The sequence below is a fragment of the Eretmochelys imbricata genome, chromosome 8 (assembly GCF_965152235.1).
Source record: "Eretmochelys imbricata isolate rEreImb1 chromosome 8, rEreImb1.hap1, whole genome shotgun sequence".
Classification (NCBI taxonomy): Eukaryota; Metazoa; Chordata; order Testudines; family Cheloniidae; genus Eretmochelys; species Eretmochelys imbricata.
The window spans coordinates 78982097-79126275 of NC_135579.1; the positions used below are offsets into that span (position 1 = coordinate 78982097).

Below are 144179 nucleotides of genomic sequence, written 5' to 3' on the forward strand. Positions count from 1 at the left end.
GTAAGTACTCCTGAATTTATTGGAAATAAAACTGAAGTCAATTCAAAGTTTTGCCACAGATTTCCATGGAGCCAGGATTTCACATTTGCTGTTTATCTCAATGTACTAAGATTACTTGGCATCTGATCCTGGAATTAGCTCCATTGCCCCATTGGCCTTAAGCCTTATTATGTCCCTGCTCCCACTGAAATCAATGGCAAAACTCCCATTGGTTTCATGGTACAGAGTCTGGCCCCATTCTGGTAAATAATTGGTAGACAATGACATTATACATGTATATTATATGATTTTCAAATGAATATACCATTGTTTCTAATACCAGTGTATTAAAATGCTAAACCAATGTGAAAACCTCAAGTTTTGCTTTGAGTTTAAAAATTTCAAAAATAGCCTTGTTTTGCGTTTAAAAAAACCAACCATACAACAAAACCTAACTCAAAAACTGAATGTTTACCGGATATTTCTCTGAAACAGGACCACATATGGGCAAGAGTATCACATTTCTGAAAAGTGTGAAACTTCTGTCAGTTGAAAGTAAATTTTCCTTGAGTACATGCAAAACTGGGTTTTTTCATGTTTTTACATAAAACAGGGCAGGCCATTTCATGGAAGTTTTGAGAGAGGAAAAAGTGTCAAGAACTAAATGTGTGTGTGTGTGAGAGAGAGTGTGAGAGAGAGAGATGCTTTGTCACTTTTGTACAACTATTTTGAATGAATGTATTATACAAGTTGAAGGTACCACACTTCACCTGTCCTCATTTTGTTTTCAAACACAACTTCCTTTAACAAAATACAGTGCTGGGATGGGCAGGACTATACTTTAAAAACTGCAGCTGTGCCACTATAGTGCTTTAGTGCAGGTGCTACTATGCCAACCGGAGAGCTTCTCCTGTCGGCATAGTTAATCCACCTCTAAAAGAGGCAGTAGCTATGTTGAGAGGAGAAGCCCTCCTGTTGACACAGAGCTGTCTACATCAGGCTTAGGTTGGTATAACTCTGTCACTCGATGGTGTGGATTTTTCACACCCCTGAGCAAGCTAGTTATACAGATGTAAGTTTATAGTGTAGGCCTGGCCTAAGAAACTGCTCTTGGAAAGGTTTCAGAGTAACAGCCGTGTTAGTCTGTATTCGCAAAAAGAAAAGGAGTACTTGTGGCACCTTAGAGACTAAAGTTATTAGCAACACAAAATTCGAGATGGCCCTAAATATCCTCCCTCCTCAGCTCCAGGGAAAGTTTGGATTTGCATCTGGAACCAAATTCTGTTGAGTAGCCACCTCACTACCAAAAAGAGGTTTAGAGCTGAAGAGCCCTCTCCCATCCCTGCACATTGAGGATGCAGTACATACACCTGGTCCTTACACAGGTGCACGATGGGAAGGGAGGAAGGGCATAAAGAACCTCCACCCCCTCCTCTCCCTGCCACCCTCACTTGCAGGGGAGCCATCCGGTAGGCACTAGCCCACAGGTCCAGAAGGTGGCCTACGTGCTTTCAGAAGAATCCAAATACAGCGAAGTCCCAGTGAATGAGGGGCTCGGCACCTGGCCCATCCTCCTCCCGCCACACAGTCTGCAGCCAGCGAGCTCCAAGCGGTGCAGCGCTGAGCACTTGCAAGGGCGGCCCGCGGAGCGCTCTCCTCCAGTTCCCCCCACCCTTCCAGGAACAGGTCCTAGGGCTCCTCCCCCAGCCAACCTTGCAGCCCAGAAAACAGGTAAAGGGTTCTGCCAAAACGGACCAATCAGGTGCTTCGATCCAAGCAGCCAGCCAATGGGAACTCCCTTGGAACCGCACCAATGGTGGGCTGCCTACTCAGGCAGAGCGGCGTGAGCCCTACCCCACGGGGACAGAGGCGGGCGCGGGGCCCGGTTGCTGTGCAGTGAGCGCGCGGCGGTGCCTGCTACTCGCCTCCCAGCATGGCCGGGCTGAGCAGCGGCGGCGGCAGCGGCGGCTCGAGCCTGGGGCGGTGCAGCCACGTCGTGGTGCGGGCTCTGCCCGAGTCGCTGAGCCAGCACGCGCTGCGGATAGAGAAGGGCCCGGAGGTGGACTTCGCCCGGGCCGAGCGGGAGCACCAGCTCTACGTCGCGGTGCTCAAGAACAAGCTGGGGCTGCAGGTGCTGGAGCTGCCGGCCGACGAGAGCCTGCCCGACTGTGTCTTCGTGGAGGACGTGGCCGTGGTGTGCGAGGAGACCGCCCTGATCACCCGGCCGGGGGCCCCCAGCAGGAGGAAGGAGGTACCAGCTGCAGGGGGAGCGGGGGAGGGAGGCTCGCTGAGCACGGGGGGGGATCCAGACCGTGTGGCCTACCTGCTGCTCCCTTCCCCCAAGTCCCCACGCGGGTCTCTGCTAAGATCTCTGTAACTTCCCGGGCGGGGCTAGAGCCCATTGCCCGCAGAAACCCAGGCTGGGTCATTTACTGGCCGGACTTGCTCTGTGACGTTTTATTTTAACTTCATGGAGACCGAGCCGGTGAAAATGCAAATGCACGGAATTAAACCGAAGATCTCCGTGGGAAATGTTTGCAAGGAACAGCTGTTCCGGGAAGGCAGCAGTGTATACAGAGTGCGGAGCTGTAAGGCGTGGCAGGTTGGTGGCATGATGGGAAAGGAGAGTCAGAAGATGCTCAGTGCACTTGCAGTCTCCCTTTCCCACAATGAACTCCAACCTGAGCCCTTACGGGAGAAGCTTTCCCATTCTTAGCACAATAGCCACAGCTTGGGAAGAACACGTCTGACCTAATTCTCAGTCGTGCAGTGAATCACCTACAATTTGTATCAGAAAGAAAATGAATCCAGATGTATGTTCTTGTCCTGGCAATGCTGTAATGGTGATTTCAAATTGATTAGTCTGAAAAACGGTTCTCATCCTTTTTCTTTTGCAACTACAGTAGTTGTGCTTAACAAACATGTCTGGATGTCAGTCATTTTGTTGCACGAAATATATCACTCTGGTGTGTTTTAAGACACACTGAAGCCCTTTATAGTAAATCACAGCAGTTCTTTGTAAGTTTAAACACAATCCAGGGAGATGGTACAACAGTGTTAAAACCAGTTAAGCCTGGTATATGTGCAACACTGCACAAGGCTCAGTGTGAATCTAATACATGTGTAGATGTAGAAAAATCTAAATTCACTCTTATGTTAGAGAAGCTGGATCGAAACAACATTGAATTTATTCCGTTTCACTGACATTTCTATTGAATGTGCATTACTCCTTTAAAACACTGAAAGATGGTGTGTGTGGATTTGTGTGTTTTTCACATATGAACAAACAAAAATGCACACCTACATAATTTAGTGTGACATATGTCCCTATAACAGATTAATATATCAATATAGTATATTAAAGTGTTCATTATATTAACTCAGCAGGTTGTATAAGCACTATGTTGCAGTTTTGAGTGCAGATATTTAATATCTTTCCTGGGTGTAGACTTTGTGGTGATCAGTGCCTGTGTAGACTAGCGTTAAGTACACTTTTAAAATGTGTGGTCAGTTTAGTTTCTCAAATACCTTTAAATATAAATTGACTAAAAAGCCATTGCCACAGTCAGAGAGTATTTGAACTTACTGTGCAACACTTTTTAAAATAGTGTGCCTCTAGGGATTCTAGGTGTCTTGGACGCTTGGGATTCAATAATTTAAGTAGGCTTCGGTGTTTTCTTCTTCATTAAGCTGCAATAGCACCCCCCGACATCTTCATATGTGTTTCCGACCGTTCTAAGTCACATCTTCACTTGGAGTCCTTCAACAATGTATTAATTAAATAGTATTTCTCCCCTTTTTAGATAAGAAGATATCTACTAACACTCCTCCCAATTTCAGGCTACTAATGTACCCTATGCCCAGGGCAGAAGTGGCTCATGTCAGGAAGCACCTTTGCATTCAGTTCAGACAAGCAGGGAAAGATCAGCCAACCAGAAAATGAAATAAAAGCAGCCAGCAGAGGATGAGCTGGGAAAAGTCTGAAGCAGATTAGCAGTTAAGAGAAATCAGGCAGTTAGATAATACAATAACAAAGATCTGTCATGGAAGAATAATTCACTGTTACAAATAATTAATACTTTGTCTTAGTAGAAGTGTTTTAAACAGCACACTGTATAAATCTGCACAACGTTTTTGTTGCTTGCTCTTGCCGTTCCTCAGTAAAAACGTCATAGAATGTAGGGAGGTTCACGTTAAGAGTTTTTATTATTTCTGCATTATATTTACTAGTGTGTTTTGAATAGTTATCAGTAACTGACACTACTACAATGTAAACTTAGACTCATTGTTTGTCTTTTCAGTTTTAATTTGTAGTATTTATTAACCTGCAGAGTTCAGTAATTCATAATGGGTCTTCAGTTATTGGTGCAAATTAGTAATAGTTCTGATATATTCAGAATAAAATTCTTTTGGTAAAGCATTACGTGTATCTTAATCTCTCACATGTCAGGACATTCAGAACAAAGATGCACCTTTCCCCAGCCCTTTGTGTGCATATGAGTTATTTGTGTCAATACATATAATTTTAACATGAATGCCTTAAACCCAGTTGTGCATTCATGGTGCACCTATGATTTTCGTGTGGTAGAAATCAGTGGAAAATCTTGGGCACAAGGAATGCAGACTCTGGCATTTAACAAGTAGGTGCAAGTGGCTGAGTTACTGCTATAGGGACCTTTGCTCTGAAATTCCAGTCTTTGTTTGACTCTTCAAACCTGTTCATCAAACCACCTCCCTCTCTGCATTCAAATACATCTTAAACACATTTCTGTCATCTTGCCTCTAGTAAGTCAGACGGAGGTAGGGAATAAAATGTACCCCCATCCCCCAAGTTACAGAAGCGCGAAGTTGGGAATTACTGTGTATTCACATAATCTTTATTCTATACTTATCTTCCTCATTCCAGTTCCCCTCCCTTTTTCTCTGTTTGTTTACCCTCACTGCTCTTTTCACAGTCCATATTCACAGATGAGCTGTGGGGTAGGGCTGGGTTTTTACTTGTTTCTTTGAAGCTGCTAGCATACTTTTGGGCCTTCAGGAAATAAGTAAATGTGCCATTTACCTAGATTCTTTACATTTAGTTTTCTCTTTTAAAAAAATGAATTAAAAGGTTGTTTTCAATGTGTCTTGTCAAATAGTGCAACTGTCTGAGAAATTGCACAAATCTCTCATTCAAGAACATGCACGGGCATGTATTTGGAAGAGTGCAGCCAGATATGTGCTTGAAAAGGTAATGACATTAAAGTAGTATGTGGGTGCAGTATGTTACTTTCAAATGCAGCTGTTTCTCAACCAGACTTCAAGGGAGTTTTTTCACTGAATGTATACCATTACCTGCTGGCATGATTGATTATGCCCGTGTAGAGTCCTGGCAACTTCAGTGGAGCTCGATGTCAGTGGGTCTCAACCTTTTCAGACTACTGTACCCATTTCAGGAGTCTGATTTGTCTTACGTACCCACAAGTTTCACCTCACTTAAAAAGTACTTGCTTACAAAATTAGACATAAAAAACCAGAAGTGTCGCAGCACACTATTACTGACAAAGTGCTTACTTCCTCACTTTTACCATATCATTGTAAAATAAATCAATTGAAGTATAAATATTGTACTTACATTTGTATATAGAGCAGTATCAACAAGTCATTGTATGAAATTTTAATTTGTACTGACTTCACTAGTGCTTTTTATGTAGCCTGTTGTAAGAGTAGGCAAATGTCTAGATGAGTTGATGTACCCCCAGAAGCCATCTGCGTACCCCCAGAGCTACACATACCCTGAGTTGAAAACCACTGCTCTGTGTGAATGTAAGGGACCATGCTAACCTTAGAATAGAGGAGTCATCTCTCCCTCAGCTATAGAATTACCAACACTATGTTATGAGTTGTAATAAATGGAACGATTAAGTCTGGATCCAGGTCTGTGCTCAGAAGGAGTCCAGAAGCTTGTAATATAAAGATTCAACAAGGGGATCAATGCAAAATGCGTCAGCAGCCTGTGGGAGACAGGCAGGAGGTAGAAGGCTCCTGCTACACAACTGATTGCTACTGATGGCACTGGCAGGAGGTGGGGCTCACTCAGCTCAAGAGAAGGCTGTAGGCAGATCTGGGGCAAGGAATGAGTGTCTGGCTCACCCTTGGGTCCCATCTTGTGCTGATGCAGAGGGATCTGACAGGGATAGGATGTAGCAGTATAACTAAATGGGGGTATTTATGGATTTTTTTCTTCACTTTATGTGGTCCATAGAGCAAGGACTAAGGAGCAGGTAAAGAGCATGGACTCAACTATAAAATGAGAAGAGAGGAGGTGGTTTTTAAAGAAATTTGTTTCCGAACACTAATTGAGCTGGGACTTTGAAGGCGGGTGGATGAGCTGGACAGCCCGAGGCTGAGGAGGCAGTGAAAGAGAGGCTCATGTGGAGGGGATCTGGGAAAGAAGACAGGGTGGTCTGTATTGGGAGGAAATGTTTATGTGGGGAGTTGGAGCAAAATCTGGGCAGATCTGGGCCCTTGATACCTTTTTTCTGCTCCTGATAATGCAAGCAGTGAACTAACAGGGTGAAATTAATTATATGTTGGCTATTACAAATGCCAGCCAGGTGATAAAATATTTAACTTTCTCATTAACCAAAAACCACAAGAATGCATAACCCCAAATGGGACAAGCATGCTCAAAAATTAAAAAGAACTATTCTGGAGGGGCTGCATATGCTAACAAATTATCCTTCAGTTAGATAAATTGTCTGCTTTGTAGTAATATAAAATCCAGCTGTATTTATGTACAGTTTTCTTGTTGAAACCATGCTCAAACAGAGCACCATTAAATTTCACTATATTTGGAAAGGTAGAATCAAACTCATCGGTATTTGTATATGTGCAATACATACTTGTTCAAACGGATTTTTGAAAGCTCTAAATTAAACTATGAAATGATAAATAGAAAGGAAATCCATACCCAATCCCATTCATATCACAACCCTACTTACAGAGACATTTTTCTCTAATGGAGAATTGTATGTAGGAGAGATGCAGAAAGGGGTGAAGCTCAGGTATATTTATACTGAAAAAATTATTTAATGATGTCTACTGTGTCTAAAATCAGTTTTGATTATTCTAATGCAGGTTGACACAGTTAATTCCTAAGAAACCAGTTCTCAAATAAATCATGAATATGTTAAGATCTACTTTGCAACAATTCAGCAGGTACAGATTTACTTAAGTTCATCAAGTGAATGGTCCATAGGTGCTTATAAATAAAAAGCAAGAGAAGGAAAACCCCATATTCTACACTTATTGGCTCTAATGGCTGGAACATCCACTGTGAATTCCTTAATTTTGTGTATTTGAAAAATAAATAAACATAAAAAAATCCAGGGTATTGCATCATGAAGTATATGTTGTTTGTCTTACTGGTGTAGTTCTTAATTACTTAAGACCGTACTTCATACTGGGGATGAGAACTCACAGCAACACTCTTCTATGAAATCTGTGTTGAGGAGTGAGGTGAGACCACCGTTTCTCTGTTTATGGGCACCATTTCTTATTTATTTCAATCTTTACCTGGTACTTCCCAATGTCAGCATCACAGGGCTAGCTGCACCTCTGTCCTCTTCCTGATCTCTCTGAGTGCATTCCTTCAGGGGTCAGGTTGCCTCTACCTTTCCTTGGGTGGAATTTAGCAATTCTCCCATTGTTAGACTATGCCCTGGCATACAGTACCATGTGTATAGTCTCTGGGCTTGCTCGTCAAATCCAATTAGGTTTGGTACCTGTGGCTCTTTGGCAGTGTGAGACCAGTAGTGGTTGTATTGACCAACAGACTTCTTAAAAGCAAAGTGTTGTTTATTTTACTGGTAGGAAGAAAGCATTTAGAGAAAAAGGGTTTTAAAACAACAATAAATCTGCATGCATGTCTAGCTTACCTGAAGACCTTCCATTCTGTAATGGTGGCCTGGGCAGGACTAGCTTCTTCAGACACCCCAGCAGATGCCTGTCAGTCTGTTTTTTCCAAACAGCTCCTCAACATTACCTCCCCAAGAGAGAGGGGAGCTTTTAATGCAACCAGAGATGCTTTGTTCTTGTCAGCTCCCATGCTTTGGCCTTCCTGGACAAAGCCAGTCTGGTAGGCTTAACAGGAGGTTGAGCCACACTCCTCAAAGTCAGTGCCTCTGCCCCGTACTCTGTAACATCACCCTTAAGTGTTTGCAGAAGGCCAAAGGGTGGCTTATCTTGAATTATCCTGCATCCCTTCCTGCTTGTTTTTCCTTGCAGCCTGCTATTAAAATAAACCAACATATTCATATAATAAACATCCCTATAAATAGGTCAACATATAATAGTAATAAATTATTACAGAGCAGTGCCATACCCATGTTCAACATGTTGTTTAAAACAATATTTAAAGTAAAATTGCAGTATAATCCATTCACTTTTATTAGACTCTCCATAATAGGAAAACTAGCCCTCCATATCCCAACCTCTACTTTAACAGAAAAGTTGTTTTTCTTGCCTCCATAAAAAGACCGATTAGAGGATAGGCATATTTATTTGGGAACTTTGTTTACTGATCAGTCTCATAAATAAGATATGGGATAACATTTTCAAGAATGCCTAAGTCATTTAGGGCTTATCTTCACTGCGAAGTTAACTTGAGTTATGACTTGAGTGTTGCCTCTAACTCAAACTCTATACACACATACGGTCCCTTGAGCTTTCCTTAGCAATGAATGGAGCAATACTTTCTGTTAGCATTGCATGTTGGGATGGAGTCTGTTTTCAGTGACCAAAAGGCAACTCATTGGGGTGAAGGTCAGGGCAAGGTTTGGCTATCAGGAAAAAGGTGAGGGTCTTTGTGGGGTGGGTGGGTATGTAAAAGAGAAAAATTTCAAGATAATACTGTATTTTTAGAGGTTTTTAAAAATGGATTTAAATATAATGACAGCAAAAAGAAAGTGCCAGGGAGTATGGCAAAAAGATGGATATTGCGATTACTGCAACTTTTAAGTTCAGTGGAGCTGCTTAAAATGAAAGACAGGGCAGACTTTCTCCCAGAGGAAGGTGGGATGAGGGCAATGAAAGAGCAGAGTGAACACATGGTGGAGTCAGTCACCTGTCATGTTAGTTTCACATTTATTTATTTATTTCCCTCAGTCTTGCAATTCTGACTTCCTTTGATTAACACGTCCCAGAGTGGGGTAGTGCTGGCAGTATTAAGCTTGGAAGTTAACTAGTATGATTACTGCCCACTTCCATTTCATTTTTAAATGCTGTTTTAATTTTCCATTCACCAGTCCAAACCAGGAGTAAATTCACTGAATTCAATGAAATCACACTGGTGTGAGGAGAGAATGGGGAACCAAATGTGTTAATTCATAAGGACTGCTGTAGTTATATGCATTCAACTGAAGTAAATTACAATAGCACTGTATGTACCAGTCAAATCCATAGAATAAAATCCAGTACAGAATGACCTCTCAGTCTTTGCAGATATAGTTGTTTGTTATATTAAAACCATTGAGACCACCAAGCACCTTTTAGATACTTCAGTTGATGGCTCAATGTTCTAGACAGAAGCCAGTTTCTGAGAATGTACCATTTTGGGGAATATACCATTTTTGGTCAAAGCTTTTGCAAACCAGGGAGAATAGAGGCTAAGTCAGTTTGTCAATAAAATGGATAAATTCCAGAATTAATTTTAGCAAACTAGAAAAATAATCAAGAAAATCACAGGTTTAATAGCTTGATGGAAAAATAAGAACTTTTGATGTCAAGGAGTTAAGTTTATTGTCAGCCTCAGAATTTTTGTTATCAGATCTGTATGTCTTGGAGAATGATAGAATTATTCAATAAGTAAAAATTTCTAAAAGCAAACCGTAGTTAATTTCCTGATGCCGATAAGCTGATTTGTCTTTCTTTGAGGCCACATGCAAACACTGATACATGCAGCGTTCAAGTCACGATGATTGAAATAATGCTGTGGTCACTGAATTATTAGCAGTTCAAAAACCTTTCTTTATACCCGTGTGTTTTGACTCAGTTAGCCCTCTAGGGCAAGCTCTTCAGGTCGCTTTCTAAACACCTTGGGGTCTGTTGTTCTGAAGAAGTTTGATCCATGTCTCTCTCTCACTGCCTAAATTGTTGTTGTGTGACTGGGATAGTGCAAAGCAGCACTACCGCCATCCTTTAACCCTGGCAGATGGAAATCCAAGTGCTTAGCAACAGTACCCGTAGCCAGTAGTCCTCCTCTTGCCTCTGCTGCCTGGAAAGAAAGAAGGGTTGCTGCAGAGGATAGTGATGCAGGAGACCTCTTCAATAATGGAAAGTCCCTTGTGCTTCCTCGCTTGGTGGTTTAAAGGCTGAATTGTCTTGCAAGCAGGAGGGAAACTGTAACCCCTGTCTCAGCAGTCCAGAGGGGAATGAAAGGCAGGGCTGCCGTCCAGTATCCAGAGGTGGTACGGGAGAGTGTATTGCCACCAACCCCACAACAACAGGTGAGAAACTCGATGGGACTGGCAGTGATTGGGACAGCCCCAGTAGAAGCCGAGAGGAGAGCAAGGACTATGGTACCTCACGGAGAGCCCCCTCCTCCTCCAGAGGCTTTATCCACCCATTGGTCAGCTGGAGGAGGAGGGGAACCAATTGGTCCCTTGCTTGTCCCTTTCATTAATTTAAATCCTAGACATGCTCAGCTTATTGGAGTTGTTCTATTCTTACATGAGATCAAGAAATAAATGGAAACTTTCTTTAAAAAAACATGGACACAGTTTTAACCTTCCTGTATTCAATAACAGAACTGCAGTCTCCTAACAAATGGGATGAAAGTCCAGCGGGAAGGCTAGTTGCTTAGTGGGAAGTCACATAAAGCAGTTCAAACATGTCAACCAGAATGATACTTCACACTTATTCAATGTCTTTCACCTCAAAGTGCTTCATAGGCTGGATATGGAGCACCATTGAAGAGCAGCCAACTTAGGTATGCAGATGGCAAGCAGTGCCTTGTGCATCACATCACATAATGTGACCAAGGGGCAGGGAGGTGAATTTTTGCCAAGCCCATTACGTCCAGCTTCTGTTACTACAGAAAATGCTCTGGATTCTTCAGTGCTCATGAACAGCAGACAAGACACATGATCTTTTTAAGAAGATCTTGTTTTGAAAAAGTCTCTCTCCCAAAATTGCACAGAACCCAGTTTATCTAATTCAGAAGAATGAAAGGTGGAATTAACTATACCAGCACTGGAGCCTATAGTGCTACAGGTTTTAGAGCTTAGAAGTATAAACCATGAGGCTTTACCCTTTGTCAGGGTAGATCAGTCCCAAATGCAAGTGTCTCCTTTCTGATCAAGAGTTACGCTGTGCAATCAATCAGATGATGCCTCTGAGGAGGTGGAAGGTTGTGCCACAACCAAAGGCATACAAGGAGAAAAATAAATGCACACATGAATGCGTGCTACTGTAGAAGTCTGAGGTAAACTGTATAGTGGTCAGCAATACCACTGGCATCCTTAGCTCTCGTGGACCTTCGTAATTCTGCTAGACTGTTGGGTGGCTGGGAAAAAGAGTGAAAAAACTAGAGAACGGCTACCAAGTAACAAAACGGCACAACTCCAAAAGAAGGATGGACAGTGGTGGTTTTCCTAAGCATAGCTAAGAGAAATGTTGGCTACGGTAGCTCCCTAAAGTTAATTAGGATAAGTGATTTATTTTTTTTAAACAGTGTCATGTTGGTGCCAACAGAACCCCCATTTGCTGACTGATCACTTTAGCAGAATCTATTAGCACAGCTGGCAACGATCATCCTGCCATTTCCCCAAAGGATGGCGATGAAACTGAGAGGGGCAAAAGAGAGAAAATTTCTAACAATTAGTTTAATTCAGATTGTCTCAGTGGTTTAGAGCACTAGTCCTATGAATCTTGTAGATGCCCACTTGTCCTTTTGCTTTACCTCCTTGTACCAAGGCCCTTGGTGTTATCTGTGAGCTTTAGCATCCTGTCTTGACACCTGCCCACTTTTTGCTGCCTTATAATGGGTTGAGGCTTAAAATGACAGTTGGGTAAACTCCATCACTTTAAAGCATTACATATTGACAAAAAATTAGGAGTAGGTCCTTCTGCTCCTTATCTCTCTTGAATATTTCCCCCCATTTCTGTCTTAGAAACTTGTCCAGATGAGTCTTAAGTGTATTGATGTTTCTGATGTATTTGCTATCTTGTACTGCAATGAAAACGAATGCACAGTCTCTTCAGGATCCCAACTTTTCATTGGCCTAAAGTCTTGTTTATTTAAAAAAAAAAAATTCAGTTAGGTTGGAAGGAATGGATCTTCAGCCCTAGCCAGACAATATTCTTTCTTGGGTTTTGCCAAGTTTCTGCAGAGAGACTATACTGATGATGTTGAATGAGGAACAGACTGGTTTCAAGGTACACCCTTTATTATGAACACAAACTACTAAGAGAAATGAGGTTATAAACTTTCTACTCTGTGCAGCTGCAGCCTCTCGCTGCCCCATTCTGGGCTTCTTTGTTTCTGCTCCAGCAGGCAGCCTGTCCCAGGAAGCCAAAGACTGCATCTGGAATGTACAGGAAGTTTAACCATCTCTTCACTTCCTGGAGGACTTACGCTGAAGCTTAGTTTTCCCTTTTTTAGATCCCCTTTTTAGACATGTTCTGACTTAACTAAAACACTATCCAGATATTACAATTACCATAACTAACATAACTCTTTTAGGTTGCCTGAATACAACCTAATATATCTCGAGCAGTCTCTTAAGGCATTTGAGCAATCTTCACTATATGGTTCATTACAAACCCTCTTTAGTCAAATCCTTCTCTGTAACAAGCTGTTCAGTCTCAAGGCTTGTCTACATGACATGGCAAAGCGTGCCATGGGGTAAAGCGCATTCTAATGTGTTGTGCTCTAACTCCTCTGTGTAGACCCTGCTGGCATGCTCTAAAAGGTACACAGTTCATGTTAATGTAGTCCTATTTGAAACAGTACTGTTTCAATGCAAACTTAGAGCATGCTAGCAGAGTTTACACAGGATAGTTAGAGCATAACACATTAGAATGCGCTTTTAAAACCACACCGTTCTAGTGAGCTTTGCTGATGCCATATAGACAAGCCCACAGGGTCAACTTGTGAATTGTTTTCAACTTGTATGTCTGCTCTCACTTCATTTGTCTTGGCCAAGTTATTCCCCTCCTTTTTTACCTACAAATACTAAGGGGTGAACTCAATCTGTAGGTTCTTCTATTCTCTAAATCAGTGGTTCCCAAACTTGTTCCACCGCTTGTGCAGGGAAAGCCCCCTGGCGGGCCGGACCGGTTTGTTTACTTGCTGCGTCCACAGGTTCGGCCGATCGCAGCTCCCAGTGGCTGCAGTTCGCTGCTCCAGGCCATTGGGAGCTGCTGGAAGTGGCTTTCCCCGCACAAGCGGCGGAACAAGTTTGGGAACCGCTGCTCTAAATACCAGTTGCTGTCACGTTTTGCAACTTAAGGCTTGTGGAACTTTTCATGTAGCATGTACCATGGGTTCTGCATCTCCTCTTTACCATATCTTGTACATTACTGGGAGACACCCACTTTTTGTGAATACATCTTCATACGATGCTATTGATATTTACATATCTGGATTTGTGTTGGCTTTCTATCCTCTTAACAAGACCAAGCACTTTACATATGGGCAGACCCAAGGTTGGTGGTTGGCCTCTGTACCACCATGAATTCTTGTATAATTTTTTCTTTTGTATTTAAGCATTAGCGTGCACTTGCCCTTCCACTTGCATGTTCTCCTTACAGCTCTCTTTCAGTTCCTGTTATTATATTTATTTGTGCTCCAATGTCTATCTTGGATGTCACTTAAGTGCCATTTGTGCATAGTTTCATTAGCCAATCTTTCCTGCCTTCTCTGCACATTTTAGCATAATGGTTGGGCTTATTACAGTTTCTACATATTTGACTGAATGTTATGCATTTCCTATACACGTGGTTGCCACATTGTTGGCATTGTTTTCTGTTTTCCATGCTTTTGTCCTTGGCCAGTTTAATTTCTGTAAACATTTCCCTTGCTGGTTTAACTGTCTTACTCTGTGTCCTGTTCTGCTTGGCATATACACTTTGCCCTTTCTAGTATCAGATCCATCTCCGCTTAGTTATCGGTCACAGACTTTTTTTATTGTTACACACAGGGTAGTCTGGTCTCTGAGTGTTTTTTATTCCGTATTCACAGGATTGACTTTTTAGTTTTGATTCTGTAGCTTAACTCCTCTATAATTTCCCCTTTACCCTGTGTGGGATCATATAGTATCTTACTGACGAGCAGAGTGGCGTCAAGATAGATTCTGTTCAGAGTAAAGGTTTTGTGTACAGAAATGAGGTAACTGACTTATTACTAACCTGTGTAGCTGTAGCCTGTGAGTGCACTGTACTCTGCACGAGAGACAAGAGTAGATATAGTTTGATTTCCTGTGTCAGTTTTTATAGGAGGTGTGGCATCTCTACACTTCCTGGAAGGCTTACTCTATAGCACAGAAAGTATGTAGTCAGCAGAGCAGTAGGTAGAATAATTCTTTGATAAAGTGTGTGTCATTTGGAGGCACATGCTTCAGCACTTGTGAAGGGAAAGCAGTTCTGTCCATGGATAAATAGGAGTTGAAGACAAGGTATGATACTTGATAAGAAAGTCAATCGCTGCAACAGTTGCTGGTGTGTGCTTGCTGACCCAAATCTCCTCCTCCAGAAAATTGGCTCTTTGTACCGGGCTCTACGTTAAAACATCACCAGTCTTTCTTTATTTGTAACTTTTATTAATTTTCATTTTCAGGGTTGTTTGGGGGATTTGCTTGTCTCAAACACAGTTTTAAACTAACCAGAATTTGGAAGGGTGGAGCGAATGTCTTTCCCTCTACGACCACATTTAAGGCAAAATTAGAATATACCTGCATAAAAAGGTACCATCAGGCTGACAATTGGTTTCGCTGGGCTTGGGGTAAGAATGGGTCAGTCTTTAAACAATCAATCCTAAAAGTGAAACTCGATAAGAAAGTTTAGTTGGTATGCACCTTAGGACTGTGGTATAAATTTGGGTACTTTTTCCTGATTCTGGTGGATCCTCCTTTGGCTTCAGAAAAGTTAGTTCTGTGACCAGGTAGATGCCTATATCATGCAATTTCTAACAAAGGGCTATTCTCAAGTGAAGAATCTTAGACCAGTAAACTGATCCATATCACAGATGTATTTGGTCTCTATTAACAGGAGTATAAAACACGACCTCTTAGCAATGTCCTAGTAGTTTTTCAAAAGGGTCTAAATAGGGGACTTGAAAGGAGCAATTTGAACATTCACGTGACTTCCAATAAGATTTAGGCCTGGTTGCTGGGCTTTTATGTTGAAATTCTTAAGAATATCTGAGTTTCTGGAGTTGAGAATAAAAAAAATCAAACTTATTTTTTTTTCTCCTGTAGAAGCTGAATATCACTGTGCAGGCTTAGAGTCAGCCTTCGTCACTAACTTTTTTTATTCAATATCGCTGCACTGTTAGCCCTTAGAAATAGCCTCTTATGAGGATCATGACTCACTGTCAAGGATAAATGATTAATGGGCTCTATCTATTTTAAAATCTTTCCTAGAAATATAAAAAGTTTATTCTGCTGACCTTACCCATACACTTAATTTGGAGTTCCATATTTTTTCCCAAGAGATTGGCCTACACTTCTAAATTGAGTCTGAATCTTCCAGAGGATTTTTTTCACTGGTTAGATGGTCAATTAAAGTTTTATTTAGAAAGAACCAGAGTTCAGGGAGTCTTGACTTTTTATTTTATTTTTAGTTTTTGGTTGTTTGGTACTTCAAAGACTGGATTTGCAGCATCCATTGCATGCTGTATCTTAACTTGCACTCAGCCTCCACAAGTGACTGTACAGTTCACTGACTGTAATCCTAGCATGTTCTTGCAGAATCTTGGGATTTCGAGAAGAGGTCTCAGTCTGTGGTCTGCCAACTGCTTTCTGTGGGTAAGGAGACAAGGGGGTGAGGTAATATCTTTTATTGGACCAGTGTCTGTTGGTGAGTGAGATTAGCTTTCACGCTTACACAGAGCTGTACTTCCATGAGTAGTCTCATTTACTTCAATTTCTTCATTTTTTACTTCTAATTCTCTGTTTTAGAAACTAGTTTAGATGTAACTCAGTTGTTAACACATCCAATATGTCTGTTACCTTCATCAGTACTTTACAACAGTGGGCAGTTCACATGAACAAGGCAAGCAAGGTTTGGCTCTAAGTCCTGGACAACAGAAAATGAAAAGGTGTGTGTATTCATTGGTTTTCTAGCAGACGTTGAGTTTCTGTATGTCTTACTGCACCTGTCCATGTAACATTAATGGTTTCTAGTGAGATGATATTAGAATTTACTCCAAAGATATATTTTTTTTTATGTTTTTTTGTTATATTTATTTCTGTGGAAGCTAAGCTTAAAAGAGAAGTGGTTCAAAATGGTTTGATAGATTTCAATTCTGCCTGTCTTCATGTACTTTGTTTTTAAAATTTTATTAATTTGCCTTACCACCAAACCCTTTACATTAAATAATTTAGACGTTTTGTAGTTCATAAAACATGAATGTGAGCTGCTCAGATGCTAGGTCCTTTTCTGCTTTCTGCTGAGATGAAGCCTCTTTCATCATGTGGCACTGTGCAATCTTTGTTGTGAGGAAAGATGCATACAACTCATCTCAAGAGCCTTTAATCCACATTCTAGTACGTCATCTAGAAACACGCATGTAACTAGAATTGTGTCCTGTATGTTGGTGTGATATAAAAATCCTCTTCTGTCTTGTCCTTAATCCCATTAAACCGATCTGTTTTATTCTGTCATCCTCTTTACCCTTCCAGGGCTTAATCTGTCCTCTGCTTCATCAGTCTCTTCTGCTATGTTGCTTTCTGAAGCAAGTGTTTTTCGGATTCTAGCAATAAAATTATTTTGTGCTCATTTGTTTCCGAGTACTTCTGTAGTACTTCCTCTTCCCTCACTCATCCTAATCCTGTGATTCTTGTTGTTCTACATGAAACTTCTTTATGTTTTATATATAAACTAGTTCAAAAAATGTGTACAAGCCCCTGCTCTGGCAACAGACAGGCTGGCTCACTTTAAAATACGCTCACTCTCCACTGCCCTTTCAGAGCCAATATGGGGTGGGGGGGGGAAAGAACCTCCAGACTATTAAACAATCACAGTATTTGGAGGAATAGCACAGATTCCAGTTACATTCTGAACAAATTCACAAGCTCCAGACCTTCCCTCTCAGCAAGCCAAATGGTGCACCAAGTGCTTAGGCAGAGATGAGTGCTCAAAACACTGACTTCTTTATTAAAAATAAACATGCACAAACTGTAATTTATCCCAATACCATTTTTTTCCCTTGCCGATTTCTCAGACTAACACTGAAGCAGGCATTCAGACGCGACTGCAGACACAGCATGACTCCACTGAGAATATTACAGGAAATGACCACATCGGAAGCTTTAATCTGCATTACTCCCTTCACTTTCAAAGTGTTCCATGGGTTTTGGTGGCACAACAAATCCAGGGAGACGGTGTCAATGGTTCTGTATTATTCTATTTGTTTAGGCTTCCTTTCCTCTGTCATGAGTTTGCTTTGTAAATAGTGTGTAACTGCTCAGAATGTTAAATGACCTGGGCATGAGTCACTCAAATAGAGTAGAGCCTTGATTATCCAAAGGTCACTGTAGTGCATGTAGAAAGCCATGCAGAAGTCTTGCTGAGCTTGCTGCCTTGGGGAAGCTGCCCATGCTCCCTGCCAGTTCTTATGAGATAGTTAAAGATGCTTTTTTAAAAAGGAACACATCTCTGTTCAAACCGAGAAGAATGGGAGGCAAAATCTCACCTGGATATCACCCGGCTTTGGAGAACAGTAGGCATTGGCAGGTCAAGATTCTATTATAATTACATTACAATGCTCCAGTAGCAAAAAATAATTTAAGTGTTTTAAATTAACTTTCCTACCTGCATCTTTTGTAGCAATACATTTGAGGATGGGGGGGAGGAAGAAGATGGCTACATATGACTCTATTTGTATAACTAAGTCATGCCAGAACTAAACAAGTTTGTGTAAAAGAGCTTGGTCAAAACTAACTTAAAGTAGTTCTGTATATCGTGAATATTTTTGAGACGTAGCAATCAAAGTATGTACATAAACTACATCTTGCATTCTACCACTACATTGTACTAACACAAGACAACTGATCACTTTTTTTATTTTTTGGTTATTTTGATTCACAACTGTAGTGAAACCCAAGATAAAAATTAAATATAGCTCTCTGGAGACTAATGAACAACTCCCAGGTGAGTTTTATAGAGTCTGTTTTTATACATTGCAGAAGATATCCATTATGTAGCATTCTTTTACAAAAAGACTCTATGTATTCTAGTTTTAGGAGGCTGTGTGGGTTAAGGATTAATAGTTAATAAAGAAGTGACCATCCAACTGTGTGTCTGTTTAACACCAACCTGAGTTCTTTGGCAAAATTCAATTCCGTCTCGGCTCGGTCCCAGCTGGCCAGTGTTGAATATTGTGAAACAAATATTTATAATTTGACACTGTTAGAAGTGTCTTGGTGATTTTTTTATTATTATTATTTATTATTATTTTTCTGGAGAGCTCAGAACAAGGACTGTCATGGAAACTGAATGACATGTCACTTCTCCTCCACCCCCATAAAATGGGTGGTCTTTCCAGACAAGTATTGAGGTTAGGTGTGTGTTTGTAACTTTTTTTTATTATGGTATGTATTCTCCTTTCTGAGTCACAGACTAGTACTGTGGAAAATGTTATTTCCATGAGCGCACAAGTTTCCATCTAACTGGAGAGGTAAAAGTGTTCAGGAAGGAAATCTTACCTTTTATCCTAAGTTTAGAAAAAGCAAAGTGTAACTTTTTTATTTACTTTAAACGTTGGCAGGAAACTCTAGTCTGTGACCTTTATTAAAATGATAGACGTGTCTAGCCAATGGTATAATGATACTTTTCTCAGAGTAGCAGCCGTGTTAGTCTGTATTCGCAAAAAGAAAAGGAGGACTTGTGGCACCTTAGAGACTAGCAAATTTATTTGAGCATAAGCTTTCGTGAGCTACAGCTCACTTCATCGGATGTAGCTCTCAAAAGCTTATGCTCAAATAAATTTGTTAGTCTCTAAGGTGCCACAAGTACTCCTGTTCTTGATACTTTTCTGTTGATTTTAAAAGAATCTTATGGGGATTTGCCTTACTGGATATCCAGATACCTGGCTGAATGTTTCTGACCTCATGGTTGTTCTAGAAGGCAGTAAAGATGCTAGATCTTAAGAGTATCTTGTTCTGCCAATATTGCCCAGCACAGAAGAGCACTGTGTACTGCTTGTCTGTTTGTGTTGGCATAGTTGCTGTGGTCAGCAGCCTTTGTATCCGCACTGACTTATACTCTTGCCATCTACTAGCTAGAGTGCTAATTATCATCTCCTTTTTCCAGTGCCAAGGTTGGGTAGGGCAGAGTAGCCAGAGTAGCCAAGCTCTGCGATACAACCGCATTTGCTCCAACCCCTCAGACAGAGACAAACACCTACAAGATCTCTATCAAGCATTCTTATGACTACAATACCCACCTGCTGAAGTGAAGAAACAAATTGGCAGAGCCAGAAGAGTACCCAGAAGTCACCTACTTCAGGACAGGCCCAACAAAGATAATAACCGAACGCCACTAGCCATCACCTTCAGCCCCCAACTAAAACCTCTCCAACGCATCATCAAGGATCTACAACCTATCCTGAAGGATGACCCATCACTCTCACAAATCTTGGGAGACAGGCCAGTCCTTGCCTACAGACAGCCCCCCAACCTGAAGCAAATACTCACCAGCAACCACACACCACACAACAGAACCACTAACCCAGGAACCTGTCCTTGCAACAAAGCCTGTTGCCAACTCTGTCCACATATCTATTCAGGGGACACCATCACAGGGCCTAATCACATCGGCCACACTGCCAGAGGCTCGTTCACCTGCACATCTACCAATGTGATATATGCCATCATGTGCCAGCAATGCCCCTCTGCCATGTACATTGGTCAAACTGGACAGTCTCTACGTAAAAGACTAAATGGACATAAATCAGATGTCAAGAATAACATTCATAAACGAGTCGGAAAACACTTCAATCTCTCTGATCACTCAATATCAGACCTAAAGGTCGCAATATTAAAACAAAAAGACTTCAAAAACTGACTCCAACGAGGGACTGCTGAATTGGAATTAATTTGCAAACTGGATACAATTAACTTAGGCTTGAATAGAGACTGGGAGTGGATGGGTCATTACACAAAGTAAAAATTTCCCCATGTTTATCCCCCCTTCTCCCCCCCCGCGCTCCTTGGACGTTCCTGTTAACTGCTAGAAATGGCCTACCTTGATTTTCACTACAAAAGGTTCCCCTGCCCCCCCCCCCCCCCCCCGCTCTCCTGCTGGTAATACCTCATCTTAAGTGATCACTCTCCTTACAGTGTGTATGATAACACCCATTTTTTTCATGTTCTGTGTGTATATAAATCTCCTCACTGTATTTTTCACTGAATGCATCCGATGAAGTGAGCTGTAGCTCACGAAAGCTTATGCTCAAATAAATTGGTTAGTCTCTAAGGTGCCACTAGTACTCCTTCTCTTTTTGTGAATACAGACTAACACGGCTGCTACTCAGAAAAAGAAAAGCGAGAGAAGATAAAATTAATATTAAAGTGGGAATATGCAGTCCAACCTCTGATACAAAGAGCCTCATTCCAAATGAATATATCTTACTTCTGGGAAAAGGCTGACTCTCAAGCTCCATTAACTGCAAATGGTAGTGAGTCTGAGCTAGTGCTGTCCTTCCTGAGCTTGCTTTTTCCATGTGTGGCCTTTCCATTTTCCCAGCCGGGCTTTATCTTCTTCAGGGCTCTGTACCTGGGAGGCTTCTTGGTGTAGATGTGAGGTGCCACCAGAAAATGCAGAAAGCCGTTTGTGTTTTTTGAACTGTAATCCAGTCACACTCCATTTTAAGGAGTAATGGCACCACTTGCAATTCTACACTAAGTTTTCAGATTTTAACCTACTTTCCACTGCGCATAGTTTCCTGAAACACTCTACAGGAGTTACTGCACACAACTCAAGCACCTTTGCCAGATATGCTTTAATGTGGTTTTTAAATGTGCTGCTGACGTTTCTAAAACTAAGCAATGTTCCTATTGAAGCTTTTAAAACCATCAAATTATATTGCTAGGTGAATATAGGATTTTTTTAAATTTTATTTTGTAAAACAGTAATTTTATATAAACTGTGTATAATGTCGTATCCAGACTTGTATTTATACAAGACTGTATTTTTAGGTAAGTATTTGGCATCACATGCCAAAAGTGGATTCATCACATCCCTACTGAATTTCATGCAAAGAAATATTGATCTGGTAAAGGGTTGACTTGTAGTTAGGCCTCACAAACAGTAGGAAAGAAAAGGAGAAACAAATCCTTAAGCCTCAGTGATTTTTTTTTAAATGTATGCATCTGATCATTTTAAATTAAAGAAAAAACTTTGTCATAATCAATGGAATAAAATCTCAGTGCTAGAAGCAGTGGGTTGAATGTGGGGTATAGCCTACATTTATCCATCAAAGAAATATGAACGCTGGCAAGACATTTTGAGAAGTCGCTGTGGCTTAGAGCAGCTACAAGTGCAGGCAGTCAATATGAGCTGCTAAAGAAAAATGTGTAATTAGATACAAGATTTAGTTCATGCTAGGGACCTGGAGTGAAATGAAAGATCAGAATGCTAGAGAAAGATGGACAATGGGGGTGATGTAATGTTTGGATCCTAGAGGCAGAACTTGTTTTTAAAAAATACTTTTATCCTTTTTAAGGAAAAGGATGACTAAGAAGTGAAATCATGTCGGTCTGCCTCAGATATGGCAAATGAGTAAATAGGGGTCACTCCTGCAAGGTGCTGAGCACTTGTATCTGCAGAAAACTACTTAAGCATGTGCTTTACTCTAAATACTTGAGCAGTCCCCTTAACTTCAGTGGACTGCTAGTGTTTAAAGCCACAGTATTTGCCACCTATTCATAGTTCCTAAGTTAACAATGTTGTTCGGTATGCTGCGGTCTGGCCTTACATACAGTACTAACTTGACAAATATTTTTGAGATTTAGTGATTTTTTACTTTCGTACGTTGATTAGGCGACTTATATAATCGTGGCATTTAAACAAGTGCTTGGTCAATAATACTGTTGAATGTGTAGAGCCCTGCCCTGATATAAAATTTATATCTGCAGATATAAATCAAATATCCGTGGAACTGCAGGCTCTCCTGGGAACTGCAGCGGTGAAAGCAGCGGCATGTCGGGCCACCGCTCGCAGGAGCCAGCGCCCTGTCTGGGCAGATCTTCTGGTGTAGCTCTACTGCCACCAGCCCCCCGCCCCTGGGGCGGGCACCAGGCTCATCGGCAGTTGTCCCTGGTAGCACTCGTGTGTGCAAGCCGCTCGCCCGCCCCCAAACAGGAGTCCCTTCTGTGCAGCAGTCTGCGTGTCTTGTTCCGGGGTGTGCCGGTCTGCAGTCCCTGTGTGAGCAGAAATCAGTTGAAGTTAGAAGTGCAGCTCTATTACAAGGTTGTACTGTGTTTGTAAAATCAGTAGTTTAACCACCACTTTTTAAAAGCATCTTTTATAAATCTTCAAGCAGCAATCATATTTTAAAAAAGATTTTCAATGTTGGGTTTTTTTGCTAGTGAATTAGTCTCACTGATAACAAAATCTGTATTTGTTAGGTAAATTATTCCTCTACAAGACTAATACTGGGGCTACAAGTATTTTTAATTGAATTCCATTTGGTCCTGTGGGGAAGACAGTTGTTTTCTTGTCTTACTGACAGACTCCATGCTTAATGACTTTCCTCACCAAGCCTGTTTTAGTTACACGTGTAACACTCTGTATAATGAGGCCCTGATCCTATAATCCAGTCCATGTGGATGAGCCCACATACCTGATCAGTGTCCCAGTTAAGTCAGTGTGGCTTTACAACAGTGCATGGGTTTGTCCCTATGGATCCTATTGCAAAGTCAGTGCCTAAATGGCAGAATATCTTCATGTGCAGTAGTAGTTCTTTAACTGCTATAAAATCCCAGCCCTTAAATCTCTACCCTTTAGGAAACTACTTATGCTCTCAAAGTCTCTTATAATAACATGTTAAGTTGTATGCTGTCCTGTCAAACACAGTAAAAAAAATTGTTTTGTGAAGAGTGTCTGTGTGTAATACAGGTTTCAGAGTAACAGCCGTGTTAGTCTGTATTCGCAAAAAGAAAAGGAGTACTTGTGGCACCTTAGAGACTAACCAATTTATTTGAGCATGAGCTTTCGTGAGCTACAGCTCACTTCATCAGATGCATACCGTGGAAACTGCAGCAGACTTTATATATACACAGAGAATATGAAACAATACCTCCTCCCACCCCACTGTCCTGCTGGTAATAGCTTATCTAAAGTGAGCATCAGGTTAGGCCATTTCCAGCACAAATCCAGGTTTTCTCACCCTCCACCCCCCCACACAAATTCACTCTCCTGCTGGTGATAGCCCATCCAAAGTGACAACTCTTTACACAATGTGCATGATAATCAAGTTAGGCCATTTCCTACACAAATCCAGGTTCTCTCACTCCCTCACCCCCCCTCCAAAAACCCACCCCCATACACACACAGACTCACTCTCCTGCTTCATTATCATGCATCTGATGAAGTGAGCTGTAGCTCACGAAAGCTCATGCTCAAATAAATTGGTTAGTCTCTAAGGTGCCACAAGTCCTCCTTTTCTGTGTGTAATACACACACACGCACACACTATATAAAGAACATAATGAGTTACCTTTTGTAGGTGGCAGTAAGACCAGGACTAAATAAACTTTCCTTGCAAGATCTACAGTCAAATTTTTGTGACCTTAAGTTTTACCTTTTTTAAAAACTTGATTAGAAAACGGAGTGATGATTTATATTTAATAAAAATTGGTAAGAAGAAAACCAGAAGTGAAATTCCAATTGTATTCAAGCTGCAATGGTTATATCTTTATCATCGTAGTGTTGCCTGTTTCAAGGAGGTGTTAAATATAGTGTAGTCTCAGTGAGCAACTGTGAAAGTACCCCATAAAATCTAATATCACGATAATTGGTGACAGTCTGCAATTTAAGTACTGCTATCTGATCTGTAGTGCACCCACCGTACCTGGTACATGAGTGCCACTAGAACTGTACAAACAGATGACTGTGGTGTAACTCTACCTTGGACTGGTTGGTTGGCTTTTGGTTTGGCGCAAGAGAGGACTGAGGTGTTAGGTACTGTGGTGTTTGCTTTGTTTTCTTTGGTTTTGGTTTAGTTTTAAAGTTTATAGTAGAAAAGCTGATGTGAAAAGGGTGGTATTTCAATGTGAAGATTTAAAAAAAAACCTTTGACAAACCTCTAAGAGACTCAGGGCTGAATTATCAGCATCTCAGTTACCTATCTGAAGTGATTATTGATTTTGTTCTCTTTGATCGACAGAAGAAGAGTATAAAGAACAAAAAGAAACAACACATACCCCAGTATGTCTTTAATACAAAATTCTTAATTTCATCAAGAGAGCATGTAGAAGCCTGCACCTTCTTCATGGAAAAAGCTTCTTAAAGGAAGGAAAGTTTGTGTGGCTTTCATAACCAGGTCTCGGGGAATGTTTTATTTTGTTCATATTTTACCTTATCCCTGTTAGCTGCTTGTAAGATCTGATTGAAAATTCCATGAGCAGGTCACATACCAGAAGGAAACTTAAAACTCTACCTTTTGGTTTTGCTGGCCTTGCCTGACTTTCCTCATAAGGACCCTGTTTGTTCTTTTTTTAATGCAAGTAGGATCCTCTTGGACACAGAGTCATAAAACAGTGAGTACAGGTTCTTCCATGGTACAAGTTCTTCATGACTGTCCTTGTTCACTCAGATTCTAAGAATTCAAGCATTTTTGAACACATTGGATTCTTTACCAGTTCCAGCCATTGATCTACTGCCAGTTTTCACTTCTCCAGCTCTGCTAAAAAAGCCAACTGTTCTGAGGTTCTGCCATCAAGAATCTGTACCTTGGCATCCAAACTGTGTTGTGTATTGTGCTCCAAAGCAATCAATTTAGTGGTCTAAGTACAGCATTGGGAGCCAGGAATTCCAACATTCCAATCTGCACTCTCAGAAGTTCTCTCTCTTGCCTTGGCCAAATTACTTAGACAGAGAGGTTCATTTTCCCCCATAGCTACTGCAGAAAAGTAACCTACATCAGACATATAGTGAGGATTAAATAATGTTTTTAAAATACTTGAAAGATATTGTATATGTGCCAAGCATTTATTGACATGGCTTCAGATTTCAGCTGCAATTGAGAAGAATAAACGTAAATCAAATCTTTAAGCTCTGTAATTTGAGTTTTTCACTGATGGAGGTCCCCATCAGATCTTACCTCTTTTTAAAAAGGCATTCGCCTTTCTTTCAGGGTAGTCCTGTTTCTAAGTTTGTATAGGAGCTTTTTAGTCTATAAGGGACCATTAAATTCTCTAATCTGACTTCCTGTAGAACACAAGCCATAAAACTTCACCATTACTCTGTATTGAGCCCAATAACTTGTTTTTGACAACACTCACAAGCCTTAAAACTTCTGCAGTCCTTATGTAAGCAAAATCCCTAGGGGATAATGTGGGGTGGTGATATGAACTCGAATCTCCTTTTCCCTACTATATTTGATTCTAGATTCTTTTTACAATGTTTCTGCAACTTGAAGCAATGTATTGTCTTGGAATAAGCATCTCTTTGCGGACTGTTCTTGGCTTAGTGCACAGGGTTTTATGCATGTAAATCATCTGCATGATATACTGTGATCAAAATAAATGATCAGAAATCCAAATGTGTTTTCTTTTCCTGTTGGAGCCAAAGGGCCATATCAGTTTTTCTACACCAAACTTTCATTGCTAGGTTTGGCATGTGGGGAGTTCCACAGCGACAGCAGGAGAGGGATTCTTTCCCCAACTTTATCTCAAAGTTGTTCTGCCAATACTGGCCCTCTGCCAGGGGGCAATGGCCAATGAATCTATGTAGGGATGGATCAGGCCCCTGCATACTCTAGCACAGGGAAACCCTTGTTTAGCACAGCTCATGAGCACATGGAGGAGTGTCCCAAACAAAGCAAAATAGTCTCTTTACCCTCATGGAAAAGTCATGTCGCATTTTATACATAGACAAACCTAATAATACTCTTTAGAAATGACTAATAATCTATAGCAGTGGTTCTCAAACTTTAGCAACCCGAGGACCCCCATTTTGATTTAAAATTTTTCATGGACCCCCAAGGCCATCTGCTCAACCCCAGACCCCAACCCCACTCCGTGCCTTCCCACCTCTGCCCCTCCTCTTTCCACCCGCTCCCCTGAACATGCCCCATCCCTGCTCTCTTCTCCTCCCCCCTCCCCCCACGCCTCCTGCATGTCCGGGAAAAGCTGTTCCGCAGGGTGCAGGAGGCACTGGGAGAAGTTGATCAGTGGGGCCCGCGGACCCCAGTTTGAGAAATACTGATCTGTAGTGTTTAATAGTAAGATCCTTTCTATGGGTTTTTTTTTAAATGATTCTGCATAAGGGTTATAATTCTCTATAATATTATGTAGAAAGGACCTGATTCTCTGAATTCTGTAGATCTTCCTTTTAAGGGTTGGCATGCTAATTGAAATGCTACAGCATTGCTCATTGAATAGAGGTGAGTTGTACTCTTCATTCATTAGAAGTCTAACACTGCTAGTGAGAGCTTCTATGGTGATTGTGATGGGGGGGGATTTAAACTTGTTGCTTCCTTATATTTATACACATATGCACCCATGAAAATCTGAGCTACAGTGAGCTCGAAGGAATGTATCTGAAAGTCCAGATCCCATCGCAGCAAATGCTTTGGGAAAGATGTAGCTTCTTTGAAATCAGTGGAACAAAATTGCACCAGCTGAGGATCTTGCCCATATACCCCAATGGACAAATGTGCAGTAGCAAACCTCAGATCAGTGGTGTTTTGAAGGATCAAGCCTTTAGCTCATAACGGAGCAAATAGAGCTTCTGTCATTCAGGTGCAGGACAGGCAGTGAAGCGAAGTGGTGCCATCAGCCTTTTCTTTGGAAACCCAAGGGTTGGGTCGCACAGGATGATAATGAGTTTGGTCTCGTACCCCCTACTCCGTGCACAACGTAAAATAACTGCCCTTTGTGGCACAGTTGGCAATCTGGGTTTCACATGCCTGGGCTTGGAATAGCTTGTTATTGCCAGTCAGGCCCTGGAGAGGAAGTTAGATATCAGGTTCTGCTTTTCGTGAGCAGTAAAATTAACTTGCAAAAGAAGAAGGAGGAAACATGAAAATAAAAGATTAATAATACTGGCTCAGGCCAGTAAAGGTAAGTAGTGTGACAGGGTCGGGCCAGATGGCTACAGGAGAGCGATCCTATTGGGATCCGGGAAGTGGGTGGGCAAAGTCTGCCCACTGCTAAAGGATTCCCCCCCAGCCTAAGAGGGGGATCCACAGGACCTGGACACCAAATAAATACGGGGGACAACTAATGAAATAACAGGGACAGGAGTGCAGTCAAAGGGTCAAATGAAGGGAACCGGACGGGACACTGAGCAGAGAACCCCGGACAGCGCCCACTGCTCCTCAAAGGCGTCAAGGGAGTCTGTGGATGCTGCCCAGAGGAACTCTGCCCGGATACATGAACAGATGGAGGATCGGAAATAGGCCCTGCAGTCACAGGAGACTCCATCGGCCAACCTCCTCACCCTGGTTTTATAGATGGCCATTTTAGCCAGGGCCAGGAGGAGGCTGACCAGGAGGTCCAGTGACTTTGTGGGGCTACGGATAGGGGGTGCATAAATAAGAAGGTGAGGGGAAAAGTGCAACCAAAACCGTAACAAAATATTACTGAGGAGCCAGAATAGGGGCTGCAGCCTGGCACACTCCAAGTATATGTGTGCCAGGGTTTCCCTCACGCCGCAAAAGGGGCAGGTGTGTGGGATGGGGTGAACCGCGCCAAGTACGCGCCCATACTCACAGCTCTATGAAGGAGCCACCAACTGATATCCCCATTGGGCCTCAGGACTAAGGTGGAGTATAAGTTGGCCCACCGGGGCTCCTCACCCTTCAGAGGTGGCAGGAAGTCCCGCCATTTTGTATCAAGGCTGAATGTGAGGGTGAGGACGTGAAGGGTGTGGAACATGAGCGTGTATAGATGTTTCCTTGGCGCGGTCTGGAAGCAGACCGCCTGCAGCTTGTGCAGCTGGCTCACGGAGAAGGGGCGGGGGGTCAATGAAAAGATCCCACTACAGGAGAGTGATAGAAGGCAGATATATTAGCCCCAAGTTGAGTAGGTCCCTTTTTCCTGGGTGAGGCAACAGGGAAGGTTCCAGAACAATCAGGAACTTTCTGGAAACAAGACAGGCTGATTAGAACACCTGCAGCCAATCAAGAAGCTGCTATAATCAAGGCTGGCTAATCAGGGCACCTGAGTTTAAAAAGGACCTCATTTCAGTTTGTGGCGTGCGTGTGAGGACCTGGGAGCAAGAAACACTAGGAGCTGAGAAGTGAGAACACGTACTGTTGGAGGACTGAGGAGTACAAGCATTTTCAGACCCCAGGAAGAAGGTCCTATGGTGAGGATAAAGAAGGTGTTTGGAGGAGGCCATCGGGAAGTAGCCCAGGGAGTTGTAGCTGTCACACAGCTGTTCCAGGAGGCATTCTAGACAGCTGCATTCCACAGGGCCCTGGGCTGGAACCCGGAGTATAGGGCAGGCCCGGGTTCCCCCCAAATCCTCCCAACTCCTGGTCAGACACAGGAGGAGTTGACCTGGACTGTGAGTTCACGAAAACGGCCAAACTGAGGGCTGCCGTGAAGCTCCAAGGCGAGCAAATCCACCAATAAGTGCAAGACCCACCAAGGTAGAGGAGGAACTTTGTCACATTAGTTACAGCGACATGGAGCATCTTGTTCTATTCTATACCTCCGTTCTAATCTAATCCTGAGTTTTTCTGAAGTGAAGACGTGCCTATGGTGGTGGATTCAAAATCACACTGAATAATGCCACTGTTTCATTTAATATTAAATATGATGTGATTTTGTGAATTTACTCATGAATGTTTGCAAAACACTCTCAAACCTTAGGATAAAAGATAAGGTGCTATGAACATTTAAAGTTCATTGTTAGTGAGTCACAACTATAGCTTTCAGAGTGGTAGCCGTGTTAGTCTGTATCAGCAGAAAGAACGAGGAGTATTTGTGGCACCTTAGAGACTAACAAATTTATTTGAGCATAAGCTTTTGTGGGCTAAAGCCCACTTCATCAGATGCATGCACTGGAAAATACAGTAGGAAGGGGGGTGTGTGTGTATATCTATACACAGAGAGAGAGAGAACATGGAAAAAATGGGGGTTGCCATATCAACTCTTAATGAGACCAGTTGATTAAGATGGGCTATTATCAGCGGGTGGGGAGGGGAATCACTTTTGTAGTGATAATCAGGATGGCCCATTTCAAGCAGTTGACAAGAAGGTGTGAGTAACAGTAGAGGGAAAATTTAGCACGGGGAAATAGTTTTTAGTTCGTGTAATGACTCATCCACTCCCAGTCTTTATTTAAGCCTAATTTAATGGTGTCTAGTTTGAAGATTAATTCCAGTTCTGCTGTTTCTTGTTGGAGTCTGTTTTTGAACTGTTTTTTGTTGAATAATTGCGACTTTTAGGTCTGTAATTGAGTGTCCAGGGAGATTGAAGTGTTCTCCGACTGGTTTTTGAATGTTATAATTATTGACGTCTGATTTGTCCATTTATTCTTTTGTGTAGAAACTGTCCGTTTTGGCCAGTGTACATGACAGAGGGGCATTGCTGGCACATGGTGACATATATCACATTGGTAGATGTGCAGGTGAACGAGCCTCTGATCGTGTGGCTGATGTGATTAGGTCCTATGATGGTGTCCCTTGAATAGATATGTGGACAGAGTTGGCAACGGGCTTTGTTGCAAGGATAGGATGGTTCACCTGCAAATCTATCAATGTGATATGTCAGCATGTGCCTGCCATGTACATTTTTTGTTGAATAATTGGGACTTTTCAGTCTGTAGTATATATAATACACACCCACACCCCTTCCTACTGTATTTTCCACTGCATGCATCTGATGAAGTGGGCTTTAGCTCCCGAAAGCTTATGCTCAAATAAACTTGTTAGTCTCTAAGGTGCCACAAGTACTCCTTGTTGTTTCTACAACTATAGCTGTTCATTATTACCGTTGTGAAATGTGACAGATCTCCACTGGGAACTAGGTTGAGATGACCAAGAATATTTTTATATGTGATCCAAACCAAATCTTGAATTTGGATCTCCAGAGGTGGAAAGACGAATGTACTAAATTACAGCACTAATTTATTCCTTTTTTGTAGTATGTTTGTTTTTTCTCTCATCAGGAGAGATTGTGGAAAAAGGAAGGGTAGACTTCTGTGGAGCTGGATTTTTTTCCCCCTCTCTGTAGCACTTCCCCCCTGTTCTTAAGTTTTAAATGGGAAAATACAGAGGGTGCAACATTCCTGTTGTAGGGCTAAGTGTGGATGGACATTAAGGTATATGTTAAACAGCTGAAGAAATAAACAAAAACCAGAAAATAAAAATGGCTCTTTATCTCCCCTATTCCATACTTTACTTCAAGGAAAATATTTCATCTTTATACAAATGGTCCTGTTTTATTTAGTGAGGGACAAGGAAGTGCTGTACTGTAACAGCTACTGTGGGGGGGGAAATGTTCTGTACTATGCTGGTCTTAGACTTCTGTAAAATATTTTTGGTCCAGATGTTAAACTGTTTTATTTTTTCAGAAGCCTTGTTAAGTTGCCAGAACATTAGATTTTTTTGAAGGATTTTCCAAACCCCAGCTGATTATCACAACATACAGGAATCTGAACTGAGTTTTGGCTCAGAAGCATCTGACAGCAAAAAATGTGTGAAGGCACAGGTTAACAGAACTATCAGGCAATGTCCTTATAAGGTAAAACAGTAAGTAAGTGAATTCTCTTTGCTGCCTTATATCACACTGGGATTCATGTGAGCCACCGAGTAACATGTACTGAATTTAATTAACTGTGTAAAACTGAAATATAGCTTTGGTATGTTCTGTGGCTTAAATGGTAGTGATGCTTAGGAAAAAACTGAGATATATACCAGTTCTTGGAAGGTAAATTAATGGTGAAAAAACAGGTTAAGGACTATTTAGAAAAACTGGACATGCACAAATCCATGGGGCTGGATATAATGCATCCGAAGGTGCTGAGGGAGTTGGCTGATGTGATTGCAGAGCCATTGGCCATAGCTTTGAAAAATTGTGGCGATCGGGGGAGGTCCTGGACGATTGGAAAAAGGCAAATATGGTACCCATATTTAAAAAAGGGAAGAAGGAGAATCTGGGGAACTATAGACCGGTCAGCCTCACCTCAGTCCCTGAAAAAATCATGGAGCAGGCCCACAAGGAATTGATTTTGAAGCACTTGGAAGAGAGGAAGGTTATCAGGAACAGTCAACATGGATTCACCAAGGGCAAGTCATGCCTGACCAACCTGATTGCTTTCTGTGATGAGATAACTCTGTGGATGTGGGGAAAGTGGTGGACGTGATATACCTTGACTTTAGCAAAACTTTTGATATCGTCCCCCACAGTATGGATTGGATGAATGGACTATAAGGTGGATAGAAAGCTGGCAAGGTCTTAGGGCTCAACAGATAGTGATCAATGGCTCGATGTCTAGTTGGCAGCCGGTATCAAGCAGAGTGCCCCAGGGGTCGGTCCTGGGACCGGTTTTGTTCACCATCTTCATTAATGATCTGGATGATGATATGGATTCCACCCTCAGCAAGTTCATGGATGACACTAAGCTATGGGGAGATGTAGATATGCTGGAGGGTAGGGATAGTGTCCAGAGTGACCTAGACAACTTGTACGATTGGGCCAAAAGATACCTGATCAGACTCAACAAGGACAAGTGCAGAGTCCTGCGCTTAGGACGGAAGAATCCCATACACTGCTACAGGCTGGGGACCGACTAGCTAAGTGGCAGTTCTGCAGAAAAGAACCTGGGGATTACAGTGGAGGAGAAGCTGGATATGAGTCAACGGTATGCCCTTGTTGCCAAGAAGGCTAACGGCATATTGGGCTGCATTAGTAGGAGCATTGCCAGCGGATCGAGGGAAGTGATTTTTCCCCCCCTATATTTGGCACTGGTGAGGTCACATCTGGAGTATTGCATCCAGTTTTGAGCTCCCCGCTACAGAAGGGGTGTGGACAAATTGGAGAGAGTCCAGCAGAGGGCAACAAAAATAACTAGGAGTCTGGGGCACATGATTTATGAGGAGAGGCTGAGGGAGCTGGGGTTATTTAGTCTGCAGAAGAGAAGAGTGAGGGGATTTGATAGCAGCTTTCAACTACCTGAAGGGGGGTTCCAAAGAGGATGGAGCTTGGCTGTTCAGTGGTGGCAGATGACAGAACAAGAAGCAATGGTCTCAAATTGCAGTGGGGGGAGGTCTAGGTTGAATATTAGAAAAAATGACTTCACTAGGAGGGTGGTGAAGCACTGGAATGGGTTACCTAGGGAGCTGGTGGAATCTCCTTCCTTTAGAGGTTTTTAAGACCCAGCTTGACAAAGCCCTGGCTGGAATGATTTAGTTGGGATTGGTCCGGCTTTGAGCGGGGGTTTGATTAGATGACATCCTGAGGTCTCTTCCAACCCTAATCTTCTATGATTCTAATCTTTAGAGTCTATCTTAATCTCAACAAAGGAGAGCCAATTCAAAGTTAAGACTGAAATTCAGGCCCTCACATGGCTTGTTGTTTCTAGCTGTTACAGCACATGGTTTTGTTTAGATCATGCAATGGAGTGGAGACTGCAGTACCCTACCAAAGATCACACATTACTGCTAGGTTTAAAATAATCGTAGAATGCAGTGGGATTTTTTTTTTCTCATTGTAGTTCCCTTTTTCAAAGAAGTTTTTTGCTCTCCAACTCCAGTACAGTGTGTTACTACTTCCACTGACATGCCTTCAGTCCTTTGATCTAATCCTTATGGATATCTGTGGGGAAAACTCCAGTACGCTATGGTTTCTCCACTGGGATTCAATCAGTTCCATCTCAGTAATAGTCTTTTTGGGAAACTTCTCTACAAAAGCAATAAATACGTAAGCACTGCCTTCCCACCATTTTTTCCTCTTTCTTGCTTGTTTTCTGTTTTCTGTTTGTTTGTTTTTGCACAAAGTATAGAATTTATTGTAGCTGTGACTCTCTGCAATTCTTTGATTTGCTGAGCTTCTTCCCAGCCTTGTTCATTTTGCTGTTGTCATCCTGCACAATCAGAAGCCTATGGCTATTCTACCATTAAAGAAAGCACTGGGCACAATGCATTAAAATTCCTCTTTCCAACCAGAGCCCTCTTCTTAGGTAGAGGCAAAATATGCCAGCCAAGTGGAATGCTTCACTCCCTTGCCACAATGAAATCCACTGTTATAGAACATAAGAATGGCCATACTGGGTCAGACCAAAGGTCCATCCAGCCCAGTGCCTCGGAGGGAGTGAACCTAACAGGTAATGATCAAGTGATCTCTCTCCTGCCATCCATCTCCACCCTCTGACAAACAGAGGCTAGGGACACCATTCCTTACCCGTCCTGGCTAATAGCCATTCATGTACTCAACCTCCATGAATTTATCTAGTTCTCTTTTAAACCCTGTTATAGTCCTTGCCTGAGGAGGTTGTGAAAGCTAGGAGTTCCACAGGTTGCCTGTGCGCTGTGTGAAGAAGAACTTCCTTTTATTTGTTTTAAACCTGCTGCCTATTAATTTCATTTGGTGGCCCTTAGTTCTTATATTATGGGAACAAGTAAATAACTTTTCCTTATTCACTTTCTCCACATCACTCATGATTTTATAGACCTTTATCATGTCCCCCCTTAGTCTCCTCTTTTCCAAGCTGAAAAGTCCTAGCCTCTTTAATCTCTCCTCATATGGGACCCGTTCCAAACCCCTAATCATTTTAGTTGCCCTTCTCTGAACCTTTTCTAATGCCAGTATATCTCTTTTGAGATGAGACCACATCTGTACGCAGTATTCAAGATGTGGGCGTACCATGGATTTATATAAGGGCAATAAGATATTCTCCGTCTTATTCTCTGTCCCTTTTTTAATGATTCCTAACATCCCATTGACGCTTTTTTGACTGCTGCTGCACACTGTGTGGACATCTTCAGAGAACTATCCACGATGACTCCAAGATCTTTCTTATGATTAGTTGTAGCTAAATTAGCCCCCATCATATTATATGTATAGTTGGGGTTATTTTTTCCAATGTGCATTTCTTTACATTTATCCACATTAAATTTCATTTGCCATTTTGTTGCCCAATCACTTAGTTTTGTGAGATCTTTTTAAAGTTCTTCATAGTCTGCTTTGGTCTTAACTATCTTGAGCAGTTTAGCGTCATCTGCAATCTTTGCCACCTCACAGCTTACCCCTTTCTCCAGATCATTTATGAATAAGTTGAATAGGATTGGTCCTAGGACTGACCCTCAGGGAACACCACTAGTTACCCCTCTCCATTCTGAAAATTTACCATTTATCCCTACCCTTTGTTCCCTGTCTTTTAACCAGTTCTCAATCCATGAAAGGATCTTCCCTCTTATCCCATAGCCAAGCCTGTCTGCTCCATTACCTAGAATAAAGCTGCTCCAAACCATCCCAGTAATCCTTTCCTTGTGGAATGTGGGTGATCCCAGAATTGCTAATGTTTGAAGCAATGCTAGGCTTGCAGAGTACCTTTTAGATATGATCAGATGCTGATATGCTATAGCTTATGTCTAATAATAATTACTTTATCCCAGTTAGTAATAAGAGCTATTCTGCTCTTTCCAGGGGCTGGAGTAGTAGTGAAAACATTACTTATTTGTTTAAGCACATGGACATAGTTCACAAAAATAAAAACAACTGTCTACCTGGAATAGTCATCTATCTACATTATGTAGTTACATGGTCCCCATTTCCATCTGATCTGAGCACATCACAATCTTCTATGTATTCATTCTCATAACACCCCTGTGAAATGAGGAAAGACTGTTATCCTATTTTCTATAGATGGGGAGCTGAGGCTAGAGATGGTAAGTGACTTGCCCAGGGTCACACAGGAAGTCTTTGGATGAGAAGGAACTTGAATTCAGGTCTCCTAAGTCATAGGCTAGTACCCTAATCACTAGACCATCCTTCCTCCTTTTGTTTGTTGTGTAAGAGATACATGGAAGAGAAGGACTGGGGAAAACAGAAAGGAGGAGGACAGTGATATTGGGAGGGGTTTTTCTGTTTTAAATTGGAATGATGTTTTCTTGTGGCCCTTGGGGAAGAAGTGGATTCTTAAAAGGACTTGAATTTATGAAAGGGTTGTGGCTTGGGAAGCTGGGGTAGGGAGGTTGTTTCACACACAAGGGACAACATAGTAAAATGCACAGACACAAGAGTGGGATGAGGAAACAACCCGGGACATCAAGTTGAGCTTCTTTAGAGATAGATGTCTCAAGTGGGGGGAGTGGCATAGGGCAGCCCTTGAGCTGGTTCCACTGCTCCCTCGAGAACTCTTATTGCTCCCTCCTGCCCCTGCCTCCCCTCCCTGAAGCTCTCAACCCAGATCTATTCTTTTGAGCTCTCTTTACTCTCAAGACTCTGAACCCTTTCCCCCTTACTGGACTCCAGGTTCTGAACTCGCCCTCTCAGGATTTTGGACTCAGCTCCCTCTGGACCCTGGGTTTGAACTTTCCGTTGCTTATGGGACATACCCTGACTCCATTCTCAGCCCCACTGGATAAAAGCTTAGGGGCTTTGACTGCCTTTTTACAGGAACCTGGTCAGACCCAGGAGCTGGAGAGGGCTTCATGCAAGGAGGAGCTGGGTAACAGGGCTGTGACCGAGGTCCCAGTGGAGGCCAGCTGAGGTCACTCAATTAGGGTGAACTGCAAAGAATGGGGCAGACAAACCCCGAAGCTGGTGGATAATTCAGTACTTAAATTTACCAAGCCAGCATAAAACAGTTTATTACCTCATTTGTTGCCCAAAAACGAACAACACAGTTCCCTTAAAGTGACCCAGCCTCAGGCCTCCATCCAGGTACCCAGATCAAATATGATGATTTCTGAAAATCATATTTCATCATATAAAAGAAAAGGTTCTACCAATCCCAAAGGATCAGACACATTACCTCCCAGGTTATTGAATATTTCAGATATTTCCCAAATACACGCATGCAGCCAATTCTTATTAACTAAACTAAAATGTATTAAAAAACAAAAGAGAGAGAATGGTTATAAGATCAATATGCATACAGACATGAGTTCAATTCTTAAGGTTCAGTTTCATAGCAGAGATGGTGAGCTTTGTAGTTGCAAAGAGTTCTTTCAGAAATCGTTCATAGGTTATGGTCCAGTGTCCAATATCATTGCAGGGTTTTCCATTTTAGGACTGGGATCTCAATCCTTCTCGCTTAAGCTTCCCTTGTATGAAGCCTCAAGCAGATCTGAGATTAAAAAGATCAGGTCCCAAGGATCTTTTATACAATTTCAGGCTGTCTTTGAGAAGTTGGAGTCCCTCAGGAACAACAGGCCCTTATTTCCTAAGCATCATAGTTAATTATTCACACAGATTAACAAAAGGCAATTTATCCATCAGGCAGTCTATCATCAGTACTTAGCCATTCACTGATTATTTGCTATACATTTCAGAGAGATGAATACAGAAACATCTCTTGTTTACACTTCATTTAAATGCTAGGATGTTCCTTTGATCTCTGAATTAACAGACAACAGCATAGACAGGCACTGTTGATTACATTGTTGACCACTACCCATATCCATGTAAATACACAAAAACACAAACATTATCTCCTCATGTCTTTGTCTCAATTTCAACCCTTATTCATCCTGCAGGATGTTTAACCCCTTCTGGACATGCATCACAGGGGCTGAGGGCACTGAGATGGTAATTTACTACAGCAGCAGTTCTCAAACTGTGGGTTGGGGACCCCAAAGTGGGTCGAGACCCTGTTTTAATGGGGTTGCCAGGGCTGGTTTAGAGTTGCTGAAGCCCAAGCTCTACTGTCTGGACTGAAGCCTTGGGCGGCGTGGATCAGGTTACAGGCCCCTTGCCTGGGGCTGAAGCCTTTGGGCTTCAGTTTTGGGCCCCCCTGCCCAGGGTGGGTGGTGGGGCTCGGGCTTTGGCCCCCACACCTGGGACAGCAGGGCTTGAGTGGGCTCAGGATTCCAACTCCTGGGATAGCGTAGTAATTTTTGTTGTCAGAAGGGGGTCGCAGAGCAATGATGTTTTGAGAACCCCTGGACTACAGGGTTCTGGAGAGCAATGGAAGTGTTGGCAACAATTTTGGTATCAAACGTGTTCATTAAACTGCAGGCCCAGATGAGGGGTTCTGCCTCCAATCAGATGGTTGGATAAAAGACCAACTCGAAGAATTAAAGTGGAAATGCTCCCAGGCAGTGGAAGGGCTGACCACATAGTGTGAATGAACAGAGCAGGTGGAAGCAGACCTGGAAAGGGTGAGGCAGGCCTGGGAGAGTGACTGTTTTTAGCGGGCCAATGAAGCTAAATCACTTCTGGCAAAGGAAATGTTTTGCACATGTAGAAATGAGCAACAGAATGGCCACTCAGTTCGGATGGCAGCTCAGGAAGGCCAAACCATGTGGAGAGCAAGTTTCTCACACTAGCGGAGTCTGTGGCGCAGCTGGGCACCCAACCACAGATGGTACAATAGGTGTGACAAGAAGACACATGCCAGAAACAGATGGAGCAGGGAGAGGCTGAGAAGAACCAGCTGAAAATCCAACCAAAGATGAAGAGCAATTCAGAGACGGACAGAAAGCTGAAGGGCCCAAAGACAGATATGATGGCCCCACAGAAAGAACTGGAAGGATGCTGGGAAGAGAGAATGAGGCTACTTCAGAAAGAATCAGTGGGGCACCAGGGTCGGTCAGCTAAGGACTAGGGTGGTGCGACTGGTTGTAGAAGTAGAAAGTGAAGAAGGGAAGACGATAAAAGCCCCCTCATGGGCCAGAAAGCTGGAAGTTACTATGCCAAGCCCCAGCTAGGCCACAGTGGAAATGAAGAGATGCACCTCAAAGAGAGGGGAAGATTGAGGTGATCCTACCATGCTGAATGGCATTCACAAAATACTGATGTTGCTGAGTAGAATGCTAAAAGCTGTAGGCGAAACATTGCAATCTCTGATTTTTTGGAAACTCTGAAAGGGATCTGAACCTGGATAGAGATATTTAAGGTAAAGGAAAATGTTAGCACAAGAACAAATGGGTGTAAAACTGTCCAAATAAACAAATAAACAAATTCAGGCTGGAAACTAGAAGGTGGTTTGTAACAGTCAACAGTCCGGTTCTGGAACCACCTCCCAGGAGGAGTTGAGGGCTAGACAAATTTTTGAGTGCGATTGTATGACAGGGGTTGCTTGTGATGGTGAGGGGCTAGCGTCGGAGGCAGGGCTCAGCAGCCCTGGGGTCCCTTCTGGTGTATGTTCTTCAAGCTCATGCTTCAGGGCCTCAGCTGGTTACTTATAGGAGTCAGAAAAGGATTTCCCTCCATCCCAATATATTCTGAGGTTTGTTTTTTTTTGTCTCCGTCCTCTGAAGCATCAAAGATAGCCCTGGCTGGAGATGGGACACTGGACTGGGTTGGCCAGTGCTCTAAGGTGGCACCAAGCTTTCTCTCTGTCAGATGCTTGGCTAGCTGGTTCTTACTCACAGGTTCAGGGTATAACTGGTGGCCTATATCTGGTCGGGAAGACATTTTTCCCCAGGTCAGATTGACAGTGAGGTGGGGTTTGTTTGTTTGTTTGTTTTTCCTTCCCCCCTTCCTCTGCAGCATGGAGTATGGGTCACTTGCCAGGATTATCTGGGTATATCTCACTTAATTCCCTGCCATTGCAGGGGCCTCAGGTATTGGTGCACCTTGGTTCCTCCTGTTCTCTGCCTGTGCACATAATAGTTTCATCTCCTGTGGGTGGTAATACTTCGGCATAATTCCAGTTATGTGCAGTGTATGGGTGCTGGGTGGTGTTTGTAGCCTGTGATATACAAGAGTTCAGACTGGTGGTTCCTCCTGGCCTTAAGCTTTATGACTCTGTTAACTTCAGTCGACCGTATCTCTTGGATTTAGGTTGGCCCTGGGTGGGAAGTTGCATGACAGTGGTGTTTTGTTCCTTTCCAGATTAGTAGGGCCTAAGGGTCCTTTTAAGGTTTGGTATCCAAAGGTTTAGGAAAATTACAAAGGTAGATATGGGGAGAGAGGAAACCATCCCAGGAGAATAGTCTGTGTTTGAGGTAAACCTGTGCTGCTTTTCCTTTAAAAGCCTGGGACCAGGAGCCTTGTAGAGAGGGTTTGGCATGACTTCCCTTTTTCCAAGAACTGTCTCTGGTTGGATGTGGGAGAGAGAGATGGATATAATCTGCCTCTTCCTTTGGAACAGAGTGAGAATGAAAGAGGGTACCTCAGCAAGCAGGAGTGATCTAATAAATGGAATAATGGTTTTGACAACCGAGTTAGTATGCCTCGGCGTGAACATAGTATTTCAGCATGGATTCCAGCACACGCTGCAATATTTGGCAATGCAATGGCAGATAAGGAAGCAAAAAAAAAAAAAAAAAAAGCTTTAAAATGAAGTTTATGTAAAAATTCCTTTGAGTAAACAGGAATTTAAAAGTTTAATTTAAAAAGGACTTTAAAAGGGATGGTAAGAAATGTGGACCAAGGAGAAAAGAGAGAGAAGATTCTATGAAGTATGCTGCAAAATAGAGCTTAATGTGATACTGATTCTGTCATAACCTTGGAGTAAGGGCTCTTATGTAGAATGTTAACTGGCCACTTGAGTTCGAGGAATAATTAATATTTGTGGACTAGACCCCAAGATGGGTTGTGTAATACATGTCAGGTTAAAGGAACAGTTGATCACGTGCTGTTGACTGCAAGGAGTGTTCCCAGGAAAAATGATCTTGATGAAGAACTTAGATGCTTTAAGGTGACCAGCTGCACAATGAGGGGGTTTCATGAGTATATCAGGGAAAGTGGGGTAGCATTAAAAAAAAAATAAAAAAATTCTAATGTCTTCTTAAAAATATAGAGCAGGGTCAAAGAGTAGTAGCATGAATGTACATGGAATGTAGTAGATGGTGGATATAGACTTGGTCGATGAGTTTGCTTCATCTTAAAACATAAGGAGAATAACAAAATGAGAATTAGAAGGAAAAAGCTGCCTGCTGAACCCCCGAGCCTGGGGACTAATTGGAAGTAGGACCAGCTGAAGGAGACGCTGATTGAAAGCCCCATCTGGCCTGAACTGATGAGTGTAGCCCAACAAGGGGAGCTGTGGGCTTTCTGTGCCAAGGAGGGAGAAGTCTGACAGAAACGCCTGTCCCCAAGGAGGAGGTCTGGAAGATTCCCAAACCTGAGGGGAGAATCTATGGTCCAGGAAGGCCAGGACTAAAACTCCCACACTCCTAAGTGAGAGGGCTGTTAAGACCTCCACACTTAAAGGAGAGCTCTCTTGGGGAACCTGCATGAACTAAATAAAGTAGACCACAGAAGAAGGGAAATATTGGTCAAAGGCTCTGGAGGGGAGTGATTTATTTCTGAACCCCAATAGAGGGTGCTAAGGGAAGTGTGTCATCAGGGTCTCGCTTAGCCAGGAGCAGGTAGGTACTTTCACAGATAGGATACCCACTATCCAATGGGAAAGAAGGGCTAAGATGTAGGGGAGGAGAATCTCTGTAAGTTCAGCTGAGTGAAATGTTTCTGAACTTAGACTTTTAAACCCAAAGTTTGCAGTAGAGACCCCGAGAAAACCTTAACTGTAATTTCATTAAAATGAGGTTGTAACACTGAGAGGCATTATAGAAAATTCTTGAAAATAGATCTTTGACTGTCCAGGTATTTTATTTTGGTCTCTAGTGAGTTAGAGGAAAAACCCTAATTCTGATTGACGATTTCTGTAGCAAAAGGGGAAAAGCCAGTGATTTATCTTCAGTCATTTTGTTCTCTCTTTTGTATTGGATTAATCCCTACAGTGTTTTCCTGTTTGTTTATTTTCTGTGGTTCACTAATTTTGTTCTGGTCTCTTGGCATGTGGTATATCCACAAAGAATGAATAGACCACAAAGGAAGTCATCTTAAGGTCAAAATCTGCAGCTCCTAGTGAAATCAGTCATGTGTGTGAAAGCAGAAATTTGTCCACAGAATACAGATTTATTATATCTACTTTATAGATGCCCCAGTCAGGATGTGGGCCCTGTTGTTTTGGGTACTGTGTAAACACTCAGGAGTGATCACTGTGCTTTTCCTTTTGTGTTACTGTTATTTTAGTTGGTAGATTAGAGAGACTTGTAAAGATTTAAGATGTGCAAGAGGACATTAGAACCCGGTGTAACTCCACAGTGTATTTACAATTAATCATATTGTTGTACATGAGAGGAAACTTGGGCCCAGTCTTTTTATTGAAATTAGATGGTCTTCAGGTGACTGTCCAGTCAGTATCACTGGTGATAATTAAGGACTGTTTGTGGAGGTAGTTTTGTGTTTTGAAAAACCTCCTTTTACATTTCAAACCAGAAAAAAGTGTTTGTCCCTAGTTTCATAGACTCTCTGATAGGCTTTTGCTATTTTCTTTTAGAAGATCATTATTCTATGTGAAAATAACCACAAAGTATATCAATTCTCAAAAAATCAAGATGTTACAGTTCAATTGTATTTCCAGACTCTACTGAATTGTTGGAATGCATGGAGTTTAACTTTCCTCTATGATATAATAGTTTAAAAGAGATCAGGGTACATTTTACCATAGTGTCTAGCAATGTGAGTTTATTCAGACCTTTTGGCAGACAGTTCTGCGCACACTAGCTAAAACCGTGAATCATCCATTGTTGGCTGATTCCACTCTATTTGCTAAGAGATCTGTCAAGGGCATACTGAGGTTTAATTCTACATTTGCTTTAGGAAGGGCTAAATGTATTAAATTGGAAGATGTCACATCCTTCCTAAACAACTAATTAAGGCACTGCTGTGAGCCTGTCTGTTGGGGAAGGGAGGGGCCTGTAAGCAGCTGGAAAACTTAACTCTGGTTAAGGCTGGAGTCCTCTGTCTGTCTGGGAACACTGGACTTAATTTAATGTTGGATTTTCACAACTGGATGCATAGCGGAAAGGGGAGGAGGAAGGAGACATAAAATCTTACTTTGTGAAATGACTTGTTTTGCAGTGTCCTTACATAAACCCGCTTCAAATGATGTAGGGCTACTTCAAGGAATGTAATTTTAGTCATGGAAAGACAATACATAATTCATATCCAGTGTGGTTTTATTTAATATTGTACCAGTTTAATGTTCTCATTCTCTAAACACATCAGTAGAAGCAGCAGGTCAGTTTCTTGTGGTGCCATTTAGTATACACAGTAATTTATCTTTAACCACAAGGGTGTCTTAAAGTCACTATAAGCATTAATCAGATATGTCTGCTGCTACCCACTAACAGAAGATAATTATCCATTCTCTAATCCTACCAACAGTAGATGCAGCGCAACTTCCACGGCTTTTCGTGTGTGCGGGGACTTTGGTGAAATCCTCGTTAAAACGTGTTTTAACGGTTTCTGAAAACGTGCTGCTTTGGCATGTTGGTATTGTGCAGTCTGGAAAAGGGGCACCAGATCGTCCCATTAGGCTCATTGTCTCCTTTCCTCCCTTAGATTCAGTGAGGAAGAAAAAGCTTTGGACCCATGGCTTGGTAGCCTCTCTTTAGTAGGTTACTGAGTTTAGTCGTCCTCCCGTTGACCAATTCCAAAACTTACATAGGCTCAGGAAAGAGTGGATTGGGCCCATTGATGTTTACGGTGCAAGAGCTATAGTAGGTGACTCAATACATAAATTGAGTGTAAGGCCAGAAGGGACCATTGTGAACATCATTGGGGTAGGGCTTCCCGGAATGAATTCCTGTTTGAACTAGTGCATATCTTTTAGAAAAATCATCCAATCTTGATTAAAGCAGGTCCAGTGATGGAAAATCCACCAGAACCATTGGTAAGTTAATTGCTCCCACTCTTTAAAAATGCGTGCCTTATTTCCAGTCTAAATTTATCTAGCTTCAACGTATTCTACAAGTATCTACATGGGGAACAGATTTTCGTAGAGTGCTTTCAATCAAGCAGATAAAGCTATAACAAGATCCAATGGCTGTACGGTGATCAAGTCACCCCTTAACCTTCTCTTTGATAAACTAAACAGATTGAGCTCCTTGCATCTTTCACTATTAAGACATGCTTTCCAATCCTCTAATCATGCTTATGGCTCTTCTCTGAACCCTCTCCAGTTTATCAACATCCTTCTTGAATTGTGGTTGCCAGAACTAGACACAGTATTCCAGCAGCAGTCACAACAATGCCAAATGCAGAGATAATAGTACCTTCCTACTCAAAATTGCCCCATTTATATGTCAAAACGTTGCATTAGACTTTTGACCGCAGGGTCTCACCAGGAGTTCAAGGACAGCTGATTATCCACCATGACCCCCCAAGTCTTTTTCAGAGTCTGCTTCCCAGGATAGTCTCCCATCCTCTTTGTTCCTGGATGAATGACATTGTATTTAAACCCATAATGTGTGTTTGAGCCTAATTTACCAAGCAGTCCAGATTATTTTACTTTAATTACTTACCACTCCTCCAGTCTTTGTGTTATCTGCAAACCTTTTAATTTTGTTTTCTTCCAGGCACTGATAAAAATGTGAAATAGTGTAGGGCCAAGAACTGATCTCTACTAGACTCCACTTGAAACACACCCACTTGATGAGTTAATGTTTTGAGATTTATCTGTTCTCCACTTTATAATCTATGTAATGTGTGCCATTTTGGTTTCGTATTGTTCTGGTTTCTTAATCAACATGTCGTTTGGTACCAAGTCAAATGCTTTACAAAAGTCTAAGTATAGTGCATCAACATTAAGACTTTTATCAATTAAATTTTGAATCTCTTTTGATGAGATTGTAAATTTGATCAAATCTATTCTCCATAAACCAATGTTGATTGGCATTAATCCTGAAAAGCACACAACAATACACCATCTTACAGGGGAAGTTTTAAAAACAGTGCCCTAACATCTTAAAGCATGTGGCAGTAAATATTCTTCAAGTTTCCAGCACCGCTTCCTAAGATGAGCACTTTTCTAGTGGAGACCTACAGACCTTCTGGGGTTTGGTCTGGTTTTGGTAGTTGTACCAGTTGCTATAGGTGTCCTTTGAATAGCATGTTCAATATGCTAAGGAGGTACAAAATCCATTGTGTAATACACTGTCTTCAGCAGGCTGGGGACAGATATGGGGGAAATGAAATTGATTTGTCTAGATAAAGAATGAATAACAAGGCTTAAGGGTGTGGGGCTTTCAGGGTGGGGGTGTCCACCACAATGTTTGTGGAAAATGCACTTATTGCTTAAGAGCCATCCCACTGGCCTGTGGAATGTGATCTGAACTGCCATGCTGGAGAGCCTGGGGCACACTGGAGATTCTCTCCCAGGTGCTTCATTCCAATGGGACTACTCACACGCTTAAAGCTAAGCATATAGTGAAGTCCTTGGGTGTATAGGGGCTGGACAGTTCAACCCTTTGCAAGATTGAGCCCTGCCTGCACTAGAGGGGCTGCCGAGAGAGCTCTTTCAACCCTGAAATAAAGTGCTTCATGTTGTTTGGCAGTGACCCCCCTTTCCCCCCGGCCAGTTGGTGGCACTGACTGATTCCAGAGGGGATCTTGTGCAGTGTTCCTCACACGGAGAGAGAATGACCCCAGGGGAATCTGAGTGATCCTCCAGGACTGCATCAGTGATGCATAAAATGAGCTAGGGAGAAATACTTTGTTCAGATCTCAGTAGCAAAAATGCAGAAAACACTAGATTTAATTTCTTCACAAATGAGTCCTCCTAGTATAAAGCTCACTTTGCACCTGACCTAGAATTCGGCACCCAACATAGGGGTCTAGACTTTATAAGAACATTCCCCTTTGGAGTGAAGTCTTGAAGCAGTGGTATGTTAAGTTAGTTGCATGTGCTGGATGATCTTGGTAGGCATTTGGTATGATACATAGTTTCCATTTTGTGTAGTTCTGTAAATCACAATATTTCTTATTTTGTACATTGTGGTTAAGATGGGTATAGTAAAATACTGGGAAAGGAAAAGCTATTAGGTTGACTACAAAGTAATACTTGGGTCTACAGTATCATTGACTCTTGGATATGGTTTCAGCAGACATGCTCTTTATTCCCACAGGAGTCTGGAAAATGGACTTCTATTGCATTCTGTCTGTCAGTTACTCTGTTATTATTTGCTCTATGGCTTAAACAGGTCTTCTATGACACAGGTGGAATCTTAAACAGTGAATCTGTTGAAAAGATTGTCAAGGAACTGCTTTTTGAAAGCAGTTGTGGATGGCAGTCTGATGGCAAACAGATCTGGTAAGGAAAGACAAAGCTAAGACATTCTAGAGTGTAAACTGACAGCAATGCTATGAAGAGTTCTGCATGTAACAAAATATTGAGTGTAAAAGCAGCAGAGAGTCCTGTGGCACCTTATTGACTGACAGACGTATTGGAGCATAAGCTTTTGTGGGTGCCATCATGAGATACAGGATGTGCATTTAAGAAATGTAGATCACTGAATTCAGTTGTCACAATGCAGTATATCTCTGAGCTTGCAAAAAGAAAAGGAGGACTTGTGGCACCTTAGAGACTAACAGATTTATTTGAGCATAAGCTTTCGTGAGCTACGGCTCACTTCATCGGATGCATGCTTTGGCTTTGCTTAGTAAATATAAACTGCTTTGGAGAACCCTTCCATTCAGAACAGTATTTTTAAAGAGCATTTAAAAATCCTGTAGAAATAACTAATTTAGAAACAAGTTAGGCTAGATGTTAAACTCTCCTAAGCCTTTTGGTACGGGAAAACTGTTTACAAGAACAAGTAGTAGGATTTACACTCACTTTTTCTTTTGTGTGGTTAGTTATAGTCTTCTCCAAAAACACACAGTAAACTTTAATTGTCAACAAAAGGAGGAGAGAGTTTACTTTATAAAATCATATCTCTTAAGTTAGCTGTAGCTCACAAAAGCTTATGCTCAAATAAATTGGTTAGTCTCTAAGGTGCCACAAGTCCTCCTGTTCTTTTTGCGAGTACAGACTAACATGGCTGTTACTCTGAAACCTGTCAAAGAAAAGTTATCCAGTTAGAAATCCTATCGTTAATACATATCTTTCTTACTAAAATTGTTTTGATTAAAGTGGGGTGGGTTTGTTTGTTTGTCTTGTTTGGTGTGTGTGGCATTTGTTTGGGTTTTTTGTTTTAAAACTTTTTTCTAAGCCTGGGCAATAAAAATAAGCTTTTTCTCTTTTGTGTTTAGTCCAATTCTACTATTCCATTTTAAGGTGGTCATGCAGTAGCAAAATCCTGTTCAAGGTGCAAAAATTACAGACACTCTCTCTCTTTCTCTCTCTCTCTCACCTCTTAGTTTCATCGAAATATGTATTGGTCTCAGGTTTGTAAAAGATAATTTTTTGGAGCCAGATTTGACTTGTCAGTGGCCTGTACTGGGAGGCATTTGCTGGCAAATTAAAACATTTAATTTAAGGAATGCTTAAATTTAGATTACTCTATCAAAATGTAAATTGACATTTCTGAGTGAAATCCTGACCCTAGTAAAGTTAGTGGGAGTCTTGCTATTGATTTCAGTGGGTCAGGATTTCATGCTGTCTCTCCTGTAGATAACTATGGGAGCAATGCATCACTCTTGGATATGGAGTTTAATTCCTACCTTTGGGTTTGACTTACCAGAATCACAGCTACAATTAAAAACACTCCTAACAAAGATTATCAGACTTATGTTGACAAGTGTTGCAGATGGTTAAAACAGCACTGCCATTTGAGATAGCAATCTAAATTTCAGTTTTAAAACAAAGTTTTCCTACCAATTAAAATTATATAAGTGTTTAAGTGACTTATGTCTGAAAAATGGTTGGTCTTTGTGGTACTCTAATCTTGTGCTCTGGCATTTTAAATAGGGCTGTCAATCACAGTTAACACGATTAACTCAAAAAAATTAATTGTGATTAATCTGTTATAATCACACTGTTAAACAATAGAATACCAATTGAAATTTATTCAATTTTTTGGATGTTTTTTTACATTTTCATATACTGTATTCTGTTGTAATTGAAATCAAAGTGTATATTATGTATATTATTATGTATATTTGCACTATAAAAATGATAAAAGAAATAGTATTTTCCAATTCACCTCATACATGTACTGTAGTGCAATCTTTGTTGTGAAAGTGCAATTTATAGGAGATAATGCTGCCTTCTTCTTATTTACAATGTCACCAGAAAGTGAGAACAGGGATTTGCATGGCACTTCTGTAGCTGGCATTACAAGATATTTACATGCCAAATGTTCTAAATATTCGTATGCCCCTTCATGCTTCGGCCACCATTCCAGAGGACATGCTTCCATGCTGATGATGGTTGTTTTAAAAAAAAAAAAAAAATGCGTTAATTAAATTTGCGACTGAACTCCTTGGGGGAGAATTGTACGTCCCCTGCTTTGTTTTCCCCGCATTCTGCCATATATTGCTGTTACAGCAGTCTCAGATGATGACCCAGCACATGTTGTTCATTTTAAGAACGCTTTCACAGCAGGTTTGACAAAATGCAAAGAAGGTACCAGTGTGAGATTCCTAAAGACAGCTACAGCACTCGATCCAAGGTTTAAGAATCTGAAGTGCCTTCCAAAATCTGAGAGAGATGAGGTGTGGCGCATGCTTTCAGAAGTCTTAAAAGAGCAACACTCTGATGCAGAAACTACAGAACCCAAACCACCAAAAAAGAAAAATCAACCTTCTGTTGGTGACATCTGACTCAGATAATGAAAATGAACATGCGTCAGTCTACACTACTTTGGATTGTTATCGAACAGAACCCATCATCAGCATGGATGCATGTCCCCTGGAATGGTGGTTGAAGCATGAAGGGACATATGAATCTTTAGAGCATCTGGCATGTAAATACCTTGCAATGCCAGCTACAGCAGTGTCATGAGAATGCCTATTCTCACTTCCAGATGATGTAAAAAAACAGCAGCATTATCTCCTGCAAATATAAACAAACTTGTCTTGTCTGAGCAATTGGCTGAACAAGAAGTAGGACTGAGTGGACTTGTAGGCTCTGAAGTTTTACATTGTTTTATTTTTGAATGCAGTTTTTCCTGTACATAATTCTACATTTGTAAGTTCAACTTCCACGCTAGAGATTTCACTACAGTACTTGTATTAGGTGAATTGAAAAATACTATTTATTTTGGGGTTTTTTACAGGGAAAATACTTGTAATCAAATCAATATAAATTGAGCACTGTACACTTTGTATTCTGTGTTGTAATTTAAATCAATATATTTGAAAATAGAAAAGGAGTACTTGTGGCACCTTAGAGACTAACCAATTTATTTGAGCATGAGCTCATGCTCAAATAAATTGGTTAGTCTCTAAGGTGCCACAAGTACTCATTTCTTTTTGCGAATACAGACTAACACGGCTGTTACTCTGAAACCTGTCATATTTGAAAATGTAGAACTCATCCAAAAATATTTAAATAAATGGTATTCTATTATTGTTTAACGGCACGATTAATTGCGATTAATTTTTTTAATCGCTTGACAGCCCTAATTTTAAACTTGCACCTTTCTCACCTGGCTGTCACCTGATGTTAAAGGTAATCTGTGTCAGTGTAGTGTATCTTTTCTGACTCTCCATGTATCTAGCTATGTTGCAGAGATTGTTTGGATTTTTATATAAATATGCTTTGAATGCACTGAAATGTTTAGGAATTCAAGCCAATTAAAGCATAGGAAAGCTCTAAGGGAATTCCTTTAACTACTGCTTTGCAGATATTTCTCAGTCCTATCACACAGATCAGAGCTTTTTAGAATGCTCTCTTATCTAGAGAATGCATCTGTTGGGGGTTAAACTTGACTAACAGTAACATTGACCAAGTTCACATTAACTAGACTTTCAGTACTTCCCAGATACGCTTCATGCATAAGCAATAATATGGTAACATATAATTGTTTCTCTTCCTCTTGAAACAATTGTATGTGTTTAAGCATGAGATCAAACTACAGGACAACCTTATTGTACTTAGTTATATACAGTAAAACATGTGCTATGTATATGCTGGATTTTTGGCTAAAAGTTAGTCACACACAGTCGTGAATTCCCAACACATGAAATAAAATGTGCAGTGACGTAAATAGGAGATGGACAACTTAAAACTGCATCCTTTTGATAATTTTCTTATAGAATGGTTTCCGTCTATTCTGGAATTAGTACAAAAGGCTGCTTAGGCTCAGAACACTGACCTTCTGAGCTTTCCCGTTTTGATTTTTTTTGAGTGAAATGTCATTGCAAGAGAATTTCTGAAATGTAGCAACCCTTTTCTTGGTTGCTCGCTATTTCCAGATATCTAAACTAGAGCTATAGATTGAGGGGAGGACAAAACAAGAAGCCTACCATTCTCCCAGGCTTTAGTTTTTCTTGCCAGTATTTGAGGTAAAAAGAAAAGGAGTACTTGTGGCACCTTAGAGACTAACCAATTCATTTGCGCGTAAGTTTTCGTGAGCTACAGCTCACTTCACCGGATGCTGAAGCTCACAAAGCTTATGCTCAAATAAATTGGTTAGTCTCTAAGGTGCCACAAGTACTCCTTTTCTTTTTGCGAATACAGACTAACACGGCTGCTACTCTGAAACCTGTTTGAGGTGGTTTTTCTTGTGTGTATTTGAGGTAAGAGATTAGTCTTTCTTTAGTGCAAAAGACGCTTGCCCTTTACCTACCTTTTTTTCCTTTCCGTGCTTTCCAGTAATTCCACTATCTTTTTGGGATATTCATCTTTAGGTCTATTTCATGATCCCTCCTAGGGGAGGAAAGTTTGTTTTTCAACCTCCGTTTTGGGTTCACTGCCATTTTGCCATGGAGTACTGAACGTTGTCATAAGTGAGGTTTATTAACCGCAAGCAACAGGCTATTTAACTTCCTTCTGCATACAGTATTTTGTTTTTGTTTACTCAGCCATCACTATAGATACAGTGGGTACTTGGAGATATTTGGGATTGATGATTCTCGAGTCCGTTCAAGATGTAAGCTCAGGTATATACTTTTCAGTAAGACTTATGGTTTGCTAAAAATTAAAGGGATTGTCTCAGGTGAGCAGTGTTGTCTCTAAATGTGAGTTATCTGGTTTTGTAATATGGCTTATGTACTGGTTTTGAAATATCCCCTGTAAGCGTATACAGTTTAAAATGTAGAAGACAAATCTTCTAAAGTGAACTCTTGCACCTTATTTCTATGTAATTCTAGAAAACTCACACAAGAGTAAAAGAGTTAGAGAAATTCTAAACAGTGGAAAGAGCAGCCTAAGATGACTTCTAGTTAAATTCTGCATTACTTAAGTGTCACTATTGCTTGTTGTCACTCTGTCTATATTAGCATACATCTTGTTGCAGCTACAAGGGAAAAATAGAAGTCCTCTCTCAAAGCTGTTGCTGTAGACTTGCCAGTGTTGTGAGCAACTGTCTGAATATTTGGTTAATTTTAAGAAGACGGCACTGTATATGCCAAGCTTTCCACTTGTTAAAAATGTCTGTCTACATACAGAATTGCTGTATTTTTTTCCATGTGTTGTCTAAATCTGAGTACACACCTCTTTCCTTTTAATATTATTGCAAGTTGGGACATTCATGTAAAACTAGCCACTTCCAAGTTTGGCTCATCTGAACCACTGTTGGTTGAAGAAGAAGGAATGATATTTGGAGAAGAATGACTTGTAGAATGACCTTGCCTCAGCTCATGTGCACTGCAGATGTCTGTAAAAGCTAAAAATTCATTAAAAATGAACATACCATATTATATTAAGTCATAATTTGACATATTCAGCTTGTTAAACCTAGCTTGGTACTGGCCAGTTTGTTAAATAAATGACTTCTGGTTTACTTGTATCATAACTCATTGGTTTTTGACTGCTTCATTGTTGGTTTATATATGTAAGGGCTTTTTAAAAACCCAATATCACAACTCCATTATGCCCCCGCCACCAAATACCCATACTTCATTCAGATGGAACCTCAGTATTTGGGCCGAGTGTAAGGGTCAAAAAAATGGGGAAGAGTGCATAGGTATTTAGCCTGCATAATATATTGCCTGAGCAACCATTTCTCCTGAAGGCCCCTCCATCACATCAGCACTGCATAACTCATGCTAACACAGTGTGGCTCTTGGCTCCCTCTAGTGTTTAGACCACAGGCAGATGTTTGAGTCTTGTACTGCCTCCTAGCAAGTAGACTTGGTCTTGTAGCTCAGACCATGGAGAATAGTTTGAGAGGTCCCAGGTGCAGTCCCTGCAGGGGGTGTTGTTACAATTGCACTGGCATCCCATGCATCCATCACATGATCCCATTTGTTAACACGTGCACCAAAACATCCTTTATCAGTGGAGGAAAGAACGCAGAGGATTTTTTGGGAAATAATGCCTGCCACTGCAGTGGATTGTGTGTTGCAGCATTATGTCAAACGGCATGAAAATGACAAGAGGTGCTATGTTAGTGTGCTATTTGTAGGAGACAAACTGAACCACAAAGGGTGTGACTGCAACAGATGTCAAGACACAGGTTGTATGTCACAGTTGAGAACTGTATGGCTGGCAGAAGGGAAAAAGGCCTTGGTGGTCAAGTAGATTTGCAATACCCAAAATGACACCAAGGGTTTTGCCTACATTAAGAGCGGAGAGGATTCTTTAGTTTCTCAAATATTGAAGAATCCATAATACACACCCATACACACAGAGAGAGATTTAAATCTCTGTAAGGAGAAGAGAAGGGTTTTTCTTTTCCTCTCCTGATGACTGGAATATCTCAAACTGCTCCTTACACAGAGACCTTTCACACTGCACTCGCACAACTAACTGAACATACTCGATAATGATCGTTATTGCTCTTGAACTCGTGTTTAATTTTTCTTTCACCATGTCATCTTTGCTGCATTTGTGATCACTTGCTGAAATGTGCCTTGCATTTGATGTCGTCTTTGACCTGTCTGAAACCAAGAGTTACATCATCTGGGGCTGATTAAGTAAGTTAATAATAAATGTATAGTTGAAATACAGGGAGGAACAGCTTCTCTCTCTTTACTGGTGAAGAGATTTGCCGAAATACAAACTTTGTGGGTGCAGCAAGAAAAACCCTTGTCTGATGAACCCTATTTTACCTGGACTGTAACTAACCAATGAAATTTGATCAATGGCTCTACTGCTGGAACTGTTCTGTTCTATGCAGGTTCTTATACCGTATAGTATGTTCAAACACTTCTGTCATTCTTTTCAGAAATAACATTACACTTTGCTGAAAGGGAAAAGCCAATGTTAGATAACAAAACATATTGGAGGAATATGTTTTGTCATGCTCGTTCTCAGAATCGGTAACCTACCTGTCTTTCATAGCTTATTAGAAACTCAGGCCAGAAATACACCACAATTAATTATTTAAGCAGGTCCCTGAGATTTTCTTGCCTCTTTAAAACTGCTGGTAAACGGGATGAACTCTCCAGTAGTGCTTTCAAACACCTCAGTATGTTGGGAGCATATTTAAGCAATAGACAATAGATCTGTGTAAAGTTAGAGTTACTAACTCCATTTGACAAATATTGCAGTTTGAAATGCTTTTCAGTGTTACTTTAAAATTAAATATTCGAGCCCTATTGTAGACTGGCAAAATGGCAGCATTGTATATGTACACAAAGAAGGTCGGAGGCCGACCGTGGTCATCAAATCAATGACCATTAACAGGTACAAGGAATTTAATATAATTAAATCTTTATAAAATAAAATAAATTAAAAAAAACACTGTTTAAGTCTTTGTATTTTGTTAGAGTAAGTGAAGCTTTTTGGAGATTAGTGTGTTGAACCCAGATGAAGATTCAAACATGTCCAAACTTGCCTACTGCCGGGAAAAAAATGTTCTGTCTAGTCATGAATGCTAACGTTTACTGCTTGCTTCAGTCTGTGAATCCCCTTCTGAAAACCATATCAAAATGAATATGCCTGTTGATCTCCAATCATTTTTAACTTGTCTAACATAGCTTTGCTTGGAGATACTGTATATTTGTACTTTTAAAAGATGTTAACTATAATCCTTGCCAAAGATCTTTCAGCTTCTTTAGAATAGAGTAGCTAGATTACTTTGGATTGAGTACCTCTTGAATGTGCTGTGTCAAGTTTTGAACAAATGGCACAAACAGTTGTACTGTACAGAGTGAAATCTGACAACTCTGTGTTAAAGGAAAGGAATGCTACTCCATGGTTTGATTGTGATCAACTTATCTTCAAGTGGGTTTATTAGCAATTTAATGGAATATTGGTTATTCAGGAGCAATAATAGCTCCAGTTGAAATGTCCATTCTGTTCTCTTTTCCCATACGCTTTGGAATGAGTAGAATGTGACAGTTGAGCTTTCAACAAGATTCATGAATTTTAAATACTTTTCAGTTGTAAAATGGGGCACATGGCGTGTGGTCAATAGTGGACAAGGAGCTGGCAGCCACTCTGGGTATTATGAGATATTGGATATCTCAAATATAATGAATGGTTGGCTTATCCAGGTGCATTCTTGGCCCATCGTGCATATCCAGACAGAATAGAATGTTTCTCTGTCCAACATTTAACAATTGATCATTTTGTAATTGTAAGCAGAAAAGTATCAGCATGCTTTTTTAAGGTTTAAATTTCATTCATCTTTATCTGGCAAAATTTTTACTGGTATTTTGTAACAATGTAGTTATGCAAACAAAACTTTTCTCTAGCTTTCTAACTTGATTCCACTTTGGTACATCTTGAGGGGAAAAAAAAGTCTTGTGAATTTAAATCTTAAACTTTTAAAGCGTTTGTTATTTTGTAAACACTATACAACTGACTTAACACAGTGTTCTCAAAATTGCCTCTACTTACTGGTTGAGTTTTCAGCCTAACTTTTTGTACAGAGTAGATTTGTTACTTAACCCCACATTTTGTGGGAAATGGATTTTTCTAAATGATGATTGTTGGGAATTATTGGAGGGGAAGGGGGATTTGAAATTGTTTGTTTGGGTTGCTGATAGTGAGTTATATTAAATTGCACTGCTGCACATCAGTTATGTTTGGATCTTAACTTAAATAAAAATGTGTGTAAAAGACACCCAGAGTGTATGAGTAGCTGGTTTTGTTATCTTTAGTGCATGTACAAATCCAAATTAAGAATTATTCTCTTCATTTGCAACAATAACTTTAAAGGACTGTTCTGTTTAAATCCTCACCATCCTCTTGTGGTATGTTTCATGTGTCGTCATTCCACTGAATTTGCTCAAGGTATCTTGTTTATTGTAGCTGTAACATTTAAGTACTAAATGTATCCTGTGTTAACATTGTGAACAGAGCCCTGGATATAACATGATCATGGAGCCCCAAAATGTCTCTTTTACAAAATGGTGAATTAATTGTCTCTTATACCACAATATCCATAGCACATAGTCACTTTGCAGCTGTTGCCAGCTCATCCAGCAGCTGTCCTGAGTTTCATCAGACTGGGATGAGAGGGGCATGCATTGACTTCTAAGATGAGCTGTTTTACTGAGGCTTAGTGGTTGCATGGCAGAAAGACATTGGGAGAATATAGATTGCACTTGGGATGTAGCACTGGGAGATCTGGGAGTGGAGACTGCCACTTGGGCTCTTGAGAACCACCAGACTGGAGCACTTTTTTTGTGCAGCTCAGTAGCTCTGCCTGGCAGCCACATTTATCTCCTGTGGAATTGTTAAGCTTTGCAAAAGTGGAGCTCTGCCATGATGGAGCTTAGCATCTACCACTTTCTGCTACCCCCAGGTGTTTCTGTCCATCCTTCTCCCTACTGGCTACGTTCTCCTTCAGTAGCTCCTCTACTCCATTGTTGCCCAGCTTTAGTGGGCAGCACGCACTCTGTGAGTATGTGCATCAGTTCACTTAACAGAGTTTCTTGTTACCAAGCCCTCATAGGCCACATGCACGGTCAGATCTCCACTTGGAAAGAGTACCAGGATATCCAGTGCCCATGACCATGTTTGTGCTATTAGAAATGGTCTTAGTTAAGCTCAATGCATTTTGTGTTCTACTGAATGCGTAGCCCATATCTTCCTGCTGGATCAGGAATGTGCATTGTCCTTCTCAGAAAAAAAAGATGGAACTTCTTGATCCTGATAAATGCTAGTGTTAGTGATGCTGTAAAGAAACAACAAACACACCAGCCGTCATTTGACGGCAGGTACTTGCACAAACTACAGGATACCAGATAGTTGTGTTTAGCACATCACGGAGCTTGGACATGACCTATCAGGCTAGTACTATGGCTCAGTGTCACCACCAGTTGTATGGGAGAACCTGGGACTGTGCATGGCAACTCTGGGTCCCTTAGCAGCTGAGCTGCTGTGGCTTACAGCCATGACACCAACAGCCAGCATACAAAACATGCTGCTCACACCCTGACTTCCACCATCTCGTTGGTTCTTCTAGTGCGACCTCAATAACCATTCCAGCCCCGAGTTCTCCCCCCCCCCCCGAAAATATCCAGCTCTGCAGTGCTTCGCCCTTCTTGTTGTAGCACCAACAAAACCTATTAAGTTTGCTGCTTCTTTTAAGAGAGTACACAACAGCTTCTTAATTTAACTGGAGTTGACAAATCCTCCCCTTAAGTCAAAGCACTGAGTTGGTTTGTGGTAAAAGTAAAACAAGTTTATTAACAAAAGGACATAGATTTAAGTGATACAAAGTATAAGGATAAAAATGGTTGCAAACAAAAGTAAAAATATGCTTTTCAGAATAAAACTCAACAAACTGGAGTCTTTTGTTCAAAGAAGTTTTTCTCACCAGTTATTCTTCCAGCATTGCTGGCCAGGATCCACCACATGGAGCTCAAAGTGCTTGGTTTCTTTGACGTCAGGCAAAGGACGCCAAAATGGCTTTTTTCTCTCTGCTTATGTTTTCAGTCAGGCTCAGCTTGCTATGTCCACAGGGAGCTGATGCCACATTAATTGTTGTAGTCTCCTGCTGTTAAGAGGCTATCTCCCCCCACTTGCTCGTGTGATGGCTTTGTGTACCTTCTGTGTAAAGCTACTTTCATTGTCTCCCCTTTCTCAATTTGCATTGGAGACCCGTTCAGGCAGGCAGGATCATGTTCCTTTGTCAAGGGTGGGGCAACTTCAGCTTTGCTTGCCAAACACATTTTGAGGACGTATCTTCAGCACATATTTATAGCTTTTCATATATCACATGTATATACACCACATAATAATATTAATGACTAGCATGTCAGCAGTTCACATATGATACCTTATGGGACACCTTTTTAGATACAGATTATGACAACAGTGAGTAGGGTACGCTTAGCTGGTCAGGCCAGCTGAGACCCATTGCTAGATACTGGGGAGACCCCTGTCCTCTGGCTTTGGGATGCTCTTAGGGTCACACAGAGCAACAGTGAAAGAGCTCAGAAAAACTTCTGAAATGTTTCTTCCTAGTGTTGCTGCATGACGTGACTTGGCCCCTTGGATTATCCATATGTAGTGATTATATACTGATACTTGAATAATCTGGCTTGAGTGGGTGCTGGGTGATTTAAGGATCAGTCTTTGATGTGACTGGTAGGGGATTTCCCAGGTACACAGTGTCTAGCCATGTTACTTGGAACGTGAGTAACATATGATTACACTTGTACATGGTATTGCGGCATGGCCTGTCTGAAGAGTTGCCATTTTAGATCTTGTAACTGAGTTAGGACAAAAGGAATAAGATATCACTATGTCCAAATGTCCTCCTGAAATAAATGGCTGTCCTTGATGGACCCAGGGGAGAGGTGTAGCTGAAACCTTCCCATTTCCCCCTCAACTAAAGAGATCCTTATAAAATAGGGCATCTATCCAAACCACTGCTAGTGGGTCCAGAAAAACAACCACGAGGGTTTTTCAAAAACCCAAACTATTCTGTGTTGCGTGGTTTGCTTTGAAATGTCAGTGACCTAACATCGAACCTTTATCAGGAAGAGAGGGGAAAACCCTTTAGTCTTCAAACTGAGCAGATTCAGATAAAATGGGAACTGGATCAGACTCTTACACACGCTTACACACACACTATTTAGTTTTGCAAAACCAGAATCCATCCTCCCTCAAACCCCTGTTTTGTCCATAACCACTTATTATAAATTTCTCTCAGAGGCTTGCTGAAAGAACACTTTGTAAGCAAAGAGCTAATGGCTCCAGAAAAAGCTGTCACTTCAGAGATACCGTACCTTAACCTTTGCATAGTGAAAGTGTGACACTTGTCTTACAGAGCTGTAAATGGCAATACAAGGTGCAATGGAGTGGAGGATCAGGCCCAATAACGCTAATCTACCACAGCTGAGAATTAGATTTAGGGAGAGAATGTAGTTTAGTGGCTCTTAAACTGTATGTTCCCTTTGACAGGGTCTGAGTTTTGTACAGGGCCAAACACACTGTCATCACTTAACAAATCATTGGTGAGAGCTGAGGTCTGATGTGGGAGATCTGCAGGTATTCCCAGCTCTGCAGCTGACACGCTGTGTGACCTTGTGTGAATCTCTAATCTTTGCCAAAGCGTAAAAATAGTAAACTGTGAATGTTTTCCTACATTGGCAGAGCTTTAAGATTTTCTGATAAAGTGTGCTATAGAATTGAAAATAGTTCTCCCCATGATCATTGTGTAACAATATTAATAGTATTATAGTAACACTCTCCTCCTCCCAGCCCCCAAGCTCCCTGGCATGGCCACTGTCATGCTGTCTGCAGCAGAAGCCCAAGCCCAAGGTGATACTGTTAATAATTGTTCTTTACATTGCAAAGATTTATTATTTTATTTTCATAACTCTCTTCCAAATATCCATGTGACTAGAGTGTCACTAGCATAATATTTTAACTATCAAAACTGTGGCCACCGTGAATTTGCTGGGGCCGCGTGCACAGCCACAGCAAAAATTCATTTGAGAACCAGTAACATCTGTCGCTGTGCACGTTCGGTGTGAGGTGCCCGTAATGAACCTCTCTTCAGCGTTGGTTTGTTTTGACACCATAGGCCTTACTGGAGAGGCAGGAAAACTTCAATAGTTTTTCCCCAGCAGTTGTGCAGCAGTAGGTTCTTGCTAAAGTATTCTTCAAAGATAATGTTATCCTCCTGCAGAGTGGTACTTCAGAGTTTAAGTGGTGCCTAGCCCTCGGGCTGGCCGCTCTGTACAGGGATGAATTTCACCCCAAGTGCAAAGTAATCCTCCTATACACAGGGGTGGCTCACTACATAAAGTTCAGATCTGGATCCAGATTTCTCCTAGAACGTTGAGTGTTTGGGTTCAGGCCCATCTCACAATTGATCATTATTTATTCTCTTCGTTGGATTTTCAAAAATAGTGCCAGTGACCATTTCCCTGCTCCCTTCAATTCCTCACTTCTCTTCTTATTTTGAAAAGATTTGTTTGAACATGGCTAGAAAACAGAATACCAATAAATAATTTGTAAAGAAATTGCATCCATTTAATGCACTTTAAATGTGAATGTAAAGAAGCAAGGGATCTGTATATATCAGTTACAGTAATTGATAAAGCTCATCTATCTGGAGTGTAATGGGTTCCATTTTTAAAGTGCAGGGGGTGAGGAAATTAGATTTTGATAAATGTCAGACATGTTTGTTGTCCTTTTTCCTTGAAACTGAGCTGGCTGAAGTCCACTGTCTCTCAACCAGATTTATTATGGATTGGATACATTCCATCTCACAGTAGGAATGTACTTATTAGAAAAAAAAATCACTACAGAAAGCATAAAAGCTTTAACATTCAGCCACTTGATGTACTAATTGGTATAGTTATAAAAGCCTAGTATTGTATTACATCAAATCTAAAGCTGACGTATAATGACACAGAAAACTTAAAAATGATAAAGATGAGTGGGGTTTGGGGTTTTTTTTGTTTTGCCTGTCAAAATTCTGAGGACATAGTCTTCATGGAAGGGAGATGGGTTGAGGAAAGTCAGCCTTTCCTCTTGGGTAGTATGGTGGAAGCAAGCAATGGACCTGTTTTATATTGAATGTGCTTGTATTTATTATTGAATTCATTTCCACAAATGTTTGTGCATTTCAGAATTGTCTTATGAGGAGGACTTTGTCCAGCAAACTTCTATTCAGCTCTATCGTGAAGTAAACAGAATTTTTGGTGCTTTATTCATAAAACAAAGTTTGACCTGTAACTTTTTGCTTTCATGGTTATTAAATACTAGAACTATTCTGTTTTGAAAATTTTGCATTTCAGAAAAACACAACTCTCTGTTTTAAAAATAGAAACCAAAACTGTTTTGGAGGGGGAAATGAGGGGCAAAGCATCATCATACTGCATCTTTGCCATTTGTTTATTTTTTGCTGTTGATAACTAATGAAGGACAGATAACATGTTTGTTACAGATTCTATCTGATCTGTAACAACCCTGCTCCTCTTGTGCAGGAGCTCTCTTGAGAAGTGACTAATCCATCATGATTTGAAGATGGTTTTATGACTAAATGCACTGGGTCCCAGGCTGAGAACACAATACTTATCCACTTATTGGATAGCTAAACATCACCACAGGTGGTACCTTTGGCTGAAAAACCAAAGACTCAGTGGGCATGAAAACTTCCAGGTCAGGGTTGACATGCATGGGCATCACAGCATGAAGATGCTTTCAAAGTTACCGTGGGGCTACAAAGAGGATTTTCGTTTCCAGGGCTGTCAATTTTGGCATCTTTCCTGAGCATTACATTCACTTGTGAAAAGCACGTATGTCTGCTGTGCAATGAAAATCTTGTTTATTGTACTCAGTACACTGGAGAAACTGTTCAAGACTATTTAATCCATTGAGAATACTGTTTTGATCATGTTAATGTAAACCTGGGTTATTTTACCACACAAGTTTCAGAGTAGCAGCCGCGTTAGTCTGTATCCACAAAAAGAAAAGGAGGACTTGTGGTACCTCGGAGACTAACACATTTATTTGAGCATAAGCTTTCGTGAGCTACAGCTCACTTCATCGGCATGCATCCAATGAAGTGAGCTGTAGCTCACAGAAGCTTATGCTCAAATAAATGTGTTAGTCTCTGAGGTGTCACAAGTCCTCCTGTTCTTTTTACCACACAAGAAATTCCTCTTGAGAACCTGACTTTTCAGGAATATGTTTGGTGAAAAATGTTGATTCCCCTGGTTACCAGTTTCACCCCTTTTTCCTCATTCTTTCAGTTTTTCCCACTGTCTTGATTTCTGACTCTGTATTGAATGCGTTATATGGATATTTTGGTGAACCATAGTATGGGACGTGTTCGGCATGTTATCCAGGAGATGTAACTTGTCATGTTCCAGGTGTATGTAGGCCCTCAGTTCATGAGCAGTACTTCAAATACAGAGATGACTGTATAGGACTTTTGATACTGGATGTTTAGAAACCTAAAAAGTGCATTTAAAAATAGCCATTGGCTTATATATATGAAAAGATCCAGAGAAAATTTCTATAGGGCAGTAATGGCTTTTAAGATCTCTGCAAATACAAAATGAGCCAAGCTGGTACCAGACTGTCACATAGAAAAACCATCTTTGGGCATATACTGCTGGAGGCTGGAACAATCATGAGGAAAATGAAATATGCTGGCTTTCTACTGTTTCAGCTTCTAGTTCTAATTTTTTTAATGTCTAAGCAGCTGTCCCTATAAACTAAATTAAGACACATGGCACAGTGCCTCTGCCACAGCCTGATGGTTAAGTTGTAATCAGCATGTGGTAATTAAAACGTACATCTGGCTCAAGTAGCAGATCGAGAGTCAGTATTTACTTTCAGATATTCTCGTTAGCTAGGAGCTTTATTTAATAGCACCCTAGTGCAAACTGGCCTGACCATTCTTACCAGCACAGGAGGTTCAAACTATAACCCCCTCCTCCGCCCTACCTGTGAAGTTTGCACTCCAGGGAAAGGCCTATGGTGTTCTACAGGCATCCCACTTGGAAAAGGCAGCCTTCAATTACAGTTGGGGCACAATAGGAGATCACTTTGGAATGAGTTGAGTCAATGCATCCTCCAGATGTCTTGGCTGTGCCCGCTTCCCAACCAACACTAGCCATTCCTGGGGCAGTGGTTGCTGGCTCTGAATCACTTGCTTAATACTTGCAGGTACCTTACATCATTGTGGTATCTTGAGTACTCTAATCACAGAAATATCTTCTCCTGGCATCTGGCTTCAGGCCCTGCTGTTTGGCTCTGTTTCTCCTTCTTCTCCAGTTAATGAAACTTCAGTCTGTTTCTTTTCTCAATAATCCTTCCCTTTGGGGAATCTGGTTTAGTTACCAAGTTAGAAACACAGATCTTCCATCCAGCCTTCCTAGCTGGCTCAAAGCTCTTGGTGCAGAGTTCTTAGTCCTGTCTCTACTGAGGCTTTCCTTCTTCTAACAAGTTTGCTGTCCCTCCAGCCTTCTTAGCTGACTCTTGCTTCGTGCAGGCTTGGCCTCCCCAAGCCCTCAGCCCGGGAACTACTGAGAATCTCTGTGGAGCAACTTAGACAACTTGCTGCTTCCTGGAGTGTCTTCCCTTAGTGCCCATGCCCTGTCCCTTATCTCTCAACAAGTCTGGTTCTGAGTCATATGCTCTGTCTGTCATGTGACCCTTTGTGACTGAAAGCACCCCAGATTCGCACCCTTGTAATAATCTTTGTATAAAATATGCCTTGTGTGGTATCATTTGAAAACTAATAACTTGCTAGTGAACAACAATATGGTGAAATGTAGGTAGCAACATGATATGCCTCTCAGATTTACATACAAGTAGTAAATGGGATCCTTGAAATGGCAGGAGATCAGGCAAATCTGCATTGCAGCAAGCACAGGTGAGAAGGAGGAGCATGGAGCCAACTTCATCACCTCCAGGTCACCATTTGTACTATTTGAATAAACTTTGATTTGTGGAGTAACCTTCCGAAGAATCCACTTCAAAGGGTGACTGGGTTATAAAAGTGAGGGACACACACACACACACACACACACACACACACACACACACACACACACACACACACACACACACACACACACACACACACACACACACACACACACACACACCACCCCCCCCCCCACCAGCCCTTTCCCTTTGGGGGGAGATCCTGACCTGAGAAGTTGGTTAGCCATGTTGCTGGGAAAATGTGGTGCAGATTTTACCTTAAACAATTCTAGCTTGTTAAATTTTAGCTATTAGAAGTTGTTTAATCTTTTTGTCTTGTAACCCTTTCTGCCTTTAATACCTGACACTTTAATTCAGTTAAAATCCTATCTTGTTTTATTTTTTAATCTAAACAAATCCAGTGCTGTGTTTAAACTGACCTGTTGGTAACTCTAGTTACAGTAGCAGACTGTTGAATTATTCCTTATAGGGGCAACAGACCTTTAATATCTGCACTGCCCAGGGCTGGGCAGTGCAAAACACATGTTTGGGGAAAATTCTGGGCTGAGAGCATGTTGGGATCACTCTGCAAGTAGTAACCAAGGCTTGTAGAAGCCAGAGTGTGGCTGGAGTGTTGCTGACAGGCTACTGGGGTCAGAGCAGCAGGACCAGGGCTACAGCTATACGCAGACATTTGAGGATGTGACCTGCATGTTGTTTGTGAGTGGCCCAGGTTGGGAGTATATCACCAGAGCATTGTGAGGCACCCAGGGTTGCGGGGCAGGTGCTGACACAACCCTTCACTGATCTGGATTGCACCCCAGAATGTGATACCCTTGTACATATTCTTTCTGTCTGAGGAGGTGGGTTAAACATAAGCTGCAACCCAGTCTCCTTAAAGGGCTAGTTCACCTTGCGGCAGTCTTGGACAAAGATGGAGTGGACCCACTACGTGAAGGTCATCTTATCACTTGAAAAGGCCCAATATATGTATCTGGATGTTGCTTACTAATCCTCTTCTTCTGCAATAGCGCCCTTCAGAATAGGCCTAACAACAAAAGGCAAAAAGCAAACAAACAAACCTGTCATTAACTTGCACGGATCTGGATTCCGCCCAAGCCACATTTACGCAGAACTATGGAAATCTGTATCCAACACTCAAGCACCACAGGTCTGGAATTTGTCTTCAGATCACTCTGTAACATGTAGAAAGATGTCAAAATTTATTATTTGTAATGGTAGTGTCTTCGCTTGAGTTGATGTGTAGTGACAGCTCTGGATCTATGCAATCTGTGATAACATTTGCCTCTATGCAACCACATTCAACACTTTCTGCCAATCACACGGATTGCTAATTGTCTGATTATGTAATTTCTTGCCTGCAGTCCTGTCTGATTCTGGTGCCAACAGGTATAGAGTTCCTTAATTGCCCTCTAATGCTCTGTTCTTGGAAAGTTGCCCTTTGACTCCACCTCCTGGCTCTCTGGATTAATAGGAGTGGTCTCCAGAACCCCAGATTTGATTGATTGATTAGGCAGGGAGGAGCAGTTAACTGTAATTTTTCAGGGATGGAATATAGAAGGCTGCTCTGCAGGGCCCAAGGTAGGTGGACATGATTATGGGTGGAAGCAGGTATGTGTTGCCTCCTATTTTTGCACTGAGCCCTATGAAAGATAGAGGTGGCCCTGTTTGTATGGGAACGCTTTTAAAAACAAAACAAAACTCCAAACCCAAGATTAAATATTGGAGGGGAGGGACAGGACCTCTTCTTTTGTGAAGTTTCCATTAACAGAACTATGTCTTGCCTCTCGGTTTTGCATGTTACTGTAGAACAGAGGCAGCCAAAATGCATGGCTGCTTGCCGTGACAAAAAGCCCTGAAAACAGAACTAGCCCTTAAAGAGCCCAAGGGAGAAGCTTGAAGACCTGCTGCATTTGTGTAGGAATGAAAGAGGATGTGTGGAGGAATGTGGTCAAAGATACAGGGAGTGGTGGGGGCGGTGGGGAAGTAATGAGCCAGAAGGAAGGAAACCAGCAAGAAGTGATAGCAGAGGTGAAGAACAAGGACAGAAAAACCTTGGAGTGCAGGAACTTGGGAGTGAAGAGTGAAGGAAAGGAGAGGTACCAAAGAAATGAGAGGGTGAAAGGCGGCTGCATACTTGGGGGAGGACACGTGTCCCAGGATGTAGCAGAATTTGGTGACCCAGACCTTGATGCTCTATTTCTTATGGAACCCACTTTGTTCAATTTCCAGAATGAACACTGCTTTGAGAGTGTCTGTCTGTGCCCCGCCCCAATTCAGCAAGGCCAGTGTCTCCATGTAGAAACTTGATGGTTTTTTGTTTGTTATAGTTTTTTGGAAGTTAATTGAGACAGCAGACTAACTATAAATGTGTAACCACAGAACAGGCTGTGGGGGTGGGAGGATTGGAAGTTTGGTGTCCTGCCTTCTGTAATCCCATGCTATGTGTATATTTAGTCGCTCTCCGTGCCTGTGACTTGAGTTCTTGTGAGCTTCTATTCTTGTGCCAGGGTAGCATTGCACAGAGTCACAAGTTAGTTGGTCTGTTTCACTCTAGCTTATGTTCCAGATCCATGTGGTGTTGTATTAAATAATGCCACACCTGCTGTTTCACCTATAACAAGCTTCTCCTTCATTTGTGCCCGTTCCCCTTCTGCACATTATGTCTACATCGAAAAGACCTCCATGCTGTAGAGGCAAAGAAAGAAATTCAGAATCAATCAGTGGCACATGGCCATTGTAGCAGTGTGCATGGAAGTTATGAAACAAATTACAGTCCTTGCTTAATAGCCAAATTTTGAACATTAACCCACCTGTTTTACATTTATTTTAAAAATACCACAAGGATCCAACCCTTCCTTTATATTTAAAAGTCATAGAAGACTGAGGAATATTAAGCACTGTGTTTGAAGCAGGTACACATCTCACACTAAATCTTAAACTAGCTAAACAAAAAACCCCACTGCTCGTGGCTGGAGACCTTTTTACGTGCAGCATTTCAGCCTGAAATATCTCTGAGGTTAATCTGAAGATAGGTCAGAATAGGTGTGTTAATGTGTGCACAAGACAAGTTCCAGCTTCTGGGTCTGAGCCTTCTGCCCTAAGTGCATGGAATTCCCAGTAAACTCAGTGGAGTTCCATGTGCAGAGGTTCTCAGGCCTTTATATCTAAAAGGCCACTAGGCCCACATCTGTGTTACAGTACAGGTCTGGTGGCCCAGTGTGGCCACAAATGCATCATAACTGGCATCCCCCACCTCCATCCCCAAATATAAGGGAGAATCCCTGTTTGCTGTAGAGCAGCTCTGTGCCACTCTACGTCACAGCCCTGATGTAGGGATAATGGTCAGGGAAGAGTGGGTGTGGCTGAAGCACCTCTGGCTATTCCCAGCCGCCAGAACAACCCCTTTGGAGCCATGGTAGCTTGAACACAGGTTACAACAGCGCTGAGGCTGCTGTAACTTACATGAGGGATCACCCCTCTGCCTTGGATCCTGTGCTGATTGCAGTTTGATAGGACCCAAGAAGGGGCCAGTGTGTTACCTACTGTCACATGATACTGGAGGAATGTAACTAGATGCAAGTTTTGAATAGCCAGTACAGTTGAACTGCATGGGAATTAGAGGGTCGTCTTCTTAGATGTAGGTCCAACAGCTTGCTTCACACGAGCTTTAGAAAAAAGATGAGATTGTATTTGCTGTGTTCTAGGATTTGTTTTCTGTAAAGTTCTTGAAATTGTGAGACTATCAGATTTGCAAAAATGTACAGACAAGGTGGGTGAGGTAATATATATGATATCTTTTATCACCCATCTTGCCTCTCTAATATCCTGGGACCAATACAGCTTCAACAACACTGCAAAAACAGAGCATTTCCTTATTTGTATTCAGTTGTAACTCAGCAAACTGAGTCTGCTGGGTTTGTTATAGTTTGCCAAGCGTACTTGAAATGATGTTGTTCAGCATGACATCTCATCATCACTCTGTTCAATTTAAATATTGCACATTCCTGTTCACGTCTGTTTCTGTGATGTGTGTGTCAGTCATGTTGGAACTCTCTCATTTCTTCTAAAAATGTTTAAGTTGCCATGTTACGCAGATCCAGGACCTAAATGAAACGGAGAACTTCATGACACACTCAGTGTCTCTTCCACATTTCCTAATGGCTGGTAACTTGCGCTAGTGTAATATAATAAACAAGCTTCTCTGAATACCAAATACTCTGTTGAAGAGGGTCAGGGCTTTGTGGAATAACTCCTTTTTTCTATTAGCTGTAGTTCCTGTAGCGTGTTATCAACCCTATCTTCACCTTTTATGGATTTTTCACTTACAAGCTTCTTTTGGCACAGGTGGTACAAAGGGGATGGCTGTAGCTGGATATCCTGGCTGTAGCGTAGCTGGTGATAGCCTATGTGTAGGATAGCTGGCTGTAGTACAGTCAGTGGAGATGGCTTCAGTACCAGCCACTCTTGCCTCCTACTCCAACATAGGGAGAATATTTGGGGAAGAAAGAACATGTCAGGGGCATGGTGGAGGAGATCTCTACTATACTGGCCCTCCGCTGGCATAAAGTGCTTTGCACCAGTGTTGTGAGTTAGACCGATCTCTTGGCTGCTCTGAGCTTGGAGCAGGCGTGGGGAAACCATAACTAGATTTCTGACACCTCCGCTCCATGCTTCCCCTGTCATTAAGCAGCACTCAGACCCAGGGAAGAATTGAGCCCACAATTTGTATTTCTGTGAAGAGCTCATTAACACAAGGCATTAGACATCAGTAATCAGTAAAGATGCAGATACTTAAGAAAACTAAATTGATTGATTTGTATCTTTTCCCTTAGTAGATAGAGGCCAAGTCAGAATCTCCATCTCCATGGGTGATAGACAAGAAAACTTTGTGACTAGGAGGTGCAGAAATAGGGAATGCCAGCTCTCTGCCAGCTCTTTCACTCCAGGCCTCAGGAAGCCTTTTTTTGTAGCGCTGAGGGATTACCATGGGAGAGGGCCTGGAGCTGACATGCATAATGGGCACGTTCTAACCCTTCGTAGTGTCTGCACAAAAGATAGTGACTCTTGCTACTCACTTCCACACATACCCCTCTGTGCTTTGGAGCCCCCTGAAGGGATTCTGGGATCTGAGATTGGCAGGACCTGATGGGATGGCGGACATCTGCTTTCTGTCTTACTAGCAGTTACCTGACTCCTTCTTTTTTCTTTTTTTTTTTTTTTATTTAAACTAATGCCTATTGTGATTTGATTAATGTTTTTAATGGTGGAATCTAAATGAGATTCTAAACTACTTCCCTTTAAACAGGTTGATGCAATGAAGAAAGCACTGGAAAGTCTTAACCTCAACATTGTAGAGATGACAGATGAAAATGCAACCTTAGATGGTGGAGATGTCTTATTTACAGGTACAGTATTAAAGTGAATTTGTATTTGGTTTTCTTTCTGGACTGCATGGAAAATTTAACACTATCTGATCTCTATTAATAAATATTATACTTTATACTAGTGTAAAGATTTTATTAGGTCATTTGCTTACCAAATGGCAGCACGGCACTTTAGTTTCAGAGCTGTCTTTTGAATGCAAAATTTCCTAATACAGAAGAACGGAAGTAGCAGTAGACATAATACAAATCATGTGTATTTAAGCCTTAATCAATTCACCTAGCTTGTAAAGTATTACTTACCAATAAAGAAAAGGCTTTCAGCAGTCAAGTTATTTTCATCATTTCATATTTTTTATTACTGGCAGCCATGTTTGCACAGACCTGTTTGCGGGAATCATAAAAGCTTCATTCAGACGTAATTGTGGTTGGTTCATTGAGTAAACACTGGATAGTGCATTTGTAGTTTATGAGGAAAGTAGACTTGCTTGCCAGATGTCATGTGGAAGAGAAATGGTGTTGCCACTCAAGTTATATGCATGAACAAATTCAAAGAGGAAGATACCGATGCTGATTTTTACATAGTTAAACCCATTATGTATCTTCTCGCATTGGCTGGGTATACATTTGCCCGTTGCCTGAGATAAATGAGGCTGTTTATTTTGATCACCATCACAATAGACAGGTTGCTTGCCTTACTTACAAAGGGAACAAGATTGTTTCAGACTAAGCAAACCAAAAAAATAAGGCATTTCTACTATGTTACGGATCCCAGTATCTGTTTCCTTAGCATCTTGAAGATAGCTGTGTCTTTTTATGACTGAGGTTTAAAATCCAAGAATGGGAGAAATCTCAGAAGAGGAACAGAAGGTCAATCGGTGACTTATTAATCCAGCACAGCTGTTCTCTCCATTTATCCTATGACCACTGTAAAGTTTTAAAGGAAAGGGAGCTGTTCATGTGTATAATTTACAGTGATTATCATTCTTCACCAGAAAAAGAATTTAATTAGACTCAACATCCAATTGCAAGTTGCATTTTTTTTAAAAAGCTACATTTCTAGTTAGTTTTGTTACTAGACTTTTTTTTTAGCCACAGTTAAGTCTCATATTGATAATTGTGAAGGACTTTATATTACATCTCCATCTCAAATTTGGCCTTTATATTACATCTCCATCTCAAAATATGTGTGTTCTGATTATTAAATATGGTTGGTGTCCATGTATTTTTCAGCCATTCAAATAAAAAAAAAAAACATTAATTTTGTCTTTACTATTCTTTGCAATGTTTTCATTTCAGGCAGGGAATTTTTTGTGGGTCTGTCAAAACGGACAAATCAACGTGGTGCAGAAATTCTGGCTGACACTTTTAAGGTTTGTACACTTGTTCTGCAAGAAGACATTCTGCTTTCTGTGGCCAGACAAAGGGGTTAAACTACAGCCCACTGAACCAAGTACATTAGCCAAAATGTTCAGAAATGGGTATCTAAAGTCAGGCTCCGAAAGTATCTCTATTTAGATTCCTAGGTAGTGGCCTGAATTACAAAAAGGCAGAGAAGCCAACAGATCCATCAAAGTCACAGATCTTCAAAAGGGGACAAAGGAAATGTGGAGTCAAGTCAGTTCTGAGGGACTAAGACTGTAAGTAGGGTAATGCCAGGTCACTACTACTTGCTACTATCTTAGGCCTCCCATTCCTCCTCTAGAGAAGCTCAACAATATGCATGAACGTGTTTTCACTTGGGTTCCTGACAGGTTTTTATATAAGTAATATTTAAACATTTAACAGATTTATTTTCAGGTGCACAAGTAGTGAAAACTGCAGTAGTTCTGTATTTTTTCTTGATGCACAAGACAGCCCAGAGGGGCATGTCACAGTTGACTGTAGCCAGTTTACCTCAGGACCTGCAGATGAGTTAATTTACAGAGGAGCTAAAATGTGTCATTGAATTACTCAGTGCAGTTATGGAACCGGTACTGATTTAAAGTATTTACTGTGCACCTTCTTCATTTCTACATAGGATTATGCTGTCTCCACAGTCCCTGTTTATGACTCTTTGCATCTGAAGAGTTTTTGTAGCATGGCTGGACCAAACCTGATTGCCATTGGTTCGACTGAAGCTGCACAAAAAGCCCTCAAGGTAAAATGCATAGGAAAATGACCCGAGATAGGTGACTAATTTTACTTTTATCTTAAGACAAGAACACCTGAGTTTAAAATAGATGTAGTGTCAGTACAAGAGGGAAATAAATACACCTCAGAGAATCCCGCATGAGCAAAATGCAGGGAATGTTATTCATTAATTATGTAGGGGAAGTTTTTTACGCTAATCTAGTTTTAATTATCTAAAGTAGCTTCCAGAGTTTCTACAAGCTTGATCTGGTGATAGGGGATGTATTTTGTTCGTTTGTTGCATAGGATGGGGAATAGGTGGAAATGAAGGTTGAGACTTAGGCAGGGAAAGAGTTGTCTAGGTTCATGAACTTTGGATTCTTATCTCTTGATGCATAAAATTCAGTGAAAGGATTTGAGGAAGGAGTGAATATGGTCAGAGCAGTAGGATAAGATTTCTTTCTTTTTTTTTTCTTTTTTTTAAGCGGGAACATGGGAGCAATTGGAGAGAAGACTGGGTAGATTTTAGAAATGTCAGGGGGAGAAGTAAAAGGATTGAGAGCTTGGATGTGAGGAGAGAAGGTTAAGGAGGAATGGAAAATAACCCCAAGGATGTGAGCTGAAATAACAAGGAGGATGGTGAAGTTTCCGAGATGGAAGAGAGAGAGTTGAATAGCTGGGAGCATGCAGCCCTCTCCAGGAGGTGTGAGATGAAGAAGATAAGGAAGACGGGTTGAAAGGAAAGGGAAGATGCAGGCTCTACTTTCAATAATTCCACATTGTGCTGACATGTAGCTTTAGGATATGGGCAGAGTACAGTAGGAGCAGGAAACAGGCAAATATGCTAAACCAAATACCCGAGAGAAGGGACAGTGTTGGATTTCTGGCCCCTTTTCTCAAAGGGGACACTAGTAACTCTTACCAACCTGAAAAAGCCTTCTGCCTTGAAGTTTTTAACATGAACATTTATTGCTGATTCTGCCTTGCTATCATAGAGTAAAGTGAAGTCCAAGATCTAGGATGAACCCACTACCAGAAGAGTAAGGTGGCTAGAAAGTGTCACAGTCTTCCACATGAACTCCTTATGCAATTATCCTGAGACTCCAGTGCCCACCCTAGGGAGGCTCTCCATCACAAGCTGGACATAAAAGGTCTTTTGTCTTCTGTCTAGAGTAGACTAAAGCACTAACAGCTCTCCCCTCCCCCGTTTTTTAATGTGACATTTGTATGTACAGTCAAGTCATGTCCAAAAGAATTGTAGCTAAATGGGCATCTGACAGCGTTTCTCATTCTTCTTCCTTATCAGGAATGACTTTTCGAGGTCACCAAAAGGTTCATTTTGTTCAGTAACAGTAGCCAATGTGTTCCCAAATGTACAGCCTCTTATTGTACTGGTTCTCTTGCAAATAATGAATCCAGGCTTTGCTTGTCAGTACTAAAAAATCTACTTCCAGGTGGAGAGTAATGTGGTGATTGTTACTAACCCATGCAATTACAAAATGTTGTAACTCAGCTCTGTCTCGCCTTTTGGGGAGGAACAGGAAGGTGAAAGAGATTTCCTTTGTTTAATTGTATTAGTAAAGAAATCTTAATCTTTCTCTGATTAAAATGTGGCTTATTGTTTTAGATATGTAAGGTTTTTGTATATATTATTATTATTATTTATTATTTATTATAACCATAAAACTTATTTTGAAAATTAAAGAATATTTATGTAGTGACAGTGATAGTGCCAGAGGCTTCTGATCAGGATCAGGGCCCTATTGTGCTGGCCAGAAGATGGAGCAACTCTGAAATAAACATAGCTCCTATCCCAAAGAGTTTACAGTCTAGGGCTCTGATCATGCAAAGACTGCTTAGCTTCGATGGCACTCATGCATAAAGTTAAACAGGTGCATAAGTCTCTGGTTCAGAGCTATGGACTGTAAGCTCTTTGGGGTAGGAACCATGTGTATTTCAGAGTTGTGCCATGTTCTAAGTCTTTGCAGGATCAGGGCCTGAGAGATTCTCAGGAGCTCCAGGTGCCCCTTAACCCCAGCAATACCAACATCTGCTCACCCAACAACCACGCAGCTTCCCATTCAGACTCCCCCATCCACACACACACCCGCCTACCTACCTACCTTAGCCTGAGGTGCCAAATCTGGGAACCTCTGGGACCTACACTCTATCACTCCGAGCAGGGGGTGTGACTGCAAGCCTAAGTTCATGCTTTTAAGCAAATTCTTCTTTGTTTGCATAAAATGTCACATGGAACAGGAAAAAAACATGCAAAACTGGTATCAATGTGAAATAATGTATTTGGCCCTCAGGCTGAACGACTGGACGCAGGCCTATTAGGACATGTTCCGTTTAACTTAAAAATAATATTTTATAGCTACGAGTAGTGACTGCTAATAACAGTCCACACCTACCTGCAGCTCCACACCCCCTTTCGCTTTCTGTGAAACCAAATGAAAATGGTTTCGGTTGCAGTGTATTGACACTCCTGATTCTGTATCCCAAACAGTCTAGCCTACATGAAGTGCTATGTAAATTCCCCAGTGTGAGTTGATCTGTATGCCCTGTCCTAAGTAATCAGGCTCAAACTCCAAAGGCATCACAAGCAGCAGCCTGATAAATTGTGCAGTTACTCAGCCACAGTAAAATACTTCTTTGCACCATTTATAAACACTAACAAAATTCAAGCACAGTACTGTTTTCTGACTCAAGCCAAGACTAATTTGAGTGCTCTTCAGTTTGATTAAAGCCATTTGCACAACTCTGCTAATCATATTGCAGTGCATCAATTTAGCTATTGAAGCCAAAATATATTTGTGGATAAGATGATAAATAAATTGAGGTTGTAAAGTACCAGCCGTGTAAATATTACGAGCAGTTCAGATACAGCAAAATGCAGAGCATTCCTAATAAGAAAGGATGATGCATTGTCAGGCTTTTTAGAGTGTACTAGCAAGGTAACCGAACATTTAAAAAAAAAAATACTGAAAAATACCTTTTTAAATTGTTGACCATATTGGTTTGCATGGTGTTTTTTTGGTATTCGAGATTTAGAAGTATATACATCTCTGTATAAGGGTCAGCGTTAATGAGACATATGCACATGTAACTCCACTCCATTAACCAAGGTTAGAATATACTCCTAAAGGATTGGGACATAAAGAAGTTCGCACAAGTATTGCTGATAAGAAAACTCAGTATTTCATAGGACAAAATGTTACTTGTGTGCAGCTTAAATAATCATTGCCACAAACTTAAGTTGAACTGAAAACATCTGAACTAAGGGAAAAGTTTTCAAAGCTAGGTCCTGAAGTTGTTAGGCAACTCAGTCCTGTTAGAGACACCTGAATTAAGGATACTATCCTGAAAGGTTCTGAATCCCTCCTGAGGTTTCAAGGGCCCAATTCCCAGCATTACTTCAATGGGAGCTGTAGCTCCTGTTGGCTTCAATAGGAGTCATGAGCGCTCAGCACATCTGAAAACCAGGCCGCCTTTGAAGCAAATCCTGCAGGGTGCTGTGGGTGGACCCAAAGTTAATTGGAATAAATGAAGACTTCCCATTTACTTCAGTGGGCTTTGGATCAGGCCCTGGAAGGTAATTTTCCATGGAAGTGCCATTGGAAGCTGAGGGTGCTCAGCACCTCACAGAAGCAGTGAGCACATTTTAGGATCAGGCCCTTGGTTAGCTGCTTAAATGTGGATTTATTTCACCAAATTTATTTTAAAACCCCAAAAAAGTATACCTTGAGCACCTATCCCATAAATAAGAATACATAATAGAATCATATAAAGAACTGACCATCAAATTCTTTTTCAAAAAGCCAAGGAATTTTATTTTATTTTTTACAGAATGTCTGAAATTTTATCACCAAGCTCTGCACCAAGGGGTGGGGGAGTCTCTCTGTAAAAATTTTGGCCTAAAGTACTGAATGAATTGGTCCTAGTGCTTGCAACTAACAAATTGGGTATTATTTATTCAAGTCATTTATTGTTCATAAATAATAAATTTAGTAATTTTGAAACAGGAATATCTGAGTTCAGTCTCGCCTTTCCAGGATGCTATGTAGTTACATACAAAAAAATGGTTAAAAGAAAGTTAAGTTTACAAAATCAGGCACCGAAGGGTTCTGTCCCCTTGTGCATTATAACAGTATTGCCCTCATCTCGTAGGTGGTCTGTGGCATACCCAGAAGTAGAATGCAAGCCTCCTGGGTTCCAGCCCTGTGCTTTAAAACACAACATCCTCATCTTACAACCCTCTGTCTCCTTCACTGTCCAGCCTGTGCACTGGATGAGACAGTGTTCCTGTAGAACAAGTAGTCGGTGATAGCATATCATCATCCGTATGCAGAAGAAAGCTAAATTAAGATTCTAGAGAAACCTTACTTCTAGAATTTCTAACTTGCGAGTTGCCTGACTTTCCAACTTGCACATTCCTTTTATATAGGTTTGGGGTTTTTTTAATGTGGATTCCTAGGTTTTTAATTAACAGACTGAAAAACCAGAAATATCCTATGGAAACATGTTGACTCTCTTTGAGTCATGAGCAGGATCTGACCCCAGAACTTCCAGATCCACAATACAGACATCTACCAACAGATAGCAGTAGTAGACTGTTGTTATTCTGTATGGACCAATGATTAGAGAGGGATATGAAACACATTTTATCACCGTTGTAGAATATTGGGAGTCAGGATTCCTGGGTTTGAGAGCAGTCTCTGAAGGAGAGCATACTGTAGTAGTAAAGACTTTAACCAGCCACCTGCTTAGATTTGGCATGTTCATTCTGAAAGCCAGTGTGGCTAAGTGAATGAAATTTGTGTCCATCATAATTAGGCTTGGAAGAATTAGATTTTCATCAGCAAATGTCGGTAAATCTCTTTCACTGTACCCACACAAACTGATGAAAAAATATTTCCATCAATAATAGAAACTTACAGTTAGGAAACCATTTTAAAAAATGCAGCTCGAGCTTATTAGTCTGATTTAAGAATATTTACTCTGTGTGTTTTGATATGTGATGTTGGCAATTTGTGTTTTAACAGTTATAAAGCTTTACCATTTTGAATCTCAATATCTATCATTAAATAACTGTCTTACTACCCATAGCTCCCCACAACTGAGAATTTATATTGATAAAAGTAGAAAGTCTTAAAAATAAACGTCAGTATTGTCCATTGAAATTAAAAATTGAATTCCGCCAAACCTAGTCAGATTAGAGACCTGGGTTCCATTCCCAGCCACACTAGAGGTGACCATCCCTTTGGTATCATGTAAAATGTGCGGAAAGTGTATTTGCTTCCCTCTTAAAGGTAAGGGTCTGACGCCTTGCTCAATAAGGTCTCTGCAAAGAATTATTAATACTCAGTAAGGAGAAGACCTAAGACTAGAACTCTTGGCTTCTAACCCACCACTACGTTCACCATGCTAGTGTAATGCTGATAGACCCTGGTTGTTGGCAGACTGGATCGAACCCGGGACCTCTGGAGCTTAGTGCATGAGCTTCTGCAGCATGAGCTAAAAGCCAACTGGCTGTTACCTAAGGCTGTAGAGCACTCATCATCTCTCTCTAAGTGGTCTCGATGCCACTAGCCAGGACAGAACACCACACCCAGGAGGTATGTGGGTTTCACAAGAGTGGCAGGGTTCCTGCTGTGACCCATCCTGAGCTCAAGCTATGTGCGGGGCTCAGACTATGCTCAGTATAGGTGAGACTTTAGCATTAAGTTTCTAAAAAGTTCTGAACGTAGGCAAATAGAAATTTTAAAAGGCTTTTAATTTTGCCAAATCTTGTTGAATTTTCATCAGTAAAAAGCACCTCTTTGACTCGAGCACCAGCCCCTTGCCAACTTTCAAATTGTTCCTCCAGAATATGGGGGGCACTAAAGATAGTCCGAGAAATGTTTTGAAAAAAGTTTAACCTATTTCTCAAAAATGGCCAAAATGTTTTCATTGAAACTTTTTAAAATAAATATTCACTCTGAGGCAAAAAACAAGCGTGGCATGTTCTGTCTAGATGGTTAATGTTTGGCAAAGTTACAAACAACTGAAAAGGCAGGGGTGCTAGAACAATTTGTATAATGGGGTTGCAGAAAGACATTGAACAAAACTGTAAATTCTGTATATAATGGAAACCACTTCAAGCCAGGGGTTTTGCCACACCCCCAGCATCCCCAGTTCCAGCACCTAGGTGAAAAGGGGGGCTTATAACTAAGTGTTAAGCCAATTTAGCTATAGGCATTATTACCAGCTCTACCTAGAATATCCTTCCTTCAGTCTTGCAATTAAAGTTACCACTGTGGTCTTTAGGTTATTGACACCCGGAGCTAAAAGGTTTTTAAAGGCTAGCTTATTCCATCTGATACGTGGCACTGCATAGCGCAGTCAATCCACTACTCCTCTTGTATCCATATTGGTGAAGGGCAATGTAGTCCCCTGGGCTCCTATTTAAGTGCCTAGCTATGACAGCCCTGAATGTCATTTCTTTATCTTGATGGTTTGCTTTTTAAACCACTCTTTTTCACTCTCGAAATCCAATCCTGCAAGCAGAATGATTGAGCTGTGTTTGAGCATCTGTGGCAGGGCAATTGGTTTCATTTGAGTTAAGGATGCAAAGGTTAGCAAATAAAATGGCTTATTTTTTGTTAGTTGGAAAGTGATCTTTTGAGCTGTGCTATGCTTCCACTTCATACTGGATGCTTTATACCTCTAGCAACAATCTTGCTGGAGGGACAGTATCTTTTTCTGGTTTTTGTGTAGTAAAACATGTATTTTGGCAACTCTTAAAAATTAATTAAACCACCTGAGTGGTGCATACTATAATTTATCATAACCATAGTGCTGCCTGTGTGTAGTGCTGCATGTGAGCTATGAAACGGCTGTATAGGCTTTAGGATAATAAAACACATGCTAGAAGCAGACAATAAATCAGAAGTGACATTTTGACCACAAGATCATCTTCAGGCTCTCTAAAATATAGAACATGGTTATTTGGGCTACAATTGGAAAGTGAGACTGTAAGAAATTGAATGAAAAAGGAATGGTAGAAATTAACTGCAAAACCTGTCATTGCCTGAAGTCTCCCGCAGCTAAAGTATTAGCCTCCTCTTGCTCTGTCCTGCGCTATTTTCAGCATGCATTTCTTTCCTCCTTTCTGTCAATCCTGTTTTATAGTATGTATATTGAGTATGTGCTGTAGCTGTCAGGGGATCAAGAAAGGAAAAGCAAGGTCTTTTGCCCCTTCAGGGGGGCCAGGATTTCACCCTATATATTGCCCCTGCCTGCCATCCGCCCCCTATCCCCACTCCTCCCTGTGTCTTTTGAGCCTGATCCTTTGCTACTGAGGTCAATGAGAACTTGCCTTCAATGGTGCTCATTCAGGCCCTTTGCTAGTGTGTGCCTTGGCATTGAGGTGTAAGGAGTATTATCTTGGTGTTTTTGCCCTCTCAGACACACGTTTAACAATCAGCTGAGTCTTGCTGAGGCAATAGTTGAATTGACACTTGGCCGATGTAATCCAGTGAAGATCTCATTAGCCATTGGAACAATTGCTAGGCAGGATTAGTGCAGAAACAGAGGCATAGTTAATTCCTTTTATGTGCTCCTTTCGCTCCCTTCTCAGACATGCCAAAATTCTGAGAAAGCTGTGTGTGTTCAGTTTGCCTAGCCAACCAGCAAATCTGTAGGTAGGCTAGAGCAGTGGTTTTCAACCTTTTTTCATTTAAAGACCTCTTAAAAATTTTCAAATGGAGATGCGGACCCCTTTGGAAATCTGTTGTCTGTATGTATAGTTGAATTCTGTTCAGTCAGGTTTCAGTCTTAAGTCTTTCATGGACCGCTTAGACATGGTCTGCGGACCCCCAGGTTCAGAACCCCTGGCTTAGAGGATCCATAACTCTGCAGGGCTGCATCACAGTGAAATAGCAGCCTTCCCACATGACATACTTCTGTGCTTTCTGTGATGGGCAGAGACTGACTAAGTGAGTTTTATTGGTGGAGTTCCAGTGGCAGAGGGAAACTCACTTGTGTTCAAGCCCTTTCTGCTCTCTTTTTGGACACTTGCTGGCAGTTCCTTACGACTTCATTGCAACACAAAGTGCTCCCAACCATAGCCTTGGCAATGTCAAACATATGCCAGCAAATGGTCCTACTGTATTTTTTGGCAACCTCCACAAGCCAGTAGCGATGTTCTTGTCCACAGGGATTTAGGCTGCCCTCTGTATAGACTCTGTAGCATCGGGCCAAAGTCTACATAGAGTTAGTAAAAGGTATCATTCTCAAGTCATTTACGTCAAGCTCCTGGTACTGCGTCATGCCACCACTCGGTGAACTGGGTCCTGATCCAAAATAGACACTCCACATGGGCAAGGTTTGTTATCGTAAGGCTGGTAAAGCAAACACTGATGTCAAACCACTTGACACACTTCTCCTCCTGGAGCAGTGTCCAATGCCCTGTGCTGGCAGTCTGGGGTTCTACTCACTGTATTAAGTTTTCCCACTCCATCCATTCTCTTATGAAATTAACTACCAGTGTAAAGAGCTGTCATATTGCCTCCATGATGAGATCTTGATGGGGTTCGTGCTGGGAATGGGAGTGATGCAAACTGGACCTGGGGAATTTGTGAAATTTGCACAAAACTATCCAAAAGGTGAAAAACTTTATAAATGGTTCCATAGGTATGGGCAGCCATTTTGGAATTTTACCTAAGTCGTTCTCAGCAATTGTGCTGAGCACTATAGAGAACAAGTGTTTCAGGAGTCCAGAACGCACTGGTGCAACCTTGATTGTGTAGTTTGTGGACGTGACAAAATGTCTGTTATGAACAGGACTGCCGTGTGGAGATGCTGAACTGTTGCAAAGATGAGACTGCCAACGATTTAATGCAGTTGAGCCTGTAACTGTTTGTTTCTTCCCTAAAGGGACTTGGAATTAATGTGGAACAACTGACCTCTGTGCTTCAGAACTAATTCTTGGTAGCCAGGAATATAACCTAGAATCTGAATGTATTAGAATATGTGGTAGTAGAATTGGAAGAACTCTTTCCTTCCTAAATACAAGATGCTCATAACATCTTTAGCTTGTCTAATTCTCGACTCTCCCATTCTGTAACTTCACTGGTACATGGGAATGGGATTGATCATTCATCATCTTAACTCCTGCTCAAGAATGCTATTACAAGTGCAGCTCAGTGCACAGTTCTGATACTGGTCAGGAGAGGCTTGCTAAAACCTCACATAAGGAAGGAAGTAGAGAGAAAAGTCTGTTCCAAGCACCTGGATGCTTGGTCTTTATTCAAAGCCAAGATTTCAGAGTAGTGCTTTCATAGACTTTGGAGTAAATTGTTATAACATTGACAAAATTTCCCTATTTCTTATGATTTACTGTCTTTCGTTTATATTAGGTGCACATCTCCTGTGTAGCTGCTAGGGCTTCTGCAACATGCCATTATTGAAAAGCAGAATACTGTTATCAACCACCATAGGAGAGTTACACTCAATTGTGTAAATACTAAGAAATTCCTAGCTATGAGTTATGTAAGTGCCTGCAGAACAGGGCCCCCAAGTGGCAACTTAATACTTCTGTATTCTGCTAGAATAGCCAATACGTCCTGGAAAATATTAAGAACAATTTATTTTAGATAAAAATCTTCTAATACTGTCTTTCTAGTCTCTTATTTTTAGTAATAAAGATGTTTGTGTAAAAAAACCAGCGCCTCTTATTCCTTGAGCATTAATCACTTATGCCTCCTCTTATTCCCCACATGAAGTCATAATTCTCTATTTACGATATTGCAGTGGGTTGCTGTGGAAATGATCACAAATATTAACAGCCCAAAGAGGATGACTTCAGGTAGGGAATAAGCAGCAAGTGCAGATGAATGCTGACTTTTGTGTAAATATAGCATTGAAGAATGAGCTTAGTGAAACAGAGAGAACAACAGACGATCTGCTTCGGAATATAAATGGGAAAAAATAGTTCCATGAGACATCTGCTGTTCTAAACCTTGCTGATAGAATTTTGTGAATTCAGCCTGATTTTTCTCAAAGACTTTCCTTTAGCTTATAGTTATTGACTCTGGGCCCTGATCTTACAAGGTACTGTGCATCGTCAACTTCTCTTGGTGTCCCACTGCTTTGGGAAGTGTGGGCACTCAGCATCTCATAGGGTTGGGCTCTCATTGTGTATCAGAATGCACACTACTTTAAAAAAAAAATCAGCAGTAGTTAAGACAGTACAATATTTAGAACCTCTTTAAAATTTAGAGACGTGTCTTTTCTGAATTATCTGTTGTATTAAACTTTGTGTATGTGACTGAATTTACTTAGTTGTAATTGACTATACATTTTAAGGGATTATCAAGTACCAATTGCTGTAGAATCTAGTAGTCAGGAGGACATACACTTCCATACACTAATTAACCTGCAGAATGATTGGGAACACAAGACTTCTTATTTTTTACAGTCCTAGACGAGGTCAGTATGGGACCCCTTTAAATGTGCACTTGTAGCCAACAGGGAGCAGGGAGCCTGTCAGCCTGTAAGAGTAAAGACAGAGGCTATAATGATTGAGGGAGTTGTCAGCTTGCTTTCCGTAAATAGGAAACTTTGTTCTGTTGTTTTTCTGCTTCTTTGCTTTCCTTTTTTTTGGGGGGCATCAGCTTCCCTTCTCTCCATGAGTTCCTGTTCCAAAAGACAGGATGTTCATAGTCTAGATTCCTTTATTAAAAACAGCAAATCTAAGTCATTTCCTTTTCCCTTCCTCAAGAGGTACTTGCCTTCTGCATCAGCCCCTGAATAATGCTGATGGCGTCACATCAGTGTGACCTCAGTACAAGGTTGTTTAAAGGAGGTAATGCAGCACAGGTGTACTTTGAAGCTGTGCTAATGAGCATCAGATGTTAACAATTAAATTTGTGAGGATGTAAAGGCTTTCCTTAGGAAAAGTTTAGTAATGGAATGAACAGGAGGGCAAACTTCTTTATAAACGAGCAATGTGGAATACGTGACTGAAGGGATGCAGTAGGAATTAAAAACAAAAGCCTAGCTCTTAAGAACACTAAGTGTAGGAGATTGATGGTTTGGTATTTGGCAATCTCACTATGGTCCTGTCTACACTAGATGCTTGGCATATTACCCACTGTTTTGGTTCCACTAATTTGTCTGTAATACACGTTTATCCAAAAATTATTCTTTTGTGAGGTCCAAACCCAATAGGCACTGCTCACATGGGATCTTATCTGAGTCTTTGAAGGATTTTAGTATTTTTATTCCAAATCTCCAAGAGGTGTCTCAACATCTAATGAGAATTTCTACTCCAATTTATGCCATATGAGGCTACCACGTCTTCCTCCTGTTGAGACAGCCTGACTGTCATGTCTCGTGCTATGTCTGAATCCTGGGATTCTTGAAACATCATGAAATCCAGGCAAGGTCTCTGGCTTTTCCTGGTCCCGCTCCTCATCTTTTTACCTGCCTGGTACATGGCACCACTGTTCTCCACCTTATTCTTCACCACTGCATTTCAAAGAACCTCTGTGCTATTCACTAGGATTTTGATCAGTGTGGAAGGGCAAGTACCAAGGATTTGCTGCAGCTTATCATGGAAAAGACCCAGTTTCCTCCCTGCACCAGACCTCCGCTCATTGTCCCAAGCCCCCTTGTACTGAACCTTCATTCCCATGATTTTTCACAGCACTGTTTGTTACTCCAGGTGAAGTCTATCTCTGCTATTTGGTTGGAAACTGGAGTCAAAATGGCTGTTGGAGCTAGCATGCCATTCCTGTCCGTACTAGCTCTGTACTGGTGGAGATTGGTACAGTGGAGGACAACACAGTAGATAGCTTTGTTTGAAGCAGGTCTAATCCAACCAATCGATTGCTGTGCACAGCTGGGAGAACGGGTAACTTTGTTTCTTCCCTTCTCATTTATTGCTTCACTAGGAAATCTTGCATGATTTCCTTTAAAACATTCTATCAGTTTTTAGAAACAGTGTGAATCCAGAGAGAGAACTGATGAACATGCTAGAATGCCAATTTATTCCTTTAAATATGAGAAGCTGTGATTCAAAGGCTCATGGTTTTGGGGTATAAGTAATACTACTTCTGTAAAGCAGTCATCCACAATGAAACCGTCTTATGAGTATGTCCTCTACTGGGATATGGCTTAGTGCTCTAGGCATCGTTTTTTTTAACTATCTAGGCTCCATGGAATCACATATTCAAATCTCTGCTAGTTATCTGGAGGTACATGAATGGAGTACTATGAAATCTGACACGGAGGTGAAGGGAGGTGGTGGCCTTTCAGATCAAATCTTAAAAATCAAGGTCTTCCAGTCTGTCTGGACATTGGTGCTTTTCATAAAACTGTTTCATAGACTGTTTCCAGGATGGTGATGGCCACAATTTTCCTCTTCCCTTTTCTTCCCTCTGCCTGCCCCCCTATTATAATGCACTGACCAAGAGTCTCTTCCCCCCCCTCTCATGGTTTAACCATGTGAGAGGTTTATAGGTCTGCTGCTGCCTCCAAGTTAGTGTAACTGGTTCTTCACTTTAAGCAGGGTCATAGGTCCACAGACAAGCCAACCTGGACATTGTTGCCCATTGCTGCATCTCTGGCTGTTAGTTACCATCCACACCAAGAATCACTTAATTTTCATCATCTGAGACAGAGTTCATCGTGACACGTATAGTTAAAGTTGCCCAATATTTTTCCATTATGATCTTCTCTTTTCAGTTGCCAGACTTTAATGGTTTGGATGGAAATGTTCCATGCTTGCTCTCTGCCTCAGTTTGAATTCCTTTTGCAACTTTCAGTGAAAATAGTTTAGATATTCCCAAGGTGTTCGGTATTTTTGCCATCTCATCTTAAATACTGTCCTACAGAATCTTTGAACAGTTCTGTTATCTCCGTGCTTAGATCAGAAACTTGAAATTTGGTAAGAGAATGATTCTGGGGACAGAGAAGTGCCATCTGCTTTCCATGAAAATCCATCCAAATTTGGTCAAGGTATAAGACTCTGAAAATCACCATTTCCAGATGCTCCATAGAGCATGAGAGGCCTACTGCTAAAGTTTCTGACCATTCTGTCTGCACTGAGCATGCTTTCAGACACACGGAGTCACAAAGAGAGCTCCAGACAATATGCAGACAAAGCAGCAACTTCAAAATACCCTTTGACCTAGGCCAAGGGAAGTTAGGGTGGGACCAAGGAGGAGATCAGGAGGTCTAGACTTGGCTCTTCCCCAACCAGTTTCTGTTGTTTATTATTATGGAGGCACCTTATTACTGAGTACAAGGCCTCAGGCTCTATGTTAGAAGGAAGGCGAGTATCCTTTCCCCCAGAGATGTTAAACAAAGTCACTTTTGGCAGAGTTGGGAATAGAACCCAGGTTTCGAATATGATAAATCCATTAGCCATTTTCCTACACTGCATTTTATAACAAATGTTCCAAATCTGTGTGCATGGCTGTGCAGTGTGTACCCCTAAACCATACTCTGTTCACGGGTAGGAAAAGAAGAACCCAGAGATCCTGATTCCGAACATCCTGCTACTGTATAGCAAACATCAATCTAGCAGTCAGTCTACAAAGAGGCTAACAGCTGCTGCCAGTTAGGCCTATCACTTGTGCTAAAGTAGTGTTTTGTGGATCCCTACTGATGACTCCTGTGGAGATCAGTATCATTCCACATGATGGAACTTCCATTTCTCATTCTTCTTTTAAAAACAAAAACTAAAATTACATACAAAAGAATAGTGATGCTGCAAAGTCAAGCACTGAAAAGTTAGGAAATGCCAGAATTAATGTTACACTGGCAACCTTAATTCAACCCATTCTCCATATGCATTATGATGCAATATTTAATTATATTATCACATATTTATTCAACAGGGTTCCTTCCTCATTTAATGCATGGTTTGGACAGGGTTGCAGGAAGAAAGAGGCTGGTCACTTGTGCTTAAGGTGCTGAACTGGGACCCAGAAGAGCCAGTACTATTCCTCCTCTGCCACAGACTTTTGTATGTGATATGAATGTATATGCGTATATTCTACGCATGTGTTCTGTGTGAGTGGGAGTCCAAGGGGGCTGATTTAGAGTTGGATATATAACTTTAATTCTGTCATTTCCTAACTTGTGGCTTTGTGCGTGCGTGTGTGCGCTCTCTCTCTCTGTGAAAACAAAAATGTCTGTCTAAATTTATTCTTCAGGTTTTTGGGCTTCTGTGTAAAAAAAAAAAAACTGAAATGTGTTCAGGCTTTTGACTAACACATCTGCTTGATAAAGTTTTGGCCAGCTTTCCTACCTTTTTAGTACACGTATGCACTGTATACTGTGTGTGTCGGTGGGGTCCTTGGGATATTAAGGCTCTTTAGGTGTGACATTTCTGCTGACTGTTGTGACACTCCTCTAATGAGCTCTACACGAGCGGAACCCCGAAGTCACTGGGGTCTGCACAAGGGCCTGTCTGAGTGAACTGGGGTCTATTACCAGAAGAGAGCTAATACAACACTATGTTTTAAAGGATGCCAGACATGTTTAAAGTATCTCTTAAACTCGTCAACATTTTTCCTTCACGTGTATTGCTGTTTCACATTTAGGGTTATTTAGCTTACCCATTACCTCAGTTTGGCTGAGGACATGCTGTAAAACATTACAGAAAAGGCATTTTAGGCCATGTGAATGACTTCAATATAAGGAAAGCATGACTAAGGGCTGAGAGAATGTGCAGTGAATATTACCCTCTATAGGCTAGAGAGAATTCCCAGAAAAACTAGGCATGCAGGAAATGCCTGGCTGCTAGTATAACTGGTCATGCAAGTGCTCCTGGGCAGAAAGCCAGACTCCTACAAACTCACTTCATGACTGCTACAATCTTGGTACATAAGGCAGTTTTAAAAAGATCTTTCCAATTGGGTGTCTGATACACAAATAAGATGAAATGACCTGTCTCTTTTTTCCAAAAGATATCAATGTATTTTTTCTGCATTAGAAGGCCATTAGACTTCTTGTTTTATATGGGGATGGTGTAGAGCAAAGGTGGGCAAACTATGGCCAGTGGGCCACATCCAGCCTGCGGGACCGTCCTGCCCGGCTCCTGAGCTCCCAGCCGAGGAGGCTAGCCCCCGGCCTCTTCCCTGTTGTCCCCCATTTCGTGTAGGTATGCTGCTGCGAGGGCAGTGCGGCTTGTGCCCGCCCACCTCCTAGGCTTTCCAATAAGCCTGTCCTGCCGCTCTGAGTGGCCTGGTAAGGGGGCGGGGGGATGGGAGTTGGATAAGGGGCAGGAGGTCCCGGGGGTGGTTGGATGGCACGGAGGTTTGGGGGGTGGGGGCGGTCAGGAGACAAGGAGCAGGGGAGGGGTTGGACAGGGGGTGGTGTCCCAGGAAGGGGGGGGACAGGGAGCGGGGGGGGTTGGACAGGGGGTTGGGTGCCAGGAGATGGGGGGACAGGGAGCGGGGGGGGGGGGTTTAGGGGTTGAGGTGTCAGTGGGGTCCCAGGAGGGGGGTACAGGGAGCAGGGGGAGTTGGATAGGGGGGTGGGTTCCTGGGGTAGCAGTTAGGGATGGGGTGCCGGGAGGGGACAGTCGGGGGGTGGGAGGTTCGATGTGTCAGGGGGCCTGGGGAGAGCGGGGTGTGGATGGGGTCGGGGCAGTCAGGGAGCAGGGTGGGTTGAATAGGGGGTGGGGTCCCGAGGCAGCATTTAGGGTCAGGGGACCCCTGGAGGGGGCGGTCAGGGGACCCCGGGAGGGGGCGGTCAGGGGACAAGGATCGGTGTGGGTGCGTTGGATGGGTCGGGGGTTCTGAGGGGGGCAATCGGGGCGGGATGTGGGAGGGACTGGATAGGGGGTGGGAGCCAGGCTGTTTGGGGAGGCACAGCCTTCCCTAGCTGGCCCTCTGTTTCGCAATCCCAATGTGGCCCTCGGGCCAAAAAGTTTGCCCACCCCTAGTTTCGAGTGTACAGAAGAGGTCTTTTTACTGCTTATGCGTCTTCCACGAAATGAGATTTAAATTTTTTTTTCAGCCTGCAGATCTAGATGTAGAAGGAATTGCATGGGGTGGGGGGGAGGTAGAGGGGAGTAGTGGCACTCTCCCAAGCTTTACCCAAGCTCCACGTAGCTGAGGCTCCAAAATCAGACACTGCTTGTCGTAGAATTGTGCATGTGTTCAAAACATGATTATGCATGCTGTGCTGGCTCCTCTGGCTTTGGGTCTCTCTCTCAGTAGGGTTTGAATGACCATAGGCAGGGACAGATTAAGCCGGCAGTGGATCTCAACCTTTCCAGACTACTGTACCCCTTCCAGGAGTCTTTGTCTTGTGTACCCCAAATTTCACCTCACTTAAAAATTAGTTGCTTACAAAATCAGACCTAAAAATACAAAAGTGTCACAGCACACAGTTACTGGAAAATGCTGACTTTCTTATTTTTACCATATAATTATAATTATAAAATTAATCAATTAGAATATAAATATTGTACTTACAATTTATTGTATAGTATATAGAGCAGTATACACAAGTCATTGTCTGCATGATATTTTAGTTTGTATTGACTTCGCTAGTGCTTTACTTAAGAAAATAAGAATGGCCATACTGGGTCAGACCAAAGGTCCATCTAGCCCAGTATCCTGTCTTCCGACAGTGGCCAATGCCAGGTCCCGCAGAGGGAATGAACAGTACAGGTAATCATCACGTGATCCATCCCCTGTCACCTGTTCCCAACTTCTGGCAAACAGAGACTAGGGACACCATCCCTGTTCATCGTAGCTAGTAGCTATTGATGGACTTATCCTTCATGAATTTTATCTAGTTCTTTTTTAAACTCTGTTAGTCTTTTTTTATGCAGCCTGCTGTAAAACTAGGCAAATATCTAGACAAGTTGATGTACCCCCTGGAAGATCTCTGTACACCCCCTGGGGTATGCATACCCTGGTTGATAACCACTGGATTAAGGCATAGGCATAATAGGCATGTGCTTAGGACCCTGCCTCCCATCGTCATGTGATGACATCAGAATCTCAGTTTTAAAGAGAATATGTTTTTAGTCCTCATAGTTGTCAAGAAAAAGCTTGAAAACATGAGTGAGCTGTAATCCATCCAGCAACCGCTTGTGCCTGGAAGGAAGCTGCCTGGCCCCACACCCACCACCACAGCAGACTGGCCCCTAATGGCTCTGGAAGTGCCACCTTGCGGCCACTCTTGGGGCACTGCCTCTGCTCCTGCCACTGCTGAGAGGAAAGGTGACCTCTGCCACCTCTCTGGGGGCCTCCCATCTTTGGGTGACCAGCAGAGGGAGGGGAAATCCCCAGCTGCTGCTACTACTGCATTTGAGTGGCTGGTGGATGAGAGGATCCTTCCAATGCCCCTATAGAAAAGGAGGGGGTGTGGGCTCTTGGGTGGGGCTGGGGATGAGGATTTTGGGGTGTAGGAGGGTGCTCTGGGCTGGGACTGAGGGGTCCAGAGGGCAGGAGGGGGATTGGGGCAGGGGCAAGGGAAGGGGTACAGGTTCCAGCTGGGGGTGCAGGCTCTGGAGTGGGGCAGAGGATGAGAGGTCTGGGGTGCAGGAGGGTGCTCCGGGCTGGGATCGAGGGGTTTGGAGAGCGGGAGAGGGATCAGGGCTGGGGCAGGGGGTTGGGGCATGGGGAAAGGCTCAGGGGGTGCAGGCTCCGAGCGGCGCTTACCTCAAGCAGCTCCCAGAAGCAATGGCATGTCCCTTCTCTGGCTCCTGCACAGCCAGGTGGCTCTCCTCGCTGCCCCATCCACAGACACCACCCCTGCAGCTCCCACTAGAGCACATAGGAGCCAGAGGGGGGCCAGGCCGGCTTCCGGGAGCCACGTGGTATGACCCCCAATGCAGTGCCCTGGTCAGATTGGGACCAAGCTGGTGGTCCAGCCCCCGATCCAGCGCCCCAGCCAGAATGGGGCTGAACCATGTGGTCCGGCCCCTGACCCAGCAACCCAGCCGGAGCACCGGAGCGGGGCCAAGCTGCGTGGTCTGGCCCCCGACCCTGCGCCCCAGCCGGAGTGGGGCCGAGCTGCGTGGTGCGGCCCCTGACCCAGCGGGGCCGAGCCATGTGGTCTGGCCCCGACCCAGCACCCCGGCTTGAGCGCCAGAGCAGGACCGAGCCATGTGGTCCAGCCTCCCACCCAGCACCCTGGAGCAGGGCCGAGCCGCTAGTGCAGCTCACAGGCCAGCTTAAAACGGCTCGCAGGCCAGATGCAGCCTGCGGGCCGTAGTATGTGCACCCCTGGGGTAAGGGCTTAATTGTATACAAGAATGTCTGTGTCCCCAAAGGGCCAGGTACCTAACAGAGCACATTGTTATGTTGTCCTTTGTCGGAACTAGCTAACTAAAATAACATTCTCCTCTTCACAGCTGGGTTCTTGGAAGTTTGCTTTTGTTATTTCTAGTTAGTCCCACTCTCCTTTTCTTCTCTGTGTTAGGATTAATACAGTCACTACTTCTATGTTCTTTTGTTTTGAGAGGAATCCACCCAAAAAGTCCTTTTGTTTAGTCTCCCATGCATCTGCCATGTGTCTGTTATAGAGTAGGGCCTTCCCTCTCACTGAAGTTATTGTGCAATATTCATTATTTTCTGTCTGAAACCCTTTATGCAGTAAAGGAATTCAAAAGAATGCTGTATGAATGGTTTCGGCGTCATTCTATATTAAATACCATTTTGCAACTTCTAAAGCAAGTGTTCTGCAATGAATCACAATATGTTCCTGAGAGGTGAACTATTGCTACAACACAATTACAATAACAGGTTTCTCTTTGTTTTTCCTCCAAGAATGGAAGAACACGAGTGTCTCAAACTCTGCTGTATCCAGGTGCTGGTTCTTCCTTTACTGACACCAATAGTGCAATGCAGGCCTAATAAAGAATATACGGTTTTAAATAGGGTCTGTAAAGATCAATTGCAAAGAGGAAAGCCCGCTATGGAGTGTGATCTGTAAAGGCCTGATCCTCCAGACATCTATTACTTACTACCGTGAGCAGTCCCTGTCACTACTTGTGATTGTAGGCTGTACACCTGGGAAGTGTGTGCAATATCAGTGAGAAGTTAAAAAACAGATGAGGGCAACTTAAATACAAGCAAGTTAAGATCAAAAATAGGAAAGCAAAGACAATGACTTCAAGAACAAAAATGCACCCAGTGCAATAAAAGTGCTGTTTATTCTAACAAAACCTGTTAGCTCTTTTAGGGAGGTAAATGGGACCTTGGAAATTCAGCAGAATTTCCTATCTGATGAAGAAACAAGAAGTGAGAGTAAGATAAACACTTCCTCCGGAATGCATGACATTCCTTACTTCAGTTTCATATTCTCCACAGGATATGTATATGAGTCAGACTACACTGTGGAGAGCGTACCCAGACAAAGGAATTATTGGAGGTGTGTGCAAGTATTAGGTGCTTTGTTACTTAATGGTGTGCTGTAGATCCTTTCTGTGCTTCACTTCATATGTCATTTTGTACTGATGAGCAGTAGCAAGGGTGACCTCATAAATCATTCAGATGTAAATTCATCTAGACCCAATAGACTAAATTGTTCTCTGGGGTAATTCTAAAGTTAGTGGGGCTTCTTTGGATTTATACCAGTGCGTCTCAGAGCAAAATATGGCCTAAGATCTTTGTTCACATGATTTTGCTGGGAGTAGTTTAAATACAGGGTTTTTCTTCTAAATGCCTCATAAGATTCTTGTGTATTTGGTGGTTGCTCCTTCATCAGGAGCCAGTAGATCCTGGCCAAAGGGATCCAGATTGTATGGTGGGAGAGCAAGGAAAGGGTCAAAGAGGTTTGGGAGTACATACAAAGACACAAAACACGGTGGTTAAGAGGATAGCCTATTTAGAATATTTGGGTGTGCTTAAGATTTTTGGGTAGGGCCAGAGTTTGGGGCAGTTTCTTTGGGCCTCATTCATCACATTGTTACTCTAGTTTTATGTCAGTAAAGCTGGAGCGATGCAGTGGTGAATCTGGCTCATTGTCTTCAGATAGTTTTTTTTTACATCTGTAATTATAGAGATGGGGCTTAAACCAAAACCTTGGATACAGTTACCCCCTCAGACTCTGTGAGTCTTTGAAATCCCAACTTAGATCCAACTTTTGCATATTCACGCTACATTTATAAGCAGCCAAACCAAAGTCCTGAGCAATTGCTGCCAACTCTGTTGTTCTGACAGTGTCACTACAGGTGGGTCTATGCCACAACTGGGCACAAGCCTCCCAGCCCGGGTAGACAGCCTCATGCTAGCAGGGCTTGAGCTAGCTCGCTAAAAACACCAGTGTGGACATTGTGGCTCCAGTGGAGATTTAGGCTAGTGACCTGAGCTCAGACCCAGGGGGTCGGGTGGGCTTGAGAGCCCAAGCTGTTGCCTAAGCCACAATGTCCACACTGCTGTTTTTAGCACACTAGCTCAAGTCCCACTAGCACGAATACCTGGACTGGAAAGCTCATTCCAAGCTGCAGTGTTGATACCTCCTATGTGGTCCCCTGATGAACAAGGAGTTAACATAGGCTCACCTCCCTTTCCCTGGGCAGAGGTGCTTAGTGGAAGAGCTCCAGGAGGGGCTGTTCGGGAGACAAAAGATGTCTTTGGGAAGAATTTGGAGGCTGCTGAACCCATGCTGGGGAGTTTTACTTTTCTGCTTATATTAACTTAATTCACCGTATTTTTAGCAACCTTACGAATGACCAGTTTTTAAGGAGTGCTGAGCACCTATAGCTCCCATTAATGTGAACAAGGAGTTTGGGTATTCAGCACCCCTGAAAATCACTCCATGTCCCTTAAGGAGAAAACCCGGCCGACTACGGTTTTGTGGGTGGTAGGGAGGAGGTTCCTGCTGAATCATCCCACCATTGTACAAGGGTTTTCAAAATTTACATCTGACTTTAGGCACCTTGACTTCATTTCTGCTTGGTACCGGGAGGTCCTGTACTTGAACTGCAGACATAAAAAGAAACCTTACTTGTTATGTAGTGAAATCACTCCTGCGAAACCATAATCAGCTACTTTTTCTAGGTTTGAGTTTGTACGTTCATTTTGGAAAGCTAGTGCACTTCCTCTAAATAGCTGCACTTCACTTCTGTCAACAGACCATGCAGCAGATGAGTGACCATCGCTATGACAAACTGACAGTGCCTGACGACGCTGCAGCAAACTGCATATATCTAAACATTCCGGGCAAAGGCCATGTTTTGCTGCACCGAGCCCCTGAGGAATATCCAGAAAGTGCAAAGGTAAAGGGAGAGTTACGAATTAGGGGCTCTTCCTGTGAGGTGCTGAGTGTTCTTGACTCCCATTGCAGTCAGTGGGAGTTGAAAATTGTCAGTACCTCCTGGGGTGGGGCCCCGGTACTGTGCACGCATGTGTGTGTACACACATGTAGACACATCAGATGATTAAAGCACAAGACTTGGAGAGACAGGAGACCTAGGTTGTATTTCCAGCTTCACTAATGATCTTTGTCTGACCTTATTACTTAATCTCATTCTCCCCCTGTTGTTCCCTTTGTGTAAAATGGGAATAATTCTACTTCCCTCACTGCATTATTGAGGGAATTCATTCATTAATGTTTGTAAACACTTTGAGGTCCTCAGATGGAAAACAACATATAGATGCAAAGTATTACTATTTATTACCAACAACTGGCTAATCGTCAGGGTAATATGGGGAAGAAACAACGGTTGTTTCAAGGAAGAAATAATTATCCACTGTGAGCCGGCAAGAGAATGAGAGAGACAATGAGTCGAGTTACTCTTCTTAACTCGCCTAACTCCTAGCAGCACACTGGAAGTGGGGAGAGAGCTGAGGGTTTTTCCCCTTTCCTCTTGTGGCCCCTCCACAGTCTTGTATTCTTCCCCAAGGAAAGCAGAATCATCACAGTTATGATGCTTTTAAAGTCTTGAGCACCAAAGCTGGGGTGGGGATGGGATTTGGCAACACAACTTCAAATTTGTACATTTGTTTTCATTATATTGATTCAATAAATAGTTGGAGTAAATGGAGGGGGAGAGATGCTCAAGTGTAATGACTTTTTCCTTCTGTTTCCTAACCAGGTTTTTGAAAAACTGAAGGACCACATGCTGATCCCTGTAGCCAACACAGAAGTGGAGAAAGTAGATGGGTTACTCACCTGTTGTTCTGTCCTTATTAACAAAACTTCAGAATTATGAGATATAGAATCCCTCCCTTGTAACTGGCAATAAAGTACATGCAAGGTAGACAAATCTATATCCACACTTTTATTGTTTTTATTGACAATCTACTGTACCACTGTGCTACTAACCCTTGTTCACAAATTTTTTGCTTTGTGTATTTTTATGTCCCGGTAGATGGTATTTAAGGTATATGCGTGCTTTTGCTGGGATGAATATAGTGCAGTGAGCAAGCAAAAATCAACTATGATAGCTAATCCCTAGCTTTAGTGATTTACATACTCAGTGTGAAAACTACATGGGGGAAAATTAATTCCTAACCATTTGCTAAGCATCTCCATTGTCTTGACACCTTTCCCATGTATTTTACCTTTTTTCTCCCTTTCCTTTCTGCTTCAGCACCCTTTTTTTTCTTCAGTCTTTCCACTATCTTCCTCTCCTTATTGTCAGGAATTCAAGATATGGCTAATGAAGGAAATTCAATAGAACCATGAATTTGGGCTTGTGTAGTAAGTAGGCTTTTCTTATGATAGTTGGAACAGTGTGAAATTGATTATACTCCTTATTCTGGCCAGTATCACACGGCCACTCGTATGTAGAATCATTTACTCCTGGGGGCATTCTGCACCAAAAATTAAAAATGTTGTGCACAGTATTTTAAAATTCTGCATATTTTATTTGTCAGAATAACACTACATAATCACACCAGTTTCAATTTATTTTGGTAATATATTTCAAAATACCTGTCAGCAAGTAGGTCTACAACAATACAGACACACACAAAAATTCCCCCAGAAGCAGTGTATTAAAGAAACCCCTATGACAACCCAGTTCCTGTTTCTTTGCCTCCCAGAGCCCAGCTGCAGGGTTCCCCCAGCCAATACACCCAAACCCCCTCCCTCCCCGAGCACAGCCGTGGGTTCCCTTTAGCCCAGATACTTGCCCCCTTCCCCACAGAGCCCAGCTGTCTCCCCCGCTCCCCCACAGCCCAGACACCCACTCCCCTCCCCCTCAGGGCCCAGGGATCCAGAGGGAGAAACAGGCTGATGCTCAGTCCCAGGCTTGCATGGAGTTTCCTGCCGTGCCACCCTCTCTTTCCCTCAGGGTGTGCTGGAAACTGCAGCGGTCAGGAACCCTTTAGGTCCCTTCCCCTCCCGCCAGGGCAGTGTCTTCTATGTGCGAGCTGGGCTCTGCTGGGTCCAGGGGTCCCTAGCGGCGGCCAGCAGCACTGCAGCCCATTTCTGTGGAGGAAAGGAAATTCTGCGTGCACATTAATTTCTGCAAAATTCTGCATTGCACATTGGCACAGAATTCCCCCAGGAGTAGTCCTGATTAGAATCAATTTCAGACTGCAGGTGGCAGCTCAGGAAAGCCTCTCTGTACAGGAGCATTAAAGAGGTATGTGTGTCTGGTACACTTGAATTATAGGAAAGGAGATTGTCCATCAGCCAATCTAGGTATGCCCCGGGGTTCAGACTCCCAGTTTGGTTACCTTTCTTTCAAATTGGGTGGAATGGAAGAGGTTTGTACGTATGCCATATATCAATCACCTTCTAAAAAGCCTATATTTTTGTGATCACGTGAACCACAGAAATGAATGTTTTGAGTTACTTGTAGAAATGTTATATTACAAAAGATCTTTAGAAATATACTTTTATCTTTTATATGTATTTTCATTTCAGCCTCTACCTATTATGTTCTTTCCTGTTTTGGAGTGAAGTTATTTTTCCCGCTAGTCGGTATAGTTCTTGTCTTCTGTAATTATATAGACAATTTACTAGCAAACCTCAAAACAAAGGAATGGTGGTAGAATTAGCTGAAGGACATTATTCCTGGAGTATGTTCATGAGTAAGGGAAATTGTTTCCCAAAAGGCTGGCATATGTATTTGATCTGTCCTTGGGGATCTCGTTGGAATAATGGTAGTCTGATTTCTTTTTAATTGTATGAATATCTATTGTGGTATTCAGTTAAAACAAATATATTTGTTGTGGCAAATTCCACAACATGCTTGCCCACTGACTCATATATATTTCACGACTGTAAAGTGAATTATAGACAGCAGTATTTACATGAAGCTTTTTAAATCATTTGTAAACTAAGAATGGAGAAATTCCCAAACCGAAGCAGCGGTGAGAATTTTCCAGGAGGCTGACAAATAGTCTGAACACTTTATCAACTTCCTAGTCATCTCTTTCTTTGTCTGCCTGTCTCTCTGTTCCTTTGTCGGAGGTTTTAAGTTTTTTCTGATTGATAAATTCCCGCTTCAGCCATCTAAATCTCTCCTTCTGTCCCCCTCCTCCTGTAGTCCCTCCATTTTTCTCCTCATCCCTTTACACTCTCCTTCTCTCTTCCCCTCCATTCATTTGCAAATGTCCCCATTCCACCCTAACCTTTCCTTATGTAATTCTCCCATGCCCTCTCGCATAGATGCCAGGAGAGAGGGAACTGATAGACCCACTTTGTTCCCCTAGAATCTGACAAAGCCTGCCTTTTCCCTGCAGATGGAAGGGGGAGCCTGCAGCAGGAGCTGTATCTTGGGAGGGGTGTTGGAGTGACTCCTCTTCTCTTGTCTTGTCTTGTACCAGAGGAGAGGAAGGAGTCAGTAGTGGTGGAGGCCGGTGGTTTCTTGTATTCTTTCTCCCCCTGAGGAGAACGGAAGAGGTGGCAAGTAGTTTCCTTCCTCCACTTTCCCCTTTGAAAGGAGGGAGAGTTAGTGAATGGACAGATTGTCCTGTAGAAGAGGTAGTTAGGGATTCATGTCTGAGGTGCCTCTTATTCTCCTGTAGTGGAAGACCAGCAGCACCTGACTGCTGACAAGGGTGGGAGCCCCAGAAACTTCCTAGTCAGGCATTATTCTTCATGCTGCCCCCACTCCTGAGTCCTATCTGGCAAGTCCTTACTGCAGCAGCTAGGGAGATGGGGCAGCTGGGGGACCTGAGCCAGGGAGAGCAGGAGACCCCTCTCCCTCTGCTCTTAGCTTTCTCCTTTACTTTAACCCTGGCTCAAGCCAAACCAAAACAATGGCTGTTTTTTTGATGTAACATGTATATGGCTAATGAGCATCCTGCACATCAGATATTCTTATCACTGCAACATTTTTCAGATGCCTGATGTAGATCATTGTCCACAAGTAATAAAGGAAAATCTCAAACCAAAAATGGAGATGCAACACAATGCACTAACTGTCTGCACCATGTTAACCCTCTTATGCCAAAAATAAGACTATGTGCCATGTCATTCCAGTGCAGAAGGTCTAGTGGTAAATAGCTGGCACTGAGATTTGAATCTCTAATCAAAATTTTAGATCAAATAATTTAGCTTAGTACAAATGAAGGCTCTACAGTGTGTGTGACAGACCTTTTACTCTTTCCCATATGTTGTTTTCCATCATCATAAGTTTAGGAAGATCATGTGATGTGTAAGTTTCCCTCTTGAACAGAATGTGAATAAAGTGTCAGCAAGGACTCATCTCTGTTGATAAGAATGTGCATACATACTGTACCATATGATGATAAACTGCAGCTTCTTCATCCTCACGTTTGTGTTTCCTACACAGATACACACTTCTCTAAGTCTTGCACATACAGCATTTCAAGAAAGTATTCTGAGGAGTTTTAAGACAAGTGTAACACAGTGATTCCCATGAGAATGGTTCATAGCTCATATGGAACACTATGTTCAGTTTTAAAAATAAAAGTTCAGTGGAATGTAGAACAGTGACATCCTTTTCCCCTCTTACTGACTGCAGTTTTTGAGTGAAATGTGGAAAAATGTGGTATTATTCAGCCACATAAGTATTTAATTGCAGTCAAGGTAGAACTACCTTGGTGGTAACAATCAAAATTCATATGTAAACATTTGGAGAAACTTATTTATTGGTTCAGATTGTCTGATTTGATGGATAGTTATGGAGATGAACAAATAAGAGCCTATGAAAAGAATTCTACTCTTTATATAGTGACTGAACAAAATACTATGGACCTCACTTAACCTAATAAGTTTTAGTGGATGTATAATGTAACTTGTATAGAGTTGCATGTGAATCATATTAGTCACTGTTCTGTGTTGTATTGTTCTGCAGAACACAAACAGGATGACAAAATCACCACAGTGTTCAATTCTGTTACCTTGAGAACCTTATTACAGTATATTGTTGCCCACTTTTTGTGGCAAAAACATAATTGCATTTCATAGACTGTTATACTGGGAAAGATTTACTTTGATTTTTGTGTCTCTTGCAGTTTCTATACTATGTATCCCCAATCACTATGGAATAAAGTGTCAGTTGTACTATGAATTATGGTTGTCTTATTTTGAGACTGACAGCATTTTTTTGCTATTTAGTCTGTATTTCTCTCATGCTACATTTTGATTTCAAATGTTGCTTTATTTCAAATCTTAAAGGTTATTACAGGTTTAGAAATAAAACCAATAGTAGACATGTCTGTACTAAAATGATTAAGAAATTCATGGTTTAAGGTTAATATTTAAAAAATGTGTGTATAAAAGTGATAGTCTTAATATTCCGGATACAGTGGTTGCTCTTAAACCTTTTGATTGTCTTGGATAACTAAGTAATGAGTAATTGCAGGATTCCCCAGATGGTCCCTATTCTATATTAAGTATAGGGAATACTCGTAAAACAGAGGTAAAGTTTATCTAAGGCAAAATTAGAAAGTTTTAAGAGTGACCCCTGTGTGCATTCCTTCAGTTAGCCTTCTCTCTTCTCTTTCCTACTCATTAGATCAAGATAGCAGATTGCAGTGTTAATGATGACACTTCTCTGTTACCTGGGCATTGGTTTCTGGTATGTTGTGGCTGTCTCCTTTTCTCAGAGAGACTGAAAGTTTTATTCCGAAGCTGAATGTTCATGTCTAGGCTTGTTGTATGTACCTGATCTCTGGTGCCTCAGTCCCTGCTGTACCATTCTGCACTGATATCTCAGGATGACTGAAATATATTTGATCCATGCAAAGCGACAGTTCTAACAGTTACTTGTGGTTTAACTGAATATATGCAAATATGTGCACAGAAGTGCAGTGCCATCTAGCGGCAATGACCCCTGCATGAAAATCTAGACTGGTTTTAATTGTCCAAAGCTCGAAAGTATTGCTGCTGGGAACAGTATTGTAGCAAAACAGCCATAACACTTCCAGGCTGCATGACTTGACTAGTAATGGAACAGCTTTTAGCATATCATAGTCTAGGATTCCACGCCTCATTGGGGGGGCGGGGGCCGGGGGAGAGGACTACTCTGGCTCTGAAAGGAAGGTTAGTTGGCCCCGGAAGGTTAGTTAGTCCTAGTCTAAACATAGTTGTGGGGTTTTTTTCTCCCTCCCTCGTGCGCTGCCTTGAGGCTAACGAGCACTGCACGGGCAAACCACCCTCAGTTCCTTTTCAACTGCCCCTCGCCTGAGATGGAGTGAATAGCAGTCCACTTTTCTCTTTTCCTCAGATTGATACAGATCAGTTTTTCTGAGCTCCCATTACAGTTTCCGTTCATTTTCTTTTTAGCTTTATATGGTTTCCATTCATTTTTTTTAAAGGGGAAAAAACTTCCTTACCCCTGTTTTTCCCCCTTTCCAGGGATTGCCCCCAGTAAGGGGCATACCAGCTCCCCCAGCTTCAAATGGTGCCTCTCCTGCAGGGAGGCAATACCAGTTATGGATAGACAGTGCTCCTACATTGTGAGCCTTGTAGAGGTTCACATCCCACACAAGTGCACCTTCTGCCAGCAATTGACGGCTAACTCCTGAAAGAACCGGGAGTTAAAGTTGAAGCTCCTCCTCATTACTACTGGGGGGGATTCTGTGCCAAAAAATTAAAAATTCTACACACAATATTTGAGAATTCTGCATATTTTGTCAAAATAACCATATAATCATGCCAGTTTCAATTATTTTGGTAATTTATTTCAAAATATCTGTCAGCCAGTATGTCTGTAACAATACACACTTTACAAAAAAAAAAAAAAAATTCTGGTAATTTTTTTCTGACAAATAGATTCCTTACTAGGCATATTAATACAGAACTTTGTGTAATTAATTTAAATTACAATACAAAACTGTATTTCCTGCACCTGTTAGAAGCAGTGCAAAGGCTTGGGGGAGTCAGGGGTAACAGAGGAGCTGAGGGAGAGGGAAGGAGCCTGGGAGTGAACCTGGAGGGTATTGGGGGTATGAGAGAGAAGGTTTTTGGAGGCGGGGGTGGGATTGTTAGGGTTCTATAGCCCCAAAGCACAGCAGGTCATCTATTTCCTGTCTGAAGTCTCTTGTGAGAAGAGTCCCTGAAGAGGGACAGGGACGGTGGGGAGGAAAATGAAGTCGATAGAGTACCCATTGGAAATTATCTTCAAGACCCATCTGTCAGAAGTTGTCTTCCCAAATATGGAGGAAAAGAGCAAGGCAACATCCAAAGGGATGTGGAAGGTCTGCAGGTTGTAGCTGATGTGCACCTCAGAGGCAAGGCTTTTATTCCTAATATTTCCTGATTCTCTCCTCCCACTCACCCTCCCCCCCCCAAAAGGAGGTTGGACCCATACTAGATGTAAGAACATTAAACAAATATGTGAAGGCACAAAATATCAAGATGGTGTCACTAGCTGTGATTATTCCATCTCTAGAGCAGGGAGATTGGTTCTTAGCCCTTGACCTCCAGTAACCCTGCTTCCGTATATCAAGCTAGCCATCCCACAAATGATTCTTCAGATTTACCTTGGGTACAGGACTATTACCAGTACAGTACAGATCAGCATCTCATCTGCATCCAGAGTATTCACCAAGGTCTTCTCTGTAGTAGCAGCTCAACTATGTACTTTGAGGATCATGATTTACCCATACTTGGATGACTGTCTCCCCAGAGCTTGCTCCTTCAACGCTTACAGGCTACCCAAAGGACAATGGACATATTCACGCAACTGGGTTTGCAATTCAACACCCAGAATTAACAGGGAAGCTATACTACACACGTTTGATGTTAGGAGAGCTTTGGTTTTTTTATTTGGACAGGACAAACCTCCTAAACTCTTCCTCTAGTTGTGGACAGGTCAAAAGGCACAGGGATGAACTCAAAGATTTTCCAAATGGATCTCGAACTGTATAAACTATTGCTATTATGCTCGTAATTTGCTGCCTCCATCTGGAATCCATACACATTCCATGGGATCAGTTTCCACCTCTGTCACCTTCCTTAAAAATGTTCCCATCCCACTTGGGTGTCTGCTCATACTTTCACAGAACACTATGTGATTACTAGAGACTCTGCTTCCAATGCCATCTTTGGCTCTATGGTAGTGTCGTCCATAACAGACTTGACTCTAAAGCCCCAGTCCTCCACTGGGGATACTGTTCAGGAGTCACCTACAGTGGAGCACCCATAGGGACACTACTCAAAGAAGAAGAGGAAGCTACTCACCTTGTGCAGTAACAATGGTTCTTCGAGTTGTGTCCCCCTGTGGGTGCTCCACGACCCACCCTCCTCCCCTCTACTTAAGAGTTCTCAATAGGGGCTCGGTGATGGAGAAGAAATGGAGGGTGGTTCGTGCACGCAGCGCTAGTTAGTCTTGAGGCAGGAAGAGCGCATGTGTGGATCAAACAGACACGATCTAAAATCTCTGATCAGAGGTGCAGGGACGCAGTCACACCTACAGTGGAGCACCCCTAGCGGGACACATCTCAAAGAACCATTGTTACTGCATGAGGTGAGTTACTTCCTCTTTTTGTTAGGAATGTGATTTTTTATATTGATATAGTCAAATCAGTAAAACCCCATACATGGACACAGTTTAATTGGTATAATCAGCTTTTATAATTGTGTCCACTCAGGGGGGTTGTACTGATTTAATTATATTGGTTTCTAAACTGAGAGTTAGGTACAGTTCTGGTAATCCTTTAAGTGCCACACTAGGAAGCATTGTCCACATGCTGTAGAAAAATGCTGAAAGCACAGCTAAAACAAAAGGAGGGAACTGCATGTAACCAAAGAGCTGCTGCTGTTTTTTTAGGCAGGTATATACTGCACTCAAGGTACATAAGCTTACTGTTTTCCTTTGACACTATAAATACAACCTATCAAAAAAGTAATGTCCGTCACAGTGTCCCTGATCACCACCCCAGAGAGCCACACCTTCGTAACTTGCTGATCTCAGTGGAAGTTAGGAGCCTAAATACCTTTGAGGATCAGGGTCTTAAAGTCTAATTACTGAGGCTCTGGATCTGGACCTTACCGCTACAGTGAGTAGTGTGCAGGCCCTTAGCAAGCAGTTTTTGCAGCTCTTTCAGTACAATTCTGAAATGTATACTACATATAGTATATAGTTTTTGTGCACATGCATAAACACCCACAAAAATCACTAAAATGTCTAAATTCTTTCTTCCCTGCTCCTTTGGAGGTGTGGGGATGTGAATTTACTCACTTAAAGGCTGTGATAACTTCAGTCTCAATATTCTCTAGACCAGTGGCTCTCAACCAGGGGTCTGGGGCCCTCTAGCAGGTTTCACAAATAGGGCCAGCATTAGATTTGCTAGGGCCCTGGGCAGAAAGCCAAAGCCACTGGGCTATTGCGTAAGAGTCGTGAATTTCACCGCATGGGGTTGAAGCCCAGGTCCCTGAGCCTGCCACCCAGGGATGAAGCTGAAGCCTGAACAATGTAGCTTTGTGGGGGCCCCAGGCAATTGCCCTGCTTGCTACCCCGTAATGCCGGCCCTGGCTTTTACATGCAGAAAACTAGTTATTGTGGCACAGGTGGGCCATAGAGTTTTTATCGCATGGGATGTGGGGGGGCTCAGAAAGAAAAAGGTTGAGAACTTCTGCTCTAGACTGAACTGGTCCCAATTACTTTCTTTCTTTGAGGTCCATACTGGAAGCACACCTTTTGTCTTCCAGCTGCCTTGACCATTAATTCCAGAACTCTTGTTTATAGGCAAAATTTACTAGAATAGCCTTTTGTGAAATATCTATCTTTTCTCTGATTACTGAAGTTCATACAGTTCACTTCGTCACATACCAGCCTACATAACCCCAGAATCCAGAGATCTGAATCGCATCCAGAAAGCTCACCGTTTAGAACGGCATCTTTGTCCCCAGGCTGACTTGTTAATAGATGTCAAACAACCTGGATTTAAAACTTTTTGATTAAAATAATTGTGCATAACAGCAAAGGCTACAGCATGGTTAATTTTTCAAGGAAAGCTACACAACATATGCACATGTTATAAAGGAAGGATGGGCTTATGATTCAAGCACAGGACTGGGAGTGAGGAGTTCTGGGGACCTAACTCCAACTCAGACATTGAGTGACCATGGGCAACTCCTGATGAGTTTCCTACTCAAAGCCCTATTACATGGGCTATTGCGTAAGAGTCGTGAATTTCATCCTTGTGTTTTTAAACACCCCAGGGCAGGAACTTTGTCTTCCTACATATTTATTGGGCACAACACACATCTACAGTAATATATAAATAATAAAACATCTTTTCAGTTTTCAATTTGTTTTTATAATTTCTGTGGTGTCTTGAGATTTGTTTTCAGGTACTAAAATCAGTTAAGCCTGATACATTTTACTACAAAATAAATGAAACAAGTTGTTAAATGGAAACAGTCTGTTACTAGAAAAATAATGCAAAGTATTACATAATTAAATAAGGTGCTTCTAGGATAGTCTGTTGCAAAATGTTATAAAAAGCTGGTAGTTTTCTGTATTATAATAGCAATAAGTAATGTTTATTGCTTCTCCTTCGTAGATTCTTTATTTACCTACCAGACATGAAAAAGTCTTCAAAACTGTCATTGTCTTAATACTTTTATTAATAAAAATTTTTCATCTGTAATTTGTCTACAGTAGATATTCTTTACATTTTCTACCATTGCACTACAATTCGTGCAGCACAGCTAATGGTAGCAACGATGCTGATGTAGACAGGCTGCTGCTGATTGCCAGTGCTTTAACCATCATGTGATTTAGACCTGCTGTGAGTAAAGTTAGGAAACATAGTGGTTAAAATGCCAGCTGATCTATGCTAGCATTTCCAATGGTGCAGAGGCAACACTGGAATCTAATGCAAAATGATTGTGTAGAAAGAGCCCAAGTGTGAGACAATAGTGACCTCTACTGGCCACTTTCTTCACTAAAAAGCCATCATTATGTACCTGCACGCACTTCCAAAAGAAACTGTGTAACCTATTGCATCCAAATCTGAAACATTTTTTTAGACCTATAAAAGCTACCATTAAAGTACAGAAACAAAACATATACATCAAATTTTCTATAAAATTAAATTACTTCCTATAGCTCTCTGGATCTCTCTCCCAGTTTCTTTCTCAATTCTCCACTTTTCATTCTGTAGCCAATTTTCTTCAGTGTCCATATTTTCCCCCGACTAGCTCCTCGGTATTATTTTCTTTCCATATTTTTTCTCCATCATCCTCCTTCTTGAAGGTGTTTTTCTAATCTGATTTGGCTTTTGTTCCCTTATCTAACTTTACTTTCAGTGTTTTCTCTCTCCCTCTCTGTCATGCTTGTTACCCATCATTATGATCTCCATTTCATTTCTATACCTCTACTCCTGTAATGGTGTGTGATGATTTGGGGAACCTATGCACATATTATGAATTCTGATACTGATATAATGTTATTAACCTGTTGCTATTAAAACTGCTGTATCATGAATGTCCCTCTATGTGTATCCACCATTGATGAAAAGCCTTTCAGTATGTCCCTCCCAGACCAGGTACAATGGTGGATCATGAGAACTCTTCAACCACTTATTCAGAGTGAAGCACATTTGGACAATGGGACGAGAAGATGCTGCATGCTCTTGTCTGAAGGCAGGGGGAAAGTGCAGAGATTGAAAATTCCCCAAGCAGGATAAAGAGAGAGAGGTAACAAAGCAGGAGGTAATGAAAGGACTGTGGGGGAAGACTCGAACAGTGGAAATTTTGGGTAGGACAGAGGAAGGAAAGGGACAAACTGGCCAAGGGCACAGAAGAGAGACATGGGTGAGGTAGTATCTTTCACTGGACCAACTTCTGTTGGTGAGCGAGACAAGCTTTTGCACTTATACAAAGCTCTTCTTCAGATTCAGGCAGAGTATTCTGGAAGATTGGCATGTAACAGGGAATGTAGAAGCATCTCCTTTTAAGTGTAAGAATAAGAACTGAGCTTATCAAGCCATTAAAGGAGTGGAGTTTGGAACCAGGAATCCATTTTCCCTACAAAAGATGTGTGCTTCTTAGATTCATTACAATATCTGACTCTCCCACCACACCTTGAGGCACGTCTACACATGCAAAGTTAGAACCCCGGCAGTTAGTGCCGCTCAGAGAGTGCTGAAGGAAAACCGCTGTTGTGTGTTCACACTGACAGCTGCCTGCACAATAGCATGTTCACACTTGTAGCACTATTCGAAGCGGTGCACTCTGGGCAGCTATCCCACAGAGCACCTCTTTCTCTTTTGTTGCTAAGACTTGTGGGAAGGCGGAAGGGGACGCAGGGCATCCTGGGTCCTGTCTCAATGCCCTGTGATGTATTGCTTTGCATCCCAGCAATCCCTGTGCTTCCATCCGCATTTGGCACCATCTTTCAATGATTTGTGTACTGTGTGCCCTGCCCAGCCTATTTTGGGCTGCAGGAACGGATCCCGAGCTGTTGACCAGTATGCTGCTCACACTGACCAACATGTCACGAGTGACAGTGGAGTTATTCCTTAAACTAGAAGGTCAACAGGAGTGCGACGTTGGGGTAGCTATGACATGAGATTGCCTGTGGCATTCACAGAGGTGCTGACCACAGTGGAACGCCACTTTTGGGCTCAGGAAACAAGCACTGAGTGGTGGGATCATGTCGTGATGCATGTCTGGGATGATGAGCAGCGGCTGCAGAACTTTGGCATGAGGAAAGCCACATTCATGGGACTGTGTGATGAGCTCACTCCAGCCCTGCAGCGCAAGGACATGAGAATGAGAGCTGCCCTGCCGTTGGAGAAATGTGTGGCAATTGCACTGTGGAAGCTGGCTACTCCAGACTGGTACTGATCGGTTGCTAACCAGTTCAAAGTGGGAAAGTTGACCGTTGGAGTCATGTTGAAGAAGCGTGCAGGGCCATTAATCACACCCAAAAGACAGTGACATTGTGGATGGCTTTGCACAAATGAGCTTCCCTAACTGTGGAGGAGTGATCGATAGCACACACATTCCAGTTCTGGCACCAGACCACATAGCCACCGAGTACATTAATCGCAAGGGGTATTTCTCAATGGTTCTCCAGGTGCTTGTGGATCACCATGGGCGTTTCACAAACATGAACGCAGGCTGGTCCGGAAAGGTGCATGACACATGCATCTTTCGGAACACTGGCCTGTTCAGGAAGCTGCAAGCAGGGACTTTCTTCCCAGACCAGATCACTGTAGGGAAAGTCGAAATGCCCCTTGTGATCCTGGGAGACCCCACCTACCCCTTAATGCCGTGGCTCATGAAGCCATACACAGGACAACTTGACAGCAGCAAGGAGCGGTTCAACAACAGGCTGAGCAAGTGCAGAATGATTGTAGAGTGTGCATTTGGCCGTTTAAAAGCCCGCTAGCGATGCCTACATGGGAAGCTGGACATGGCAGATGACAATATTCCTATGCTTATAGCCACGTGCTGTATGCACCATAATATTTGTGAAGGGAAGGGTGAAAGCTTCACTCAGGGCTGGACTGCAGAGGCTCAGTGCCTGGAAGCTGAGTTTGAACAGCCAGAGACCAGGGCTATTAGAGGGGCGCAGCGTGGGCCCACAAGGATCAGGGATGCTTTGAGGCAGCAATTTGAAGCTGAAAGACACTAATATTCGTTGCTATGCACAGGAGTGCAGTGCTTGTAATGCTAAGAGGTGATTAGTGCACATGATGCAAAAAGGGACCTTAACATAGTTGTATGTTGCTTTGCGGTGCTCTTTTTGCTTTCACTTAATAGAATAAAAATTGCTTTCAAACAAACTAACTCTGCCAGAGTCCTGAACAAATTAAGATGGTTGCTGTCTCAGAATGTCTGCATCAGTGCACAAGAGATCTCACTGGGTTCTTCTTTTTCCCGTAATGTAGCACAGCCTGTTTCGCTGGCTCTGCTAAAAGGAATATGAATCAAGTTAAACAGTTCTCCTCCCACAAAGCAGGGAGCTACTTTTCAAAACTATTCTGGGCTGCAGCCAAATTCCCCTCCCCCCCTTTCATTTGCACACGAGGAAATGCTACACCCCCCATCAGCGGCCAGAGACACTAAAGGTGAAACTTGGAAGCCAGCATCTCACGTTCCGCCCGCAGCTTCCCGCCCCGCCGTAGCACCGGGACCTTGCAGCGCAGGGCGGGGCTGCGGCGGGGGGGGGCATGAAGATGTAAACAGCCGCTGGAGTTGCCAGGCCACGGGCCAGGAAGGGGCCTCGTCCGCCTGAGCCCGCAATGGACGGAGCGGAGCAGGGCCCCCCTCGCGGCGTTACTTCCCCTCTCCCAGGCCCGGGCGCCGCCCAGGCACGGCGGGCGAGAAGGGGAAATGGAGACCGCAGAAAGAAACTCTCACCGAGCCAGGCGTCGCCGCGAAACGCCTCGCGGCTCAGCCGCGCCGTGCAGCTCCCCGGCCCCGCAAGGGCCCCGCGGCACGGACTCGCGGTGCACGGCGCGGGATGAAGAAGCGCGGCAAGCCGGGGGCTGCTGGGGGAGGGGGATGCGGGCGGGGCGGGGGAGTGAAAGGCGGGGGGGAGGGGCAGAGGGCTTTGCCACGTGCTACAGGCTGAGGCGCCGATGAGGGGCGGTTCTAGAGCGAGGCCACGCAGGGCTGTCTGAACGGCAGGCTCGGGGAGAGGAAGCAGAGGGCCGGGCTCGGGGGCGGGGCGAAAGGCTGCTGACAAGGTCTCCCCTGTCGGCGGGCTGCGGGCGCCCTGAGGCGTACGTTGGATCGCAGGCAGCGCGCGTCACCAGTGGGCGGGGCTGTTCTGCGAGTAGGCGGGGCTTCCCACGGCGCGCGCGCTGTGGCGGCGGTGGGCGGGGTCTTGCGGAGCCGGAAGCGCTGTCGTTACTCTTGCGCTGGGAGCCGCGGCGCGGAGCTTCCGCCATGGAGGGGCCCGGGCCTGGGCTCGCCGCGCGGCCGCTCACCGAGGATGAAATGGCGGAGGTGAAGAAGGAAGTAAGTGAGGCTGAGCTGGGGTCACGCGGGGCGGGGAGGAGGATACTGATAGACCGGGGCTGGGGCGGTCCTCGTCCCCTGCCGCCGGCCGGCTGGAGAGGCACGCACAGCCCGTGCAGCCGCCCTTCCCGTTTCGCTGGGGGGGCCGGGACACGCGCCGGGAAATCCCCCCCCCTCCGGCCCCCGCCGCAGCCGCTGGGGCGGGGCTAGGCGCGCGCTGTCACTGACTGAGGGGGAGGCCTGGGGGCCGTTGGCTCGGTTGGCCGGTGTCTAGCGGAGACCCCCTGGAAGTGCCGCCCCCTCCTCGCGGGGCCCACGGAGCCCCCCGGTAAACGACACGCCCCCTGCGTTCCCCTTCGGTCTGTATCCGGGCGGAGGGCGCGCCGCTGACCGCGAGCTGGGTTCTCCCCTCCCTTGTCCTGGCCACGGGACACACGTAGGGGCCCTTTAAGAAATAGTGTTCCTTCGGGCAGGATGTAGCCTGCAGCTCTGTTCTTGTTTAACATTTACACTGTAGAAAGGATGAAAGGCCAACCAGGTTGGGGCTGTTTGTGGTGGAAAGCTTAACAAAACTCCATGGCTTCGTTTTGAAGGATCCAAAAGGCTTTAAGCAATAAGGCTGAAATTATTTTTAAATTGTATAGTTTGGAGCCAAATGCATGCCTGTTTGTGTTTTGTTTGTTAACTGTTTTAACGTCTCAACTTGATGTTTGTGGGGTCAAAATAACATGAGGTGTGGTGGTCTCCTGATCATCCAATATCTGGAAAATGGAATTGACTTCAGAAACCCAGATCTTACATTATTTTGACCCAGGGCCTTAACCAGGGTGAGTGGGGCAGCCCTCCAGGGCGCAAAGTTGAAGGGGTAGAAAAATGGGGCCACAAGTGGTGCATGGGGTGGGCGTACACAGGGTTATGTTCCCCCTCCCCTTATTTTTTTGTTGTTGTGTGTCCCCCAAACCCCAGACAGGCTGGGTGGCCCACTGAGGTGAGTCGGGGGTGGAGGTGGTGCACCCTCCCTGAGCCCTGCCATGCATGGCTGGCCGAAGCCACCTGGTATCACCACTCATCCCCCCCAGTGTTCCTCCCTGGGGGGTGTGGGGCACACCCCACAGTTTGAAAACCTCTGTGGGGTGGTCACATGCCCTCCTCCCTCCCTGAACCTTTAAACTGGGTCCCCCACACACTATCAATGAACAGTTAAGTGCTACCCCTGAATGGGGAGGGAGAAGTATGGTAAGAGGTGCAAATATGCTTGCTTGTCCCAAGTGCTAAAATGCATATTTATGAGGTCAAAGCAGAAGCATAACTCCAAGGCATAAAAAAGTTAGTGGAAAAGACACACAAGGTATTAACAAAATATTGATATTCTAAGCTTTATATTTGGTTCCTGTGGTACCTACGTACATTGGCTGAACAAAAACTATCAGCTTCCAGCAGGCAATATTATTTATTTACTGCTTATTCTCCAACACTATGGATGTTTCATTAATATACTTATAGATGGTTGGTGTCTCCATTCCAGCAGCATGGGGAAGGTCAAAGGCGGTGGTGGAAACCACTGCTTAATCTCTTTCAGGGTTCAGGTCACTTCACAGCTGCCATAGAATCATAGATCTCTAAAACAGGAAGAAAAAAGCAGTCTCTCAAATGAATGAAGAGAAATAAATATTACAGGAGTCACAGTTAAGAGCTCTGTTACATTAGTGCGGGAGGGAGAAAATAACTTGTGTGCCAATCCTGCAAACACATACGCACATGCATAAAGTTAAGCATGTGAGTGTGTCCGCAGCATCAGAGCCCTAGACGATGGAAGATATGCTAGTGTATAATAGATGTGAGGACCCAGACCATTTATTTTGTTGTAATATTTGAATCATATGAGGTGTACAACATAGCATTGTACGTCAAACAATGTTACAGGGTACAGAGATGTTGAGAAAAGTGGAATGGAGATATCCACCCTATCAAGATTAAGACAATTTGGCCATAAACTTTAAAAGCAAGAGGAGAAATTTTGTGTGAGACTCAGAAAATTAGGCCCAAGCAAAGATAAGATTTGATAGTTTTTCAGGATGAAAAATACATTTCTGTACTATGTAATCTAATTCTAGGCTAGACTGCAAAAACAGCCACTAGACTGGGTTGCTTCGTGAAGCACAGAAGTAAGTTTGGACAGTGAAGTTACTGGTTCATTAATGATTTTTGGCAAAACCTGATGTAACTTGTGATTGGGGTCTTGCCCATTAATTTATTTCCGTTTTCATACACAGTGATTTCTAACATCTGTTCTGCATGTTGGTGTTACTGCTCCTTGTTGAAATTTGTTTTACTGAATCTCTGAGACTTACTGGATTGATTTTTCTTTGGTAGTTGTTTGTTATCCCACTTTCATCATTAGATGCTTTTTGTTAATTTCAGTGGAGCATGTCTGTTTGACTTTGGTTTTGGTTTCTTAATAGTTGTTTTCACTGCTTATGTCATTTACCTGAAGTGCTTTGTCAGAATTTGTGGCACATGGTTTTTCATGTTCTTGCTTGCTGTTAAAGAACCACAAGAGTGAATAATAAATTTGATAGTTAACATCTGGTTATTTAAAATTCTAAAACCTCCTTCATCTTCAATAAATATATTCTGATTTGAATGTAATACTTAATCTTTCAAATTTGTTATTGTGACAGCTATGCTTATTTAACAACATTGTTTTTGCAAAAAGGAAAACTGCACGTATGCCACTTCAGAAACTAAGCAGAGTTGGGCCAGGTAGGTGCTTGGATCAGAGACTTGTAGAGAAACATAGGCTGCAGGGAGTAATGTGAGTCAGTAAAATACATTATTCTGAGTCGGTAGTGAACCAGCGTCCCAGTTTGATGATGGGCCTGGGGAGGTGCTCTTGTAGATGAGTTGTAAAATGGAGGTGTAGACTGCTTGTGATCACTAGAATTGCCTAGAAGCAAGAATGTTAATTTTGGTGCCAGTTTGGTGCCAAATGCCAGTTTACCTACATTTTTCCCTGTGGTTTTTGTTATGTTTTTCTTATGTTCTTAACAGTTCAACATTTGCTGCATGTCACACTGGTGATAGCTGCATTTGAATGTGAAAATTGAATTAGTATAATTAGTTATTAAAGTTTGTTTTTTTTTAAAATCCATCTGGATGAATCAGTATAACAAATCTGTTTAACAAATAAGAAGCATCTGGCACTGACCACTGTTGGAAGACAGGATGCTGGGCTAGATGGACCACTGGTCTCAGACACTGTGGCCATTCTTATGTTATGTTCTAATATAAGATCATTATTTATTGATATTCTCTCATGCATTTGTTTTAATACTATAGAAAACAGACTGTCTCAAATATTAACTTCTTCCCAAACACACACTGTTAAAATGAAGTTAAGGTTGAGATTACTTAATAATTTGGGGTAAAATACATTGCAGGGATATTGAAATTATCCTAAAAACATGTTAAACCAGGAAATTCAGAGTTAAAATTAAACTGAAAAGAAATCTAAATGTTAAAGTATGAAAATGTATAGTTGGGGCACCCAAACAACTTTAACTCTGTCCTTTAGAGAAACCATCCAAAAAACATGTTTATGGTCTCGGTATTTGATGTCTCAAATTACACTGATTTTTTTTTGAAAGATTCACTCATTAGATTCTTTCTTTCCCTCTCATTCAAAATGGCCATTGCCTCTCACTGTCCTTTAGATAGCTCCATTCAAATTTTCACTTTTTTTACTGCAGCTACACATTGAGCAAACAAGATGTTAGGATACATAAGGAAAGGGATGGACAATAATACTGAAAACATAATGCCTTTATATAAATCGGTGGTGCAGCCTCACCTGGAATAGCGTGTGCAGTGCTGGTTACCCAACCTCAAAAAGGATATTACAAAACAGGATGGGGTTTAGAGAAGAGCATTGAGACTGATCAAAGGCCTGGAAAAACTTATTAGAAGAGAAATTGAAAAGATTGGAATGGTTTATTTTTAGAAGAGAGATTAATAAGAGGAGACATGATAAAAGTACATAAAATAATTTTTGGTAAATCGGGAGCTTCCATTCTCCTTGTCTCAAAACCCAAGAACAAGGAAACATTCAATTAAATTAAAAGGTGGGGAATTCCAAATCAATAAGAGGAAACAGCATGGAAAAAGTACGTGTGATTAAGCTGTGGAAAGCGTTGCCACAGGAAGTCATGGAGGCCAGGAACTTTTCAAGACTGAAAAAGAACAGCAATGAACCACTCCGTGGAAGACATTTTTCTCAGTCCCAAAGTTTCCTCTTATTCTAAACTCTCAGTATGGCCAGCATACCTCTTAAGGCACAATTAATTTTACCTCAAAAGAGAAATTTTAGTGTGACAGATATAGCAGTTTCCTGCAGTATCCTTGGATGACTTTATTGTATTAAGTTTAGCATTATTGTGGGCTTGGAAACTCCCAAGTCTCTCATCTCAGGAGAGATGTGACAGATGTGAGACTTGGGAGTTCAAAAGACTGTATTCAAAGTGTGCCAGACACTTTGGACTTTTGGATCAATAAGTGTTAAGTGGTTTTCCTGAAGAATCTCTAGGGAGAGGTTAATGCAGATTACCCAACGCTGGTTATGGTGTTACCTGAGAAGAGTGTTGTCTGCTGATTACTTGTTACAGAAGGCCAAGATCAAAGGCCTATATAAAGCAACAGCTGACCTGCCCAGTTTGGGTTCAAGTTCTGGGTCTAAGAGGGATGAATTTGTAACCACAGGGAAAACCCAATTGTGGGTTTTGAAAGACTAAAACATACTGGAGCCCTACATTGCAGTTGGGGGGGAAGGGAGAAGATGGTGGGAAACAGGGTGACTGATGGCAAGCTTTTTAGCATGTGTGTAGGTTCTTTTATTGTTTTAGTATGTTTTCTCTGTCCTGCTTTTACCTTAAAAATAAATATGTTTGCTTGGAAGGACTGTGTGGTAACTTATCATGGGCAATACACAGGACATAGCCCACAGAGAGAAAGCAAAGTGCTGGCAATGATCTTTGTAGGCAGTCTGGCTTGCGGGAGTATCACATTGTAAGGCAGGGAGTTGTGCAGCCTTAGGATCTCCAGTCAGGAAAGAGTCAGGATTCCACCCAAGAGATGTGACATCTGGGAAATGTCTAAAGTGGGTGCCCTTGGTGGACTATGAAGGGGGAATACAGATGCAGTTGCCCTGAAACTGTGACACCTAGCATTTCCCTTCCACCCCCAAACCTTAGAATTATCTAGAACAATTATAAGTAAATTTTCCAGCATACACATTCAGCATTACTACAAAAGTTTACATGATATCGTTCCTTGCCATTGTATACAAATCTCATGAGATATGTTGCCAAAATAAAAAAATTTTTAGTAGCATTGGTGTTCCTTGTGTTGTTGTTGTGCTGTCCCTAGCTGCGGGCATCTGCCAATAAGTTGAAAGCAAATGATGTAAGATAGTTTTCTGAATATTTATTAAAACATTACGATTTTCCTGTGGTCTCTTGTGCGGTGCTATTCTTAGTTGCTCTATTTCCTGTACTTTCTTCCCTTTCAGGTACTACATTGATGGGGGCCATATAAGCACCTAGATGAAGGTAGATAATATCTTGGCGTACTTGTACGCTTATTTTAATTAAACACACTCCTTCCTTCTGATCTAGTACTGAATTATTATGCACCTGTCAATGAATTCTTTCAGCTGCATGGTTCCTTTTCTTACCTAGTTAACATGAGAACAACTTCGTAACACCTGATTCTTCCTGATTCCTTTATTATGCCCCAGGGAAGCTGATGAGAGGGGCTAATACTTTGCTACCAGCAAGGCTACAAGTTTTTTGTTTTTTTGAAGAAGGTCCTCCCCCAATGCCTGTTAATCAAGAGTTCTCTTAGTGTTTTTAGCATCATCAAAAAATGTTGGCTGCCTTCTTTTCGGCAGGCTGTCCTAAACTAGGCCATTCACGTGTCTAGCCTGTCTCACTTGTGAGAGCCTGAGGCTCAATTTTTTTTTAAAGTCCTTCAAACAGGACCCAGTTCATGTGCTGTTAACCAGAATATTGCTGCCAGCACCACTACTATCAATGGAAACTGAATTCCTTTTGTAAGAAAGTCTCTAACTTTTAGCAAATATCTTTTGTTCCCTTCTGTCTCTTCAAATCCCTGTCCTACTCCAAATTCCCCTCATGGTCTAGTGCAGTGGTTCTCAAACTTTTTTTTCCACGGACCACTTGAAAATTGCTGGGGGTCTCTGTGGACCACTTAATGATTTTTCCAAATGTTGTTTGTACTGTTAGCTAACTATTGTAAAGTGCTTTAGATAAAAGCGCTATATAAAAAAACTTAATAATTAACATATTTTTGTTCTACAGATAAAAGCACACAACTCATATTAAAATATCAGTAGTCTTATCTTTCTAATGGGATGGATGTGCCCTCTCTCTCCCGGCAATGCAGCCCCTGAGCTGGGGCTGGGAAGGTGTGGGGTCTCTCCCTGCCACAGAGCTGAGGCTGGGAAGGAGGGCTGTCTCTCTCCAGCAGCCGCAGTCTTGGAGCTGGGGAAAGTCACCTCTTTCTCTGCCCGCCTCAGCCCTGCACGTCCCAAAGTCCCCGTCCCCCCTTCTCACCCAACTGTGCCATCCCACCTACCCCTTACTCCCTCCCCCGGCCACCACCTCACCTTACATATGCATTTTCTCCAGGGTCCAGGCACGTAATTAGTGGAGCCATGCCTGCATGACTCCACTAATTAAGTGGGTGATCTTCAGTCTGTTGTGTGCGGCCACCCAGGCACGCATCTTAGAAGAAAATATCCACAGACCACCTGAATGGAGCTCGTGGACCACTGGTGGTCTGCGGACCACAGTTTGAGAACCTCTGGTCTAGTGTGCCTTAGTTTCTCCCTAACTCTTTCCCAGGGCATTTTCACTCTACTTCTGAAAGTACAGCTGAGAAGGTGTTCTGAGGAGGAGTAAAAGCACAGTACAGCTTAGTGAATTTGTCCTTGCTTTTGAAGGACGAATGGTGGTTGGTTTAAAAACCAGTGGTGAAATGAGAGACTGAGACACGTGTCAGAAATGGGACTGATACTTGAGGGAATGGAGGATTAGAAAACTCTCCAAATTAGAATGTTTTCATTTTTAGTTTCCCCAAAACAATATATTTTAAAATACATTCCATGAACTTTCTATGAAAGAGGGCTTATTTGTATATATCCATTGTGTATGTGATATAATTATATGTAAGAAATGTGGGGTTCTTTTGGTTCAGAACGATTCATTTTTTTTAAAAAGCACATTATATATCAGGCATGGTTTTATACCTATAGAGAAATGAGCAGTATCTAAAGTGAGATAATAAATGTAAAATCTTCTATGAAAATATTGTCTGCCAATCTGCTCAACATCTGACAGCAATGCAGTTTATCTGTACAGTAAGAAGGGTTATAGTCTAAAAAGTGGCTTTGTAAAATGGCCTTGTGGAGGTTTCATACTTCCTCCCTAACCTCTGTGTTAAACTTTTGCAGGTAAAGTTTGCAGGTAAAAATTTCTTTTTTGTAACTGCCACATCCACAAACTCACTAGACAAACAGTCAAACTGGGTTATTTCCATCTCATGTATCATAGTGCTAGGTTCTGCGAGCCATTCTGTGCAAATTGCATTGTCTTATTATATTGTGTCCCCATATAATACCATTAGCTATAGGTGGCTTTGAATGGGTGTTGCTGATGACAGGGTTCCACAGGTGTCACAGTAGATGTAAATCGGTTTGCAGAACTCTTAATCTCATGCACTCATTCCAGTTATAAAAGAACCTAGCATGACCATTAGAGCCCTGTGTGAGTTGGGGGGGGGGGGGAGGGGCTACAGTTTGCAGGTTTAAAAAAAAAAAATCCGACTGAGATGTTAAATTTGTTTAGTCACTTTTTAGAGTAAACCTGTGCCTCAGGCTCCTCTGTGCTCACTTGGTACTACTGTTCTGTGACAGCATTCTTGTTTTGTGAGACAGCAGGATTCTTCCACATCTACAGTTCTTCTCAGTGTAAAATCCATTACATTACGTCACACTTATCAATATGTTAGAAAATAACATTACTAAATCCACTTTTTCTTTATTCAAGCAATAGCCCACTTATTGTCCTTATTGGTACAGTTTTTTTATCTCAGTCTTGATGACTGACTGACAAAGTTAAACACAGCACTTATTAAAGAACAGATGCATTAAAGTTATCAGTGTATCTGCTTATACGCTTTATTATGTATATAATTAGCACCCTACCAAATTCACACCATGAAAAATGAGTCACAGACCGTGAACTCTGGTCTTTTGTGTGATTTTTTTTTTTTTTTTTTTTTACCCTATGCTGTACAGATTTCACAGGGGAGACCAGCGTTTCTCAAATTGGGAGTCCTGACCCAAAAGGGAGATGCAGCGGGGTCAGAAGCTTATTTTAGGGGGGGTCACAGTATTGCCACCCTTCTGTGCTGCTTTCATAGCAGGGTGGCCAGAGAGCGACAGCTGTTGGCTGGGTGTTCAGCTCTGAAGGCAGCACACCGCCAGCAGCAGCGCAGAATTAAGGGTGGCAATACCATACCTTGCCACCCTTACTTCTGTGCTGCTGCCTTCAGAGCTGGACGACCAGAGAATGGCAGCTGCTGACTGAGGGCCCAGCAGCAGTGCAGAAGTAAGGGTAGCAATATCACAACCTCCCCTACAATAAGCTTGTGACCCCCACATAACCTAAGTTCCCTGTAAGCTGGCTGCGCAGCATCCAATTTAGCGCCACACATCACCTCCATATTGGTGCACATAACAAAATTCATTCTGCACATGTGGGAAAAATTAGAGGGAACACTGCCTATAACACTTTTTTGGGTAAGGACCCCTAAAATAACACCATGAAATTTCAGATTTAAATAGCTGAAATCATAAAATTCATGATTTTAAAAATAATGCGACCGTGAAATTGACCAAAATGGACTGAGTTTGGTAGGGCTCTCTATATAATGCTATCCCAGACACTATCTCATATAACTACGCTCTGTGCTGTTTTAGCAACAGTAAGCTTTTATAAAGCTGCGATCAATTGCCACATGTAAGCATACTGTGGTCTGTTATGCTGTTTCTCAGGGTGGATTTGATTTAAATCAGTTGATTTAAATCATGATTTAATCACTAGTCAGGAAGACTCTATTTAATCATGGATTTCTACATTCTTGTTGATTGTTATAACCTTACTGCATACTCTTCACAACTCGGAGATGTAGGTTTCATTTTTAGAAGGTACACACTATACATTTTTAAGTGATTTATTTTGAAAACTTTTCAGATTAGTTTTACAACTATATCAGAAAATGAATGATTGTTTGTTTATTTCATTTACCGGAGGTAATTGAAGCAGATATTTATGAAGTCATTGGGAGGTGAACTATCTCCAATTCAAAAGGTTAATCATTAATATTTGGAGGATTTTCTTGCCATGCTGTATTAGGAGAATACCACCAGACAGACATTTAAATTGTTTTATTTAACTAAAACAATGTTATATATTCTGGATTTTTTTCCAACAGAGCAAATACAATATTTTAACAAAACAAGCAAATGAATTTTTGAATTTATTTAAACATTCAAGTTTTTTAAAATTAGGTTTGTTTTTGTTCAAATTGTTTTTAACTAAAATAGTTAAATGAAATATTTGTTTCAAAAAAACAAAAATTAAATTGACTATGTCAGCCAGGTCAACATGAGAAACTTAAAATATTGGCTTCTGCAGCTAACTCAGTCGTCTTCACCTTCATTTTCCTGTTTGTTCATAATCTGGAAAAGGAAAAAACAAGCTTTCCTGCTTTTTCAGGTCCCAAACGATTTCTCAGTTTGGAATGAATTAGTCCAAAGGAAGAAAATATTCTTTCTACACTGGCAGAAGAAGCTACTGCTGTTAAGTGAGATTATCACTTCAACAGTCTCTGAATCCAAGTGCTTAAGTGACTTCCACCAGTTCACTGCTGTGACTTTCTTTAAAACATCATCAGCAAACATATATTTCTTGTAATAAATAAAAAACTTAGGTCTGAAGTTTATTATAGTTTGCATTATGGAGGGATGATGGCTAGATGTTTATGTTGTAGCTGGATGTGGCCCGCAGGCAATAATTTTCCCACCTCTGCTCTAGACCTTTTGCACACTGCTCAATTTCTCTTTCATACACTTTATCCAGCAATTTGCCTGTGACATCTGCTTTGGGGGGTGATCTGTATCCTGATCTTAATGACTGAACCATGTTAATGAAGTGTGGGTTCTCAATCATACGGAAAGGAGAGTTTGCTGCATAAACAAACTGGGCAATTTTTTCATCAATTACCTCTCTGTAATCTGCTGGTTCTTATTACAAGTTTATCTCTGGTTGTTTCTGGATGATGGAGATTTTTTTTCTTTTTGCTACAGGTAATATACTGTGGCCATGACGTACATGATGTGACTGAAACACTATCATTGGCAAATAACTCTGAAACTATAGAAAATGATGGTGATCTTGAAAGTGGATAGTCTTCAGAATCCAGTATGTTGAGGATGGATTCTCCTAAACAAAATAAGTCGATGCAGTTATTTAATTATTATCATACTGCTCATTTAGTATTACTCATTGCATTCACTGACACTCAGTACTACTTTAAAGGTTAAATTGTAAAAGGAAGATCTGCCTGTTTCAGCTATTTATTTTTTTTATCACAACTGCATCTAAAATGATAGTACCATAGAGTAACAACTATATTTTTTGCTCAAACATGAGAATTCAAGCATAGTCCAGAAGGAAGACAGGCAGTCCTTAAGAAAGAAGTATGAAATAAAAAAGTTTACCAACCTGAAGATCCTGCATGTTCAGACCTGTTCCTTTCATCATCTTCAACCCAGCTTCCTCCTGAGAAGGAACATGTCTCATGATGTTTCATTCGGGCAACCAGGCCTTGCATTTCTTTGTTGCACTGTTTGCCTCTTACCCACATGTAGAAGAACTTCATTAAAATATTCCCAAACTGGGTCTCTTTTACAGTCTGCTGCCATTACAGGTTTTCCCTTCTAGTGAGAGAATGATATGGTTGATCTCAAATCAATGAAGGCTACACTCAGAAAGACCTCAAGACTTCTGGAATATGCTGCTCAAACAGTTTCACTTTTGTTTCTGCTGCCTGTCCCTCCCTTCATCACCAGATTACTTCTCCTTGTCCAGATCTATTCCACCCCCAACAATCTTCTATTCATTGAACTTTTTGAAACTTTTCACTTTTAGAGAGAGGTAATGGATTGAGGGACAATAGGATTGAGGTCTGTTATTTCTCACCTCTATATAGTTACTTATTTTAAAACATTTTTGCTGTTAACAAGCATGGTCTCTCTGGAGAGACAAATCCACAGTTTGAGAACTGCAAAACTAAGCATCTCTGATGGTATCTTCTAGACTGAGCACTCCGTCCCATTGGGTAGATAGAAAGATTAACCTAAATAATCTATACAGAAGCCCCTGGAACCACATAAGATTGGGTTCCTAATCCATGAACTATTGGAACTCATTTACAAACTTTTCTTAAATGTTACATTAGAGGTGGGCAAACTATGGCCTGGGGGCCACACCCAGCCCTTCAGACATTTTAATCCGGCCCTCGAGCTCTAGCCAGGGAGCGGGGTCCGGGGCTTGACCCACTCTGTGCATGCCAGGGCTCCATGCAGCTCCTGGAAGCAGCAGCACGTCCCCCATCCACCTGCTATGCATGGGGCAGCCAGAGGGCTCTGCACACTTCCTCCGCAGCTCCCATTACCCAGCAACCATGGCCAATGGGAGTTGCAGGGGCAGTGCCTGTGGATGGGGCAGTGCACAGAGCCACCTGGCCGCACCTCTGCATAGGAGCCAGAGGGAGGACGTGTCGCTGCTTCTGGGAGCTGCTTGAGGTATGTGCTGCCCAGAGCCTGCGTCCCAACCTCCTGCCCCAGCCCTGATCCCCCTCCCACCTTCTGAACCCATCGGTCCCAGCCCTGAGCACCCTCCTGCACCCTCAATCCCAGACCCATCCCAGAACCTGCACCCCTAGCCGAAGCCCTCCCGCACTGCGACCCCCATTTCGTGAGCATTCATGGCCCGCCACACACTTTCCATACCCAGATGTGGCCCTCAGGCCAAAAAGTTTGCCCACCCTTGCATTACATGAATATGCTATCTCATACTATAGAATTAGAATTTATAATCCCTATTCAATAAAGAGATATCTGAGCTATAATGTATCTTAATTAAACTATCTTTAAATATGTGTTTTCCTCAAAAAGCATTTTATCAAAAAAATCCGATTTTAAATAAAAAAAATTCTGTTTTGATTATTTTTTTTAAAAATGCATTGATTTTTATCCACCCTGCTTTTTCTTACAAATTTCTTTGACACTTTCCAAGTGGTAGCAACAACTGGCGATCTAGAGTAGACAAAGCACGAGTGGCTACCAGCTTTTATACTGCCATATCTGAGCAAACTGAGACCACCAGTAGTTGACCTGTACTAGAGCTGTGTCTCTCAACCTTTCCAGACTACTGTACCCTTTTCAGGAGTCTGATTTGCATACCCCCAAGTTACACCTCACTTAAACTATTTGCTTACAAAATCTGACACAAAATACAAAAGTGTCACAGCACACTATACTTAAAAATTGCTTACTTTCTCATTTTTACTGTATAATTATAACATCATTTGGAATATAAAATATTGTACTTACATTTCACTATGTAGTGTATAAAGCAGTATAAACAAGTAATTGCATGAAATTTTAGTTTGTACCGATTTCACTAGTGCTTTATATGTAGCATGTTGTAAAACTCGGCAAATATCTAGATGAGTTGATGTACCACCCTGGAAGGCCTCTGCGTACCCCTAGGGGTACATGTATCCCTGGCTCAGAACCACTGTACTAGATCTCCCACTAAATGGTCATGTGGTGATGTGAAATTAAAAAAAGGTCATGTAGTCATCAGCTCTGGTCATTAGCCAGCTGTTGTCACATTAGGAACTGTACTCACGATTTGGCTCCATAAAATGCATTCATCCACCTAATGAACCAAGGGTATATCTAAACTAGGATAAAAGGTGAGTTTTTAGAAAGAGTTAGCTATCAGTGTTAGATAGTCAAGTTGAAGTCTAGGGTTCAATTTGGTCAGTGAACCGGTGTACATAAGGGAAGTTTTATTTTGCGGTTTTAAAATGTGTTAGGTAATGTGTTTTTTAAAATCCTTTTTATTCTAGTCTAGATATACCCTAAAAGAGCAGCTTTCTACCTCTCCTTTAGAGGGTGCTAGTACCTACTTGACTAGGTCTGATACATACACAGTCCAATAGAGAACAGTGGCATATACACATACATCAAATACAATAATTATTTTATAGTATCTTTTATATAGAAGAACTGGACCCACTTTAGTTTTCATACCAGATGGGGCTATATTTCATTACTGTCTGAAGTGTTCCTTATGTCGGTTTAATGTTTACGGTAAAGAATATGTAAATAAGATTTTATTAGTCTTGTATATAATTCATTTTTCCTTTTAATTTTCAAAAGTGCTTAAAATAGTAAAATAATATGCTCTCTAGTTTGTCACTTTTAGTCTACTTGTCAGAGATACAGTAGATCCTGGAACTGTCTCTATAGCATTATAGCTGTGCTTGCCACTTTATGGATAGGAAATACATATCCCTGCCCCAAAGAAATTAGTCTGTTAAAAATTAACACAAGGAAAGATGAAAAATCATTTTTGGTGGATGCATCAATATGCTAATGCCTTAAGCAACAATAGCTGGCTATTGAACATGTGAGCACTAAGTTGACTCAAATTGATAAATCACCCTGTGTTGCTTTTTTTTTTCTCTTTAAATTTTAAGCAAATCAAATAGTTGCCCAACCAGTCATATATTAAGGCATTGGGCAAATGTTTAAATGCTCAGTACATTCCCACTGTTACAGCAGGAACCCTGCTTCATTCAGGACACAGGTCGGAGAGCATACAGGAAACAAAGTGAGACATAATTGTATTGTGCAGGGATCATGCATCATTCTGCAACTGTAACAGGGTAAATCTGGAGTAAATTATTACAATAGTGAAATTACCCTGAATTTTCATCAGTGTAACTGAGTAGAACTGGGTCCTCTGTGCACAGGATGGATGATGTAGTGATGTTGCAGACCTTCATCATGCATGGAGAGCTGTCCAACTGGTACAATAAATGGGGAACAAATTATGTGATAATAAGGTGATCATATAATTGAAAATGACCCTACCATAAGGAATATGCATGAGAGCAGAATTAAGATGTCACACAACCTTACCTTTGGCATTTTTTTCTTTTAAAATGCACCACTTGTTTCTTTATCGTGTGTGTGTGTGTGTGTGTGTGTGTGTGTGTGTGTAAAATTGAGGTTATCTGTATTCTCCCTCTCCTTCCTTTCAGTTTTTTCTTTGACTGAAACAGGATGTTGGACCGAATCTCTTAATAGCAATTCTCCCTCTAGCTATATGCATCACTTCATCAGAAGCAGCCATTTCCTGTTGAAATGATGAATCACTGACCATATAATGGTGTTGCTAGAAATTAACAATATTTAGCCATTTTTCCAGCAATTCATGGACTAATATTTAGTATGTAGTGTTTAAACACACTAATATCTGTCTTAATCAGGCATGAGTTAATAAATCCAAAGGCTAACCATCAGTAATTCTTGCTATACTGCACAGTTAAACCACAACTATGTGAACACATTACTACTTAAATATAAATATATTTTAAATATTAATTTCCTCTGGGCCTTATTTAACTGAAGGCTGTTTACCTGAGAGAGAGATTTCACCAGGTGATACTTTTTCAAAAAAAGTTATAAATACATTGTACAAACACACGGAGAATGGATCTCTGGCTGTTGGGTAACATGGCAGTGGGGTTTCTAATTCAGAAATGTAGGTTTATAATCCAGTATTGACATCTGAATTTGAAATGTGTTCCAATATATCTTCCTAGCCACACTGAAAATCAGCTAATGACAATGTTTTTTTTTTTTGTTTGTTTTAGGCTTTAGAAAGGATGCGTCCCTATTTGTGTGACAAAATTATAGCTGAGAGACACTTTGATTACCTGCGTTCAAAGAAAATACTCACTAGAGAGGACGCTGAAGAAATATCTTGTCGACCCTCAAGTAGGAAGAAAACTGGGAAGCTATTGGACTACTTAGCAGAAAATCCAAAGGGACTAGATACTTTGATTGAATCTATTAGACGAGAAAGAACACAGAACTTCCTGTTAGAAAGGATAACTGATGTAGTGTTGAAAGTCAAAAATGAAAAACTTGAAGCTCTCAAAGGTGAGACGTTTAAATCGTTAAATGGCAAAGTAGATGTTTATCTCAAAGGACTCTGTAAAAGTACATAAACCAAAAAACATGTCTTACTGTAGATTTTAGCTTCAGAATTCCTTTGGCAATAGGGATATCACCTTTGAAGAAATTTCTTGCAAGACAAACAAATGACATTAGACTTGGATTTAAGCCCCTAAGGACAAGTACCATGTCTTCCTATGTTTTTTTACCATGCTAACTACAGTGATGCTTAATAAATCACAAAAACTAATGATCATGATTTGTTATGATGTACACAAAGTATTTTTGCATCTTGGTCTAAATCTGTCAAATTTTGCTTCCTATGAGATTATATTGCAGAATTGGAGCTTGATCAGCTTTGCTGATGTGCTTTCTCTTGGAATGCTTTTTTTTTAAACTTACTATGTGCCTTAACATAAAATGAGCCTGTATTGGGAAACTAAACCGTCACTTTGTGTGTCAACATTAAACAAAGGGATAAACCCCAAAACCTTATGTAGGTATGCACATATGTGCTGCTGCCTCAGCCTAGCATGCACAGACAAAGATTTTTTATGTTGACACACAGGAAATTGAATCATGACTTGATTTCATAGAGTGTATTCAAAGTTGAAATTACATTGTAATCATAGCTCTAAGAAAATCCAGCAATTGGTTCTAAGAAATATAAGTTGAGGAAAAGATGAAACCTAGACGAAAGTAAACCTTACCAGATTCTTCTCTCTAGGGTTTACATCTTTCCTGTTTTGCCTGATTTTACTTACAAAAATAAGGCCCTGTTCCCAGTGAATTAGATCCATAGAACTGCTAGCTGAAGAATAAGTTGAAAAAATTTCTTTGTTTTTGAGTTTGGGGTAAAGAGAACTTTTGGCCTGTGTTCTCCTGCCAGACTAACTTGAAACTGAAGCCTTACTTATCTCAAGGACAGCGTATCCTTTTCAAGAGGTACTCTGTCTTTACTGATCCATAAAAACACATTCAAGTTGATTGTGACAGATAGTCATTGGTCTCCTACAAGGAGCTCTGTGTAAATCATGCAGGCCAAAATTTTCAAACCTGAATGCATAGACCAGTGGTTCTCAACTGTGGCCTACCACTTGTTCAGGGAAAGCCCCTTGCGCACCGGGCTGGTTTGTTTACCTACCGCGTCCGCAGGTTAGGCCGATCGCGGCTCCCAGTGGCCGTGGTCCGCCACTCCAGGCCAATGGGCACTGCAGAAAGCGGCGTGGGCCAAGGGATGTGCTGGCCACCCTTCCCGCAGCCCCCATTGGCCTGGGGTGGCGAACCAGGGCCAGTGGTAGCCACGATCGGCCGAACCTGCGGACGCGGCAGGTAAACAAACCAGCCGGGCGCGCAAGGGGCTTTCCCTGAACAAACGGTGGACCACAGTTGAGAACTACTGGCCTAGACTAAGGCTTGTAAATCCATATTTGGTCAAATATAAATATAAGCAGCTTAGTTCTCACAAGGCCTTGGCACCTGCAGCTCCTGCTGACTGCACTGGAATTTGTGGTTCTCGGCATTTGTGAAAATCTGGCCACTTTAAGTAGTTAAATATGGATTTAGGAGCCTAACATTAGCAGTTCCAAAATTACTTCCATTGGTTAAAGTAGTAATAAAAGGAAAGAGAAGGTAGAAGGGATTCAGTTTCTGCAGCTTTTGTGCCGTTAAAAAAAAAATCTCAGACTTGCCATTTCCATAAATTTCAGACATGAGAGGACAGGATTCCTGAGAGGAAAGAGGTGGGGCTAGGGATATTGGAGAAGATAGATGGGAACAAAATGGGAAGACGAAAAGGACAATTAGTTTTTGTGAAAGATTAACAAATTTGACTTACTAAATGTACATGTGTATATATGCCAAGTACTAAATTCACACTGGAATGGTGGGATGTCAGATGAGACTGAAGTTGACTGGAGAGGTGGTCTACAAGACTAGTGATCCACACTGATAAAATTTAAGTACCTATGCTCTAGTTTGATGGCTTTTAGAACATTTTAATAAATGCCATTGAAGTAATTTGAGGGAGAAACTGCCTAGCTACGTAGAATATTATAATAACATCCAGTCTGGTTTTGTTTAGGTCTGAGCTGCAGCAGCTGTATGACTTCAGTGTATGGAGGAACAAATAATCTTTCTAGGTCATATTCTGATGAATCCAATTACTATGAAAAAGTAAAAGAATCTACCCATAATCAACCAGAAGAACAGTTTAGTACAGCTGCTTTTGTGTCTGCTTCATCTCTTCGTTCAATGAATTTACCAATTGTGGAGATGGGAAGCACAGAAAACGCAGTCTTCTCAACCGCGCTTCCAGGACCTGGGGATCCTGGAGCACCCCCTCTTCCACCAGAACTGCAGTCTGAACAACAAGAAGCCAGTACCAGTTCAAGTGACAATCGTTTTCTGCCTTTAAGATCACGTTCTCTTCTACCACAATGACTTCAATGACTCTCTTTCCTGTCTGTTCACTTAAAGGGGGGGTGTTGTGAGACTTTTACATATTTTTGCAGGCGGCATACAGAATGTTTCCAAACTGTTAAATCACAAATAGGGGGAAATAGCCTATATGAGTTGCCAAAAAAAAAAAAAATTTTGTTTTAAAAATTGTAATCAATGGATTCTATATCTTTAGATGCCACTAGTGCTGTACCTTGTTTGGGGGGGGTGTTTTTTTTTTAAATTAAAGAATTTCATGTTAATGTCATTAGTTAAATTGTTCCAATCAATGGAACAAATGTTTATCCTCCAACAATAACAGATTTTGATATTTTTAGCAAGTAGAGGGGAAATGGCTTATAACAAAAGAGAACACTTTAAAAGGACTTTCTCAGAACTTATACATTTGTACTACTTCTAAAAGTTTGCCAAACTATCTTTTATGTGGTATAGGGTAAATTCTTCCCTCAAATTTATGCACACACCACTCCATTGGGAGGGCAGAATTTGGCTTTGTAGCCATGCATTTTTTTTAAATGCTTATTGTCAAATAATTCTCAATATGCTAATTTTCTGAACCTTGTGCTCTACTTTCATCCAAACATGAAAGGCAGATACTACACTGATTAGAATTCATATATGATAAATGCATTTTCACATACTGTTTTTAAATATCACTGGTTTGAGATGCATTTGTTTTAATTTAAATTTATATTAATAGTGGAAAGGAATGTCAGTTGTTCAGATCCCAGTAAGGGAGTTGCTCAGTAGCTTATTTATAAAATGCCTTTATTTAAGTAAGGGCATGCTTCTGTAAGGAGCAAAAGGTGCAGTATTTAATGGGTGGCCCTAGTAGGAGGATGTCTTTAACTGAAGTACTCAAGTAAATATTGCACTGCAGATACTTAATTTTTACACCCTACAGTAACAAGTTTACATTCAAAGTGTTTTAGAATCTAAACCAAGTTTTAACTATTTTAACATGGGAAAAGTTCTCATCTCCTGACATAGTACAATATGTTTAATCTTTTCATACTTTCCTTCTCATTCTAATCCTCACTTTGTAAGATTGAATTTTAGAAGATTAAGTGTAGAAGTGCAAAATGACTAATTTAAAAACTGTATTACTCAGGATTATGTACAGTTATCTTAACACAGCAGAGTATTTTTCTGAAGTTACATTTTCTGTTTATCAAGAGGTAGACTGGATTTTATTTAAAATGTATAATTCTGACACTGACTGTTACAGTAGGATAACAAATATTCTAGTCTCTCACACCCGGATTCCATTTCTAATGCTAATTCTTCTGCAGAGGCTATATGCTCAGCCTCGACTTCAGAGGAGAGCTGCCTTACGTTGTTCCTGGGTGACATCAGCCAAAAGGAGGCTGGTCCCATTTGAAAAGTAATCAACAAAAGTGTCCTATAGCTATTTGTTCATGTCTGACTAGTCCTTGGATGTTAACTCAGTTCAAATAAACTGTCAAGTTTAATTGGAATATCATGTAGAAACAACTTGAGTATAAGAATGAGAACTTACATATGACAAAAATATGGGCTGCTTTTATCAGTATATGACACCAATCACTGTTTTCAGGTATCCATCCATCTAAAGCACACTGAGCCTGATTTTCAAAAGAGCAGATTACCTACAAATATATTGACTACAGCTTGGAGTTGTAGGTCTCAGAACTCTTAAAAATCAAGCTAAGTGTCTTAACACCCCTACATTTTGAACATTCCCAACCATTTTTTATGAACTCTGCAGGTATCTATTGTAATTTATTTTGCTATCCTGTTGGAAGTGATTATAGAAATTAGGCTAACTTACTCTATCTGGATCTGAGCCTGAGAATTGCTGAGAGCCTTGCAGTCAATGCACCCAGTTCGCCTTCCACTCAAACTAATGCTAAAACTTCTTTGGGAGCAAGAGCAGGCCCATTGAGAATTGAATGGTTAAGCAATTGATATGATGTACTTAATCTCTCATGGGATAGGGTTCTGTGGTTACAGGAGATCCGCAAAAATTGGGTGAATGCTGGAGAAGGAGGGGCTGATCCTATGTAAACCAGAAATATACAATGTACATGGGTTCATAATGTGAATGTTAGAGATTTGCTAGTTAACTACCAAATGTCTGTAGTGAATGTGTACCACAAACTCTACATGTGCAGTAATTGCTCCATTGTATTAACCTGAGATCTGTAATGAATGTGTGTAATATTACCAAATGCTTGAAACCTATGCATTTTTTAAACAAAGACTTAATATCACAAACTGTTGAAATAATTTTTTTTTGCATAATTGCTTGCGTCTCTCCTCCACACCCTCCGCATTACCTTTCTTTGTGGCTTCTGTCATATTAAAACAAAACATCTCTGGTCTGAGCTGCTCAAACTGAGGCTATAGATATAGATGATTGTAATACGCTAATTTACAACAATTCCATGGCATTGAACTCTGGAGACTGAGGAAGAAGTGTGCTTGTTGAGGAGTACTCCCCTAACTTGTCCACTTCACAACTCCTGATTCTTTTGAGTGCCCATCCTCGAGGCTTGAGCATTCCATGGAACTCTTCCTAGGTCGGAGAGACTCCAATGTGTAATTTCTAACCTAATCTCCAATAGCATGAGCTTTAAAAAAAAAAAAAATGCACACTGATCATCTTTCCACTGGCAGAATGATAGAACTATCTTCCCTCATCTGCTGTGTTTGGGGAGGGACGGGGTGGGTAAGTACAAGGACTTAAATCAGGCTTCATGCTGCTTCAAGTTTCCTGACTGATCTATAGAAGGTGCTGTGTTGAGCCAGACCCTGTTGGCTAAGGTAGAATTATACTCACCTGGGGAAGAACACACATCTTTAAAATGGAAAAGGTAGAAAGAAAAGGAGTACTTGTGGCACCTTAGAGACAAACAAATTTATCTGAGCATAAGCTTTCATGAGCTACAGCTCACTTCATCAGAAAGCTTACGTTCAAATAAATTTGTTATTCTCTAAGGTACCACAAGTACTCCTTTTCTTTTTGTGGATATAGACTAACAGGGCTGCTACTCTAAAACTTGGAAAAGGTAGGAGGCTGGAGAGCTTCTGACCCAAGTTTGTGGGTCTAAGCAAGGGATAATGTTATTTTTAAAACAATTACCTAAAATGATTTCGATACACCCCTTAATATTAGGGTAAACACAGTTTAATATCTCTACAGTGGAGTTAGCTGGTTATATAACCTAGGTGTTTAATCTCCCTCAACTAATGTGATAGTAATTGTTAAACTAGGTGTTAAGGGTGTTAGCTAGGTAGAATTTTAAAAAGGCGGCACTGGCCTTATCTACATGACTTTTCAAACAACATATTAGAACATGTTTGAAAAGTTTAGTGTAGAGAAAGCATTGTATATTTTAACACAGGCTAAGTGGTTGGGTTAAAGCTTAAGTTCCTACGGAGGTGACCAGTTTAGCATGTTTTAAAGCAATGGTTCTCAAACTTTTGTACTGGTGACCCTTTCACACAGCAAGCCTCTGAGTGCGACCCCCCCCTTATAAATTAAAAATACTTTTTTATATATTTAACACCATTATAAATGCTGGATGCAAAGTGGAGTTTGGGATGCAAGCTGACAGCTTGTGACCCCTCCCCTTATATAATAAGCTCATGACCCCCTGAGGGGTCCCAACCCTCAGTTTGAGAACCCCTGTTTTAAAGATTTGTCTATACTAGATTTTTAATTAGACTGTTAGTTCACACGCTTTTTATTCTTCTCTAGATAAGGTCTGTGAGCGTGTGTGTATATATATATATATATTTTTAAAGCAAATATATTTCTCAGCATTACCTCCTGTGTCGAATCAAATAACTGTAAAATGTAAGCTCCAATAAGTTTGCCTTTGTTGTACAATGTAGCCTACTCGTGAATACAAACAAGATCTCAGCTGAGGCAAACAAAATAGAGTGGCTCTTAGTTTTTCCATCAAATATAGGAGTACTCTAACTCCAAATTTGTCTATTTGCCTGAAGCTAATAAGAGAACACTAAAAATAAAATAAGCTTATTGGAATCCACATGAAAATAAAGGGTTAGAGCTTATTGTACTATCCATTGTTATGGAATAACCTACCCAGAGGGCTTTTTTACACTAACTTAGTGGTTCTCAAACTGTGGGCTGGAACCCCAAAGTGGGTCACAATCCCATTTCAATGGCTTCACCAGGGCTGGCTGAGACTTGCTGGGGTCCCAGGGCTTTAGCCTTCAGCAGTGCGGCTCAGGTTATAGGGGCCCCCTATGCAGTGGGCCTTCTGCTTTGCACCCCCCACCCCAGGCTTCTGTCTCCCCTCCTGGGGTCATCTAGTAATTTTTGTTGTCCAAGGGGGAGTTCATGGTGCAATGAAGTTTGAGAACCCATGCACTAGCCCTTATCAATTAGTGACCGGCCTATTGTACACGCTGAAGCATGAGAGGCTTGTGATTTTCAAAGCAGTCAATCAAGGCTGTCTATCCCTACTCTTACTTGTGCATGTTCTCATCAACTTCAATATCTACTACGCCTCTTTAATGAGTCCTACAGGTTAATGAAGAGTGGCGTGGAAACCACATTTTCCTTTGATCCGTTTTCAATCGGTTTTCTAGCAGTGTCTTTGAATGTCCTCTTCGCTGTTTTGTTACTGTGATGAGGAAAACGATGGGGCAGGGCCACCTGTACCCGGCCGGCATCTTCTTGTACCGCGCCCGCATGTTCCCCCATCCGATCGCTAAACAGTCCCCGCCCTCCCGCGTGCTGAGCTCTCCCCACCGCTCCGCTCCTGGGGCTGCCCAGCTGCGGCCTCTTCAGGGCCTGGCCCCTCCTCCCTCAGCTTCCGGGCCGGGGCAGAGCCCCGCCGGGGTGTCCGCCCCCTCGCGGGCAGCGGGACCCCGGTGTGGGAGGGAGCCGCTGCTCGGGGACGGCGGGGCAGTTACCTCGGGGAGGGCGGCGTTCCTGGCGGTCGGCCGCGGGAGGGAGCCTGGCTCCGCCGGCCTCTCTCGCTCCCGGAACCTTTGGTTCCAGGCCGGGTTTCCGCGGCCGGCGGGGTGTCCCCAGTGCCAGCCCCGCCATGGCGGCGGAGGGGAAGGATCCGCTCGGCTACTTCGCGGCCTACGGCAGCGACAGCAGCAGCAGCTCCAGCTCGGACGCCGAGAGCGAGGAGCCGCGCGCCGCTGGGGGAGAGGCGGCCGGGGAGGCGGCCGGGGTTAGCCCGGGCCGGAAGCCGCGGCTGCCCGGGCCCGACGAGCTGTTCAGGAACGTCTCCCGGCCGCCATCCTTCCTCTATAACCCGCTCAACAAGCAGATCGACTGGGAGCGTCGGGTCGTGCGGGCGCCCGAGGAGGTGAGGCCCGGGGCGGCCCCGTGTGGGGGCTCCGGGGTAACGCGCGCGGCCTCCCCCAGCGGCGCGGCTCTCGGGTCGAGCCCTGCCCTGCGTGCGGCCCTCCCGGCCCTGGGCTGCTGGGCGCGGTGAGCCCGAGCGGCACCACAGTGAGCCCCAGGCCACTGCGAACAGCTGAGCGGAGGCTCTCCCGCCCCCTAGGAGCCAATGGCCATTGCGGGCGGGGGGCTCCAGAGTTATCAGACTCCCGCTAGTCAAAGACACGGTGATGCTTTTCAGCAGGGATTCTCAACCTATTTATCCTTGTGGGCCCTAGGTCGAGAACCAACCGCCCCCCCCCCCCGCGCTGCCCAATAAACCCCCACATTCCCCTGTGCCCAGCACCCCCAGCCCAGAGACCCCTCTACAGAAGGGAGGGTAGCCTAAAACCTGGAGGTGCACCCCGTCCCCACAACCCTGCCCAGAGACCCACTCTTCTGCACCCTGCCCCCCTACGGCACTCACGAGTCCATTAGGCTGCTAGACACTGTCTCCCCCTCAGCTTCCCCACCCTCTTTCAGACCAGATCAGCAAAATTTGAATTTTTTTTAGCACACAGCTGGGCCCCAGCTGTCTGCTAATTGGGCTGCATGCAGGGTGCAGGTTGAGAAATCACTGCCCTTGAGCAAGGCCCTGGAACAGCACCCTGGTGAGATGGCCAGCCTCTCTTCCTGATAGGGAGAAACGTCAGGGTAGAGCCCTGCAGCCAGATTGGGTAGCAGTAGGAGTGACTATTACGGGGTAAAACAGGAGCTGGATTAAAAAATAGTCCCACATAGGGCTCTAATTCAGGCTTCTCCCCACAGAGTTTATTGAATCTTTGCTATTTTCTTTGGGCTGGGGGCATGGCGTTTAGTTTTCTGGTTTTCCCCTTTGTTGTTTTAGGGGAAAGGCTCTTTCTTGTTTAGTCTCACCAGAGCCCCTTGGGTGACTATTTTTGGTAATCAAGAGATCAGATTTCCTTTGATTTGATGACATAATATGAAGCTCTCGCTTTCTGCTCCACTTTGCTTTGTTGCAATGCATTGTTGTAAACGGTGGTGGTCTCTTCAACAGCCTCCTAAGGAATTCAAAGTGTGGAAGACTAATGCAGTACCACCACCTGAGATTTACAGTATTAAGGAAAAGAAGCCACCACCACCTCCTGAGCTTGATATGGCAATAAAATGGTCTAACATATATGAGGACAATGGTGATGATGCTCCACAGCAAACAAACAAAGTTAACTTTTTACCAGAAGAGGAGCACGAGTCTTCGGAATCAGGTGGGTAATTATCCAATCTGGTGAAGGATTAGCCAACTTTCTGATTGCAGAAAACTAAACACCCTTGTCCTGCCAGACGTTCTGCCCTGGGCTCACTCCATCCCCCTTCCCTCCATTGCTTGCTCTCCCCCACCCTCACTCACTCATTTTCACCAGGCTGCAGCAGGGGATTGGGGTGCTGGAGGGGGCTCAGGACTGGGGTTAGGGTGCAGACTCTGGGAGGGATTTTGGGTGTGGGAGGGGGGCTCAGGGCTGGGGCAAGGGGTTGGGGTGGCAGCACTTACCTCAGGCTGCTCTCAGAAGCAGTGACATGTCCCTCTGGTTCCTAGGTCCAGGGCAGGCAGAGACAGTGCACAAAGTCCTCTGGCTACCCCTGCGCTTAGGAGCCGGAGGGACATGCTGGCCACTTCCAAGAGCTGGCCTCTGCAATCAACTGGACTTTTAGCGGCCTGGCCAGCAGTGCTGACTGGAGCCTCCAGGGTCCCTTTTTGACTAGGTGTTTTGGTTGAAAACCGGGCTCCTGGCAATCCTAGAAGGGTCTGAAAAGTAAAAAGAGATGGTTCTTTTTGGGTGTGTATTATGTGATCTGCTTTTAGTTTGGTCTTCCTGGGTTTCCTTCTTTCCCCTCCTCCAAAAGAGGCAATATCTAATATATGGTAAGTTAGTCCTATACCAGTGGCTCTAGAAGGATTATGTATAAAATCCTGTTATAAAATTTCCTCTTATTAGGATGAAAATCATAATGATTTTAGTTTTTCTAAGCCGGTGTTCAGAAACTTACCAGAAAGGGACAAATAAACCATTTTCCAAGCAATCATGTGCTATAGAGCTAATTTATAGGTTGTTTCAGGATGCAGTCCCAGGGAGCTTAGTTACATTAATTGTCTCTCTTGCTCTTGTGGTCGTTAAGTGTTCTCTTGCTCATATTTTGCTGTTCCAAAATCCTGTTTGAAGCTTCTCTTTTATCAAACATTTGGTTTTGTTATATTGAACTTTTAACTTGGAAAAAGAGATGAAATAATAATAATGCAATACATACCTGATTATAAAGGGTCAAGATGCTCATAGGATAAATGCCATATAAAGTTAAAGCATCCAAACTTCATAAATCAAAGCTTGAAACCATTGATGGCCTCATAGTTCAAGGCCCGCCCTATAATTATTAAGTCATTAAAAATGTACTATCTGCTTTAATGAACCAAGAGTAAGTTCAGTTCCTACATTAAATGTTTCTTTGATTGCTCTTTCTTCTCCAGGTAGTTGTGACATAATATGGCCGTGCTTTCCACAGTCACATATGTACTAAGCTTAACATGAATGTGAATAAAAAGTGGATTTGCTGAGTGCTGCTTCCTGTGCTGGAGAGAGAGATGTTAATACAAAATACAAATAAGGTGGTGCATGTCACCAGGCTCCGCTGTAGAGATCTTTGGGAGAAGGCCACTGGTGGCCTGCTGTTCTTCCTCCTCTCGTACCTCTCTAAGCCAGAGCAATACTATCTCGCTGCCTTATTTTCTTCCTCTCTTCACAAAATTATGTTGTCTGTGGTTCAGCGGCAAGGTTAGATCCATAGTATTAGCTCAGCGTGCGTCATGTCTTTCCTGGCATGAATTGAAGCTGGCACTGTAATGGTCTGCTCCACTCCTCATCACATCAGCAAAATGAATCCAGCCCCTACCTCCAATGGAGAAGTAATGGCAGGGTCTGCAGAATATTTTTAACGTTCAGTCTGTAGTTTTTGGTTTTTTTTTTTACTCTTAACAATTTCAGACAGGTTTTACATTCAAAACTTTAAAAGAAAATTTAGTTATGAGAACTACTGCTGTGTTTCAACCCAGAAGTAGCTGTATTTCAGTGGTAGACCAGGTTATTTGTATTTATGATGTTTGTAAAGTACTTCAGGATAAAAGGAGCTATGTAAATGAAAGTTTTTGTTTGTTTGTTTTTTAGAAGGGCATCTATAATACATGCACCTAAACATCTTGATACCGTAGGTTGGAAGAATTGGCCATATATGTCATTGAATGTTCGTTTTTGTCAACTATGTATTAAATGTGTTTGTGTGTGAGAATAACTCAAGACAAGCTGTAAAGAACGGAGCTAAAAGTAGAAAATGTTTCTTGTGAAACATCCAGTATTGTCTCTGATATCAGGTACTTAGGCTTGCTCATTGAGAGATTGATTGACAAAGGGAGCATCATCATCTGAGGATGGTATCCAACTGCTTTCTACAGTTTCACTCAGAATATTCTCTCCCATGTGCTGATTGGCTGTTTGTTCCTGCTCCCTTTTCCTCCCACTCTTCGTTTTGCCTGCCCTGCGTGCTCCCCTTCTTCCTTCCCTCTTCACCACTGTCCTGTTCTCCTTCCTTTGTGTCCCCTCCTAACAAAATCCCACCCAAAGATTAAAAAGAAATTGTACAACAAACATGACCTTTGCAGACCATCACTCTCTGCTTGCATGTAATATTTCTCTTCCTATCCTTGGTCTGTCTTGTCTTATTTAAATTGTTAGATCTTTGGGGCAGGAACTATCTCCTTCTGTTTGTACAATGCCTAGCATGATTGGCCCCTAGTCACTACCATAATAAAAATAATAAATCTTTCCTACTATCATTTTGGTCCATTCCAAGAGTGAGGATGTTATCAGCCAGTCCTAGTGTGTGTGATTCCAACATATCTTCAGAAGTGGGAAAAATAAGTTGGTTTGGTGAGAGGCTAGGGTATGTGACAACACATCTAACTTTCCAGCTTGAGTTCACATATTGTACTTGCGTTAATTGACACCATGTTTTATTTAAAGATGAAGAAAAAGATGAACCAACTTCTGCTAAGAAACGCAAACTAGACACTGGAGAAGAGACTAAGAGGAAGAAGTAATAAGCAGGATGAACTGCATTTGGCCCCCTATGGACATGTCGTGAACTTTGATTCCTCTGCTGAAATGGGAAACAAATATACTTTCACCTAACTTATATCATATGTTGTTCAGAGATTTTTTTATTTCCATAGAATATTTGCCACTTGGAAAGCACAAGAGTTCGTGGATCAGTATTGTGATAAAACCTGTATCCACTGAACAAAAATTAAGTCCATGTAATCAATTCATTTAAAACACATTTTTTTAAAGTATTGTGAGGAATATTTGTGCTCGTACAGGTTATAGGGTTTTGTGGTATTCTCTTTATCCACAAACTTGTGATGTGAGCTTTTCTCAGCTGACCTGCCATTGTGCTAAAAACCTTTTATAAAGGAACATATTTTTTAAAATGTTGTTTTAAGTAACATACTGTGGTACATGTTTAACCAATGCTGTTTTGAAATGTATGTAAAAAGTGTAAATATGTAGGTCACCTGAAATTAAAACTACCTGTGAAAATGTATATAGCTTAGCTGTTTAATATGCAATGTAATGGACAAATTCTATACTGTGTGTGTTTTAGCAGTATGTTAGAGATGCTTGACAGATTCTTCGTGGTTTGATATGTAATAAATTGAGAGTTACCGCTTCATTTAGGACACTGATCTTCAAAAATGTACTTGAAAAGTGAGTTTGCTTTGAAATCTGTGCTGGATACCACTATGTTGTTGCCTGCAGCAATGGCTCATGAGGTTAAATGATGTGAGGAAAATTGTCAATATTGCAGAATGGGATCAATTTATGTATTCTCAAAGTGGAGAACAAAACTGACATGCATGCTAAAAACAAAAGTTGTCATGGCTCAACTTCAGCACACAATGATTATTGTCAAATACATCCCCTTCAGTACAAAATAACAATATGAAGTTCAGGTGAATTTTATACACAACCAGAAACGGAGGAGGTCTGCAGCAAGCAAGCAATTTGGGTCTTTTTATTGCTCCCATTGCAGAATCTAGTCAAGCAATATGCCCTCCTGATTCACATCTTTTCAGAGGGCTTTACGCATATCTGAGAATAAATGGTACCTAAGACCTAATCATGCGATCAGAAATGATTCAGGTTCAATGGTAGGAGTGGGACAGTGATTTCATGGGGCATAGCCACACACTGTGACAGTTTAGGAACTGTGGAATGCTGCAGCCATTTGAAATTAGAATGTAAATACCTAATTGTGACCAGCCACCCATAGTGTGAAATTGCCCCTAGTTTTAATAATCACACAAGGGAAGAAATTCAGCTTTTTGTTTAATTCAAAAAGAGCGCATCTGCAGCACAATACTCATACACCATAGCGAAGACTGCTATGACTGTAACTGACATAGTACTTCTGTCAACACGCAGGTAGATACAGATTACTTAGCCTGACTCTGGGTACTCTTTGTTCATGAGATTAGGTGGTCTCATTAAGCATTATGTTTTTGAGCCTGTTAATTTTACAAATGTGTTAAACGTGAAGCTGGTGTCTGTGAATGATCAGGCTAGACCCAACCTTCTCTCTTCATCCTCAGGATCACTGGAGTTGGGGGTGTTGTTCTTCAAAGGATGTGTTATGAAGAATCCTTAAATCCAGGTCAAGGAGGAACTTCAGTTTTGATTACAAGTATAGCGATAGCTGGATTGGAAGAGTGATACTGAGATTCTCTTCAGCCGTGAAATCAAATAGGTCAGTTTTGTGGGTGTGCTATTCTGCTCCCTGTGGTCTAGTTAGCAAGATGCAGGACCCCTTCTCCTGGGTGCTAGCTGATCTAACAAGGAGGCTTTGGAAATTCTGCCTTAATTACCAGATCCCAGTAAATGCAGAGAATATCCTGAGGTTAGCCAAGATGAGCTGATTTTTTATACTAGAGAGATTCAACCTGCTCAAACCTCACAGGTGAAGTGGTCCAAGGGATTCACTAATGTTTGTATCCTGTAATGATCTCTTTGGCTGCTGCCTGAAATAGCTGAAACAATTCCATAGCTGTACTTTAAAGCCAGGGACCTTGGCAGTAGATCCATGTCTGCAGTAGTGGCATGACAAAGAGGCTTTTGTCTTCATATTATTTGCTTCATTACCCTAGTAGCAACTTGGGCAAGGATCAGCATGTGATGATGGTACTTACCAGTGACTCCTGTTTGGCCTTGGAACTCAGAGAGTATAATGATGTGGATAATATCCAGCCTTATTGAAACTAACAGCTTCCAACCTGTTTGGCTGTTAGTGGCAGGAACCATGTCTAACCTGCAACAGGAGTTAATTAATAATAGTGCTATGTTGGAGGTTGGGTGAAACCTTGTTGAAGCTGGTGCATGATAGCTCTCTATTCAGGATAAATATAGGAAGCAACTTTTAGAGTAAGATAGCTGAAACAACAGAAGCACTACTCAAAACACAGACCACATGCAAGGCTGCAGCCAGTCAGAAATTGAGCTCTGTGTGTTGCTAGGGGCTGACTGCAAATGTAGGAGGCTTAGTATTGATTGGTGGTGGAGTGTGTCTGTGGGCAGAAGCAGCCAGCAAGAGAAGCACTGGAACATAGCCCTGTGAGAAAGCTAAGAGGAAGAACTTTTTGGGAGGGCGGCTGGCTGGAAAGAGGCTTGGAACTGTGAGCAGATAAATTGCCTTTTGTTGTTTGATTCCTACCATTTTCAGAGAAATAGGATTTTGTATATTCTTCGTAAATAAACAAGATGGCAGCAAAGAAATATCTGACTCTATTGTCAATTTCTCTTCCTAAGAGAAACAACCTGCCCTCCTCCCCAATATTAGCTAAGGACTCAAGTCAGAAGGGGTAACTAATATTTAGCATGTATCACTTTTCATCTTTTGATTTGTAATAATAATGCCTAGGTCTTATATAGCACATTTCATCAATAGATCTGAAAGTGCTTTACAATGAAGGTCAATATCATTATCCCTGTTTTACAGATGGGAAAACTGAGGGACAGACCAGTGAAGTGACTTTCCCAAGCTTACGCAGCAACCAGTAGCAGAGTTGAGAATACAACCCAGAACTCAAGTGCCGGCTGAGTCCTCTACCCATTATACCATATCCCGGGCCTGCTGGGTGATCTTGGGCAAGTCACTTCATCTCTTTCTACTTCAGTTTCTCCATCTGTGATAGAGGATAATGGAGATGAATTATACTGACCTCCTTTGCAAGGACTGTTGATATCCAGTGATAAAAAATTCTATATAAGAGCTAGATATTAACGTTATTATGCATTGCCAGGTCCCCTGATCCTACACTGGCACTTTAGCCTCCTAGCAGTTTGAAGGTAGAACCACATCTGTCAGTCACTATCTCAGAAATATGTTCCAGCTGTTAAAGAGCCACAGAGCACAGGAACCAATTTTCTTTTTTATTTCTTCAGCTATCTTGATATCCATAACCTTCCTCATAAAAATAACAAGGAAAGGCTGTTCCTGTCTTGTCTGAAGAAAGGAAATGTTCAGGTGAGCATGAATAAATAGTCTATTCCTCAAGATATCTTACAGTGGGATTTTGGCAGGGAGAGCTGTGAAATAAGCAAGAATCCTGGGAATAAAGTTCTAACACAGGGGTGGGGAAGATGATGATAAGGGGTTGTCTATGAATGAAGCCCTCAAATAAATTGGTTAGTCTCTAAGGTGCCAAAAGTACTCCTTTTCTTTTTGTGAATACAGACTAACACGGCTGTTACTCTGAAACCTCTGTGTTCTGTCATCCTAAGACTATCTTCAGTTATAAGGGTCCTGGATGTTTCCCAATTTTTATTTATAATAAAATATTTATATTTATTTACTAGGAGTGCTAAATTGGTATCTGGTTTTTCACACTAGCTTTAACTAGGTGTCTAAGCTTTCTATATTTTACTGCCATACAATAGGACTGTTATCCATCAGGTGAGCAAGCACTAGCTGCTTATCTCCTTTGTAAAACTGTACCTTCCAATGTCAGCTCCTAGTCTAGCTAGCTGTCTTTAGATGAGTTATGAAACAGGCATGGAGTAATTGAATTAATAGAGAGAGATATGGGGCATTGTGTTGGGTTATCCAGCAGTTATCAGGCGAGGGTTACTATTCTCTACCTGAGTAAATATCACAACCGTAGGCCCTTAGCAAAAAGATAATCAAAGAATCTGTCCACAAGGGAAGTATGCCTGGGTCCAGCTTTGTTAAATTAAGTAATTTCCCCAGCACATGAGGTGCTTTGAGGAACTTGGTTAGATGATAAGAGGGATTGGTTGCTCTTTTGGGGCTAGGAAAAGAAATGCTTGTAGGATCTTGAAACTCTTTGCACAGTTGTTCCTTGGGTAATTTAGAAACAAGCTGAAAGAAGTTTTTTGAGCTCTCAGTTTTAACTTCTGACGAACTTGTGTGATGATCTCTGGAAAAGCCAGTTTGATAGATGGACATCAAGAATCTGGTGCAGTAGTTTTTATGCTCAAAAGGGGCTTGTTTGGTCAAGGCATAAATGTTGGTTATGTGAAGTCTGTGGCTAGCATGGTACAATATCCTATGTATGGTAGCTGGGTTCAGACACTTCTAACACAATTTAGTTTCAGCATCGCTTTGTATCTTCTGTGTTGCTTATCTTAAAAGGAATGCTTAATAATAATAATAATTAATAATAATTAATTACTAATAAACATCTGACTCTTATTTTTGCCTTTAATCAGCAGATTTCATAGCACTTGATTGTAAGGAGCCTCAAGCCATTATTTTACCATTGTGATCTCCCCCCACCGAGTGGAAGCTTTCTTGAAAAGTCTGTTTTTTAATAAAGATTTCCCATTCTCTTTCCTTAGCCCATGTCTTCCATCAGCTCCTTAAACTATAGAATTTACAGTAGTGGCAGACTAGCTATGTGAATTCTGCAGGATAATTCTGTGGTCTGGATGGATCAGACTAAAGTCTCCATGCATAAATGAGAAACAGACTTGATCCATGAGCAAGCTTTTGTTGCACTGTTTTTCATGATGCTATTGGCTTGAAGGGGAAGGGGAGGAGTTGCTCCTCAAGCCAGCCTTTACAAACAGAAAGGGGTGTAGGGTGCGGGTGGTCAAAGTAGGCTCTGTTGGCCAAAAGCTTCCATATTAAATTGCTACTAAGTAGTAATAACTCCTCTTTAGGTGTTTATTAACATCCTGTGTCTTTCTTCAAGTTTCTGCTCTGGGAGAATAATAATCATAGGACTGGAATAATCTGCTGCTGTACTCAAACCATCAGTCAGTTAGGGAAAATGCACAAATAACTGTTGGGGATTGATAAACTGTGATCTTTAAAACTATATTTTCAGTGCTAATTCTTAGAAAGTCAGAAGAGGTTCTGTTGTTTTAAGTTGCTTATACCTTTGGTGATTGCTAAGGATGAGGTGTATAAAAGTGTTGATGGATTATTAGGAAGATTGAGGTTTTTTGTAAAGGTACTGCTGGCATTCAGCTGGCAGATGTCCTCTTGGCAGTCTGTATGGCACAGAGAACAATAGGTGTTGTAAATAACCCAGATTCCTGTGTGCTTTTAAGCAGGAATGAAATACTGTATTGATCTTACAAAATTTACTTTTTCAGAGAATTTAAATGAGGCAAGACACTGAACGCATATCACTACATAATTAGGATGATGAAGAAATGGAAAGGTGTAATGAATCTGAACCAGTTCATGCTCTAGTTAAAGGGACGGTAGCTCTAAAGTGCTAGACTTACTAACTTTTTTCCAAGGAGAGTCCACTAGTGGGTGTCTAAATTAAGTATGCTCGCAAAATGGCTGTTGTAAAGACACTCATTTTCCATGAATCCAATACCCTACCATTTCAGCAGAGTGTCTTGGGAAAAGGTATGCATCTGTCTTGGATGTTTCCTAGGTTGTGGCCCACAACTTCTTCTGATTCTGTTAAGTTTTCTGTGGTATAGCTTTTGTCTGACTGATGAGCTCTTTAAAGCTACTGTAATTTTTTTAATTTCAATTTGTTTTTAATTCCCTCCAGACAGAGTTACTATAATCTCCACAAAATCAATGAATATTTAGAAGGATCTAACAACAGATTAATGGGGCTAACAAGGTTATCCAAACAGGTTTTATTCTCAACAGGAGCTGTAAGGTTAAAAGTCAGACACAACTGTCTAACAAAAATATTTAGTATTCTGTGGTAGGTCAGCCATTCAATTTTGTAGTACGAACACACACAAGTGATTCAACTCCCTATTTTTGATACAATACACAAAATAGAGGAGAGACCTTAAAGGTCTGTGCTATCCCATTTCTGACATCAGTATTCGAATTTGTGCTTCACAAATATGCATTTGATTATGGATTCCTGGAGAAAGGAGACTGAGTCCCTAAAAGTTCCAAAAGTATGTCAAATCATAGTCCCATTGATCGAATTTATGCAGTTTGGGCCAGGGAGATGCAGATTGGCTCCTAGTGGCATTTTTGAAAGCATCTAGATGCCTAGTTCCTTGGCACTTTTGAAAATCTGCACCTAAATACCTTTACAAATTGGGCCTTTTATGATAATTTACAGAGTGACTTTCAAAGCTTCCAGTTTGAGGGGAAAAAAGCCCAAAATTAATTGTTTATTATCCTGTAACGAAAACTGGTCTAGATTTGGCAAGAGCACACTAAATCTTATTTCTGCCATGTAAAGCATTGTGGAATGTCAACTCAAGTGCATAATTTGCCTTGAAAAGTTCCATTTATCTAATCCCTGCTTTAGCCCACGGAGGGGATCCCTGGCTTCCGCTTTATTAAGAAAAACTAAAACAATGCTCAAGTTGGATGAAACAGTGAAACACTCACTGCCAGCCCTCTGCTCAGCAATGGCAATTCAATGCAGTAATACATGGGTACAGATCAGCAGAAACATGTAGCTAAAGATGGTGAATGAACAAGAATAAACTTCTTTCTTATTAATTGTTTGGAAACCATGTATCACTAAATTAACACTAGGGGCCAAATCGAGACCTGATGTGGGTGTATGCAACTCCACTGACTTCCATGTGGGATTGGAACACATACTGTATCAGTGTAAACCAATAAATGGAGTTGGAGCCACTTATACTTACAATTGCCTGAATGGGGCCCTACGTGCTCAGGTTGCGTTATGGTGAGCCTCAGAAAAATTTCCAGCACCCTCCCTGATGTCGGTCTGGCAGAGAAGCCAGCCTGCTGCCTTATTTCCGAGTGCATTTGTGTAGTACAACATATAATTCACTGCACCCAAACTCCCTTAGAATGCAGTTTGCAAGTGCAAGGTATTTTGGGCATTGTGGTGCTGCTGCACTGGGGATGATTTATAACAGGATTTAATGCAGTTAGGTGCCACAGTTCAATTAGAGCTGACACTAGGCCTATGAAACTCTAACCCTTTTCTCTTCAGCACTCTGTCTATGTTCTCTTCAGAGGCACTGAAGATGAACTCTGCTCCTCAGAACACAAAGTACCTGCAGTAGTACAATGAGAAGAAATGGAGGTACCATGCTGTAGGACTGAACTCTGCCATGTGTTTAGGCTTTTACCTTCAACAACTAAATAGGATTTAATTTTGCACAGGCTGGTTCAGTGTCATGAAATGGGTGAGAAAGAAAATAGTTAGCGTAGTGCTACTTAAAGGGCAAAGGTTACCATATGCTGAGTATGCCCTGGAGCGAACCAAAACGCCTTACCAGATGTGCTGAGACTAGGACTATGTTGTTTGCCATGGAAGTTTTAGTAGTGGATGTTACAGTACCTTCTTCATTGGTTGCTCTGTACTTGAAAGTGTTACTTATGATTCATGAAATTATCTTGAGCATCTTAAATAAAGCAGTTGGATTTAGGGGTGGGAGTATTTCTGGCCATTTACTTTGTTCCCCCGCTCACACCACTACCACTTCCTTAGGGGAAAGTCCTACAAGAATGAGTAGGAATTAATTCAATAATATTCCATATAAATTACTCTAAAAAACTATAGAATGAAATGGGGAAGGAGATCTTATTCTACAGCAGGAATCTCCTTCTCTATTAATTTCTATAGGACTTTCCCATTAGTGCTATCTTTATCTTTAAGACCACACCGATACCTGAATTGTATAAACCAGAACAATTGTCTGGGTACAATTGCTTGCTGTCTGGGTACCTGTTGATCAATTTTAAAATGCTGCCAAACTGAGGGCTTCTTGAAAAATTGCTTATTTTTCTTGATTATGTAGCATGGATTTTTTTTTTAAAACCAGTACAGTCACCAGTCTGTGTTTGTCGTGAAAGAAACAGGCTTAAAAGAGGATGTGTGGTCATTGTGCCCTTTTGGGCCAGGATGACTGAAGTGTAGTCTGGAGTGAAATGTGGCTCCTAAAGCAATATAAGTCTGCCTTGACCGCTTCTTTAGTACTTTGGCACAATCCAGAGACTACAGACACCCATTTGATGCTCTAACCCAGAGGTGGGCAAACTTTTTGGCTTGAGGGCCACCTCTGGGTGGGGAAATTGTATGCAGGGCCATGAATGTAGGGCTGGGGTGCCAGAGGGAGTGTGGAGTGTGGGAAGGGGTGCAATGTGCAGGAAGGGGCTGTGGGCAGGGGGTTAGTGTGCAGGAGGGGGTGGGGAGTGCAGGAGTGGGCTGAGGTGCAGGAAGGGTGTGGCAGGAAGGGTTCGGGGTGTGGGCTCCAGCCTGCCGCTGATTACCTCAAGCGGCTCCGGGGTGACAGTGGTGTGCAGCGGGGCTGAGGCAGACTCCCTGGCCTGCGCCGCTCCCAGAAGTGGCCAGCATATCCGGCAGTGGTTTTTGGGAATGGGGCAGGCGGCTCCGCTGTACCACCCCCGAAGCTCCCATTGGCCGTGGTTTCCCGTTCCCGGAGAATGGAAGCTGTGGCGGGCGGTGCCTGCAGGTGAGAGCAGCGCACAGAGCCCTCTGCCCTCCTTTTTCCCCAGGGGCCGCAGAGATGTAATGTCAGCTGCTTCTGGGAGCAGTGCGGGGCCAGGGCAGGCAGGGAACCTGCCTTAGCCCCGCTGCGCCATGGGGCTGGCAATCCTGCGAGCCGGATTGAAAGCTCAGGTGAGCTGGGTTTGGCCCACGGTCTGTAGTTTGCCCTCCCCTGATCTAACTGGTGGGTTAGTTGTTCTAAGAGCATTGCATGCTGAGAACTGTAGTCACTGCAGGCTACACCTTCATGCTGAAGAGAAGAGCAGCTGGAAATGGCTCCCTTTTATGCAAATTAGATGTTGTCCTCAGGCTCTTTGTAAGTTGCCAGTCTGTTCTCCTCGCTTTGGGAGATGCTTTCGACCCACTGATTAGGTTGTTGTAATACTTGATGCAGGGCATGGGAGGCAGTGAGAACTAGGGAGAGTCTAAGTACTGAGGAATATGGTAGCTTTAGTGCAGCTTTTCCCCCCACTGCCCCCAAATTGGGAATGGTTATCCTAGTGACCCAGAACTAGATCCTGCAAACACTTGTGCACGAAGTTAGCACATGCACAGTTCCATCAAAGTCAATGAGACCCATCTTGTGCTTAAGTGTTGCAGGATCATGGCTAGAGCCTGGAGCTTTGTTATGCCTCTGGTAAAGGAATAAGGAGAATTTTAAAAGTTTTTAGCCTCCGGAGGACAGCTCCCACCACCCCAAATGTATTATTTAAATACAGTTTTGGCAGGCTGACAAATCACATTTTTTATTTTCATTGTGAATCTTCCTTTTGCCAGGAATAGATGTTTGTTGCAAAAGGTGGATTTCCGCTTGCAGGGAAAAACTCATCATTTGGGACAGAGTGGGGAGATTCATTTGTCGTAACCAGGTGCTTGTTGCTGACGGACACAGAGAAATTCTTCTTCAGGTCAAATTTGTGAATATCCTTCAAAAATCTGCCATTTCATATGCAAATATTTAATCAGCAACAATTGACATGGAATTTATATACCACCATGGAAGACATCTTAGAAATGCCTGAGATAAATAATTTACGTCATCAGAGCTATACTAGTAAGGGGGCTTACCACATCTGAATAGGCTAACAGCCCTTTCAGAATGGAAGCGTACATCTCTGAACATTTCATTTACTAACAGAGGAGTGCTGTGACTGGGCTTCCACATTGCTTTTCAAACAGAAAGTGGAGGCTTTACGGTGATGGTTAGAAAAGGACTCCTTGGCGTTTGCCCTGAGAATGGGACGAGATGGAAGTTGTGTAAACTCTGAATGCTGTGTTTGTCTTGTCTGTTGCTTTGTGTATGTCTCTGCAGCATTTCCATAGCATCACACACCATCTAACCACGAGTGAGACTAGCACAATGTTAACGTTAGCAGAGTGAGGCTCAACTATGTTCTGCAGTAGGACAGCTGAAGGGGAGATATGTGTGGAAAATCCCAAATTCCAGCTGCAGAGGAATTTGAGAGATTGTACATGATAGTGTGAGAGTGCTGCGGTGCACTCCCCTCCTGATCAGTCCATTCAACTAACATTCACCATGTCTGGTATGTTGTTCCAAGTCAGAGTATAAGCAGTAAACAAGTAATAGTAACCAGAATCCTATTTTGCTTCTCTTTACTTCACTCTAGTAATAAGTCATTACGGTCTTGTCCCAGCTTGTGGCTTTACTCTGCCTCAACTGACTGGCAACATAAGGACTTCTTCAAAGCAAAAATGGAGTGATGAATTATAAGTGTGAGGGACCCAAAGCTTAAAAACAATAGATTTCCCCTTACGTCTATAATTGCTTATCGCTAGGGTAAAATCAGCTCAGAATTGTAGCACTGAAAGTGACAATGTTAATGTCTC

General features: G+C 42.1%; 3 protein-coding genes across 7 annotated transcripts; all 3 read left to right on the forward strand.

Annotated features, from left to right (window-relative positions):
• Positions 1 to 1840: 1840 nt before the first annotated feature.
• Positions 1841 to 96195, forward strand: DDAH1 (dimethylarginine dimethylaminohydrolase 1). The gene is made up of 6 exons (XM_077824381.1): positions 1841 to 2230; positions 67553 to 67652; positions 68928 to 69001; positions 69649 to 69768; positions 90835 to 90978; positions 91798 to 96195. The coding sequence occupies exons 1-6, from the start codon at positions 1913 to 1915 to the stop codon at positions 91912 to 91914; spliced, it is 873 nt and encodes a 290-aa protein (XP_077680507.1). The 5' UTR covers positions 1841 to 1912; the 3' UTR covers positions 91915 to 96195.
• A 9701-nt stretch (positions 96196 to 105896) lies between these two features.
• Positions 105897 to 126168, forward strand: BCL10 (BCL10 immune signaling adaptor). 5 transcript variants are annotated; one of them, XM_077823879.1, is made up of 4 exons: positions 105950 to 106052; positions 111616 to 111655; positions 121149 to 121437; positions 123536 to 126168. In XM_077823879.1, the coding sequence occupies exons 2-4, from the start codon at positions 111650 to 111652 to the stop codon at positions 123892 to 123894; spliced, it is 654 nt and encodes a 217-aa protein (XP_077680005.1). In that variant the 5' UTR covers positions 105950 to 106052; positions 111616 to 111649; the 3' UTR covers positions 123895 to 126168. The 5 variants fall into 5 exon arrangements, with proteins under 5 accessions (XP_077680002.1, XP_077680005.1, XP_077680004.1 ...); XM_077823878.1 differs by lacking the exon at positions 105950 to 106052 and adding an exon at positions 116500 to 116614 and having other exon boundaries at positions 110886 to 111655; XM_077823876.1 differs by lacking the exon at positions 111616 to 111655 and having other exon boundaries at positions 105897 to 106052.
• Positions 126169 to 128830: 2662 nt separating this feature from the next.
• Positions 128831 to 134059, forward strand: C8H1orf52 (chromosome 8 C1orf52 homolog). Its single transcript, XM_077823789.1, has 3 exons — positions 128831 to 129248; positions 130341 to 130548; positions 133351 to 134059. The coding sequence occupies exons 1-3, from the start codon at positions 128976 to 128978 to the stop codon at positions 133425 to 133427; spliced, it is 558 nt and encodes a 185-aa protein (XP_077679915.1). The 5' UTR covers positions 128831 to 128975; the 3' UTR covers positions 133428 to 134059.
• Positions 134060 to 144179: the final 10120 nt, after the last annotated feature.

Bases quoted from the DNA above. Each gene is read 5' to 3' on its own strand.
- C8H1orf52 (XM_077823789.1), top strand. From the start codon at position 128,976: ATGGCGGCGGAGGGGAAGGATCCGCTCGGCTACTTCGCGGCCTACGGC. The intron at 129,249-130,340 runs GTGAGGCCCGGG...TCTCTTCAACAG, and splicing joins TCGTGCGGGCGCCCGAGGAG to CCTCCTAAGGAATTCAAAGT. The intron at 130,549-133,350 runs GTGGGTAATTAT...TTTTATTTAAAG, and splicing joins GCACGAGTCTTCGGAATCAG to ATGAAGAAAAAGATGAACCA.
- BCL10 (XM_077823876.1), top strand. From the start codon at position 105,981: ATGGAGGGGCCCGGGCCTGGGCTCGCCGCGCGGCCGCTCACCGAGGAT. The intron at 106,053-121,148 runs GTAAGTGAGGCT...TGTTTGTTTTAG, and splicing joins TGGCGGAGGTGAAGAAGGAA to GCTTTAGAAAGGATGCGTCC. The intron at 121,438-123,535 runs GTGAGACGTTTA...GGTTTTGTTTAG, and splicing joins AAAACTTGAAGCTCTCAAAG to GTCTGAGCTGCAGCAGCTGT.
- DDAH1 (XM_077824381.1), top strand. From the start codon at position 1,913: ATGGCCGGGCTGAGCAGCGGCGGCGGCAGCGGCGGCTCGAGCCTGGGG. The intron at 2,231-67,552 runs GTACCAGCTGCA...CCCTTTAAACAG, and splicing joins CCCCCAGCAGGAGGAAGGAG to GTTGATGCAATGAAGAAAGC. The intron at 67,653-68,927 runs GTACAGTATTAA...TTTTCATTTCAG, and splicing joins TGGAGATGTCTTATTTACAG to GCAGGGAATTTTTTGTGGGT.